The following is a 121858-nucleotide window of genomic DNA, read 5'->3' on the forward strand; positions in this document are numbered from 1 at the left end:
TTCCAACAGTAATTTTGAGACAGATTCTCAAAGGCATGAAAGCCCATTAAGAACGCATCTAATTGATTTTCAGGAAGAGTTGAGGACTTGATCCTGCACTCACTGCAGTCAGCAGTGAAATTTCCATCGATTTAAATACGAACAGGTTCATACCTGCAGAAACTAGCTGCTATTTATGCCTTTCACATTATTCCTTCCATAGCTAGAGAAGTCTTCTCTTTTTTTTTTCCCCACAAATAATCTACACACTTGATGTGAAATGAAAATGCTAAGAACATATATTCATGTCAAAACAAAAAGAGGAAAAAAATACTGATTTTGTACATACACTCAATATAAATTACCTTATATTATAAAAACATAACAAGCCACATTTGCAATAAAAGGTAATGAAAGTTTTAACACTGAAGATGAGTGAACACACTGCAACTACCATCCAGTTTTATGATGCCTCTCTTCACTGAAGTCAGTGGGATTATTTATGAGTAAAACCAAAATGTTGAATACGTAGCTTAGTTTCTAGGTACTTAGAAGTAAATAAGTTTACTCAAACATGTTTGAGTAATTATACATAGAACTATTGCTTTACTGCTGCAGGTGATGAAAATGTTATCAAATATTCAGTTCTATCAAGTACATTATCAATAAATGAAACACTGTGATCTTACTCTGTTTTATTAGTAAAGAAATGCAACTGAATATTTAAATCATTATTATCTAGGGAATAACTGGCTTCTACGAGAACTGTCACACCGATATATGCAAAGATCAAAAAGTGGCAGTAGTGTTAGCATTCCAACTTCATCTAGATGAAACAATAAGATAATTAGGTGTAAAAAATTCACAGTCTTACGTTCAACACAATACAGGATCAATTTCATCTAAAGGCCAGTGGAGCGTACACCGTATCATCTGATCCAAAGTAGTGACCTTCTTGATTCAAATGCAAAATGCCTATTCCTGTTGCAGATGGAATTTACTAGGACAAAACGTTCAATAGAAAGATTACATTTCCAGTGGGGCAGAAAGGTATTTGTCAGTGTCTCATTACAGCTTTGATACAAACATATTGTATTTCAATTAGCTTTGAGATAGAACTGCAATAAACCAGCATCGAGACTACAGACAGATCTTTGTTTCTTATACCGTATGTGAATTTTTGTTCCCTTTGAAATAAGATATTGTAAGATTTCCAAAAGAAAAGAAATAGAAGGAAATAACATTCCTCTCCTTTTAATATCAGAGATATCGCTTAGTGATGTCTGTCTGATAACTTTGCACTAGGAGGCGAGGGTGACATCATTTACATCTTTTCCAGCATAAATGAAAAGTGCTGAATTCCTTGAACCGTAAGTGTCCCATCAGCTCTTCTACCCTCACCGTCCCACCTCCTACTATTAACATACCATATCCACTCTGATGCTTTTGATACTTTCTATGAAAAGTAATTTGCCTTCTCAATGGAAATAAATATGAAATTTGCTTTAGTACATTTCAGGCGTTCAAACAATGGCCCATAGAATTTTCCACCCTATAGAGCTCATCTTTTAGCTTTACAAATTTAGAATTTGCTGTCATTTAAAATGTTTATGTCTAAATATTATTTGATATTTAAGAAAACTAGTATGTTCTTCTGAGTTGATCATAGAACTAGGAGTTGGAAGGGCAATTTTTAACTGTCATTTGAATGTCTGTGACTGATTTTGAGTTAAGTCTTGTAAAACTCTGGATAATATTTGTCACTTACTTTATAACTGTGTCATGAGGATAACTGTCAGTTTACGAAATGTAGCAGGAGGAAAAGCCCAGAAATCATGCAGGTATGATTCAGTTGTTGATTTCTTTGTTAGTAAAGAAGTTATGATCTATGCCATGCAGATACGATTTTCACAACACTCAAAATTATATGTGGTGCCTTCCATTCAAAAAGCTTCCTTTCAAATACCAATACACATAGCTTTAGCTGTAAGAAATACTGTTATTGAAATAAATATTGTTAATTTGACACACTAAGAAATGGAGACTACGAAAATAAAGATATGCCTGTAACCTAGGAACCCATGGCAAAATACCACTTTTCCTTAAAAGAACAAAAAACAAAAAAAAAAGAGTGTTTTTTCTCCTTTCACTTTATCAAGGTGAAAAAGACATGGCTTAAGTTACTTGCCCCCACAATTCCAGAGCAAGGACAAGAGGTGGGAAAATGGTCCCTTTTAAGATAAATTGTTCTATGTACTAGCCACAAGCTTCTTTTTCTCAGAGAAAGAAATTCTACAAAATGTTTGATTTATCAGTAAATATAAAAATTATGAACATAAAATTATAAAATCTAATGGATCTGTATTTTTTACTTAATCTTGAACTCTAAATGGCTGTTGTAATATATCACAAAAGTTGGTCGGTAAGTGCCTGTGGACATATACAATGAATTAAGCAAGCATCTATAATGGATTTTTTCCTCACTCCTGAACTGTAATCACCTTTAGGGTAATGAGAAAGAGAAGATACAATACTTTGTAACTACAGTGAAGTGAAAAATAATTTTCCTGATTAATCGGAGTATTGTTTAAATATCACCTACTACCACTGACTTCAAAAACAGATGTAAGGACATTTTGCTCCTACATACATATCTGCAAATATGTGTTGGAGCTTGCTAGCATTACTAGCATACACTATACTAATAAAAATAATGTTGTTTAATTTAACTTGTCATATGACTATAAAAAATTTGATTTAACAGGCTAGACCCTGCTTTGTATATGAACAAAAACTGCCAAATCATACAAATAGAATTTTTTCAAGAATATCTGAACATACTGTATTTCCTGTAAAATAAATGCAAGTCCTTAGCTATAAACATATATTTAATATTTTATTATAATGACATGAAATTTAAATTTTAGAAAAATATTTTTCTGCAAGTATAATGTAGTGGAATAATTTAATTTTTTCAAATTGTTTATTTTTTGCAGAGAAGCACAGTCTAATTGTAAACTGCTAAAGCTTCATAAGATTCCAGATTGCTGTTTCACAAGAAGGTGTTGCACAAGAAGAATTACATCTGCTGTTTTTTTCCTTCCTGTACTCACAGACATCCATAAAGCCTGCTTTAGCAGAATCAGTGTACTTTAACATACAATAGCTGTCTAATCTCCTGTTAAAAATATCCAAATAGAAGAGATTCCAGCAGCAAATCTAACAAAACAAAACTACAAACTGCTTTCTCTGAGACAAACAAGCTCATATCTTACAAAACTTTTTCTGACAGAAATGATGGATTTGACTCCACAGAAAACTGAATGCTGCAGCCATCAACATCTGTGGTGATGACGCCTATGGCTAAAAGCATTTATTGGATAAAAATTTGCCAGCAGGAGAGCATGCAGTTATACACATACACACCAGCAAAATATACCTTATTTGAAGGAAATTGTATACTTCTCTCAGCCTTTAAAAAACTGAAAGCAGCAGCTGTTTAAATTTCTAACATTATGTAAAGTGTGTGTTTCATTTTTTTGTGGTTCTCTTGAGCCTTAAAATCATGTGTCATGGGACAGATGTACACTTACTTAAGTCGATACAAATTTACACATATATATTCCATTTACAAGCCTTACAGAAGGCCTTCCTCAGTTTTTTCTCTTTTTCTGCCTTAATACAGATGCACTAATGTAATCAAGGGCATTGAATGATGTACCATTCAAACCTAAATAGATGACTTTTGTTCAAAACTTTTTTTTTTAAAAACAAACTACTCACACAGATCAGACTATTTCACGAGAAAACATAATGCAAAACACTTGTCAAACAGGTTGAATAACAGGATAGTAATGTGGTCAGATTTTGTTCAAGCAAAGTAGAAAGATCAAATTTATCCTGATTTTAAAAAAAACGACAAACAGGTTAAGACAATATGTGTTTGTCTAGAAAACCAATCCATAAGTAAAACAAAGGAAATCATGTTTGTTTGGAGTATACAAAATTAAACTAACACTAGTCCTAAGCCAGCAAGTAGATGGGTTTAGCTATCCAAATAATGTTTACTAACATTATAAGTGGTTTGCATTTAAAACTTTATTCTATTATTTTTTTCATAGAAATGCACACAAATTGTGCAGATTCTCAGTGACTGATTTTAACATTTTTGAAATGCAACAAAAATCTGAATCAAATTCAAATACAGTTTAGTGGCAACAGTCTTCATTGACAGTCAACCAGATTTTCAAAATAGAAGTTTTCTTGCATGAAAACTGTTGCAAGATCCATAGGAAATCCCCTTACAAACATTCCAAATGATCTAAGACTTAAAACACCACTGTTAGCATATTACCTCTGTGAACAAGGAGGATGAAGTTCCATCATACCCTGGTAAAAGTTCAGCCAGACAAAGGCTACTTCCAGTTTTGATCAAGTCTCTATAGATTTTTTTGGGATGTGGAACACATCGCTGTTATCTTGTCCCTTCTCACTGCATTTGCTCTACCACTTGTGGTATGTTCCACCAGGGTTACTACAAACCAGATGGCTGCAGTAATTGTTACAGGAGATTTACTATACCATCTCCTTTCTGCTAAGGTGTTTTATAAATAAGGCCTAGGAGCTTGGGTTCTGCTAGTAATAATACATTTCCAACTATCTACTGCCTTGCAACTTAAGTCAAAAGTAAATATGTAAATTAAAAAGTAGGAGATCTTCTGAGGAAATTTTTATATGAAAAAATTGCTGTTTATGTGTTTGCTCTGTAGTCTGAAAAAATACATGGAATCAAACTTTCTCCCAACACTTTAGCAAGTTTCTTATTAAAGACCAAAAAAAGGAACAAACTCTATCTTCATTTACATTGCCATTTGAAGTAAAATGAGTCTGTGGCACCAGTCTTTATTGAATAGAACTGACTGAGGCTGTGAGTCAGTGACTCAACTAATTCTCAAAAGACTGTGAAAACATGAAAAGTTAACTGTTACAGTTAACAGTTACAGAAAAGTAAACATTACTTTATGGTAAGAATAGAAGACTGGAAGCTAGGAAACCTAAATTCTAATCCCTGTGGTCTTGTGACTTAGTCTTTTAAAGTCTTTTATTTAATTGCAAATAATTATGAAGTACTTGATATGAGTAATTATTTAACATTTTTAGAATGAAGGAATTTGATGTCACTGGATGAAAACTGCATTCATGTTTAGTAAAACTTAGTATTTTAGTGTGCCTTTGTTCATATTAATTCTAGTATAAAATATACTTTAACGTTATATAAGATAGCCCTTTTGTTTACATATAGAAAAATAATTGCATTCCTAATGAAAAATTTTTAAAAGCCCCTGAAAAAAGTGAGTACTTCCTCTCTCCTTATTTATCCTAGTATCTTTTTGTCTAATAACGCTAACATAATACATACAAAAGGAACTCTGTCATCATCTTAACAAATACTCAAACATATTCTCCCTTTGATGAACACACAAAACTTCCATATGGGTTAATGGGAGATAGGTGCACAAGCTGAGGGTAGAATATAGCCTGGCATACAACATATCTTAAAATAGTTCCTTCTGGCTGATCTCTTGGCAGTTTTCATACTCTCTTAAAACCATTAGAACGAGCGCAGGTTTTGGTGCGTTATAGGATCCCTTAAGAAGCTCCCATTATCTCCTCTCCTCTTAACCACATAATAGAAAAAAATGAGAGTACCGTATACAGACCACACTGAGGAAGGAGAACTTGCCTTGGAATTTTTCAATTGGTAAACCTATTTTCTGTAATGCTTAGTAGTGAAGCACTCTTAAGTGCTGGACCATTCACTAGTGTATGTATTTTGTGCCAAAGGTTACCAGATTGCAGAAGTGTTCTCATCTCAGAAAGGACCCATCATTCACCATCACCTTATTTTGACACAACAGAAAAAAAATATGTCCATCTAGCAGGAACAGGAAATGAGGGAGAAGGACAGAGAGAAACCTACATTAGCAATGCAGCAAATTTTCTAAGGGAAAAGCACAGACTATTAAACGACATTAGAAAAGTTGTATCTTTATATTATGGGATGAGATCTTCCTGATTTTTTCAATTCCATTAAGTCTGTAAGATGAACTTTCAATTTTCCTGAGATACGAGAAAGAAAGAAAAAGGTAGGCCAGCTGTCTTTTCCCCGTCTCTCGTACTGCTACAGAGGACAGCGTAGCAGTGGCAGTTACTTGAGGAGGGAACTACCTTCTCCAGCACAGTTGCTGGGCTCATGCTCCAGAGCAAATCAATGTTTTCCAGCAGCACAATGAGGTGACAATGCAAAGTGAGGGCCCGCTTGCCTTTGCTGTCTATCCTTCTTCTGATTCAGGATGTTGTTCTCCAAAAGACAAAAGTAGAGGCTCTTCTGACTCAAATGGTATCTTCTTGTGTTTAGTCTGGATTCCTGCCCATCTGCAGCAGAGACCTGATGTATCTTTATCATTCCTTCACGTCTAAAAATAACTTCTCAGTAATACACTAGTTCTGTTTACAAGGGTACACAATCACCATTAAATCTGGTGTTCACATCTTGACCAAGCCGTGTTCATCCTAGATCCAACGCGTAGATTGGGTGCATAAAATCCCTCACCAGCTGCTTTCCCACCTCCTACCTACAGAAAGAGCTGACCACACAGTATAACTTCTCCACATTCTTAGGGACCATTATAAAACTGGGGTTCACTACGCCAAAAGCTACTGTTACCAGGAAGCTGAGGCTAGAAGAAAACACTGACTTGTGAACATCTACAGCTAGTATGCTTTCTCAAACCTGTTCTCCCACCATCCACCTCACAAGCCTTCCAGCTGATGAAAAATGTATCAGATTTAAACCGCTATTACTTGTGAGATCAATGACTGCTAAAAAAATCACAAATGTATTTGTATAGAGTTAGCATTCTGTCAGTGTTTGTGTCACTGCTAAACTGACCCAGATAGCTATAGTTTTCACACAGCTCTATCATTTACAAAGAAAAAGGGGGATGTCAGTGCTGCAAAAATTAGCTATTGTAGTTTCTGTGTTCTAAAATGAAGGACTAATGTAAAAAATAGTAACACGGCCTTCAGGAGATACACATAGGTTCAGGACCAAGCAATACACTCCAGCATAGAAGATCAATTACTGAAAATCAATTGGCTAAATTCATTACAAATGTGAAATATCTGGCTCCTACATCATAATTTTAAATGCAACCTTGAAAATATTGTTGGAAAGCTTCAAGCACAAAATTAATATTTTATGGCCAAACAAGAAGTATATGTAAAATACAAAAATAAACCACACATTCATGTTCTGAGGTGCACACATTATTGTAAGTGATATCAGAAAATTCTGGCAAATAAATTCAAAGTTGACAGCTGTTTGTGGAAGTTCATTACTATCATCTTCATATTTCCATCTCTGAGGAAAAATGCAAACCTTTCTCTTGCACATCATACAATTTTCTTTGACAGTTTCACTTATAGTTTTGCTGAACGGTAACACCCATTCTCTTACAAAATGCATGGGGGTTATTCAGTGATCAGAAGCCATCTAGACAACAGATAGTTTTTCTAATTTTTTTTAAAGGTATAGTATGAACCCTGACTCACATGGAAGACTACAGAGGAGTAAATAATCAACACTGATTCCAGCAGCAACTGAAGATCCGGGAGCTATCCCAGAAAAGTACCAACCAACCTGCTCGGTTTCTGACACGTAACAGGACTGCAGCCAGAGCGAGCTTGACCGCAAACACAGTCTTTTTCCAGTGCTCGTCAGCGGGAGTTCAGAAGATATACTCACCAGCCATAAACATCTGTAGATCCAGTCATTTTAAACAAATTATTCCAATTTGTAATAGCAGAGAATTTAACCCTCTATAGAGCTGATAGTTTTTGCCTCGAAAAAGTTCATTTCATAGAGTGTTGTGAACTCATGCTCCACTTGAACTATATGAGTTGTCCACATTAACTCTGCTTTGGTGAGCAGTGTTTCAGCAGATCAGCAGCCTGAGGAACCATGCACTTCACTGAGACAGCAGTCAGGAGAACTAGCTCAGCAGTTACCAAAAAATAGTATAAAAACTCGGTGCTTCCACAGGATACCAGTGGCAACAGACTCCTTGATTTGGGACGACTGGGGAACAGCAAAGTCACTCCGGGAAGCCCAACCGACGGAGAGCGCCAAGGCTCCCGGCTGGCCTGCTCTCCTCAGGGCCGCCCGCCACCCTGCGCCTGAGGCGACACCGCGAGACACCCGGGCACGCCCAGCGCCCTCGCGCTCCCGCCGCTACCAGCCAACCAAAGCAGACCGCGCATGCGCACTCGGCCAGCCCGCCCGCCCCGTCTCGCGGTGGCGCTCGCTTCCCGGACCCCGCGGCAGCCGGTCGCTGCCGATGTGGTTCTCTCCCCGAAAGACTACAGCTCCCGTCATGCAACGCGCGGCTGCGCACCGTCACGGTGTAGCGCGCTGCGGGCGAGACCCGCCCAGCGGGGCGCGCTGCATGTTGGGCGTCGTTGTTCTCAAAGCCGCTTCGTCGGCGCTCCAGAGGTGGGGTTTGGTGCTAGGCCCGTGGGAGCCTTGTATTCCCGCGTTTTCTCATGCTCGTTCCCCGTGTGAACTCCCTTCAGATCGCTCCCCCTGACGGCGCGATCGAGTGGGGCGTTGGTGTCTCAGCGCTGCACCGCACTGTGCAGGCCTCTGTGTCCTTCCGCGGTTCCTGTAAGTTCCTGCGCATTCCGCAACGCTTTCGGAGCTGGTTTGGTCCTCGGCGCCCGCCGTAAGGTGCTGCCTGTCAGCTGCCGGCGCCTTTGTGGAGCGGCGGAAGCGGAGCGGGGCGCAGCGCGGCGGCCGAGGGGCGGTGGGAGGTCCCGCTGCCAGGTGCGCGGGGGTACGCCAGTGCCGACCCTCCTTGTTTCGGCCTCGCCCTGCTGAGCGAGGGGCGCGGCGGCAGGGTGGGGCTGGGGGGCGGCCCGCAAGAAGGGGAAGGGGGGGGGGGGGTCCGGGGGGTTGGGCAGCGCCGCCTGTCCCTGGGCCTCAGGGTGTGGTAGGGCCCTGTCGGGGCGGGAGCGCGCGGCCGGGCTCTCTCCGCGCGATCCGTGCGGGGTTCGGGTGGGGAGCTTCGTCCTTTGGTGCCTTGTTCGTAGCGCTGTCACCCTGCGGCGGGGCGGGGCGGGCGCGGCTCTCTCCGGGCTGGCCCGGCTCCTGGCTCGGCGGCGGGAAGCGGGGCGGGGGTCCCTGGGGCGGCGGGCAACATGGATTAATACGTACACTGACCCCCCACCACTATTCGTACTACCAAGTATAATGGGGCAGATGCGTGAGGCTTGTATCGTGTTGCATCCTTTTCTGCGCTTAGATGTGCGATGCAAGCACTCGCAGGTATTCTTGATTTTGAATTAGCGAATAGTTGTGTTACGAATGCCTGATCTGGCTTTTCTGTTGTCAAGCTTAGTGTAAAAGCATTTATAGATCCCTCGCCTGTTGTAGAACTGCTTCTGCACTTTTTTTACTGACTTGGATTTGCTTAAAAACAGTAAAACTAAGCTTTTGTTCTCTCAGCGCACTCACACAGTTTTTCATACCTGTGTTCTAAATACTTGCTAAGTTCTGAAGTGGTCTTTTTTCACCTTTTGTTTATTGTTGACCTTCTTGTCCTCATTTGAGTAAGTTATGTAGCAAAACTTTTTGTAAGAATTTTTGTCTTTAAAAGACCCACCAATTTTTTAGAAGTGTACAGAAAGTTTTTTGGGGGAAAAAAAAATAATGCAAGTATTTTACAGGGTTTTTTTACCATCATACTTACTTTGCCTTGCAATTTATAATAATCCTACTAAATATTTTAATAAATCTGTATTTTGAATCCTACAACTAGAAGGACAAAACTAATTAGAATAACTAATAGAAGGACATATAGCTTACATACTGCTAAGTTACAGCATGCCAATATTTAAGCTGTTGAAGTGAAAAGTAAAAGATTGATACTGTGCTGGTACCCTCCTTGCTCTTTTCAGTCTCATAGTTGGCTCTGAGCTGTACAGAATTGTATGGCAAGATTAGATAGCCCCATCTTTGGTTCCTAATGTTTCTTTCAAAGCAGTTCCTTCAAACAGCATCAGAACCACTTTAGGAATGGATGCTGTCACCATGTCGTAGTTCTGTTTGTTTTAAATCAATCCCTTTAGTATTGAGAATGTGTTAAGTGAAAGAAATGTGGAAATAGGAATGTGTTTTTTTAATTATTATTTTAAGACTTCTCACAGTTCTGATCTTAGTAAGCTAGTGTGGTTTCTTTAATCATAGCTTGTTTAAAGGAAAGCTGCTATCTTAAAACAAACAACCCAAACAACAAACCTCAAACAAAAACTCAAACCAAAACCAAACAGTGGTCTGATTTGTGTTGATCAGTTTTTCAGCCATGTCTGACAAAAGTGAACTGAAGGCGGAGTTGGAGCGCAAGAAGCAACGATTAGCTCAAATCAGAGAGGAGAAGAAAAGAAAGGAGGAAGAAAGAAAGAAAAAAGAAGTAAGAAGTAATTTTCTCTTTGAAATTTGACTGTTTGCATGTGTAACTTGCCCAAAATTTAAGGGTAAGTTCACTTAGTCATTTGCTACATGTTGTTCAGGGAGTGTCTATTTAGTGGTCAGTTGCCGATGCAAAGGTAGCACTTTTCTGAGAAGAGCAAACGCCTACTGTTTTCTTCAGAATTATCCATGTGGTAAGTTAGACTTGATTTTTTTTAATTTTTTTTTTTAATCCTACGCTACACTTCAGTTTGGATTTCTAAAACTGCTTGTGTGCATGGGACAGCATTAATGGAATTGCTGTGAAATGTTGCACAAAAGCTCTTCTTAATGAGTTGTGGTGGTGGTGTTTAGAGAACTAATTTCTTAAGTGCAGTTTCGAGGTTGTCCATATGAATTGTCTGACTGTCAGTATTATTACTGTACAAACAATGTGCTGCATTCTTCTGCTCTTTGACTCCTCTTTGGCCTGAATTTTAAAATCAGAGCAGCTCTCAGGATGTATATGTTATTTGTGTATTAGACTTGGTTTATTACTGGATTTCTCTCTGCTAAAGTATTTATTACCCTGTTTCTCCTGAATGCAGATTATACCTCATAAATGAAACTTTTGCTGCAATGTTTTTGTGGTTTGGAGTACTTTTTCAAGACTGTTCTGTGTTTTGGTTATGATCTTGTAGGTGTTCTAGATTGGAATAGGACTGAAGACTGGGCAGCTGCCAGCTGCATGATTCAGCCAAAGAGAGGGAAATATCTCGAATTATGTTCTGATGATCTTGTAACAATGTATTGCCTGTATCTGAGACTCCACATGTGATGCAATACCTTATCAGTTGAGAACTTGCTCTAAAATTGGGGAATTGCTTTTTTTAAAAGGAATTGTGCAGTAGATTAGAAACATAATGTGCAGTCATGATGGAGAAGCAATTAGTCTTTAATCATGGCATAGGGATAGATAGAATAGCTTGGTCTAGATTTTGCTGCTTCTGTTAAAAGACTTGTATTTGTATGATCAATTTAGATTTACAAAAATATTCACTTGCCAAGTGATGGAGTTGCGAACACCTTAGGCTATGAATTAGGTTTCTCTAACTGAATGAACAGTTCAAAGTGTAGAAAGATATGGAGTATTGAGCATCTTTCACAATAGAGCTTTGTTATTTCTAAATTACGGGGATAGAGGTGTAATTTTTGTTCTTTATTTGGCATGAAATCTACCAGATAATAACATGACGTAGAGGACTACTTAAATGCCTTGTAAGCTTGAAGTTAGTGCAAAGTTTTTTAAGACTCTGTATTTTTTGGTGAGATCCAAAAGAAAGCTTTCTCACTAAACAACTTGTTGATGTTTTTGTTTTAAAAAATAGCTTAAAATGCACACATAGACAATCGTCACTTTTACATCTTACACATATTTTTGTAATTGCTACACATTTTAGCATGTGCTCTATCTAGCCAAGTGTCCCGATACTTTCTTGACCAGAGAGATGTCTCTTACTGTCATTCTAACCCTATAGTGTTTTCTTTGATGCAGTTATTGTCCTTTCAAAATCAGAACAATATGACTTTAAAATACTTTTATACGTAGGTACATAATACTTTTTTTTTTTCAGTCTTTGTATTTTACAGTGTTTAGCAGTAGTGTAGAAAAGGTATTCTTGATCTTATGAAGTGTCAGTCACTTTGACAAATGTGAAGACACTTTTTGCATGTTATATATGTCTTTTAAAGCCAGTACCAAAACTACAGAAGTTGGTGATTCCTGTCTGTTGTTTACTTTATCTACGGAAAGGGCCATCAGAATCACTAGAGTCAAATATCTAACCTATATGATGATAGGTTTCTGTAGCATAAAAGAACCTATGAGATCTCAAAGACTAACTGAAGCAGGCTTTAATACCTGTTAAATGCTATAACTTAATTATTGATTTATTTTTAGACTGATCAGAAGAAAGAAGTCCTTCCTGTACAAGAAGAATCTGATCTTGAGAAGAAGAGAAGAGAAGCTGAAGCATTGCTTCAGAGCATGGGGTTGACGCCTGAGTCTCCTGTTGGTAGGGATGTTACTATTAATTTGATAGAAATGTTTTGGGGTTTTATGTTTGGGTTTGGGGGGGGTGGTTTTGGGGTTTTTTGGGGGTTTGGTAGTGGTGGGTTTTTTTGTTAGGATTGTGGTATTTATATAATTAACATGTAAATTCTCTGGCTACTATTTTTTGGGGTATACATGTCTGGTTTTTATACTATTTTGCCCTGCATGAGCTCTGTTAAAAACGTTTGGTGATGTGCTTCAGTACACATTACTAGTACTATTTTGTAAAAGATATCCTTTACGCTTAGTGGATTATTTAGAGTCTTCTAGTTTAAAGATAAAAATACCATGTATTTGTTGGGGTTGTTTTCCTATTTTCCCTGTACATTATTCTTCTGTAATTTTTTTTCCCTTCTCCTTTTCATAATGCCAAATTTTAGTACAGATATTTTTATGCAGAGTTGGTTTGTTTCTTTTCTGCATCTTTTACACCCTAATTTTCTTTATCTCAAATACCTGACTGACTTTGAAGTAATAGCAAGGCTAGGTGTAAAATCTAACTATCAAGGATCATAATTCATACTTGTGGCACTCTTGGATGGATTACCATATTGGTTGTTGGATGGGTTACCATATTGGTTGTTGCTTTTTGCCTTTACATAGCCACATCGCTCTGGAAAATGCAAGTGAAGATGGTGATAACTCCACTTTTTGTCTCTAGCTCTGAAATCTAAGGGATTTAGAACTTATTTTTCGGTTTGGCTTGACGGTGGGGTTCTATTTCAGCTGGGTTTGCAAATAAAAATAATAAGAATTTGTTATGGATATGGTGCAAAACCCAATTATAGCTGCTCCCATTCCAACAGCCACAGCGGTCATTTTTAGTAGTTTGAAGTGTTCTCACAGTTTAGAGACTGCATTTGGGCTCTGTTAACAGTAGCGTACAGCGTTTTAAGTAGTCAGTTCTTGCCTACTAGATATTTTATTTGGCAGACTAATAGTTGAACACTTTATTGTGTGAGGTTTTTCTAAGGCAGTTGGTGAGACTCTTGCAGAAATGCATGTGGTTGTTGTTGGTTTCTTGAATCTGTGAGAGAATCTAATATCCGCAGGATAGTCAGTCCTCAAAGTAAGTCATTGCATAGACATAGAGTAGCTGTTTGTGAAAAGTTCTTTGAGGTGCCGGTTTGTAAGACCAGGGCACCCCTGCGAGTGTGGTGTTTCATTCTATTGAGCATCTACTTAACCACGCCCTTCAACATGCACAGATTCGAAGGGAATTCATTCTGTTCCCTTCAAGATACCCAGATCTGATCTGGATCCTAAATCAAGCTGTAATGTCCTACTCGCTCCCTCGCAGTCGCATGCCTGAGGCACAGGCTCAGTCTGCTGGCTGGATACTGGCAAGGTATGATGGTGCAGTGATGGTATGCCTGAACTGGAGCCAGCTGTGGCACTAACTTGCAGGTGAGCGGCTTGGTGTGCAGACAGCTTGAGTGCAGGTGGATAGCCTGAAATTAGATTACTTCATAGAAAATTGTATTAAAAATTCCAAAGGCAATTGCTGTCCTGCGAACTGCCGGAGAGAGGTAGCTCTCTAATAGGAGAAGGGACCTTAACAATGTAAGTATGCTTTTGATACCTACCATACTCGTTACATAAGAAGCCATAAGTTAGCGAACCAAAATAACTTTCAAAAGGTATTATAGTTTCATCCTCTGTTAGGGTAGGTGGAATTCTACTCGGTCTTTTCGTAAGACTGTTGGTTTTAAAATAGCTTTCACCTCGCTAGTGGGAACACTTCGGTGAAAGCAGCGTGTCCCACGAGAGGGCACTCTAGCATCAAAACTAAGCTGCTGGAGTCCGTTCACCGTGCTTGCTGCTACATACAGCTGGCTGGCTTTTGTAAACGGTAACGAGGTGTTTCTCATGCCACCTCTTCAGTTAAGCAAGGGTGACCTTACAATGTCATTGTTTCTGATAACACACAAAAATAATGTAGGAATATAAAGGTCTATAGGCATTTCTTTGAATATAAATTATTCAGTAGATGGCAATGAAGAGTTGAAGGTGATGTGTATACTCATATGTACACATATACGCCCATATTTATAGAGAGATACATATGAAGTGTAAGTGTGTGTGTGAATTTATTAATTATAGCTCTAGGCCTATATAAAAGTCTCTTCTGTAGGAGGAATGATTTTTTAATAAATTGAAGTATTCACTGTGATTTTGTGAACTTAGGATAGAATTTTTGTCAACCAGAGTCATGTCTCTGCTTTGGGATGGAATGGGAGCTTTCTTCAGGATTCACAATATATTTGTGATTTCAGGAAATTCTCTTGAAATGCTGCAGATCTAAATTCAGAATTCTCCCTTGCCGGACCCCTGACAGTGGATACCAATTTATATATGTAACTTGTGTTCAGTTGGTTAGATGGTCTTAAGGGTTGCTAGGGAGTGAATGTGTTCTATGAATGTTTTACATATTGCTGAAAAATGAAGCATATAAGGACCTTCAACACACACCCTGATTCTTAAGCATAAACCTAAGTTTCATTAAATAATGAGTTTCACGATTTCTGAAAATAAAGGTTGAAAGAAATAACGAAATACTTTTGTGTTTATATCGAATTGCATGATATCACTCACTATTATCTATCCATTCCAAAAAACATGTTGCTTTTTAAATGGTAATTGCAAGCTTCATCTATGTGCTGAAAATGAACGTTTAAATGGCTTTTAAGAAAAAGTTTCAATGTAACAGTACTGGACTGTTCATCAAGTAAAAATAAAGAAAACACGAAAATCCCCCAAAACCCAACACTACAAACTTTGGTGTAATACACAGGATTTATGTTGATTTCATTCAGACTAGAACAAAAATAACAGTATGCTGTATGACAAAGCCAATTTTTTGTTCCGCGCTTCGGTGATTATATATTTTGAAACAAAATTACCAGTTAAATACATTCAATATCTATTTTTTAAGAAAAACCAATGTCAAAGCTATGTTAAACTCTCTCTTCCTTTTATCTTTAAGCAACATGATTTAGTGGAAATTACCCTTTGAAAATTGATGCCATCATTTGTCAGAAGTTCAGTTTAAAAATATATTTTCAATTCATTTTTTCTTAAGTGTCTTTCCCTCCATGTCTTTTTGGATGCTCCAGGTGCATAAATGCCAAACAATTGCATGAAAGTCCAGCATGAGTTGTTAACATTGTCTTTTCCCCTCTCTTTCTACTGTTCATTTTCATCCATGTATTTTTTGTTTGCCATCACTTTTTTTTAATACTTCATGTTAAATTAATTTGAAAACATCCTAAGCTGTGCAACCTCTGCGAGTAGTAACAGCGGATACCTGTCTGTTTCACTATTTAGTCCCTCCTCCTACCTCTCCATCTTCCAAATCTGTGAGTACGCCAAGTGAGGCTGGAAGCCAGGACTCTGGTGATGGCGCTGTTGGATCTAGGTATGTAACTTTCCTTGTCATGTTCCTTTGCTTAATACTTGTATTCTGAACAATTAAGCTTTAGAAGAAATCAAGCTGAATTACTTGATTATAATATAATAAAATGAGGTTACAGTGTTACTGAATCTGTGAACAGTAACTGTTTTACAGAATTACTTTAAAATTTGAAATGTAACTACACGTCGTAATTTGAAATTATCAACATTAATGTGGAATTGTTTAAACTTGCAAGTTTAAAGTAAAATGAGCCTGCATGTCTTGTGGTAATGTTCTTGTAAGCATAAATGTCTCGGGACAATAGAAAACTAGAAAAGTCCAATTTCTGGGTTCTTCCCAGCATTTTCTAAAGGAGGGTGTCTATGGATGATAGGCTATTTCCTTTTTCCCCTCTCTTCTAGCTGGTTGAATAAAAGATACTGTCTATAAACTTTGCCTTGCTTCTGATTTTAATTTTTTTTTTCCTTGCTCAGGACAGTACTTCTCATTATTTCGCTTTGCAGTGACTTGTAACATCATCCCTGTAACACAACTGTACCACTCACAGTCTCTCTCATTTAGTGAAAACATAGCACCATGATGGTACAGCCACAGGCATTTTTCAGTTCCAGTGCTTGCCACATCTGTTTCACCATTTTTTTTGTGCATGACAGTTTGAGAAATGCTCCTCTAAAGATAGTCAGATACGTATTTCTGTTAAACTGGGAATTCAGAGTGGCAATATGTGGGTGATAAGGTGGAAAACACTACCTGCAAAGGATATTTCTACAGTTTCCCATGCACAGTCTGTGAAGAAGAGCAGTATTTGCCTATTAATATTGATAACTTACATCATCTCAGCAAATTAAGTTCATGTATTTAGAATTTACTGAGTATGCGTTGTGGATGAAGTTTCATTAAAGCGCAGTAACTAAAGCAGTTATTTGTTACTTTTGTGCTTATATGAGTAGTTGTTTTGGAGAAAGAGTGAACACTTACACCACTTTGCAACATCGCTTTGAAAGATTGCAGTAGTGTCTTGTATGCATGTGGATTACGTGTGTGTAACTGTATACAGTCTTAATCTGAAAATAGTCAAGATTTTAATGACCTAAACAAAGTTTACAAGGTGCTGATTTCTAAGTAGCAATCATCAAGTTAAAACAGAGAATACATCAGGCAGCAGATATGAACCCAAACTCTTTTTTTTTTTTTAAGCAGTGCCCAGGTGTGATCTTGTGCATAGCTTATTCACTATACAATTGAAGTTCACCTGTCATGTTAATAAAGAGCTAATATAATTGTTCCTTAACTGAGCAACAAGCAAATTTTAAATTAATTCAGTGATTATTGCTTATTAAATTGTCATTTGATATTTAAATTTGCTGTCTAGAAGAAAAAACAAGAATTAGTTGATGAGGACTTTCTAAAACAAAAATTCTTTCCATTCATACATAATTTAAATTCAGTATGGAACAATATGTATAGGCCACATATCGGTCATTGAATGCCGTGTTGCATACTGAATTTATCTCCACCTCATAGGTGTGCAGTGCTCTTTGATTGTGTGTTCCTTGGACATAGTAACATAATGTTATATGCATATATTTTCTTATGAAGCCTTGAGAAAACTCATATCCTAAGCCTCTATAGCTTCATGCATTTGCAAACTTTAAATCTGTCTCTTGACGATTTCCAACAAGACATGGAAGCATTAAAAGACTGTGGTCTTGAAGGTGCAGAGGTATGAATGTGTAGCTAAATTGAAGGCTAGAGTCACTGTTAGAGTCCCCTTGCTTATTCTCTGAGCACTGGATAGCATTCTTCCCCTCCCCCAGCAAACAGATGTCTATATCCTAGTCTGTTAGTACAAGTGTGTACAAGTGTGTACAGCATTCCTAATGTACACGCACACTTGAACCTGAAAGTTAATGGGAAAAACTGGACTGTGTTATATCCCTTAGCGTTATACCTGCCGTGAGATGTGTTAGAAAGCCCAAGTGGTTCCAGTGTGCTTGATAATCTTAAAACAAATCCTTTCATATTAGTGTATTATTTTAGTTCTCATTTTTTTGGTCTGTGGCTATTTGTTCTCTGGTCATGCTGCAACTATACAAAGATGATCTCCATTGTTTAGTCTTTCCTCCTCTATGATGCTGAATCCTGCCAGTAACTTTACTTATTTAGTATTTAGTAGAGCAGTGTTCAGACTGTGTTCCTGCTGTTAATTCAATCTGTCTTGCTTTATTTTCATCAGTAAAGAGTTTTTGTTCCCAGTTTGATACTGTTCTTTCTCTCTTTTCCTCAGTTAAGAGTATAAATTCAAGACTGGAAATTAATACAGTTAGTTTACTTTTAGGTTAGGTGGATGCTTCATAAAACTAGATTAAATGCAGAAAATACTTTTTGAGGTATAGGAAGCGTCAGGAATATGCCTGGGTACAGAGAAGTTTGGGCATATGTGGAAGAATAGGAACTTCTGTTCATTGAACCATGAAGCTTGTAGATAAATTCATTTAACTTAAGGCATAACAAACATCTGGAAAGCAAAAGAAACAGTATTTTACATCATTTTGGTACACGTGTAATAGGTGAATTTTATCTCAGAATATTACCTTTATTTTGAAAGAATATCTCTGAGAAAGATTTAACTGTATAACCTGTACCGCTGGTTGACTTAAACTATTTTGAAAGGCAGACTGTCACTGATACCACCGAAGCAATTGTTGAAAGTTAAAAGAATGCTTTGAAAGCAGGAAAGCAACCTCAGTAAGGACTGGGTCTTAAGCAGGCACAAAAGCCTTTTAAATCCGTAGCCCTTTCCCCAAGATGCTCTCAAGTGGGATTGAAAAAGTTGAGAAAATGTTTGGCAGATATTGTGGTAATGCAGCATTTGGATCTCTAGATAAGTCATCCTTTGCAGAAGCCACATGAAGGTAGGGGTGGGGGTGGTTTGGTTTTGCTTTATTGCCTTTCTTTTGCTTTTTTTTCTTTTTTTAATGCGTGGTTGAACAACATATGAGCAATAACTGTCTTGAAGTCTCAGGCACAAAATTAAACTCCAAGTTTAAATCTATTTGGTCAAGAAAAATAACAGAGACCAAGAGAATAAATATACTCAAAGTAATTAACTTTATGGTAAAATGGTGTGTTTTCTGATGCACAAAAGATATGGGAAGACTCCAGAGGTTTAGGTGTTAAGCTATTGCTGTGGATGCAACAGCAGTTACATAGAATGATTTGCTAAATACGAAAACAGTGGATTTGTATTTCTTAATTAAACTATAATTAATTATTCTTGTAATGCATACTTTCTACAAGAACCAGATAGTGCATGACACACCCATATTTATGAGCTTTTATGGTGTTGCTTCTACATTTTAGAGATCAACTTTACCTTTAGGAATTCTGCACCTGGTTTATAAGAGCACTAGCATGTATGGGATGGAAATGTAAAATTACCTTTGATTGACTTATCACAGTAAAATGTTACATATTTTTAAATTTTTTTATTTGTTATAAAATATGATTTAAAAAAAAATAGCTTCTAAAAACTTCAGAAAAACCATACATGATCATCTGTTAATCTCTCTTATAATCTTGTTTTAAAATTCTGCCTAAGCCTGATAGCAGCCAGGAGACTATATGAAAATCTGTGGAGAAGGGATGAAGGCTAAAAATTGAGAGAGATGGAAAACTTATTTTCCCGTTTGTATTTCTTCTGATACAAAAGTGACTTGAAATGGATCTATTCTGTTCATTATTCCGCATGACTTTGAAATGTGTTATTAATATAAAGCCCACTATTTCTAAGAGATTTAAATACCTTAAGTGGAGTTGGCTCTAAATCAGACGACACTTATAAGCCCAAGGCAGTGCTTAACCCATAATTACTGCAGTGTCACATCTTGGAAACTCTAGCAGGTCTCTATCCCAGTGGAAATGCATTTTTGCCCCTCTACCAAAAGGCTTATGTGTTGACTCATTTCCTTTACCAATATGACAGTTTCCTTCACATATTTACTGCTCTGGGCAAGATTGCATTATGTTAACAAATCTGTCTTCGTATGTCATGAGCAAATCTGAACAGATTTTAAAAGGAATTTGAAGTTTTCAATGGTTCTTGTCAGTATTTAAAATACTTTTATTTGCCTCTCATAAAGGTTGCATTTGTTTGTAGATCTTTAACTTTCAATCTTTGAAATAATTCTTTGCTAATAGCTCTGAATTATGTGTTTGCTCTTTAACTTTTGTATTTACTGCATGTATTATTGCACTGAATGTTTGCTGAATTTCCCTTAACTGATGTTGCATTGCTTTGTTTCTTGTGAACAGTGAAATAACTATAAGCTTACTGTAACTCTAGCATTTCATAGTGTGTATTTGCTTCACTAATCTCTGGCCTTTTTTGCTAATGCTGCATGATTGTTCAACCTGGGGTATCAGGACGCTGCATTGGGATACTGATCCATCAGTTCTTCAGCTCCACTCTGATTCCGATCTGGGGTATTTCATAGATTTCTTATATTCCCTCTTTCATGTACTTACAGATAATAAGTATAAGAGCTTATTTTTTCTTTAAGACTTCAAGTTGTTGTTAAGAGACTGTTCTGTAAAATAACAGAAATTCACTATCCCTAGACTTAGTGAAGTTTGCTTGCAATGGGAAATTTGTATATTATTTAATATACATAAGATGCTTATTTCTAATAACAAAGCTTACTTATTCCTGTTTTTCTTTGAGACTTACTTTGGCAAAATATAAACTATAAAAAGTATTTTCTTTAAAATAAAAGGTGTAGAATAACTCTATTTAAAAACAGTGACTCCTGTTTTTTCTTGTAAAGATGTTTATAAAAGCTGTCGCTCACTATAAGCACGTACTCAAACCCATATCGTGCTATAAGAATTGCCATTCTGCCCACCAAAACCTTTCGAAGGGCGTTACTCTTTTTCTTTCACTTTTATCTTGGGAGAAGGGTGGATAATAAACTAAATTTGATATAAATTGTTGTTGGATCACTGCGGTATTACTACAATACAAACTGAAATTAGCCTTTATAGGAAGTTACAATGACTGAATTAATGTTGTGTGGTTTTGGAAGTACGTTATGCATTGTAGTTTGATACTAGCTGTATCTGCATTTCTAGAATCTTCCATAAGCTGGAATCAGGAAGCTCAGAGGTTTTCAGTATTGTATTCTGGAGTAATGTTTTATGGATAAATCACTTGTCAGTGTGCGAGTTTCAGATTAGACTTGCAGTTCTGCATTCTAAATAGTATCTTAGAGGCAGACGAAAAAGGGCAGCAAAGTTGAAAGGACTAGGAAATGTTTTTTCCTTCAGAGTAAGTAAGCTGTTTTTTAAGCTTTAAAATCCTGGAACCATTGCTGTGCAAACAGAACTCGTGAGCAGATCTGTTCCACTGAAAATAGGGATATGTCACAGATGTAGCGATACCCTAGTCAACCACAAAGAGCAAAACTTTAAAATTATAATTCAGATATTTTTATATATATATGTACATCTTTCTTTTTGTTGCAGATATATAAATAGCTGCTGATTTTAAATAATAATGATAATAAAATATTAGTCATAATCATGTGAATTCCTCAGAATAAAGTTTCCATTGGAATTGACTAAGCAGTGCTGTGACACGATGACTTGGGTATTATTCTAGGCAAAAGGTGAAGTAATTTGTAAAGTTAAATTTTTTTTCTAATTTCTCTATTAATGTTATTTAGACGTGCACCTGTTAAACTTGGAATGGCCAAAATTACACAAGTTGACTTTCCTCCTCGAGAAATTGTTACATATACAAAGGAGACGCAAACACCTGTTATGACTCAGCCAAAGGAAGGTGAATTACTAAGTTATTACTACCGAAGTTATTTTTCTTTTGTGTTATTATAATGATGATGACTGACTGAATTAGAACGAGCACTTGTGATCTTGAAATTTAATAAGGTCAATGAAGGTTGATATGTGACATAATTGATATAAATTCTATTATTAAATTCATCTAGGTCTTGCTTAAGAACGTTATTGTCATTCTGCGTCTTGTTTAACATGACTCTTATTGCTGATACATGGTATTTTCTCACTCCTAGTAAATGTTCAGAGTAGACATCAAGTTGCTTAATTAGCTGACAACTGATAAATAGAAGTGGGATATATCTTGTATTTATGACGTTTAAGAATCTTAAAGGCTGTGTATCCTTACGACAAACAGCAATCGACCCCACACACTTTTTTATACCTGGAGCTTATACACTGAGCTTTAAAAGAAGGAAATAATTTCTTTATTAACATATGCAGTTTCTGTTCTTACCAATTGAACATATGCTTTCCTTCAGTCATGACTTCTTCGCTTTTCAGAAAATGTTTTTCCAAAGAAAACTTAGTTGGCTAACAAATTTGCTTTTCAGTGTTGAAACACTTGAATTTAGCTGCAAATGAAAATACTAATCTTGACCTAGTTTGTATATAGTTCTACAACAAAACCTCTTTGTTTTTTAATGTAACTGACTTTGAGTATGTGTCTTTGGTAGCAATTTTAGGACCTAATTCTACATTCATAATTTTACATTTTCCTGCTCTTTGGTATGTGAACTTTTGGGTGTTTATGCAAGGAGGTAAAAGCACTTTTTAAAACATGAAGAGAATACTCAACTGAAATCTTATGCTGATGTTTCCAGAAACTGTATATTTTATCTGAAATTGTAATACAAGTGATATGGACAGTAAAGTGTAATACAGGTGATACAGAGTTGTTGCTCCAGTCTACATCAATATGCTGCACTTGTCTGGAGTGTGTCTTGAAGTCACTTTGGCAAGTTTAATGCGATGCAAATGACACTGTGAATGAGTTTAACGGGGGGGGGAAGCAGAGAGCAGAGAAAGGAAGTAAATTGCAACAGTACTTTGTGTTGAGAAGTTTCTTCCCTTCTTGTCTCTGGATATCCAGTATAAGGGATCAATGTGTCTTCAGAACACAAACCTGATCTTTCAAACTTCATTATTCAGTGAGTCAGAATAACAGAGGATGTGCTTTTTCTCTGACTGTGTGTGTTTTCCATTTTGCATTTTATCTGTGTCCCTGCACATTTGGGTTTGTCCCGTTTTCATTTCTCCCTTGCCCTTACCTTTTCTCTAATCCCTCAGGTTTTTTTTTTCTTTCACTCTGTCAGGTTCGTGGAATCTGAAGGCTTAGTTCGTAGTTTGTGTGCTTGAAGAGTTTTACTTCTGCAGCCTCCTGTCAGTGGAAATTGCCTGGGATTGTATGATCTCAGTTTCACACGCAGTGGATAGGCTGTAGTTGAGGTTTACTGTAGTGAAGCTGGAAAGATGGGTCATCTGTATTTCTGCATTTACCAGAAATTGCTCTCGACACAGATGCTGTCTCCTGATCCGTTCCACCCTAAAAATAATGCTGTTTTCATGAGGGCCATTGTCATTATTTTATTTATATGTACTTCACAAAAGTCACTTACAGATGGTTTTTCATCATTTCAATGTCGAGGGTCTTTTTAAGGTCTGTCTTAAGACTGCCTAAATACATTCATAATTAAGCTCTACTTTCACAATTTATGATGACATCTGAAATAGGACATAGGCTTAAAAAAAATCGTACTGCCTCAAAAAAAGTCACTAGGTGAGAGATTTTGATTATGGGAATAAAATTTGGAAGTCTTCAAAACAATTGACAAAAGCAATATCCTCCATTTTCAGAGTGCACTTAGATACATTCTATCTCATTGATGCTTATTTCTTCTCACAACCCGAATTGTTGTGTTATTTAGTTTACAGTGTATGCACTAAAATAAATAAATAAAATTAATCTTACAAGGTACACCTGGAAGCTGAACTTGTAACTGAATTCACACATAGAAGTAATCTTCAGTAGCTCACTTGCACAGCAACAAGTTGCGTCTCAGCTAGATTAGATACAGTGTTCGCACTTTCTTATAAAAGGAGTGGACTGGACCTTTCTTAATTATCATATTTTGAGATTTTAAAACACTGTTAGAGCTGTGTGTGTGAATAAAGGAAAATAGAAGCAGTTTTATCAGATATGCTGTGCAGTCATTCCGCAGGTTTAGGTCCACCTGTGCTGTAGGTTGAATTGTGCTAACACACATTGATTGAGGGCGGGGAGGGGGGGGCACCAAAACTACCAAAATGAGGAAAAAAAAAAACAAAAACAAAAACAAAAAAAACCAAAACAACCAACCACCAGTCCTCTTTGTTCCACTTCTGTGTGCCACCATGGTTATGTGGTTATATTGTAAGCTGAGTTGGGCAACATTCAAACTACAACCAATCTGTCTGATGGGACAGATAGGAAGTAGGAGTGAACTAGTTTAAAACAGTTGCTAATTGTCATGGAAATATTTATGGTAACACACAAATTAAGTGAGTTACACAGGGTAGATTTCATGTCCTCAGCTTAAAGTTAGCCTTTAGAGACGCCCATTTTGGATTCAGTGTAACAAACAGTTAAATTTAAGTCATGAATACCTTTCACTTGAGCAGTTCTGGTTTTAAAATGTGAAGGTCACTTACCTCAGAAGTTGATAGAAAAGACTGCATTCAGGTAGTTGAGAAACCCATAAAAGGAAAATTTCATAGTTAGAGAAGGGAGGTAGACTAAGTTTATATGTTCATGCTTCTGTATGGTGCAGACATGTTGCACCATCCTAGACAATATTCAGATATGAAGTAACTCTCACCACTGTCTTGCAGATACAAAGTTTCTTGGCTGCAACTGTTTTGAGCCAGTGGTCGTCTGCATTTGTAACGGAAGAGCGGCCAGTTTGCATGCAGGCCTAGATGCTAGAGCTAGAATGTGACCTCAGTGCTAGTGGCACTATAGCCGCTTTATGATAAGACAAAAGTGTCACTACTGAAAGTAGGACGTTTCCACATTTCTTCATCCCTGCCCCTTTGAAATGTTGTGTCTATAGTAGTAGATAGCCTTGTCTTCCTCTTATACAATGCCCAGCTCTTAATTTTGAAGTGTGACAGCTTCCTTAGGAGATGAAGGCATTTACTACGCTGGCAGTTCCACAACTTCCATTATTTTATTGCAGTACTAATATGATGATTTATTATGACCTCAAAATATTTGAGAAACTGTCTGTCTTACGAAGACTGATTCTTTTTATGATATTGTAAAACAATAAAATTGGGATCTCTCCTAGCAATTGCTTTCACTCTACGATTAGAGATTGAGTCGTCTTTAGAGCGCTCAGTATTTTGCCACAGGAAGTCATTCACTGTATTCTGAACAGTATGGAAGATCAAATTTCCCTATTAATTGAAGTTAATAAACACATTTCACAGTTCTGATAAGAAGATGCCCACATCCAAAGTAGATTTAGAAGGTAAATCTGCGGTGTTTGCTGTATGGGCTTTTTGTATGATGGGTGTAACCCACAGCTGCTCTTTTCTCAAGGTCCTATGCATGCAAGTGACTAAGAATATAGAAGAAGAGAAACACAGTAAGAAATGGTGTCAGGGTGGCAGTCTTGGTGCTCTCAAACTTCTTGCTTTGATGAAAATACTGACATGTGTCTGTCTTCAGTGCTGCTTTTTTTTTTTCCCTCCCTTCTTCACTTTCACTTTTTCTCCAGAACTTTCAATAGCCTTAGTCTTCTAACACTGCTCTTTCTTTAGCAACTGTATTTATTATGTGAAAGAAATGAAGTGAAATCGTGAAATGGTTTGTTGTACTGAGGAATGTAGCAGAGAAAATACCCCTTGTTTTGGTTTGGTTTTTGTTCTCTCAGCATGTCCTGTTCCTGTTTCGGGAGTTTTGTCATTCTGTGATATGGTAATGATGGCCATCTTTTTTGTTTAGGGACCAAATAAGTTTATTTTGGCTCGAGAAGTGTTGTGCCATACTTGGTGCTGTTCTCCCTTACTTTATAACGAGTAACCCCAAGCACCTACATCTCTATGCCATTACTACACTTTAGTAACTTTTGTCACCATCATAATGTGAACATCCTGTGTTTAGGCTGCTCCATTCCCCAGCATCCTTGTTCTGCTATTCCCTTTTCTACTAGCTAAATCCATTTCTCGCTTCCCATGATGCTGTGTATAACACTGCCACCTGCTACCCTCATTTTCCAATTTTGGTGGATGTGTTTTTTAGTTAGTGTGGTCAACTGGTTACTAGGGCTGTTATTTAGCCTCTATTTGGCATGCCTTATCAGGCAGCAGATTTTCAGACCCACTCTCTGAAAATACATTTGAAATTGGTTCCCTTCATACACTCATTTCTTTCTAGCAGGCAGCAGAAGCAGTTTCAGCAACAGAGATGCGATTCAGATGTGAACTCTGGTATATGTCTTAATGTTCTGCAGGCTCCATGTTGGCCACCATGCAGAGTACTGTAATCATCGGTGCTAAATTTTTTTTTTCTTATCTGTACTTCTTGCTACACTGCTCTCTACTATACTGTTTGATCTCTTCCTTTGTGATTTGCTAAGACACTGTTCAAATTCTCATGGGAAGAAATTAGTCACCAGAACACCCAATAAAGATGTGTTCTAAGTCTTTGCAGTAGTTAATCCAAAGAAAGACAGGCATATGGGGGAATGTGATTCTGCTTAGCTGTCCCAGTTAAGGCTTTTCCTGGGCTAATGGGGTACTTGTTGTTTGGCGCTGGTGTGCAATCACAACTAACTGCAGACAGTATTATTGCATTAGCTCCACTGTTTGAGGAATTGTTGATTAGAGTCTCCAAGACACAGAATGAAAATATTAAGCATTTTTGTCCTTTTAATTCTGACTTAAGCAGAGTAAAAACAATTTGGTGTATAGGATTGGCTTCTTGGATGCTGTCAAGTGAACGTAGCATTTTTACATTTTAATATTTTTAAAAGAGATAATGGATCCTCATATATTCATGTATTATCCATACATGCCTCAAATGTACAGTGAAATATAGATGAGAAAACCTGATACGAAGACATTCGGCTTAACAAAAGCCACCCATTTCACAGATGATTTAACTTTGATTAACCTACTCTGCAGCAACAGATAAGACAACTGGAACTTCACTCTCTAGTGTTATTGCTAGGTGCAGCCTAATTTACAGCACTGCTTTGCTTTCTGTCTTGCCAAAATACATCACGATTTTTATGTTAACTCAAAATTCAGTGGTTCATTAAACCTGTTTTTAGCATTCATTGACAAGAAGTTTGCTATTAAAGTAGCTGCTGTTTTTATGCAGTCTTTACTGTTCAGTTTGTAACCTTAGATCCCCTGTTTGCCTGTCAGAAATAACACGGAGTTAATCCCTTAGCATGTTATAATGAATATTCATGAACCTGTTGGTGTGACATAGAGTCCTATTTCCTGTCTTCATGGCCCTATGACTTTTCTAGTCTTAGCAGCCTTTTTTAACTGCAAAATTGTATTTGGTATACTGACAGTGGAGGTGGCACAAAATGCCAGTAGGTACAGTCAACAATGAATAAGGAGGATGAAGTTAGGCAGTGCCTCTAAAGTTTCCAAGTTTATGTAGCTGACTTGAAATAAATGCAGTGCAAGACTGTATCATTCTTGACTTACTAGATGTGGAATCTTTTTCAGAAATACGATGTCCAGTCTTTCAGTGTTTACTGGGTAATATATTATTGTTATGCCAACTCCTTGCAAATATCAGCACCTGGCCTGTTTATTTAATAAAGTCAAGAGACAGGAGAAGTAATTAAAACAGAAATTTCGTATCTCTTCTGTTGTTCAACAGCTTCTTGCTGCCTGTTTTGATTGTAAACTTCTGTGAGAAAGCATCCTAGTTTCGGATAATGAGTTCAAGAACTTGTATATGTGGGGGGGTTTATTTTGTGTTGCTTTTTCTTTTTTCCCCTCCGGATCCCTTAATGAGAAAGTTTGCATATGACTTTTCTTTAGAGAGAAGGTTTTAGATTTATGTAGTTACAGATAAATCACAGCGAGATGACATGTTCAATTTCAAGTCTGATACTTTGAGAATATTAAAATAAGTGCTATATCCTGCATTTAAATGCAGTAATATCAGCTGGCTGTATGTAGTGAAAGTACTATGAAGGAATTTAGATCTCTGTATAATATATGCCATTTATGTTTCAAACGTTAAAAGGCAGGAGCAATCAACTATATGATCTTTTGAATAAAATATGTAGATTAGAAGGTCACTTAGCACTGAGGGGTTGACCATGTGCGTTTGACAAGAATTTGACTCCTGTCACTGAAAATGGTACTTAGAATCAGTGTAGTATGACTAATGGGGGGTTGGGCTGAAATTTCTAATTTGGGACTTTCAAAGCTAGAATAATGTATCCAGGGTGACCCAAAACCAGATTTCTGAATTTGAAGGTGCCGTTTAAATCTGCAAAATTGATTGGCAGGGCGGACGTGAGGGGGGGATTTTTATCCAAGTGGCTGTAATGTGAATATGTGGACCTGTATTTGTTGTTCTCAAAATCATGTGTGCTAACTTGTATTACATTTTTTAATTAATCAGTGTTCACACTGATAGTGATTTGATATTAAGAATTCCATTCTTTAGAATTGCTGCAAGTTATACAGTTTTCAGATTACTAGTCCCCTGTACACGTGAATCCATCTAAAAAGGAGCAATGTCTGTTTCTCTGCGTGATTATTTTCCCAAAAAAAGCTTTCATTTTTTTTAAGTAGCACAAAAGCTGTAATTGGCATGCTTTGTAAGGAAGTGTCAATGTGCAAGAGAGTGGAGATCACTAAGAATTCTTTTACGCGTTCTTTCCCCTTTGCACCACCGCCTCCTCAGCAGGGTCACTGAGATCACTAGCTTTTCTTGAAATGGCCATTTTCACTGGCAGGTGCATTATACCCTGTATTTTCAGATTGTTTTTCCATTCTGAATGTTTGGCAGGTTGATTGCTCTGGCTGCATTGACGGAGAAAGGGCTGACAAATGCGGTTGGGCTGGCTGAAAAGACAGTGATTACTGTTTTCCTTTGTGGCTGATTGAGGCCCTTGAAAGGAAAGATTTTAACCTTCACCATTTGGTTCAAAAGTATGAGCATATATTGAAATCATTCATGCCATTTATCCTAGTTCTGTAAACTTGTCAGAACGTAAAAATCGCTCAATTTCAAGTAATGCAGGATTGGCATACGTCATTATCATTTTGATTAAGTTGGAGTTTGTATTATTGTGTGCATTATACTGTGTCATTTAAAGCTTTCTTTCCTGCAGGTACAGTTATATTTTTATTGCCTATACTATGGAGTTAGAAAGATTTTCAGACCTCTTTAAACCTATCACTATGTGTGTGGTTTGGCAGCTGGTATGGCCTACAAGCTGTATTTTGTTTGCAGGGTAAAGGCTTGTCTGTAGACCTCCTGGAGTGCTGGTAATTGCACAGGCTTGCCATTGGGGAAAGACATGATTGGAAGCAGTCAGGCAGAAAAATGTTGTGCCATCCCATTGCCACCTCATAGCAGAGAGACAATCCTAGCAGTACCATCTGGTTGTTGCTATCTAGTCAGCTGGCCTGGCTGCTGGGACCATGGCTTGGCAGCTGGTTCCCATCCCTTGACCACCCCTTTTTTTTCCTTTTTTTTTGGGGGGGGTGTGTGTGTGTGGATTTTTTTTTTTTTACTTTTTTGTTAGATAACTTTGAACATGGGTCAGGGAGGTGGCTGCAACAAACAAGCTTAGTCCCTGTTGAATACTGTCTCATCACTTGTGATGAGGCGTGCAGCAGACTCCTGCTGCCATTCCCTTATAAACAGATGACATAGCTGTTTAACCAATAAAAATAGTTTTTTCAGAAGCTTATTCTAGAAAGTGGATGAAGAAAAGCCAGGAAATGCGTATTCCACAACACTAAGTAATTTAAAGTTATTTTCTGGTTTACAGTGTTCAAAGAATAAAGCACAGAAATACAGAAAGTGCAGTCAGCCTTGTCAGTATTCCTGAACATTAACATTTTACGTTATTCATTGCAGTTAGAGAAAACACATTTTGCCGTAAAGTTCTCATTGCCAAACATGATACAGATAATGAGACTTGCATTTAGAATGACAGAAAAAATGTAATCTCCCTGCTATTATCTTTAGCAAAATTTGCCTCTCAGAATAGCAACCTGAAAGTTAATGTAAGCCATCTTCATGCCATGTGAAGACCCATTAGACTCTGATGGTTTCAGATCACAAGTAAGCAGCTGCTCTGTAGACTGTTTTAGACGTTTGATTTTTCTTTATTCTGCAGCATTAATGTGTCAATATGTTCCAGAGAAAATGCATCCACCACATGATTTTGTCTGGAATCATAAATGCTTGTAAGAGAGATTTCCACTTTGGATTCTTTACAATTTCTTATGTGTCTTATTTCAGTTTTGTACAACTACATAATTTAGTGCAACTAAAATCCAGGTGTAGATAGTGTTCCAGTGATCTTTTGGTTTGAGATAATGTTATCCTGGGGACTACATTTTACAAATATAACCATTTTAACCTAAATGATAGCATTTTACATCAGCTTATTTGAGATTCATATGGAATGTTACTATTCCTCTTTAAAAAACATTGACAGTCTCACTACCATGTTTCTCCTTAGATGAGGAAGATGAAGATGATGTGGTTGCACCAAAACCATTAGTTGAACCTGAGGAAGAAAAAACATTAAAAAAAGAGGAGGAGGAAGAAGGTACAGTTCACCTCAAGACATTGAGTGTGCTTTAAAGAAAGGCACCAATAAATTTTTAACTTCTTTTCTTTCCGTTAAGTTGAAATGAATTTGATTTGCATTGTAACAATCAGGTAGCAAAATATAAAATGTAAAAATGTATTTAAAATCCGTGGATGTTAGGAAACAAGTTTTCCAACATCATGATAAGTATTCTGTTTTTCTTTCTTGGAAAGAATTGGTGAAAGTATGCAGTTCAGAGAATGTATGTATAATTATTTTCCAGCTGCCCCTCATGAACTTACAGAAGAGGAAAAACAACAACTTTTGCATTCAGAAGAATTTTTAAGTTTCTTTGACCACTCCACAAGGATTGTCGAAAGAGCTCTTTCTGAGCAAATCAACATTTTCTTTGACTACAGTGGAAGAGACTTAGAAGACAAAGAAGGGTAATGTGAATGTTGAATACTTTACTGTGGATGTGCAATATTTGTAATGGAAAAAGTGATCTGAGATTAATATCTGCTAATTCTCTTTATAGAGAAATTCAAGCAGGAGCAAAACTGTCCTTAAATAGGCAGTTTTTTGATGAGCGTTGGTCAAAGCATCGTGTTGTCAGTTGTTTGGACTGGTCATCTCAGGTAAAAAATGGTGCTTACAGTAAGCAGTGATCTTTGTAAATTCTTCTAGTTCTATGTGCTTGACCCTTTTTGTAAGTACAGTTGATACAGGCTGTATTTCTAAATGTGTTCCTTACGTGCTCCATAGTTTGCAAAAAGTAAACAGAGCTGTCAATCTTTTGTGAAAAGTAGCAAAAGGTTTGTATTATGAAGAAAGTCTTTGGCATATTTGTTTCTAGTTTATGGACTACTTTGTAGAGGTAACTGTTAGCTTCACTACAACAAGCTCACTTAAAAGTACTGGGCTTTACATTTGAAAGCAAGTTATGATGAAAGAACAAAACTCTAATGCGTATGTTAAATTTAGCTCATAAAACAGCATTGAAACAATTGCAGTTTTAACTGACAATTTCTCATTTATAGATGTGAGGTGGCTTTTGTTTTTTGGTGGGTTTTTTTAACCCTATTTTGGCGAAAGAAAACAAAGATTCTAGGATTGTCTGGACCATTAGGTAGTCATCTTGCTTACTTGGAGTCTTTTTCACTTATTGTACAGTACCCAGAATTACTCGTAGCCTCTTACAACAACAATGAGGATGCACCTCATGAGCCTGACGGGGTGGCCCTCGTATGGAATATGAAGTACAAGAAAACTACCCCAGAGTATGTCTTTCACTGCCAGGTATGATTCTCTCTCGGGAGGCTAAAGATTTTGTGTTGCTGAACTTGGACGAGTACCTTCCTTATGCTTGTCAAGATAGTGATTTCATTGGGCTGGCATTTACTTTAACCACATGTATTTGCAAACAGATGGTGATAGCTAGAGATTTCAGTTTAGAAACATTATTCTGTTTTGGAATTTCTGACATCATTCAGAATTCAGTCTTGTGTGAGAAGTCATTTTCTTATTTTAATTTATTTAAAGACCAAAAAACCTTCTTGTGTAATGGTTGAACCACAAAGAAGGGTTTGTGTGTAAGGGAACTGAGTGGGGTTGTATACTGCTAGAGCTTAGTTTACTGAATAAAATGAAGATGGCCTGAGGAGATGCAGCAAAGATGAAAACTAGAAACATATGCGTCAAGAAAAAGGCAGATGGAGGTTTTCTGGTAGTTTTCTGAAAGATAAAAACATGCAAATCTCTTCCATTATGCCAAGCCTGGGATAGCCACTTTATTTTTGAAATGCCATAATTCTGAAAAATTACATAGTTGAATCAAAATTTAATCTCCTGTTGTCAGATTACTGTCACAGCCCAAGATTGCAAAAGTAACTTTATTGTATCAAAACAGGCTTGTACATTCTCTAAGAAAATGACCACAGAATGTGTCAAAACATTAAAATCTTGTGCGTTATTGGGCTTTCCCTTACTAACAAACTGTGCTAGGAGGAATACATATGTATCCATACGAAAGAAAAGAGGAGGAAGACTTAATTTTATGAATATAAATTAAAGCTGGAAAACTGTTGGGGGTTCATAAAGGTTTGTGAATCCTTAAGTAATTGGACAGTGAAACAGTGTATCGAATAAATCTGGGCAAAGAACTTACTCCAGTACTTGGTCCCATTTTCTTTAGTTTTAGACATAGCGTCGTTGAATGATTATTTTGTGTGTGAATTGTTGTTTGTGGTGTTTTGTTTGTTTGGTTTTTTTTTCCCGTTCAGTCAGCAGTGATGTCAGCTACATTTGCAAAATTTCATCCCAATCTGGTGGTTGGTGGCACGTATTCAGGCCAAATAGTGCTATGGGATAATCGCAGCAATAAGAGAACCCCAGTGCAGAGAACTCCACTTTCAGCTGCTGCTCACACGGTAGGGGGTGAAATATCTTCAAGGACTGTTCCCTGTTGAGTTGTAGTTAACCTCTAGGAAACTCTGTCCAGTGCACTTGCTTGATAATGCTTCAATGTTTATGTCCATGTTTTGTCAATGCTATCACTGAAGAGCCAAGCAATTCATAAAAATCAGTGTCAGAAAAACAAGTATCAGTTTTAGAGGGGAGTATTCTTTGTACTGTGCTGTGATCAATTTTTTTATGCTTTGTTAAATGGTGAAGATGTATATTTTACAGTATATTAATTATACCAGAATTGGTTGTTACTTGGAAATTCCTTTTTCTGATAGTATTTTATATTTCTTAGCACCCAGTGTACTGTGTAAATGTTGTTGGGACCCAGAATGCTCATAATTTAATTAGTATCTCAACTGATGGGAAAATATGCTCTTGGAGTCTGGACATGCTTTCCCAACCACAGGTAAGATAATTTTGGATATATATAGTATGTATTCCAGACGAATATTTTGTAAAAATTTAATTAATCTAAAAAGCATTAATAAACATTTTCCCAACACACAGAATTATTCTTAAGGTAGCTTGATAAGTATAATAAGTATAAAATATTTCCCCACCTGTGGAATCAAATATTGTCTGTTGATCCTTCTGTATATTTTAGTTGCACTTGTGTTAGTGGTGAACACTATTTTAACAAACAACTTTCTTATTCCTGCCCAATTCGCTACAAGTAAAATGAATTTTAAAAAATAATTTAAAAAAAACCCACAACACAAAAAAAAAAAAAAAAAAAAAAACCCTCCTACTGAGAAATCTAAATTACTTTGTAGTTATTAATATTTCAATTTTTTAAAGTAAGTTGCTGATATTTTCACTACAGGATAGCATGGAGCTGGTTCACAAGCAGTCCAAGGCTGTGGCTGTTACCTGCATGTCCTTCCCTATTGGAGATGTCAACAACTTTGTTGTTGGCAGCGAAGAAGGCTCAGTATACACTGCATGCCGTCATGGCAGGTGAATGCAAACTTTAATTATTCAAAGGAAATAAAAATAGTGAAAGGATGAGTCCCTGCATGCTTTACACTGCTAAGATTATTTATAGTGCATAGGTCTTGAAGGAGTTCAAAATAGCTGTGTATGAATTCCAGTGCACACTTTTTCCCGAGCAAGAGCTTCATTGAAAACAGAGGAAGTTGGAGTATCGAATTGGTACTATGCTGCCTTCAGCGACGAGGAGTTTTTTGTGTTGATGAGGGCAGCGTAGGTCACTGCAGTTTTATTCATTTGAATTGTAGCAGAACATTCTAAACTTCATATTGGTTCTGTAGATAATTGTACAGTAACATCACGCCCAAATCTTAAATTGGCTAGGTTTTCTCCTGCTGTTCAATCTATTTTGAAATTGTCTGACTGTATCTTATCAGTTGCTTTCTTAAATATAATTGAGTGTCCAGGTTTCATCTCAAATACACATCACCCTTGCTGCACAGCTTTTTGGTTCCAAAATACCCCAAATTGTATCACTTTTGTGTAACATCCTTCCCATCTGTTCCCCCTTCTTTTTCATGGCTTCTGATAGGAGGCTATTAGGGATATATTGTTCCTGTTTTATGTCTGAGCCCTGTGTCCGTAAGGTACATGCAACTTCTCTTAAGTCAGTGGGAGTTTCGTGCTCATTCCTGAGGATTGGACTTTGTATGAATGGAAGTTTTAGCTGTTGCTTGGAGAACAGTGTAGTTAAATGTGTGGACTGGTACCTGCTGAATGAGTCTCTTCTCCCTGTGGTATATTTTGGCACTTAAGGTTTGCAGAAAATAGATGTTGAAGTTAAGGTTCATATTCAAGCCTGGTCTTCTGTGATCCTGTTGTGATGAAGCCTTTTGCAGTGGGGTAACATCCATACAAAGCAGCAAAATCCTCTTGTGGCTATATCTAAATTGCATTTCAGTGCTATCTCTGTCTGCAGATGCATGGTTTCCAGATAAATTAACCTTGGTTGTATATTCTAAAACAGCAAAGCTGGAATCAGTGAGATGTTTGAAGGACACCAGGGACCAATCACAGGTATCAACTGCCATGCAGCAGTTGGACCTGTAGACTTCTCACATCTTTTTGTCACCTCTTCTTTTGACTGGACAGTAAAGCTTTGGACAACTAAGGTAACTTAAACGGATAGTTCAGTGGTTTTCTTCTTCGTAGTCCTTGACACAAGGTGGTGCTATAACGTAAGCTACGTAAGAAACTTCAGTAAACCGAAGCAAATTGTGTGAAGCTCACCAGGTCCCTAGCAGCAGTCCTGCAAAGAGGAGACAGCTGATCCACGCATAGTTAACAACACAAAGCTTTGCTTTCAGACTGTGCATCATTTGTATACTTCTGATCCATTCTGTTCATCCTTTTGCCCTTTGTTATCAGTGGCAACTGCAATGTAATCAAATGTAAATCATGTTCTAAAATCAGTTACTTCATATTATGCATAATGCAAATATTTTGCTACAATTTTGTGGAGGGCTAAGGGAGAACACCAAAACTGGTGTCAGTTAAACTCTGTGAGGCTCACAGCTGACATATGTATCATTCCCACTGCCAGAATGACCTCTTTCTCTGCTGCTTTGATGCCCTGAGGAATGCAAAGCAGACGAAGCAGAGTTAGAATCTCTCTGTAATAGTCTGAAGTGCTGTCACTGAATTACCATTGCCTTGATTTACAAGATTCTTAATGTGTTAAATTTACAATCTCTTACAATATTGGCTTGCTACTGGTTGTTGTATAGTAGCAGCCAGCAAGAAGGCTGCATGCCTTGGAAAGCATGCCTTTAATAATAGCTTTTATTAAATTAATCTTTGGCTGCTTTTTGCAGAGGTGTTTTTTAAAGTAAGTCAAAATGTGAATAATTTTTTAGTTATTGCTGATAATGCTATTGAGAAGTTCTGTATTTTGCCTTACCTGTTAGCTTTAAAATTTCAAAGTGCAGAGTTTGGGTATTGCATTGTTATATTTGCATTTTTCAGAATAACAAACCTCTCTACTCCTTTGAAGACAACTCAGATTATGTTTATGATGTGATGTGGTCTCCAACTCACCCTGCCTTGTTTGCCTGTGTGGATGGGATGGGCAGGCTTGACCTGTGGAATCTCAACAATGATACCGAGGTGAGACAGTCAGGTTAACAGTCAAATGTAGCTGGAAAAGTGCTTGTACACTTCCAAAAAAATGTCAAGAGTGTACCACAGCATTTTGATATGTGTTTTCTGTTTTTCTTGAATATTGTAGTTCCAGTAGTTTATGCATAATAGGTATCATTCTTTGATTACGAGGTTGTAACTCAAATGACTCCTCATAGTGAATAACGGTGGTAATTAAATTGTTTTACCTGTAACAAGAGTGCAAAACATCTGTTGGTGTAACACTGATCCATGCTGTGAAAGTGATTATAGACCTCCCCCAGCATGGCCTTGGCAGCCCTATAGCTTAACAGTGTGAACAAACCTGTTACCCACGCACCTCCATTGTTCCTAGCAGTGAAATTGTAATTTGTTTTTAAACTTCCGAGAATTGAATGTTTGGGTTTTCTAGTGAGTTACAGATGTAGTTAAAGTACAAACCTTTTGCGAGACTTAAACTTGTTGGAGATAAGTGAGGGGAAAAACCTGGCAGATATTTGGTACTTAAATTTCCCAGTCCTAAAACTGCTTGCAGAAGAAAGAGCAGATCTGCAGGAGCATATCCCAGCCTATGGCTTCAAATTGGAATTACCCGCTTCTAGCCTTTCGTCAGAATTTGACCTGCTACAGCAGCTGATTTCATCTCTGCCCTCTGTCATAATCTTTCTTGAGATCGCAGGGCTTTTCCTTGCTGGCTGACTGAACGCATGTCTGTGCCTCCTGTCTCACGACAAGAGTGCAGATGTGCTTCCTGATAGACGGTGTTTGTACTTCGGCCAAGGGACGGAAGATGTGTTGTTCTGGTCTTCTCTCTGGTGATAGCTTAAGGCCACTGAGAGTCTTCGAGATTACATACTCTGCCTCAGTTAAAACGTCGGGCACTCCTTTTGGCACAACACTGAGGGATTAGGTGTGTTCCCTAGTCTATATCTTAGGGAATCCTGATGCGTTTTTAGCAGTGTGTTTTAAATGGATACAGGTGCCGACTGCAAGCATTACTGTGGAGGGCAATCCTGCTCTGAACCGTGTGAGATGGACGCACTCCGGGCGAGAGATTGCTGTAGGCGATTCAGAGGGACAAATAGTTATCTATGACGTGGGAGAGGTATGTATACCATGTGTTGTGCAAAGTACGTTACAAAAGACTCAAGTTTCTTTGTCTGTTATTTAGCAACTTGCTTTTAACTTTTTTCCCCTGTCTGTGATTAGAGGAGTAAGCTTTAATTTTTATTTTTACATTAATGTTTCCTTTTTGTGTCCATTGCAGATGTCATAGCACAACTTTTTAGTATACCATCTGGCAGCCAATCAAAAAGTGAAAACATTATTGTAAGGCTGGTGAAACGAAAAAATCAATTGTTTTATTTGTAGAGATTTTATCATCTTTAACTGTGGCACACGTAAATTCTGACCATAGCTTGAGAAGTACCAAACAAAAAATTTTGCAGTGAAGCAGTCTTGACTTTGTTCCTACAAGGGAGCTGTTGCTATTGCAAGTATGTGTACTGCAGTAGTACGTTACTAATTGATTGGGTGAGGATATGGCATTAGTATTCCCCTTTGGAGGCAGTCTCTCAGATGAAGACATACCATGCAAGCCTGTAATAGTATCATTAGATACTTAAATACAGGACTCTCAAATTCTGCTTCTTTTATTAGTTAGAGCTTATGATGTTCAGACTATTTTAAAGAAGTTACACTAAATAAAGGTAAGTTTTTCTATCTGAACCTCTTCTGAACATTACTTAAGCACTCTGCTATTCACAATGAGCTTGGGTTTTATTTATCAGTAGGTTGAAATAACATTCTCTTTGTCCACAGCAAATTGCCGTTCCTCGCAGTGATGAGTGGACTCGATTTGGTCGAACACTGGCAGAAATAAATGCTAACAGAGCTGACGCAGAGGAGGAAGCTGCAACCCGCATACCAGCATAGATCTTCAAAAACAGGCCGCAGTGGTAGACTTGCGGATGATGCAAATCTTAAAAGTATAAGCATGTATCTGTTCAAATAATAGCTTAAGGGAGGAGTATATGGATTGAACTATGGACTTTGAAAATGTACTAAGATCACTGAAATCAGATCTTGCATTGTCAATTTTTATATATAAATTACAAGCACATTCTTGGATTTGTGTAACTTTTAATACAGTTAACTTTGACTTTGCAAGGGACTTCTTTTGCTGAAACACTAACCTGGTGTAAATTAGCTGTTGGGCTTCTGAAATTTCCACTTTGTAACAGTCTATCTATTTCTGAAAAGTAAAAGTTCTGTTTCTAAACTAAACTTTCTATATCACACAGACTAACCTTCATTAGTAGTAAATCTCTGAAGCATTCTTTAATTTGAACTATTCAAATTACCCATGGATATGCATGCATATGTTCCAAGTAAGTTTCATTGTTTACATATAGATAAGCCTCAGACTCTGGTAGCGGGTAATGTATGTGAATAAAAGTTTGTGGTTACAAACTTATTTGATAATTGGACCCGAATTAATGAAATTCATATTTAATACCAAGTCCTTTTGTCTGAATTGGTGCATTAAAAAGTGAGACCGATTCATAAATAAATATTACATGAGCACTTGCCAGCTGCTCTGACCCCTAATCTGTGTCCCTTCAGTAGTTTGAGTGTAGAAAGTTCCTGGGAGCTGCTGCTTTCGTTTGCCTCCACACGTCACAGAGCTGTTTTCTGCCCCCAACCTCCACTTCCTACCATGGCAATCAGCCAAAAGGAAAAAGGCTACTGTTGTCAAATTTGTCTTTTCCAGAGGATAAGGAACTCGATTTTGACAGTTTCTATAGCATGATGATTTGCATTCTGTTAACTACAGACTTGCTACTAATTTTCCATATAAGTTGAAGAAATATGTTTGCATTGCTTTTTAACATTTTTATTGAAACAAAACCTCTCAATGGCTTGAAACAGAATGGTGGGAATTTCTGTTAAAGGTTAGATTTTTTTGAGTACATTTTTCTTAGGACACTATAAGCTTTCCCATCAAGACTGGGTTTCAGTTTGGGGGCGGGGGGATAGTTCTGGGTTTGGTGGTGGATTTTGTTTTTTTTTTTGGTTTTTTTTGGGGTTTTTTTTAGTAAATATTGTGACTTGTCTGAACTAGGCACTTAAACCAGTAATGATCTTCAGCTTAGGACTCTAGGTATGTTTCTGGTATTCTTAGTCTGCTACAAGTTTGTCATTTTACCAGAAGAGCTGGTTTATATGCTTAGAAGTAGGAAATTGGTTTATATTCCTGCTCAATCAGCATTCTGTCCAGAAGTATTCTTACTGTTCCTTCGTTGTTTGTATTTTAAGTGCAGCGTTTTTTCTATTTCTCCTTGTCTTGGTTCTGTTACAAGCAGCTCATAGAGACAGAGGCAGCAGTAACAGCAGTTCTGTCTTCAGGAGGGTGTCTTTTTCAACATGTTTGAAAATGAAATCTATTTAGGCTTGCGTTGGTGTTGGCTTGTCAGAAGTCCCCCCCTCTTTTTGATGCCAAGTCGTGCTGTTCAGTTTGACATTCGCCTCGTATGTGTGCTTCAGCCTTACAACAGCGGTTACCTGTTCAGTTGAGAAACGTGAGCTATATAAAGAACAGGCACATCATGCAATGATTTTTATCCTTTAGGCGCAAGAATTCTTAGCGAGCAGAATGTTCTGTTGTCTTGCTGGGTTTTGGGCGTTTTGGTTTGTGGGTTTTTTTTCCTACTGAGATTGTTACTTCTCATGTAAAATTGCATTTCCTTCAGACTTGTATCTTCAGAAATCCAGTAGATAAGGCTTTCTCTCAGTGGATTGTGGCATAAGCATACAGGTCATATGGCATTAGTTTTACATAATTTCAGCCTTTTAATAACTTTCAACAAAACTATTCTGTATACGTTCCTGCCTGTAAAGTCTCCTAAGGCCTTGATCAAGTCAGTCAACAAGCTGTGACCAAGATTAAGTGCCAGGGGGTACCTACCATTTTTATATCTATTTAGAAAAGCACGGAACAACATACATCAAAGTGGGGGAGAGTTCCTGGGAAGCCTGTCTCTAGAAAACTGCATGGAACAGGTAATTCTTTAAACAGGAAAAAAAAATAGAGAGAGGAAGCCTTCTATGAGGTTGTGTATATGCATGGTGCAGAACAGTGACCAAACTCCCAAGTTCTACGTATTGTAACCTCCAGCACACTACATATTATTCAGCACCAAAAGATTTTGCATCTTGCTTAGAGGCTGGAACGGAAGAGGGGTTTGTCTGTGTGCGTAGCGTTCAGTTTTTAAGAAGCCATTTCTTCATAAGCTGACTAAAACCCTTCATACTGGCATGTTGTCACCTGAGCAAGAAAATAACAGAGCCCCGCATAAGTTTATACCGCTGGGCTACCCTGTACCCCAGGATGTTTAACCCTGAAGGAAACATGAAAGACTGAAAATTGGAGGTGTACAAGGCTGGAAACCCACCCATCTCTTCTCTGGCTGTATGGGTAGCATAACTACTATTCCTCTAAGACTGCAGAAATTTAGACTCCTCTATTTGCTCTGACATTTTTCAATTTAAAAATTACACCAGATAGACTTTTGGCAGACATTAAAACAGAAATAGTTCAAGATTTCTTGCTTTCTCCTCTCCTTTTACTTAGCATTCCACTCAACTGGAATTTATTCTCAGTCTAAAAAATCGGTTTTGCACATAAAAAGAATATAAGAGTAAGTTTTGGGGTTTTGTGCCCTAGAATAACCTAATCTTTCAATGGTAAAACAATCTAGAAATAAAGAGAATGCCTGCCATTTTTGTTACAAAAAGTTTTCTACTCTGGAGAAAAAAAAACCCACAAAAACATTCTGAGTAATAAATCCTGTAAAAATTCTTGAGTCTGCTAGTAACTGGCAAATATCTCATTCTGTTTTAAATATGCTACCATAGAGGTAAGATCTATTACACAGGTAGTACTACCCTGTATTTGGAGGGAATTCCTTGTAGTGCTGCAAAATAAAGTACTGCATGTGCTCATCTAGTTACTGTGTTCTCTTACACTTCGCAGCCAGGGTAGCGTTGCTGTAAGGAGCAGTGAAGTGCCTTCCTTCAGAGGCTGTGGGCTGTACCCTACCCTCATTAAACGGGTGCAGCAAAACTTTGACTCTTAATCTGTGATCCGTAATCGGGGGGGGGGGGGGGAACAATTACACTGGACAACTTTTCCATAAACACAAAGAAGTGAATTGATTGAAGTGTTTTTAAATACTTTATTGTCACATGATTGTTAACAAAGTGCTCTCAAAACATTCTGTACATTTCAAACTATTTTGAAGGGCAGTACCCATTATACAAATGTCTGTCTATGGATGCCGTGATGTCTCTGTACAGAGATGTACAATATGTACAGTAACATTAATGCAAGCTGCGCAAGGCAAAGGCTAGGCTACGGCGTCAGGCCGCTGCTTAAAACAAGGCATAGAGCCACAGCTTCAGTCAGTTCCTTTTGTGCAAATAAAGAAATAAGTGCAGGTATATATTAATATTAGAAAAGAGTAATTAGATTTGCAAGCTTAGTTCAGCTAGAACAACAAAATACAGTACTACTCTTGTGAACTCTTTCCACTGCATCGCTTTGTTTGGCTGAAACATCTTTTTGGGCTTCAGCTGCTGCTTTTTGGTTGAGCTGAGGCAATGCCAGATGCTTGAAACTTTGGAAGATATAAACCAAATTTATTTTCTATACCAGCAAACGTAGCAGTAGCAAGTCTGTATCCACCTATGTGCTCAGGGTTAGCAGGAGGAAGGTCTGAAATCCGAGTTTTTGGAGTAGGTTCTGATCCAGAAGGTTTCCTGTTTGAAGAAAGAAAAAGAAGAAAAGCCTTTCCTCTATTTAAAGTGTTTCCTTAAGCCCGAATAACTTCACAAAACCTCGACTAAATACTTCAGGCTTTTGTCTTCCAGTGACACGAGGGACATGGACAAAGTATTTTGCTACAACAGAAATACAAATTTTATGTCACGTGTTAGAAGACATAGGAAATGGCTCTTTATCTCCTCATCTGTTCAGAAGCAGCACACAAGTTTCTCTCTGTTATGGAAGGATGGGGGCATTTTTTTGCATACTGTACTTTTAAGTACAGGTGCTCAAAGTCACAACATTTAAGTAGTCCTATGCATGAAAAAAGTAAGGTTTTTTTGTGCAAGCAAAAAAGCAAATATTTGACTTACAGGCCTCCAAAATCGACGTAAAACCACCTCTGCAGAAGTTCGTAAGTGACCAAAGTAACACCAAACTGGGGCGAAGATCTGAACACGCGAGCTGTTAAATATTACAAATCAGAGTGTCAGACAAAGAAAAGAGCTTCTCAGGAGAGCAGCTGAGCATTTTTAACAAAATGCTGCATTTTTCAGAATCGGACCTTGGAAATACTGCTCCAGTTTGAGTCCTTAACAAAGCAAGTGCTAACGCGCAGAGCTGGCGTCAGCCTTAATATTCAGAACGCGTTTCTCACCTCCAGCTCCCTTCCAGAAAGCCGACGGGCCTTCTTCCCTTAGGATCTTTCCGAAGCAGTCAATAACGCCGCTGTATGTTGTCTGACCGGCGCGAGCTGCCACTTGCAGTCTTGTCTTGATGACATCAGCAGGGGTTACCAAAGAAGCAGCAGGCACACCTTTTAGAAGAAAACCACATTTAATTTGCGCAAAGAACCTTGTAAAAGATGAAACACTTCTAACTGAAAATCACAACTTCAAACTTTAATATTAGACATTATTAAAAATGCAAGGTTTTACACTTGATGCTAATGTAAACTGTTGTGCTTGGTATAATCCTTCTGAGTTTCTTCTAAATGTAAAGGCTACAACTGACAGTAAAGAAAATAATACTAAACTACCAACAGCGATTCTCTCAACATCTTCTAGTGGTCTGTCATTAACAGTAGTTTCAAATAGATAAATGAGGCGTTTTTAAATTCACGCATATGCTGTATATGTACTAAGAGAGATCATGACAAAAATTAGTTGTGCAACCTTACTGTATTTGCTAATACTCTACAACATATTTTGCAAGTTACACAGATGATTGATTTGGGAGCTTGAATCCTACACATCCATTTGTTAAAGGTGTTAATCAGAAAACTACTTAAAACACTGATTGTACAGAAATATGTCTGTGTTTGGCCTCTTCTGTAGGAGAACAGATGCTGCTTAATTCAACAGGCAAGCCATAAAAAGACTGAGGACAATGAAGGTGTTTTACAACCAATGGCATCGTATTAGCCAACAGTGATGGAAGAACAAATCTCCACTTCCGAGGCACCACTCTCAGCTTTCTAGTCAAAGGAAAGGAGAAAGTTTTCAGGAGTGTACTCCACAGTATATAACTGTGTTGTCTGAGATATTTCTGAACACTTCTGTAAAAATTTCAGTCTCTTAAAAGAGGAACCATCTTCTGACCTAGAATTTTGAAATTGATTTGGACTTCTGTTTAATTTCTGTTATTGGTTAAAACTGAATTAAAAGTTTAACAAGGAACTGATTTGCACAGGTAATCATAAACTCTCAGAAGTGTTGCTGGTCAGTTCAGGAGATTTTAAAGGAAAACAGAAGCAACATAGTGAAGCCTACAAGCATACGCTAACAGCAACCTTATGCAGATCTTCCTTTACAAGCAGGTATGTTCAGACTGTGTTCTTCCCTGCTGCATGTGCGTAACACAAATAGATCGAGCGATTGGGAATTTGAAATTTGCAATTTGGAAAGGCAGATTCCTGTACGCTATAAAACTAGGTCTACAAGATGTGCACACATTTTTAATGGGGTTCATGAGTGACCCAGAAACACTAATCAAACAAGCAAAGAGAAGCTGTGAAGTCTTCAATCTAAAACCAGTGAGTCTCTATAAGAGATACAAGTTAAATAATACTATTCATATGTGCTTCTGTAAGTACAGAGAGCTAAATAATAATTCTCCATTTCTGGCAGCTCTATTTTACTTGGGAAAAAGCAGGGCTACAAATCTGTTACTGGTTTCCTAGCTGGCCTCTCCCTCTCCTCCGGCAGGAGGAATGCACAAACTGGCAAAGAGCAGGTGCAGCCACGCTCTGTACCGAGTCCAACATGGGAAACTGCTCTTTACTCGCAGACAGCTTGTCATTGATGTATATACAGTGATTCCTTATGGCTGTAACGAGTAACAGAGGGTCTGTTCAGCCCAGTGGTGTTTCTGAACTGCACAGATTCCAACACGCTGCCGTTCACAACTGAGAGGCTGCAGATACCTGGTTTTCATCCGAGCGATCGAATCCTCAGCAGTGCAGAATCTGGCCATCTGTATCCACATTTTTAAATATCCACCACTACAGTTCCCATATCTAGTATTTTTATACCACTTGTCATTTAGTAAAAACAACTTTTTATCACAGCTGCCAATTCTCTTCATACTAAACATTTTTGAGAACCTAAAATATTGTAAATTTCAGAGTATGATACTGTGACTTCAGCTTCTTTAGAAACTAATGCCCTATTTTTAGCAAGTACATTTAAACTAAGTTTCTTCGCAGTTATTCAGGAATCCAAACCTAGATAAGTCATTTTCTTCTTAGCTCTTATGATATCTCATTTTATGTTCATCAAAGATTCAAATTAGCCTTCAACTCTGAGAGCACAGTAACAAGTAAAACCCCATTGAGACAGACAGATCAAATTTGACTACAAGTTGCTGAGCTGCATTAAGCTGTTTATCCACATTATGCAAATGTAATTAGCTCTCATCAAAATTACATCACCTCCCACTAAGGATAACAGTGATCAAATTTAGCTTAAATCAGATACAATGGTACAGTACCCTTCCTTTATATGGGGCTACAGAATGGATATTAAATATTACTAAAAGAAAAAAAATTTCTTCTGGAAAAAATTCTGCAAAAATACCTGCAATGGCTCCAGCTGCAAGGAGATTAAGCCCTCCCACATGGCCATTTTCATCAGCAAGCATCAGTTTACTATGAGCATAAACAGGAAAGTAGATTGCAGAAAAGGGAATGTCTCTGAGGAAACACGCTTTGGCACCCTGTCACACAGAAAACAGACATAAGACAAATAAGTTTTGTAAATAAGGTTAAAATTGATATGCAGCAAGTACCAACTCTTTTGATCTACCAGGTAAATAACACAGAAAATAAAATGTCTCAGGAAACAGAAGATGTAGAGTTGAACTTGAGAAAAGAATAAAGCACATCTGAAGTTAGTTTCCAGAATGAGGAAGACTCAAGGTTCATGTCCAATGTCGGTAAGCAATACGCAACATCAGTCCTGACAGCAGTACCCAGGATAAATACCTTTTACATAGGATGTGTCCAAATGCGATGAAGGAAGTGCCAGAGGTCTGTCCTTACGTCTCGCTGACAACAACCCACAACCACGGAAGCAGCAAGACAAGTCCTTGCGTGCCGTTATTTCCACCCAACACAAAAGCATTACTAAAATATCAGTGACTACTGTAAGACCTCACAGTGATCTCCACTGATCGGCCGCTGGTTGGCGGAAGCAGCTGCATAGGAAGGCTTGCAAAAAGAGGGGAACCGTCGCAAAATGGGAGCCTCTTCGTCAAGGGAAGATACAGGGAGGCAAAACTAGCGGCCAGTGGTAACGCAGCAAGGAGTAGCTCCTGGCCACAACCCGGCATTAAACGGCTCCTTAACAGAACTCTGCATGCTGTAAAAACCGTGGAATACTCGGAATTAAACATATCTAATATTCTTCTTTTAGTAACTTCAGTCATCGGTCTGTTACCAACTAAAATAACTCCTCCTGTACAAAGCTCAAATACGCACTTACATGTCCAGAAATCTCACTTGCGTGCCCTGAAAGCACACCCGTTACAAAAGGACCACTCCCGGCCTCGACACCCCGCCGCTACGCTCCCCAGCCAGCACGCGGCGGACCCACCGGAGGCGTCACCCAGCAGTCACAGTAACTGACGGCACACGCCGCAAACCCTACGCGGCTTAGGCAAAAGGCCTGACAAAGAGAAACTCGGCCCTCCAATGATTTTCATGCAGGTATTTTATGCTCTAGAATGAGTTCTTACAGCTGTTCGCAACTGAGAACGCAATTCTAAAGAACAGCAGAACTGTCACTAAGCTCAGCTACTTCATTACTGCAAACAGAAATGGTAATTTTGTCCCGCATACCAAAACACCCAGGATCTTTAGGAAATGTAATGGTCACGAATCTGATCCACCAAATTCAAAAGCTTCAGCTCCAAAAGTAAATTTGCTCATTTTTGTAGTATTATTGCAGGTCCATGGAAAAATCACGTAAAACAATGTTTTGTAAGTGCACAGCTAATATAACTGCTGAATTTGCGTATTACCCCTTGCACTGGCAGAAGATCCAGGAAGAAATACTCTTCCTTGTTTAAGAAAACTAATAGCTTCTGCTCCATTACATCTGATCTGTAATGATGGCAGTAAGTGTACCTGCAGGGAAGGAATCTGTTGACTGGCATTCTGCTGAAGTATGGTACGGTACGGGCTTTTTTAAAGTGGAATTTGTTATTGACAAATCCCACCACTTAACTTCTTAAAAATCTGAATCCTACTAAATTCCACTACTGTTTCACTGTCGTCAAATTATTAAGACAAAGAGAATATCCCGCTGCAAAGATAACGACAGAGATAACAGAGATTCAAAATAAACGTAACAAAAACACACAGGGAAAGCTAAAGAAACTTTTCACAGAACCCCACCAAATGAAATGATCAGTGCCAGAAGCCAGCAGGTCTGCAATGCAGGGCTCCCTGTAGCTTGGCATAAAAGCCCACAGGATAGATTGGGGGAGTATTTTTTTGTATCCCACTGCCATTAATATAGAAGTAGGTTTTCTTCAGTTTTCCACTGTGGGGCTGCCCTGCAGGAAGAGATTGGTTTTAAATTCAAAAGGTTTCTTTGTTTCTAACAGGTTTTGTTTCAACAATGTAAAAGTTTAGCATAAAACGATGAAGCCATTCAAAGTAGAAATACTTACCTTATAAAGACCAAGAAGACCTAAATCTTTCATAACAGAGAGGGCACTGACTCTGGGTCCTGTGGTAATTTCTCCTGCTACCTGCAACCGAATCTTTACAATCTCCAGCGGATTAGTGAAGATGACCTGGGAAGCTCCTGCCTGCAAACCCAAAGCACAAGAAAGTAAATGGCGTTACCAGAGCACGCGGGGACAGGCTGACTTCTGCAAGATGCTGAGCGCCTTCGCTTCTCACTGCACCGGCTGACATTCTCATGTAAAAATATATGAGCGATATTTAATAAAGCATCTGTCTGGAAGTTAAAAGTCCCGAATCAGAAATCATGGATTTGTACATAATAAATTTTTATATTTGTATGTTTGTAGGCCACAGAGGTGGATTAATTCGGTTTGTCTCTGCTCTTCTCCTTGACATCACTTTCTAGAAGCTGTGGCTGTGTTTAAAAGTCTATCAGATATTACATGTAATACTAAACTAAAATAATCATTAGACTTGTGCTACTAGAGCATCAAACACATATAAAGACGACCTTATATTTATTCAATAATAATCCATCACCAATGTGTAGACACATTATTTGCATTCAGTGGAGATGCTGTTTAAAAGGTAAATTTGCATTTAATGGTGCAATTTTAAATTATTAGAAAAGGTGTTTGGAGTTTTGTTTAGCAGCCTTTAATTGTCCTGAGAGGAAACAAAATATAAAATTTAAATAGGAAGAGTAACATTTCACATGTTACTAGGGATTCCTATCTTTCTCCAAGCTGAGCACAACAGATTGAATATGCAGGGAACACTCTGTTAGTAGTGCTGCAGGACTATCTCGCACATCCCCTTGCAGAGCTGCTTCAGATTCTGCACTTTAACCAACGACTTTCAAAGAACTGTGTTTCAGATCTGAGAGAGATTCAGTCTGACAATTCCGTTGCAGAAGCACGCAAACCTATTTAAAAATGACATGTTTAGATTTCTCCCTGGTTTGCTGTAGGTACTACCATTCACTGCTGAAGAAGTGTGTGGTTCATCACGAAACAGCTAAACTTTACTAAGCTTTCTTCTTCCCCTCTTCCTAAGCCACTTTTTTTCATTTAAACATTAAATCACTCCCTTAACATTTATGGCGTATTATGACTTGAATAGAGCCAACTTTCAAAAGCATTTCTCCAACAATCTAAAAGCTCCTCTTAATCCTAATCTATTCCTCCAACCCATCAAATCTTAGGTAAAGGAAAAAGATGCAGAACGTCTGCAATTAAAAGTTGTTTTCCACATCTAAATTGCCCACGAAATAAACTCTTTTTGTGACGCTGGGGGTGTGTGTGTGTGAAGGAAAATCAATAGTCTGCCACAGCACCTCCCGGACAGCACTGCGTGGCGTTCAGAACTAATGAACGCCAATTCTTTCTGCCTATAGCACAATCTTCCTCTCTCCAGCAGCAGGCAGAATAAACTTGAGATTAGCCCTGAAGCATGTTTTAGAAGTTAGTAACTTGAATTATTCTAGACTTGGGACAAAAGATCACTGCAAACCTCAACAGCTCTTACTGAGAGTGACCAAGCACTGGGGTATTACCTACGGGATGGGGGGCATGAAGAATCAAAACCTCTGCTGACCAAGCACCCAGCACTTCACTGAACCTTTACTGAGCACACTGCCATCCTCTTCTTGCAAGCCCCGTTTATTACTTCACTCAATATTGACATTTAAATCCATCATTGCTATGGCTTTACTAAAGCACCTTGAACCAAACAGCCCCTGGTTTTGATTAATTGTCTCCACTGTAGTAGTTACTGTCTTTAACACTTTCCACTCAAACGACCAGTCCAGGTCATTAATCTTTGGTTTATTTCCTCACTTCTTCACCCCTCTGAAAGAAAATCAAAGCCTACATTTTTGCGGACATTCAGTGCAACCATTGGGAAGCTCACCGGCACTCCCAGACCAGCCAAACTGATCCCACCTTCTGTTCCTTGGAATTAAAGCATCGCATTTCCTCAGTTACCCAACACCACTCGTGTCCAAAGCTATTCTTCAGACTCTCTGTACTTCTCATCTCACCCTTTCCTTCCCAGTTCATACACACCTACGCCTGCAAGATGCGACGGCTGTCCTGCCAAGCACAGTTCCAATCTAAATAAAACCTGTAAAATTCTCATCTGGCACATTCGGTTAAACCATAACCGTGTTTTTTTTTCATACCGCATTAAACAGAAAACCAATTTCAAATGTTTATCATTTCCCTACATCATTTTTAAAAATAATTTTGGTAGATAAAACATTAAGCAGAATGCTCTTACTACATAATACAATGCACCACACAAAAAATTCAAATAACTTTAAATTTAGACACTAAGCTAGAAATTCACTCCTTCCAATTACCTGCTACCTGCCTATTAAATATGGACTCTTTGTTTACATATACAGATGAAATTCCATTTTTTATTTTTAATGTTATAAATTAGCACATCCTGCAGAGCAGCCAAAATAACTCTTCCTATTTGCCTAACACCCACCACAGAAACACAAATAGGCCAATTCGTAAACATTACTATTTTCTACCCTGAATTCAATCTTCCTGCAATTAAGATTCTCCTCTCCGAGGTGCACAACTGCCTACCTTCCTGTTAAAATCAGCAATAACCCTCTTCTCACACAGAAATAGAAAGAGAAGACTCTAAACGCAACACATTGTAATAATATAGTAGTAATACAAGTTAGATATACAATGGTATGAATTGTATATTGTTAATACAGAATTATAAATTATTACAATATTAATACTAAAATACCACTTGATGATCAGGTTATCGAGCAAAATAAAATACAAGGAAAACCCTAACACATGGCTATATTATCAGTAGAAAACCATTTGAAAAGCTCTTTAATTACATTGACACTTTGAACATTGAGTATCCAGAGTGTCGGCACACTTCTCAATAAGCAGCTTTCTCAAAGCTGTAGCTGTCAAGAGACCCAGTTAAACACTCCCGATTAGCAACATATACTTCTGCCCAAGTCTTGACTTTTCATACTGTTACACTTGGAGCTCGGCAAACTTTTCTGCACAGCAGTGATTCAGTTCCCATGAAGAGGAGCACGGAATTCCCGGGAGCTGCATGAATGTGTCAGGTCCTTAGACACACCCCAAGTACGGACAAGGCAAGCGCTGATTTTAATACAGAACATGTAATACAAGAAGACTCACTTTTTCATTGGTATTTTTCAAAAAGGAATGTGAGGGTTGGTGTTTGTTTGTTTGTTTGTTTGTTTTGAAGGAAATGATTGCCTATCTATCTGAGGAGGACGGTGTGAGGCGGCGAAGAGGGCTGCCCGGGGCGCAGAGGAAGAGCACTCCTCAGGAGAGGGTGCAGAGGAGAACGGCACAGAGGAGCTCACAATAAAAATGAACCAGCAGCGCGCAGGGCTGCAATACAAATCTCCATGCTTCTGTGCAAGTCACTGGCAATCATCGTCACTCTTTTTCAAAATACCTTACTTCAGCTGTCAGCTATGTACGTTAAATACACGTGCGCATGTATATACACACAGAGGTATATATTGCAGTCCGTGAATTTCTTCTGGAGAAGGTGCACTAAATCTAGATTGTCCCCCCCTAAAAACCTCCCTTCACATATAAATTACAACAGACACTTTAAAAAAGGTTGACAAATTTGTTTCTGAATGGAGGTTATTCATACACATCAAAAATACCAGTAATAAAAGCTTCTACTTAACCTTAATGTCATGTAAAATAACTCTACAAGGAGCAAATAAAGGAACTAAATCTGACAGCAAAGGTTATGAGAGAAAAGATGTAGTTTGAGATCCCACAGCAAACGCCCCGTGACATGCCTAAGGCTGAAGGAAATACACAAATGACCCTGCAACATGAGACCTCTTGCCCTTTCCAGTTCCACCCGAGAGGCATATGCTGCCAAGGGGGAGAGGCCTAGTTCAAGCCCTTCCTTCCTTCCTTTCTGAAACCGCCACATCCTGGACCTCAACTATGTCCCATACAAGGGCCAAAATAAGATGTTGCTTAAAACAGTCCAGCTTAACAACATCAAAAGAACTCGCACTTCTTTCTCAAGGCAAAGCTGGCATTGTTCATGCACCGACAGCAAGCTTACTGTCTCCTTTACTAAATAATAAATTTCTCCCTAACTTTAAATGTCCACAATGCAGACAGGACAAAGCAGTAAAGTTTAATTCCGCTTCTAACTTCATCTGTTTAAAGTAAATTAAAAGAAGTAGAGTATCTTCAAGATTTTGAAGCAAAAGTACTGACAGCTATAATGCTGTATTTTTGTGTTTGTTAAAAAAAAGCAGTAAAATTTTAAATTATTTTTTTAAAATATTTGACGCATTCCTATTTGCCTGACAAGCCTATATACATGTCTGTGTGTATGTATGTAGAAATGTATAAATATACATGAAAAATATTTTCACAAATACATCAAAGCATCTAGACTAAATGTTACATTTAATGTTTAAATATATAGAAGTTTTTTGATCAGTGGTAAATTTGGACTTCTATGTGTATGTATGTGCAAACACACCCCCCCCCAGTCATCGACAGACGCACTGCCTACACCTCCAAGAAGGGTTCCTAGACCCTTTCTGTCTGGCACCCCACATCGTCTTCCTCCCTGCAGCACAAATCGGAAAAGCCTTTCAGATGAAACAGGACTCATCCATTCAAACTGCTAAGCACCACGCACGCTGCAGGGATGGGAAGAATCCATTTCTTCCTGTGTAACTCCCAGGAATTGCAGCTCAAAATCACGGCATCTTTGTCTACCGTAACAGTACTTACGAGTCACTTACGTAGCGTTAGATGTCTGCAACACGGCTCCCCAAGGGAGGACGAACAGTCGCCCTACAGCACCTCGCCCTTCACCGTGTCCTCGCACGCCCCATGCGTGTAAGTTCCTTTGAGCAGCACTGTCCACAGCAGGCACGCGCTCTTTGCCTCCCCAGCTGCTGTCGGGATGCAGGCGAGCATCATCGAAGCCTCACTCAGCCCCCCCCAACTCAAAGCTAACGGTGGCTGAAAACTCCGAAGGCAGGAACGCAGGCTAATCACGGAATTACAATGAAATGTAATTCAATTAATTACAGGAACAGTAGGGAAAGAAATTGTTTTCTCTGAACACGTGTAAGTGTGGCAGTGCTGTTGATGATGAACACACCAGCACGCTCTCGGGAAGGCAGGAAGACGGGAGATCGGTTTCATCCCTCGGGGACTGGAGCCCGTTCGTTGACAGGTACGACCTGACCGCTGTGACTGAGCCGCCCCGCGTAGCTGTTCCGCAGATTTCAAACACGGCTACAGCTTGGGAGCAGCTGGGCAGAGCAGACCCTCCGCTTGCCCGTGACATTTAGGCTGCCCAGCGGCTAGCAGGCAGGTGGCAAGGAGCACCGGGCAGGGGCTGCCTGCGGGAGGTCCCTGCCCTGCAGCGAGGAAGGAAAGGCAGCAGACAGGCAGCTGCCCATACAGACAGGCCACCGCGCGGGCAGACATCTTTGTTCACGGCTACGGGAATGAAGACATTTCCTCTTGCTGGGAACAGGAGTCTATTCCACAACCTTGAAGGAGCTGAGAATCACTAGAGCCCGAGAAGTAAGATTCTGCCCACAGAGATCGATTCTCTCAGCGTGACCACTTCTGGAGGAGGCACACGTCTGTGGGCAGCCCCTTTGCTGGACGACACAGCACTTCTTGCAGGCACACTCCTGCGCAGGTTCTCCTGAATCACTACTGTCTGAACACCAAAGGTCTCACCTGTCCTCATGTCTGGGTCTCAGAAGACTGTAACACCATACACAGGCGTCGACATGGCCCTGCCATTCAGAGAGGACAATTTGCTAAGTTTGCTGGAGCCTTTCCCAAGCTGCCTCCACTTCCTCACGTGAATTTTTTTTGTTCCTGGTTGAGGACTGTGGCATGCACCAAGTGCTTTTATACGGCTCGCAAGAGGGTGGGCCTTCAAAGGCCAGGAAGGCCTCTACGGGAAATGCTATGAAACAGCTGAAAATATGACTTGCTCGTCTTGCTCATCCACTACAACTTCCACACCAGAAATGATGAAAAAGTGCATTATTTGTGTTAATCAGAAGCAGGTTCAACACTGAACATAGGCACGTGATGGTCAGAGATAGTAATAAGTACATCTCTGAGAACAACATACAGGCATAATGCTGTTTATTCCGATGTTATGACAAGGTGAAAAGCATGATTTTAATTTAGCCTGTATTTATAGTGTACTATTAGCAAAATATTTAGGTGTCGAACAATAAAGAAAAGCGACCAAAAAAAATTACTCAAGTCCAGATACTGAAAATAATTTTGGCATATATAAAACCCAAACAGTCCCATAGTAACCCATCATTTCATACTAACAGAGAGAGAAGGAACAGAAAAAGCAAGAACGAAGAAGACAGGTAGCATCACAGAAAGTCTTGGCATAGCCCTGCACATGGAAATGGGCTAAGTTTACTTGTGGCACTGCCTCAAATGTAACTGTTGGTTATGTCTCATAATATTTTGTGGAAAAACAGCATACAATAAACACCAGAAGTGTGAAGATCAACACTATTTCCAAGTCAACACAGAAAAGAGCTGTCACAATGAGGATGAAAAGGACTGAGGATGAGAAAGACTAACATACCAACTTCCTACTGTTTTAGTCAACTGATACTTTTAATCTTTTAGAATAAACTTCCTAGGCTTGCTAATAATGATTTTGGTATTTGGGAAGAAGTGAAATTTCCAAGACGGAACTAAGTAGCAGTACAGACAGAAAAGTCATCAACTGGTAAAAATATCAGATGATCCAGAGGAGGCGACAAAGGAATTAACGTCCCTGAGGTTGCTAAACTGTGGCCAACTCCTCTCTTACAAAGGCTAACTTTGCTTAAAATTCTCCCAGATTGAGTGAGATTAGTCTTGAAAAAGGAGATGAGAAGATCAGCTAAGACAGTCAGCTAGAAGAAAGGGTTTGTGTTTGGACAGATTATAAATCTGTTCAGCTTCATAGAAATATCCACTTTTCTGACAGCTTACCTGAAACTCAGATTTCTCCCCATTTTTTGCATGTTCACTACAGTAAGATAATAAAGTTATTTTGAAAAGAAGTACCTACCAGGAAGTGGAAAAGCCTGTAATGTACATTGAAATTAACATTATACATTTCAGTACAAAAGAATGTAAAATAATAACTGATTAGCAGATGTTTGATTTTAATTATGAATTTAACCACAACACAGAGAAAAACACTAATGAATTATATTCACTTTTGTTATAAATGACCTGTATGCACTTTCTATGTTATTGAGCTTTCCAGAAGAAAGGTTAGTCTTTTGCTAGCTATATATCACAGCTGCTTTCTCACATTTCTCAGAAAATAAACTTTGTACCCTGACAGGTGAAGACTCAAGCATGTACCAGGCTGCCAAATTCAATCAGGCAGAACTATAAGCAGCCTCCCTTCAGGGCTGCTTCTTTGAATTAAAAGTTTGCAGAGGTCAACAACCTTTCTGCCCCAGGTTTTGTTGTAAGCTGAGGAGGTTTTATACCAGCCTGTCAGCCTACTCAACTGGAAGTTATTAGTGTTCTCTGCTACAAAGGAAAACTAACTCAAGCCTTAAACATTTTATAGGGTTAACAACTGTTGGGGAATCCCACAAAAGAAATTAGCCAATGTGCAAAACTGAAAAAAATCTATCGTCAATATCAACTCAAACCACTTACAGATTGCTACGAGATCCACTGAATTACAGCTCTCAGTCTCAGCAAAAACACTGTTTGTTTTTGAACTATATTTAGACGATGGATGTAGCTAGCGTCTGGAGCAATGTAACTACATTTTATACAAAGTCATGTAGACAAAAAATTCACTCATACCTGTTATCTAAGATAGGAAAGATTGTTCAGTTTTTTCACAATTTCACTAACAGAAAAATTTCACATATAGCAAGCTGAAGAGTCTATTTCTTTTCCTTCTTAAAATCTTCATCAAGAAATAGATTTTTTTAAACCGTTCTAGCTACCACCACCACAGAAAACTCAAACATGATCTCTGTAAGCCATTCTCAAGGACAACCTGTATCTTTCCAAGCTAACCATGAACGCCCACCCAAGCAAAAGTGTGAAACAGGAGAAAAGGCACCCTCTCTTTGGCCTTCTGTGAATAAAACCACTGCTGAAACTGAAAGTTAGAAACTGGGCCAAAAGAAGTTATTCAGGCACGTAATTCCAAGGGAACTCAACTCAGAAGTATGCAAAGCTTTCCAAACAGAAAAAGTACTTTTTTTCGTTCTTGTTACTGGGAGAAAAAAGAACAGTTCTATTCAGATCAACAAAGCACACCCATTAACTGTCATTCCAACTATACTGCAAGTGACTGAGAATCAATTTTTCCTAGGAATCCAGGACGGATACTTACACAGCCTCCAGCGAGGACCTCTGCGGGGAGTGGAATGGAACCATCTTTCTTAGTAAATTTGTCTCTGACAAAGTCATTAACCTAATAAAGAAACAATACATTACACACAATTTTAAGATGTTTTTCCTCCTTATTAACATACATCAAGTACCTCTGTAACCATATATACTTGAGTGCTTGTAAGTGGTCATTTTTCACACATTTTAGGAAATAAATCCTGTGTATGTTAACAAACAAAAGGATGCCAGAAAAAAAATAACGATACGTACAGTTAGCTTAATAGCCTTTTCTGGAGCAACACCTATCAGCTGTGGTAACAAGCCTATAGAAACAAAGACATCATAAGGCAACATTATCTTCCTAATACAGAAACAAGTATTTTATAAGAGCTCTATAGAAATGCCTTTCTGCACATGAGATGTCGCTTGAGGTGGACGGCATTTATGCATGTGATGCTGCTACAGCACTGCCTGTTCATACCAATACAGTTTAATATTAAGATTTCTGTTGAAAATGGTAATGAAAGGGGTGACCAGATTTGCCTCCCACAACCAAGTCAAGCTTGATGCTGTTGCTGTACAGAAGGGAAAAAGGGGTAAAGACTGAACATACCGCTTGGATATGCCTACTACGTAAGAGTTTGTTTGACTTTTTTAGCCCCTTAATATCATTTTCCCATAAAGCTTGCAATTACTTTTGAAAAATTATCAACTCACTTCTACTTGACTCACTAACCTGAGTTTTCTGAAGGCTGCAGTGGAATAAGGATATAAAGGATTTTCTCTTGTTCAGTCCAAGACAGTAGCATGAAGTCCTTTAAACCCTATTACTATTAAGCATTTTTTATCTCACCAAGAGGAAGCATTAGTTGACAGAAACTGATTTTGAAAAGCCTCTTGCTCCTGGAAAATAGCTACTATCAAAATGAACTGCCATTTAACAAGAACACACACACTTTTCTAGGAACTAATAGGTTTAAGAAAAAAATCAGTAGATGGCAGTCTTAACTTCCCAACATACAAGATTATAACAGTATCTGTTATTTTAAAATCCATTTTCTCCACAGTCGTTCTGGCATATGTATAGACTATGAAACTTAAAAGGCTTATTTTTATTAGAACTGTTGATTTCCTAATGTAATTCCATGGGTAGGGAATATCAGTTTGCTAACTGTTCGCCAGTTAACTAACAAAAAAATCCCATGCTAACTATATAAAATATCAGATAACAGCAACAAAATTGTATCAATGCAGTTCTCCACAATCTGTCAAGTGAAAAGAGTAACAGCTAAAAATTCACTAAAAATGTCCAAAAAGTACTCAGCCTGCAGAATTTTTCTACTACGTCCTTAAAAGGAAGCTCAGAGCAAACACACCTAAACAGAAATTGCAGCAGTTAATATATGCAGCGTAGTGTTTTCTTGCAATGTAGTACTTTCTGTGCAATTTACAGACTGAGGAAAGGTAGTTATTAAATACAAAGAAAGGTTGACAATAACAAAAAGAAGTGCTGCCCTCGCAGCCTGAATCTCTGATCTACTATGAAAAGAAACTCCAGCTCTGCGGCGCCTACAGTTTAAAAACCCCAAACTACCAGACAAAACACCACAAGACAACCCCCCTACTCCCTTTCACGCAGCTGAACTCGTTGGGCACACACATTCGCTGTGCCAGAGGACCAGGCACCCTCCATGGTCTTGTGAAGGCCCTTAGAAGATACTTCATTAGTTCTCAAGTCAGATGCCAGGATTCAAAAGTGTCACAATTTTCTTGACCAAAATTTATAAGTTCTCATTTAAAAATATGAACTTTCCAGGATGCGTTCAGATCTATTTTTTAAACCATAGTAAATGACTACTTTGTACCGTTCTGTTACAATTAGGGCAATTCACCTCAGGAACAGAAGAACCCACAATCAACTCCATGAATGTTTCTGCTGTTTAGTTTAATAGACTCCTACAGACCACCTAATTCTGTGAGTCCAAGACCTCAGTAACATGCTGACCATTAACATTTTCAGAACAACTACATGAACTTCTTAGGCTAAACAATCTTAAAGACAATTATTAAGCAGACTATTAAAAAGTTTACCAAACTGACACTCTTTCAAACAAGCACATTTTTCTCACATGTAAAGCATTGCTTTTAACTCATCAACGGAGTCACCCTTGATTTCAAAGTGTTTGAGAAAGATTAGAACAAAAATAAAAATAACAAATGATCAGTTCTAGAAGCTGCTGTGCAAAACCATGGTGGGGGGGGGGGAGAGACAGAAAACCGTACTGTAGAACAGCACTGGAGAAACAGTCTCATAAATGTATGAATATTTGCTTTTGTGAAAGATTTAGCAACAAAAAAGGAAAATAATTTACCAGTGAGACAGTTTATGGAGATTACAGGTATTTCATTAGTATCTTCACTGACCTATTCCTCCCTCTACTCACTTGCATAGCAAAATCTTGCAAGACTACAAGAAACACTTTAGCCAGAATCCACAGACTTTCACATGCAAAAACTTCTCAGAAAATGTCCTTAAAGGACACTGCCCAGTGTCTTCACTGCCAGAACACACTGCAAAGCAGGAACAAAGGCTGTGGCCATCACGGGAGTGAGTCACTTGGCTCCAACTAAAAAAAAAAAATGTGTGCCACAATAAATACCTTACTGATCCTTACAAAAATTGTGCACTTCATTAAGTTATGTGAAATGTCAATTAAAAGCAGAGAATTCAACTAAATATCCATTTCGGAGGACTGGCTAGCATCTACCCTCTATGTAAGTCACCTTACTGTTGTGTTAAAAACCCTTTCAGAATTTTCTCCAAAACTAAAACAAGGTATGAGATAGCTTTCAGTCTAATAAAATTGATTAAAAAATTGTCTTGAATTCTTAATCTATATTTTAGATGAGTTTTTTTTCTTTTTTTTAAACTACAACTTATGTGAGTTTCACTGTTGATATTTTAAAGTATGAAGCGATGTAATAAAACAGCAGGATACAATCTCTTGTTCACAGGATAAAATCATAAAACAAGTCCCACTACCTGCAAAAGTATACGGCATAAGATCTGGCATCCAGTTTAACAGATACATTTCAAAATTACTGTGTTCATCTTTTAACAAAAAAATATTTGCAGTAAAACCAATCCTTATTTCTCAGATGCTAATCTGCCCCTGAGGTTTGCCCCCAGCCAAAAGTTACAATCCTCAGTTTGTGAGATAATAATCATGTCCACAACATGCACATCCCAGAAATTAGGACTTCAAACAACCTAAGCAGCAAGGAGAAATCAGTAACAACAAAAAAATGCCCAGTTTTTCCCAGCAATTGTTTATGATGAACAGTGCTCAAGGGAAGGTAAACACTAAGCTCTACGAAACACAAGCAAAATTGTACATGATACCAAGTTTCCTGGTTTTCCCATAAGAAACCAGCTGTTGAGGTATTAAAAAAAAAAAAAGGGCAGAAAATCCCCAACTTGATATTGACATATATTTTTTTTTATTGACTTACCTCTGTAAAGACCAAAAAATCCTTCAAAACGCAAAACCTTTTTAAAGCAGTCAAAGCTGCTTTTATACATCAACTCTCCTACGACTGAGCCAGAGGAGCGCTGATTCTGCATACGAGTTTTCACCAGGTCTATGGGATATACCGCAGTGGCACCAACAGCTGTAAGAAAGCATCTGAAGTATTATTTCTGCAACTGCATTGTTGGCATAGCATAATTATGATGATGATTTTCTACAACATTTATTTAGACACAAAGAGTATATAAGCTGGTAAGATCTCCGATACATTGGAAGTAAGAAAGGACAATACTGGAAGTCTAGAAAAAAGCCTCAGGGAGAACAGATTACACTATTACATAAAACAAGGTGTGTGGAACAAAGAAAACTAACCTGCATTACCAGTAAGGAAATTCATTACTGGTGTAGAGTTTCAGAGGACTGTGGAGGGACACCAGAACAGAAGCAATAAGGGAAGAAAGGGAATGGCACAACCAAAAATGTTTCCACCCACCCTCCCATGCTTCAGGTGTGCAACCAAGAAACGGATCTTAGATGAGACCAAGTAGTCTGGCAAGAGAGTGTTAAACTAACCCAAACTTACAAACAGAAACCAGAAATATTACTCACCTCCAGCAATTGAGCCCAAAGTGAACCTGTAAGCTGACTCGGCTACCTGGAGCCAGATAGGCCTGCCTAGCTCTCCAAAAGATTGCTGTGTGAGGGGGGAGAAAAAAAAAAGCCTGAAAATCTGCATGGGAAAACATGTCTGTGAATTGGCTTTTATAACATTATAGAAAGAATCTGATTAAAAATGGTAACTTTATGTTAAGGAGGAAAAAATAAAGAAATTACTGTATAATTTACATTATGCCTAATGAATGAAGCACATTTTTCAAACACCTTGTTTTTGAAAATATTCTTCCTTACATATTCCTGGTATAACTGAAACCATTATGGTCAAGAAAAAGTAGACAGAAACTCAAATCAACTTTGCTACTTTCCATTCTGTTGCCTTTGAATTTGTAAGGCATGGAACCTCTTTCTGGCTCAAATAAAATTCAGTATCTGAAAAGGAATTCAGTATCTCACAGACAGTATCTATCAGCATGGGATATATGTTAAGATTACATATACATTAATACATAGCATAAACATGACATTTCATGTCTTCAAAACAAGCAAAAAAGTCAATTATTCCCCAAAGTATTCTCCACAAGACTTTTTCAGGCAGTTGGTAATTTACAGCTACAATGATGACCTCACTCCCTTCAATCACATACACTACTATAAGTGTGTTAGTGCTCTACATAAATACAAGTCTGCACAGAAATATTTGCAGACACTCATAATCATATTATTATATTAGATTAGAAACAAGGTAACTGACAAACAAGATGTTAAGTGTTCACAAAATTGCACTATAAAGTATGCAAGATGGGCCAAGTTTTCTTCCAAACATAAACAAAGGGATTAGAGAAGAATTTATATTATGCAGTATAACTTGTCTGGGTTATGTAAGTGGCCAAGACATTAACTTTTAAATTCCATATTAAAGCACATACTAAAGTCCATCTCCCAAACACAAACCTTTTTTCTTAAAAGCACCCTGCATTGCTAGCAGATGTGCTCCTGACAGCACAGCTGGAACATATACAGACCTCAGACTGCTACAGGAGGCTTCACTCTGACACACATTATGAATTCTCCAGGAAGATTATCACATGCACATTTCACAGGTAACTCACCAAGGCTACTTAACAAAGTTACGTTCAGCTTATTGAAGCTCTGAAAAGTGGAGTACCCACAGAAAGACAGCATGTACCTCAGTGTAAACTACTCTGCTTGGACTGGTATGACATGGGATGGGCAAAAACCTGCCTTTATTGTATAATGTTACACTGTACGTACACAATGTAGGACAAAAGCCTATGAGATTAAGACAGGATCATTACCTGTAAAAAAACATTAATTGTATTTTATACAGTTTTTCCACAGAGGAAAAAGATACAGCTACCACCACTTCCTTCCACAAGACATATCCCTCCCCCAACAACACAGCTCAACAGAGAAGAACAGAGAAATTCTAAGTAGCACCAAAATTATAAACTGCACATGTGGACCAGCATAAAAAAAGCTTATATCAAGTGTATTGCCTTTACAAGCAAATGCAAGCAATAAATCTGAAGAAGGTCCTTGCTATTCTCAAAACACTAAATTTTCCTATCTAAAAAAAAATCACAATAAAACCAAAATAACCACAAAAACAAATTCTAAATTACAGAGATATGTCTTTTGATTCATGTAGATAAAAGACAGGTGCAATAAGAATACCCAAAAGGCTTAGAAGCAGGACTGGTTCTTCATTCTGCAAGAAGTTTCTCCTAGTTTAGCACACCTGCTTCCTTTTAGCTGTTTTAAGGTTATCCTTTTTCTTCTAAGATCTACACAGTTTTCATCAAAATCCAATCACTACATCCAGACATTAATTAATCTTAACGAATATGTCACTGGATGTTAAAAATCAAATTCCTTCTGAAGGAAATGTCACTTTTACATTATTAAATAAGTGTTCACAAAGTTTGCAGTTTACTTGTGTGTTCAGATGGATATGTAAATGAATGTAATTAATGCTATAGCTTTCAAATCATGAATATTTATAAACAGAAAATTACTGTAGCTGTCATCCTGCCATAGGATATTCAGCTGCTAGGCTTTAAGAAAATCTTACACAATGAAAAAATTGACAATGAAGTAAACATGGTTGAAAGCAGGCTAATTTCCATTTCCACCAAATCCACATAGAGTGACTTTATGTAAAAATTTAGATTTTCCTCTAAAAAGGAATTTTTAAATGACATAAAAGTGATTACAGACTTGTTTTCATTTTCCAGGGACAGCTGGACCTCACTGGGATGATATTCTCTCTTCCATGAAGGGATATCTTTCATTTTGTCAATACAGTTAAATAAGGTAATATAAGGTTCACTTACCATAAGGTCTAGTAAAAGACTGTCCTTATAAAGCAAAGAAAATGAAATTACTTTGCCTTCTGCTGTCCTTTCTTAACACAGAATGTAGAACAGGATGAAAATATAATGTATTACTCCAAGAGTGTGGAAGAAGTATATTCTGTTCTAGTGATAAGTGAAACTTTTATCAGTAAGCTCATTTTATAACAGTGCCAAGCTACAAAAGTAATTCTGAAGAGTAAAATAAAACAAGTTAGTATTTTGTCTGCTCAGAAGGGTGAGTGCCACAAAGGCACTGATTAAAACCAAAGCTGGCAGTTAGGAATGTCATCACAAAACTTCATCAAAGATATTTCTCATTAGTCTGGATAAACGTTTATACACATTTCTGCGACAATCCATTCCATCATTATTGTCAGCAGGAACACATAGGAAGACTGTTACCACTAAGTAGGTTTAGGACACTTATTTCGTTGGCTCGGATACGTCTAATTGCCTAAAGACAACAGAGCAGTAACACTAAGAACAGACCAGACACTGCGTTTCAGACCAATTTGTTTGAAAGAGAACTGAACAATCAAATCTACCTGTAATAACAGTAACCAAAATACACTCAAAGTCCCACATATGGAAGACTTGCTAAATTCCATACAGGACAATTCTTCAACTATAGCAGTTGAACTAAATCAAGATTATCCTGTCACAGATACATATCCTAGGTTTTGTAGTGGATGCAACTGCTTAAAGGAACCTCTTTGCAATATGCACGAAAAGTGAGCTGAGAAATACAAGGCTTTACAAACACAAGCTTTCACTTTCAGGCAGAATCCTGGGACCCTTCCTCCACTGGCAAACACAGGACATTCAGGTGGCGAGCGGGTGATTTTATCAGTGCACAGCCGCTTTAGCTCAGACCACCCTGCAGCAGCACTGTCTGTCACTGGCATCACCAGGGTAGAGAATCTGAATTTCACTTGATGGGAGACAGTAAAGTAGCTTGGAATGGCTGACCAAGGCATCGCCGTCAGCTGCACATCCTCCTGCCCCACAGCCCAGGTGGCTGAGCTACTTGGGAATCAGTTGCTGAATCACTGCAATTCAGGAGCAGCATTTTAAGGCAACTCATCACCAGCAACAGATTGCCAGAAATGCTGAGCTGCAAGACGTGTCCCTCCAGCAGCTGATTCCTAAGAAGCTCAGCTGTCTGCGTACCCAGCAAGGTGTGGGCAGCTGTGAGCAAAACCCAGCCTGAGCCTGGCTGTGCCCACCTGGGAGTCAGAGCCTTCAGATGTCTTGACAGGCACCCCATAAACTCTTAATACAGGCTGCAGGAGAGAGAACTGGAGTTGTTTAGACATTGTAAGCAAATGGGAACCTTCAGGGTAAAAAATTCTGTTTATCTACTGAGTACACAAAGATGTATTTAGTCATCACTATGGGATATGCTCATATAAGATCTTAATAGATATCCGACTTCCCTTTGTGTATTACAGAGAGAAAGGGGATGTGGAGACATCCTTGGAGCAAAATGCACTGGTTCAGATGAACACTATTGTATTTTCTTGTAAAGCTTAAACGAGAACGTACAGCTGTGTGGAACTGAAATTTCTCACAATGTTCTAACAGTAAAAATAAAGAAAAGATTGTGTATCAGACACTTTTAAGATCAGATTGTATTTTTTTTGTTTTGCATAATAAACACCAGTGTGCAATCGGCCTATGTATTTTATGATTATGCAATCATGTAATTCACCACATATGTACGTCTCCCTTTCTGAATCTGCTGTGTAACCATTTCAAGGATTTTCTTGACTGCATTATTATCTTTACATTATCAACAGTTGAGTTAATTCCCCCTGAATTACTCTCGTGAGAGCAGTCACCTACAAAATGCTCCAGAAAAAGGATTTCCCTAGAATATATCTGGAATGGAATGGAATGGAATAGAATATTTCCATTAGCAGCACAGCAGATGTCCCTTTATGTTGCAAGCTTCAATATCGGCAATACTTCAGATGCAACCTTAGATGAAAGGTAAGATAAAACTTAATTCACAACTTAACTAGTATTAGACAGCTCTGCTTGCAAAAGAAAACCTCTCAGATTACATGTTGAACAAAAAATCCAGTGAAAATAAGCCCTCAAAATTTAGATTTATTTTTAACATAAACTTGAAAGCTATTCCCTTGAAGGTGATCAGTATGGCACCCAGTGACTGTGGTGAAAAGTCTAAACATAAGCTAAACACCTGCATAATGTTTGGTCCTAAATCTTCAGTTCCCACAGTTGTAAAAAGAGCCATCGAAGTAAGAAACAATTTATGCTGAAAATCCTACTGCTGTACTACACACATGTAAGTTTAATAAGGAAACTATGATAATAGCAAAACTAGCAAATATGAATGCAAAGGTCTAGTGAAACAGACGATCAATATTCTACTCCGATATTTTTCATCTTCTAATTCTACCCTTTTAATCAGTTCCAATAAATCTGTATTCCCCTTTTACTGTCTAGGTCACATAGCCAACAAGTACAGTAAAATTCAATGATCATTTCAGATAAATGGCTAAGTCAATCATTTAATTAAATTTCTCAAAAAAAGAACACATTTACAAGCCTTCAATTTAATACTCATATTTTTTACTATCCAAAAATAATCTTCTAATTACAGCATTAGATTACTTAGTGAAGTGAAAGGCCTTTTCAGGTGGGAACAAACATATTCACAGTAAGGAATCCAAGTATTTATACATACTCATATCTAAACAGGCCATCCTTCAATATGACATCTAATATTTTGTTTAGACATATACTCAACAGTCTGCCCCATTTCTATCCTTACAGCAACACACACAGCACGTTTCACTTGTTAGGAATCTGTTTAAAGTGTATTATTCTTATTTTTCATATGCAATTACATATAAACATTCACTTCAACAATTTTATTCTTCTTCTCCCTACCTGCCTCTGGAGTTCTGCCAAGTTGTAAGGTAATGCACCTTCAGCCAGCGGTGCTATTCTCTCAATATCTGCCAAAGTTAAGCGCCTTTACACAAGGCAGAGAAAAGTAAATTAGTTAGATAAAACATCAAAGATAATCAATACAGTATTCCTGGCCACACCTCACAGAATACATCCTAAGTTTAAAAAAAAACCACCTGTCATATTTGAGTGCACATCTAAGAAGTCTGCGACACTGCAATAAAGAATGCTTGGAGTTAGAAGGGCATTCTCGTACCTCGCAAGTGGAGATAAGCAGAGCTGGGATTATTCAGAAGCAAGTTCTTGATTACTAGCAATAAGGGATAGAATACACAAATGAAACTATTTCTAGGTATTCCTACCTAAGATTTCACATGTGTTGAAGACCCATGAAAAACATCATCAATACTTAAAGTTAATAGTATCAGTGTATTGTAGCCTTTTGGGACTCCTGTAATGTATTTTGCTATTTTATATGTATACCCATAATATGACAATGAATAACTGTGCTTAATTGCACACAATTCACTTACAAAACCCACGCATACACCAAAGTCAGTTTACATTGAATAAATTACTGTATCGAAATACAATGGAACACACAACTTGTTAAAATTAAGATGAAAATTAGTAGTTTTCACACAGGAAACAGCAAAATAATTATTTTTAAATGATTAAAATATTATGTTACCCAGTAACACTGTATAAATCTGCAAGCTGGTACAAAATATCTATTTCCAGTGGTGTAACTTGTCCAAATCGGATTGCAGAGTGGGTAAATTCCTCTGGATTTAAAAGGGAAATAGAAATAAAGCAATCGTGTTATTTGTCAAATTTCCTCTTTAAACGCTCACAAATCACTTCAATATCATAAAAATGAAATCTATAACCAAGAAGCAAAATCCATAATGCAAAGGGAAAAGATATCTTTAGGAGAACATCTATCTTGAAACAGGCCTTTTCAACAGAGAGCAAGTCTGACTCCGCAACTCTGATTTACGGTAAGAATTCATCAAAGTCAACAAAAATCCTCATATTAGCAAGCTTAACAAAACCACATGCACAATTTGTGATTCTTGTGTCTGAAGTTCTGCAAAACAGAACTGAACAGAACAATGGTCCATTATTCACAGCTTTAAGGACAACGGACTCCTCTTGCCATCACGTCCGCATTTCTTTCTCTGCTAGCTCGTGAGTGACCCCAGGCTTAGGTACTCGTCTAGCCAAATTACATGACATGTTCACGACATAATTGGCAAACCACAATAAACAAGGCTGAGCAGTGAAAACACAGTAGCTTTTTGTCACAACACAAATCCAAGCAAGACATATTTATGCATCTGCACCAAAAAAAATTGCTAGACAATTTGTTAGCACAATCTGGAGGACAAGGACAGGCACTTTATGCTCTCCTTAAGGGACAAAGATATGCAGAATATATGAACATAAGCCGAACAAAGAAGAAGAAGAAAGGAACTTGGCATGCTTTTTACCACACATAGGCGTGGCTGGTCCCATCCATATAGGTAATAAAATCGGTGATAAAATCTGTCACAAAATGACTACAAAAGCAATCCACTCATGCCTGCAGCAAGGCTGAAATACGGCAACCTTTCATATGCATAGTGATTAGCTACATCCTAACAGACATAGACTATATATAAAACCACTCAGGCAAGTAAGCATAAGAAGTTATAAATTATTACCATTTTTCTAAAAAATATTTAATCACAGATAAAGTAAGTAGAGCTAAAACAAGACAGAGATTTACTGATGATGGATTTTCAAACTTAACCCGCTCTATCACATTCCCTAGGAACTTTCTATCTCTAAGCAACCATGCATCCCTTTCAAGGAGTGGTAAAATCCTCAATAATATACTGACTTGGAGTTACCCATTCAAAGCAGTAAGGCCAACACGGCTCCTGCCAGAACCTCGACTCTTCTCCTTAATGTGCTAGCTGAAAATGATTACTAACTTGTGAGAATGAAAATCACCCTTTCAACACTTTCACAGTTGCCCTAATCTCGCATACTGTTGCAGCTTCTGACTTGCCTTAACCCATATGCAACAGCAGATTACAAACTAGACAGAACTAAAAAAATTTATAAAATGTAAGAAATATACTTTACCTTTTGTGACTTCAACATCTTTTCTTGTACCTGCTATGTTACTGTATATCTTCCTAACAAGATCCATGTTATTCAAAAGGGCATTAAATGCATTGAAATAGGAGAAGCTGACCTGATGTGAAACAGTTCCACCAGCCACCTTTAAAAATTAAATGAATGCAGTTAAGTGCCTTAAGACCTTTTACAACATCTTATTACAAGTTACAAAAACATCCACTTGCGCAAACAAGGAGAGAATTAAAGATATCTTTCTATTCTTGTAATTTTAAGATATTTTTAATAGAAACATGAGGGGAGAATTATTAGACAGCATACTATATTTTTGTAAAAACTGAACATTAGGAAACAATCAGGAAATAATCATGTAAGTAGATTATTATTCAATTTATCTGATACACATACTGAATGTGTCACTGAGTATTTTTCTAATACTCTCCATTTCTAGTACAGAAATGCATGTAAATGCTACATCAGATAAAGACACTGACTTCTTGCATCACATAGAGCAGCGAACATTTATTTCGAAGTCTCAAGTTAGAAGATACTATAAATTTTACAGAAGACAGGATGCCTTCTTAGTTAGACAAGGCAAGATTTATAGGTAAAATAGTAAGATAAAAGTTATTACTTTTATTTTATATAACTTTCATTCTTATATAGTTTTATAATACTATACACTTTAAGTTTATAACTTTTATGTCATTACTTTACCTACTGATCTTGCCAGACTATCACAGCTGTAACCATTCTGCCTCTAGAATCTACATACTGCTTTGCCAAATTCTGATCTGTAAAAGAAAAGAACGTAAGAGTATATAAAAGGACAAAACTGTAACTAGGCTCCACCTTTTCAGATCTGTCATATATTAAAATATAAAAATTAGATGCTTTTATCCTAAGTGAATGTTCTTTCTGTGCCAAGTGCAGTTTGCTCTGCTTTAGTGGAAAGTACAGTAGACTCGCTCAAAACTGTTCCCAGCAGTACTTTAAGCATGCAAACTGGACTGCCAAACTTCTCCACTACTGCAGCCAAGCAGCACTGCCGTGTTTCACCCTGCCCACTTTGTTATGAAGGTGATAATCTCTAGCACCAAGGCAGTGATAAACAGGTAGGAGAAGACAAAGTGACAGAGAAGCAGTAACATCTTAAAACATTACAGCTATTAAATGCTGAACTCAAGGCACTTTTCTCTACACTTACTGAAACTAAATTTTCTTCCACAAATGGAGTTAGCATATGTGAGCGAAGGGTAACCATGATGTCACTGAAGTCCAGCCCAGTTATCATACCACTTTTATTTTTGTCCTTCAGTGCAAAGGCTTGTCTTGCGTGTTCTGACTGCAGCTCCTAAAACAAAGATTCAGAAATAGCAGATTAGAAGCAAATTCTGTAACTCACTGTTCACAAAACTTTCACTAATTTCGTATTCTGACAGCATGCCTCAATATACTTGTGTGTGTAGACCATAGCACAACTGCAGTTTAAACTTAAAGGCCAGCTCAGCTAAAACAGGAAGTCTGCGTACTGATTCTATCCACAGATTCATTCCTCTGTCAAAGAAAAGCCTCAATTCAACTGTAAGGAAATACACACTTTCACTAAATTATTTGAGAAATAAACTTCACATACCCATGTCCTGTCTGCTATCTAACCCTTTATTAAATACTTCACTGCTAGAGAAACTTCTGGTACTGATCTTAAAGACTCAAAGTGAGCTGATCTCTTACACATCGAAGATGAAATACAGCTGGGCTATTATAAACTAAGTCATTGAAAAGTACTTGAAAATAAACAGGAGGACAGTGAAAATTGTATAATATAGATTGCCCCCAACAGCTACCTCCCATAATGTCAGAAATGGTCACTCATTTCAGGCAATTTAAAACTCCTATACAATCCATAAAAACCTTCATATAAAACACACTGCAGTAACCTAACCTCAAGATAATAATGATGGTTGTAAATTCTATGTCCAGAAAAAGTTGTTTCCTTCTATTCAAGCAAACAATAAAGCATATTCAGCTGTCATTCAGACCTCTAGAAGCAGCTAAAATAATAACCACGTTCTGACAGACAATAAGAAAAGGGCAAACAATCTAGCTTGTATCACCTTTACAGTAATTTCTCAAGTCTTATAACCTCAAGATCAAGGTTTTCTAGACCACGGTGCAACAAGCCTGCTCTGATCCAAGTCCCAAACCCCACAAGATGCTGTTAGACCAAATAACAAAAACAGCCTGATGTAAAAGGAGGGAAAGCAATATCCAACTTGTGTACATATTGAAATTACTGCAGTCCATACTACTGTTCACTACTGAGGGTTTTTATTATATGATGACAGTACGAGGTTACTGTATCTTACATGACGGTATCTTGGAACAATAAAAATAAAAATTAAACGGGTATTTCTTACTTTGCTCTGGGTTCCCAACATAAAGTTTCTTCTCACTAGCAACCTATTCTTTTTTCTGCACTAGTGTCCCAAATTCAGCCTGGGATCACTTAAAATTTGCAGTATCAAACGCAGGACAGAGTTTATTCCTTGAAAGTAACATCAAGTTATACTGCAGCCTCAAAAGACTGTGCCAAACACCAGGATCTCAATCTACATTATAGACTTCAAGTCCTATCTAGTTAGACGTGTTTTTCTAGAATGTGCTCTAGATCTGTATTTATCCTGGACAGTAATCGCAGATCATATCAAAGCACATCTATCACTCCATACTTTTCAGACAGTATGTCCAAAACTATTTTTGTACTAAAGGCCAGCTCTGGATGTGCATAATCTATTTTTCTTCAGGTCAGCTAGACAGAAAACTGTAAGTAATATCATGAGGCGATCACTACCTGTTGATTTATGGAATTCAGCGCAATCACCTACAATTTCACAAACTCCTTTCTCATTAATTATAATGTACATTTCTCCTACTTTCCTCTTCCTCCATCCTTTATAACTGATGTCTTCCTTTACTTTCTTTCCGTGTAATATTCAATTCATAATAGGTTTTTAACTTTTTGGCTTGGCAAAGTCCAGTTCTAGGAGTGAGATCCTTTAACGCCTGATCCCTAGAGGGTGCTTCAGCAACATCTCAGGAAGGCAGATTTGCCTCCTGCAAAGCTGGCTGCATTTAAGACCAAACTCTCAATATATGTGCAATAGCAGGCATGCCAGTGAGATGTAAAAAAGGGTAAGTATTAGGATAACATTTATAAAACAAAACAAAAAAAAGTTAAAGAAGCTAAAACCTTTATATGGGAGGTTATATGGCTAATAATAACTGGATGTATTGAGGATATTGAGGATGCAATCTTTCTTTGGCAGAGGTTAGTTTTGCTATCAAATTCCTGTAACAGAAATAGCGGACCCCCAGTCCAGTCTAACAACAATCAGTAAAATAGTTAATTTCATAAACAGTATATTTAGTCCCATTCTCTTAAAGGACGGTATTCAAGTTAAAGCATGAGTACACACTGCTTACAGAACTGGTATGGAGAAATAACAGTTCATCATAACTGTTCAGGATTAGTATCAGACAATGATTATCACTACCAGAATAAGCTCAGAATTTGTAATGGTATTAGTGTATTATTAGAGGTGAAAATGAATTTCAGTTCTGCTTTGGATGGAAGAGGGTTAATAACTGACCTGAAGAAACTGAGTGAACTCTGAATAGTTAAGATGCTTCTTCCTGTTATGTCCAAAATGCAGTCGAATGAACTCACAGTCCCAGTTGAAGGGGATTTGAAGATGAATAATAGTTTGTTCAAATATTTCTTTGACATTTGCTTGAGAGAGGGAAAAACAACAAGTGAGCTTTGGGGCACAGTAAATCTACAAACATTTCAGGAAGGATACAAGCAAATGATGTTTTAAGCAGCTGTTTAAGCAGTGGTTTAGTTTGTTAAGAGTGATTGCTAACCAAACCTTTACAGACCTGTATAAGGACACATTTGCAACACAACATGATACTTTTTGTATTACTGCATAAAACCTTGGAGTGAGTGTTTTATTTAGTTTTAATTAAGAAGCAATTTCCCTCATACATGACAAATAAGAACTATTTTGCATTCTGATATAAAAATCAATAGTGGGTCTCAGTCTCTGCTAGGAGTCAAATTAAGCCCTTTATCAAGAGCACGAATACCTGAATTACAATCTCACACAATATTTGTCATACTAAGTATGGTTTGATTGAAACTTGATTATTACAATCACACTGTCTGAATATGTCTATTGAAGATAGGTATAAGAAATGCCATCTAAAACATATCATTAACTCAGCAGAAAGCACCTTATTAAAAGCTTTTGATAAGGCCTTAGCACAAAAATCAAATCCCATAAAACATAATTGGTAGTCTCAGTTATTAAAATGTTTTAAGATACGTGAAGATAGAGATGTCCTCTTTTAAATGAAGAAAAAGAAATGTCATTTCAGAATATGGAATTCTCTGTATGTATACTCTACAACTGAAATCTCAATGCCAAATGTATTATCTGAATTCAGTCAAAAACCTCATCTGAAAAAAAAGCATGCCTTATTCATATACAGCATTGCCATGCTGCAAAACAAGCCTGCTTTTTTTGTGCAGATTATCTAACCACATAAACAGTGTAACTTGACATCTATCCATACCACATGAACACTTTTCAAAATCTACCTCAAATTATCTGAATTGATTTGTTCTTATCAACTAACCCAGAACTTCCTAACAACCAAAATGAAATGTGGCACATAGCTTAAATTTATAACAAAGTACAAAATATTTCAACTGAAAATAGATCTCTTATTTCATATGGTTAAACAGCTCTGCTAACAGACGAAATGCAATGAGAACGACTTTAGTATCATTTGATAACTCCACCAAGAGCTATTTACTTGGAATAAATGTGTTGCTTTCTCTCGGCTAAAGGACTACTTGATTCACTCATCCTTTCAATTCTATAGCCATTCTACTAGTTCTAGATCAAATCTAGGCAACTTATTGTATGGTTTTATCTTTTCAGTGAGGAAGGGAAGGGGAATGTCCAGAACGAATCTGTCTCAGAACGGTGACATACAAAGTAGGACCCCTTGGCTAGATTCAGTTGTTCTGAGATCACATATTCAAAGGCAGATTATAGCTAGTAAGTGATTTAACTGTAATTTAGCCCTTACTTACAGGTTGAACACAGACTATAGCCAAAAACCTGCAATTTAAACTGCAGTTGCCACTGCAAGGTATGCTAAAGGAGTTGCTCAGGTAAACAAGAAACTTAAAAAACTACCCTGAGTACTTGTAACTGTCCACTCTTCTCGATTCACCGGTATCAATATGCAAGGTGAGGGTTAAGCAAATGAGAGATAAAGCACCCAACACATAGCGCTAAACTATTTTATTTTGCCATATTTCAATTGAAAGTTTTGTCTGTAGTAGATTTATTCATCATTGCTAGAGATCCAGGAAACAGGAGAGGTAAATATAAATTCCTCACCTACCACCGATTCACTGCAGCTTCTGACCAACCTAGTGTCTTCATGCACCACAAACACAAACAGATCAGCGCAGCTCTCAGTGCAGCTCACTACTGAGCTGGGAACTGGGAACGGAACCGAAGTCAGGCCTGCGTAATCACATCTATTGCCTCGGCTACTAATGTACAAACAGGGTGCCAACTAGTGACTACTGACACATCTGTCAAACTGAATTCTAATATACACTGAGTTCTCCTAATGAAAACTTAGGAAAGAAGATGCTGAAGCAGCCAGAAAATTTAAATTGTATTTCAACTGTTTCCAATGATTACTTCTTTTAACCTTAGAGAAAGGTTCAAAAAAAGGCTCACCTTTTTCATATAAGAAATTATTCATATATGCTCATGTAAACAAATCTTCCAATTATTTTTAATGAAACTTAAACTCCTAGCCTTTTCATAACTCTCATTCAAGCATTTAATTGTATGCTACCTAAACTACCAAGAATTGGTTTCCTATGCTATCGATTCTTCCTTCTTAAAAACATTTACAACTAGTCGTTAACACATCACAAGTCAAGATTCTTCAGCACATAATACTGGTAAATGAATTAATAAATTTATATTCAGTAGTTGAGTGTATTGGTACTTGAAGAAACCCAGTAGTGGCTAACTAGCTTTAAAAAATGATCTCCAGATTAGCCTGCTGCTTCTCTGAAAACTGAGGTGCCTTACCCATTTTTCTTCCCCAGGCAATCACTCACAATCAGTAATGTATACTACATGTATTACAGTCGTCTGCATTTAAGAATATGCTGTCATACCTAAGGCTTAATTAATTCCATGTTGGCTTTGTTTTGAAACATTTGGGGTACAGGAGCAAAACCGTGTACCTGTTGTGAGTAACTGACACAGTTAAAGCCACTGAAACTCTAAATACAATTTTCCAAAGACATTTGGGATTCTCAAATGTCTCTAGATAAGCACTAAAATTTACTACTTCCACCCAAGCAGTGATGCTTTCTTCACAATATATCAAGAATACTTTTTTAATGCAATTTTGTTGGCTATTCTCTTATATTAAAGGAAATAACCATCACCACAACTAACAACTCGTGTGATGAGGAGCAGCAAACGGACAATCACATTTCGGAAATTATACATAATGTGATCATCACCTACATTTTCACCACTTTGAATTACGAACACCTACACTTTCACCACTTTGAATTACGATCAAATAATTTATTTTTTTCACAGCAGAAGCAAAGCACTGACAACACAGAAAACAGGTAACATTAAAGTACAGATGCTGGGGTTTTTTGCCCCCTTTTTTTTTTTATCTCCCTCTGTCAAAACCCAGTAATGCTTCTAAATTAAGATAAACTACATGTACTTCAAATTTCCAACAGAGCTATTCTGCAGGGGGCAAACAGCAAATTATTTTTCAACCCTTTCATTTTAGTATGACATTTTATAGAATGCATTCATTGTCCCTGCCAATACGTGTTGCTCATTTACTAATGTCTTCTCCTACTCTTTGCTCACCTTTCTGCAGTGGAATTCTTTCCTACTGAGCTGATAACTTTCTTTCCAGGCTTATAGCAATGCATTTTCTTCTCAGATAGGCATACAAGTCAGTATCCTGATGACATACTCAACTTACCATCAGCCCCAGGAACAATAAACCTACTACTCTAGTGCACTAGTACATTACCTCTAAGGCAACACACATTCTCTCAAGATTGCTTCAGAATTTCCCCACCCAATCATTTTAAAAAAATTATAGATGCCTGGAGCAGCCATCTGCAGGCAGCATATACATGACTGGCTCAACCTCCATCAAACACCATTACTTATCGGGCTCAGAAAAATGATACAAGAAAAGCAAAGTTTTGAGGCAATACTGAATGTCATAGGAGGAAGAATAACTTATAAACATTATGACGCCTTTTTGATGGACAATGGCAGGGATGAGCTTAGTAACCCAAGTAAGCCTTGAGGTAGTACCTATTACTTATTTTGACTTATCAGTTGCCCAAGAAGCAGAGTGGAAACCTCGCACAACTCCAGTGCCATCAACCTGTTAACAAAGTTTGCCATTTCTTCTCACCAGTGGTGGAACAACAAACATGCTTGTTAGAGACACAAAAATGTAAATGTGATAGCTTTAAGTACCAGCGTAAGTATGCTAAAGGTTTGTTGTCTAATAGGTTGAGGTTTTTTTTTACATCTGTCTACTCAGTCACCTACAGTCCCACTTGTACATATTTCAGCCTTAATGTACATAATGCATTTTAATATATTTGATGTTGCTATTTTTCACTATTTCTGCTAACAGCAAATTTTACGTATTTTCACTTTCAAGCATAAAATTCAAAATCATAGTTAAAGGCAAAAAGACTTTTTCTGTAGCACCTGGTGCAACAGCAGTCTATTAAGAGTGATCCAAATGTAAATAATACAATAATTACTTTGATGTGAGAGCAAAATTAAAAGTGGCAGGAAAAGCGAGAAAGCTAAAGTAGAAATAATTACATTGCATTTCTATTCTTATTTTTAAAGAATTAGTGATTTAAGATTAGTGACAGCTGTAACAACAAATTGTCAATATATATAATTTTAATGTGGTGTTCTCCTTTCCTGTTACCTCTCGCTGAACTATGGTTTTGAACTTAATACTATATTATTACTATAAAAAATAAGGAGGGACTCCCATCCTGCACAGCTCACAAGTGATTAAAACTATGGTTTAATCCTGAAAGAATCGTACAACAGGAAAAAAACCAAAAAACCCAGAAAAACATGAGGACAAAAGTAAGTCATAACATACAGTGATGTTTCCTACATTATCTGCATGTGTTAAGCCAAAGACATCGTGAAAACAGGCAACTAATGTATGGCTACCGGAAGCCAAGAAAAACAGCAGTTCTAGTTTACCGCACACATGATAAAAACATGGTGTTTTTCTTATAACCTCAGATCTGTAGCCGTATGAGATTTTTTTCTGTTTACATTTTAAAAGGTTTCCAGCCTTTATGGTTGAAAACAGTATTTTATAAAGCAGAATTCTTAAGATTAAATCCAAATCCTAGCACTTTCAATCCAATTGCTCTGTTGGAAATGGTGGAGGAATGAGTACCAGGAGTGATCTGTGTTTCCTAAAAAATAATACTCAAAAGCAAAGAACTATAACGACATAAATTCAACTCCTTTCTCTTCTTCACACTCACCTTCTTCCAGTGTTCTCAAACTCTATGTCCTCATTAAGGGAAATCTGAACATTCTCTCCTATATTAAAATTTGTTTAAGAAAATAGATGGACAAGATCTCTGTATCACTGTATACCCAACTTCTGAAGCTATTACGTTGTTTATTATTTCAGTTCACCGATAGCATGGTAATTTTCACATAGTTGCGTTGCTTACTCCCCCCACTGCCTTTAAAGAAGAAGCCATTATACTCTGCAAAATATTTTTAATATTTTTTGCTGCAGGATGTTTTTTAAAGCCTTATGTTCAGTTCCATAAATTTTTCCAATTATCTCCTAAATAATGTAAAAAATTCTGAAGAATCACGAAAATGGAGGCAGTAAAATCGCTGCAAAATCTCATTACTTTAGCTCTATCTTTCTATCCATACCAGTATGGGTATTTAACTAAAAAAAGTTTCTCTGAAATTCTCCAGTTTATCAGAGAATGGCTTTCTTTGTGGTAACTCTACAAGGAAGAACAGCTGGAAAAAGCCTTGAAATTGTACATTCCAATTAGAAGTGTTACAGTCCAGATCACTGTACGGTTTGCCAAATGGATAAATTACAAAGAATCCTTTTACTTCCAGCTAGACAACTTATTTTGGAGAGAAGTTTCAGAAGTAGTCACAGACTTCACCTTTTAACCACAGTAAGGATTATCTGCTTCAACATCGAAGCAAACCAAACAGCTCGAGCAGATTTAATGTTCAGGTTTGCTTTAACCTGAATTCAGGTCACAAGAGCTGCACAAAATAGCAACAAAAAAGAAGCTTTCTTAGTATATAGCTCTAATTTTATGGAGTGTTTTTAAATATTTCACTCCTGTTAAGTAGCTTAGTCAGTTACATCCCGTGATCAAAAAAGCAAAGTGGTTGTCAGTCTTCTCTGGCCAGAGACAGAACCCCTTAGATCTAATTAGATCTAAGTTATCTACCACATTAGATAATAAGAAAGACAATGCATGAAAAATAAATCACTTTATCAGCTTTAGCTGTTACTTTTTAAATACCTTATGGTTAAAGCTATATTGTAAGGGCTCATCAGCAACACATTTCCTATAAAATATTCACCTGGGAACCATTTATGAAGACGTACAAGCATTGGATCAGGAAAGCAAATGCTTTTTTTCTATTTCTCCATAATTAAAAAGTCATTTAAACTACACTGTCAGTTGTATCAATGGGTATCAATGCGTTATTAAAATAGTCATTTTATTGCTTTTTATTCACGAAGCTGACAGCAAGTCCAGTGCAGCTGAAACATGTAAAAAGCACTGAGCATGCTGTATGGTTTGCTCATACAAAGCAGGTCCAATTCCATGTTCTTGCAATGGACCTACTGTAGAAATACTGCAGCATACTATATGCACATTTATGGCAGTCATTCATATGGCATTTCTGGATGTCCAAAACTCCTGGAAAAATGTCCCAAAGCAGTAAGAAAGTAGATGACACTGAAGTGACAGAAGGCTTTGTGTTTCAACAACCCCAATTAACATGTGATATTGCACAAAGACAAAACCAAAGGCATTGATTAGCACAGCATAGCCAACACGTATTTCTCCCAAATAGTTTCTAAAGAATCATAAACTCTTTGTCCTCTTCCATTTCTCAATTCACGAGGCAGAGGTTCTTCTGTAATACAATTTAATTAATAGTTTCCTCATTGGAGAGTTGGAAGCTAAACTTTCTAAGAGACCAGTGGCAGATTAAAGCTAAAGAGGACTGCAAGCAGGTGAAGTGCTCAAGTGGTTCGAGTCCATGGCACTAAATAAATCCTAAATAGGAGAGGTGAACCCAACTGGAGCAACTTGCTTTCAGATACAGAGCCAGCTCTAAAAATCAACAAGTACACTTAACTTTCTCCAGATAACTGAAAATTTAAGTAGATCAGGGTATCTTTTGAAAATGCCATACAGTCACACCCAAATGACTTTGAGACATTATCTCACATGCAGCAAAGCCAGTGTTGGGTTCAAGTTACTGGCCTACCAGACCCAAGTTGATCGTGTGTTCCACTCTCCAGCACCTCCACCCCTTGTCCCAGATGCACAGTGCAGAAAAACCTCAGTAAATCCATGTCACTTCTAGCAAGACTTACTGGCTTGAATTAGCTTTGGAATCAATGCAATCACATCCACACAGCGTTGCATCCAAGCTAGAAAATCTTGACTAATGTTTGCTCCCATGACCAACATGGTTTATCTGCAGACTGGATACATTACACACTCATAAAAGAGCACTGACTTGTCTGATAGCATTTCTCACACGATTGGCTAAACTTACTCCTTTTCAGTATATTACTAATAATTTATTACAACTTTCCACTTTTAAGACCTGATTTCATATATTCTCCTGGTTTTGTATGAAACTAAACTCTGTGGCTTGCTGTTCATGTGGTGTGAAAATGAAAGAGTGCAAAACTCATTTATCAAACAGTCTCTGCAGGCCACAAGACCGACTTGGAAATTGACTGCAGTTACCAAATTCTGAACCTGTCATGTATCATCATTCACATTTTTCCTACACGCATTGATTTGTATGATATGCCTATGAAGTAAAAATAACTAGCCCATGTTACAAACGACACAGCAAAAAAAGGCAAAAAAAGCAGCAGTAAATGTGGGAACTGCAGCACACAAATATGTACCACTGACATATCACAACATACCGTTAACTATAGTAATAATCACAATATAACTAATTTTGTAAAAACAAGAAACAAATCATAAATTTTAAATTCCCTGAAGAGTTTCCTATTCAAGATTTATCAGCCTTATAAAAAAAAAATTCAGCAAGAAAGATACAGAAAAAATCATGCCATTTTCTGTTTTACAGCTTGTCTTGTTTTGTTTGTATTGTTCTTTTAGCCTTTGATATAATGATGTGCTCATAAAAATAACAATCCTCGGTCTGATTGAGGAATCTGTATACAATCTGAAATTACTTTCTGTTCATTTACGGAACCAGCTATTTCAGGTGTGTTCGTGAGAGCTACAAAGTGCATATTACCATTTTGTGACATTATTAAATATACCATCATTAACTTGGTCACACTGATTGTAGTAGTTTGCCTACTTCCTAATGACTGCATTTACTGACTTCACCTTTACTTAAGTTCTAAAAGATTTTCTTTTCAAGATGTTGTGTATCCAAATTGCTTAGTATTTGACCCTTCAGTTAACAGTGTAATATAACAGACATGGCAAGTCAAGCAGTTTGTTTCCACAAAAAGACCCTTGCATTTTTTTTCCAACACATAAGAATGAAATAGTACAAAAATCAAGTGGTTACAAACCCAAACATAGTTTGTATTTGCTTTATTGAGAGCTTTATTCTTTTGGATAGAAATAACATTTAATTCTCTTTCCATTTCATTAAAATTCTTAGCATTTATTTATCTAATTTTCATAAACACACACAGAGCTTTAAAAAGAAAACCTAGTCCTTGAACTGCAATGTCAATAGCAGTTATTTAGCAACATCATAAAGCAGTATAGTTAGCCTAAAGGATTTTGTCCAATTACTAATTTATGTGATTAGGAAAAAAAAAAGGTAACAAAACTTGAAGGCCATATTTTCTTCCTATTTTTTCAAATATATGATCTAGTTCGAAGTTACACTCGTAACATCAGATTTGCTCCTCAAGAAAAGGAACACTTAACTAGGAATTTAGACCTCCTTCATTTCTATATTGAAAGATATTTTAAAAATCCCTCATTATTTAAGAAGTTCAAAGTCCATGACACAGAATTTTAATTAGAATGACACTGAACAAAACAGCATTGTACTAACTACTTCAGGAACATGAAAACTCTTGATTCAAGAAGAGAGAGAAAAATATACTTTGTTTCTATATATTTCTTAAGCTTCTATCTCTTGAAAGAAATAAATGTTTTACTCATGCATCCTGTTAGGAAATCAGTACAGTACTGCACAATATGCATTTCTCTACACCAATGGTGATGAACCATTATTACGATTTATACTATCATAATCACTTTCTTAAACTGTTTTTCTTTAGATATTCTTACCAAATGTTACTTCTCCATTGCCACTCTTGTCAAACAACTGAAAAGCAACAATGAATATTGCATCTGGAGTACACAAAACAGATTCAAATGCCAAAAATTCTTGATAGGAAATCAACCTACAAAGGAAAAAACAGAAGTTGTAAAGATTTCAAAAAATTATTCACAATAGCAATGATATTTTGTTTGATGCTCTAGAAAACTGTATGATCCAACCATTAAAATAAAATTCTAACATAAAAAAGTTACGACTCTACACTAGAAACTGAAAAATTATTTGTTACATTGAAATAGTTACTTAACCTTTATGCAACTCAGTCTCTTCCTCTATAAACGGACTGAATTCTTCATATCTATCAATAACAAAATATAATCAATTCTCAGTGGATACCTACAATTTATTAACTGGTAATTATAAATGTAAGCAGACAGCACTTAAAAATTAAGACATAAAACACCCACAGAAATTCTACCACCCTGAAATTTACAGGGCTGTCATTATATTACTAATTTATATATATATTTCTACTAAGAAAAGATACTTTAATGCAAGTATAGGAATATACTATACAATATATGTATTTTTTTTAAACAACATGTAACATTCATAGAAAACAAACAGGTACAGAAAAAGTTATACTTTACAATGTATATAGAAAAAATATTACACTTCAAACATAACATGAATGGCAAAGTCATGTACATGAGGACAAGAAAGAAAGAAATAAACTGTAAGAATATTTGGACATAAGGACAGCTAGACATGACCAAGGCAGGGAAGGATTTGAGTGAAACAGCAGATCACAAGAGTCGGACCTGTGTATGCAAGACAGTCACCATATAGAAAAACGCAACTGAGGATGCATTAGGAAAGCTGTCTGTATGTGAGATAGGGAAGCAGCGGTATCCCCAGAAGGGGTTCCCAGCACATCTCTGGAACGCTGCAGAGAAATCCAAGTCCTTGTGTTCAACACATATAAATTCAGACTTGAATGTATGCACAGATAACTTCTTAGGATAATCATAAAAAACTTTTCTTGAGGAACTCAGCTTATTCTGACTAACAGTAAAAACATTTAGAAGGGATCCTAATACTGTATGTAACAACAGCTGCAGAAAGTTAAGCCCTAAGCCAGGAGAAGGTAAAGGATAATGTTGGCACAACAGCAAAAGCACATATCCGTAAAGATATTTAGAGCGGACATGTACTACGGCCTTTCCAGAATACTGCAAGCAAAAGCCTTAGGTTTCAACAGCAAACTCAGTTTATTAAAATCACTTCGTGTTTTCATCCTTGTAAACATCACTTGATGACTTGGGATATTCCATCCAGTTACAAGTTCCTGAGCTCAGTTTATAGAAATAAATGATGAGATATCTATTTTAGCATCAAATAAATTCTCAATGGGAATAAGACTTTTAATTACATTTTTTAATTTAAAAAATTACTATGTTTTAACAGCATCTGCTGAAACAGAATATCACTGTAGATGGTACATTTTCCTAGGAAATGTACATAATTGATCTGAATTTAGTACTCTTCATAGGAGATCATTAGGTCATAGTGATTACTTCACACATGTACGGCTTACTGCTGAAGAGCCAAGTGCAAATTCTGTTCATTACAGGAAAAAAAAAATCAAGCCACACTATTCATTAGTTTATCTAGTCCTTCTCTGTCAAAGTACACATAAAGCAGAACTGAGATACTTTAAACAACATTACATATATTCACATTGTTGCATATAGGTATTATACACAAAATACAGGAAAAAATGTAGTGATTTTGAAAGTAATTAAGACACGGCAAATATAGAATTATAGCATTAATTTGTCGCACTTTAGCCACAAAAATCAGAGATGTGAGAATGGTTCTTCAGATGCAGTCAATTCCATCCAAAGGACGATCTTGATAAATAGGGGTTTAGTATCAGAGAAACATAATAACCTTTAAAATAATTATAAATACTATCATTTCAAAATATACCTCACATACAAGCTTAAGAAACCTGACATAAAAATGAATTCCTAACCAGGAAGCTTTACAACTGACAGAATCGAGTGACGATCTCTGTAGAATGCATTCGTAGAGGCCTGAACCTGAAAGAAGCTGTCTTCAGAGGTCTCACTTTAACAGTGCCTACAGCAAAAGGAGACAGACACGTTCAATTTCCTTCCCATATATTCAATTCGCAATGCCTAAGAGCAGTGATATCCCCTGTGATCCTCCATTACCCATTAGGGTGGAGATAACAGGAGCTGGATTAAACAGAATGATGGAGCTTCGCGCCCAGTCGCTGCTGAAGCATCACTCAGAGGACCTGCTGCATTACAGAGTCCGTAACAACACCAAATCACTCACCTTCCATTTTATCTGTAACATTTTAAAAAATTTCCTTTCCTCTTATTTCCTCGTACTGTTACTCTTCAAATTGGGCAGACAAAGCAAGACATGTGTTTACAAATATTCTCTGTCTTTCCTTTTTGCCCACTACAACTCTTTGCTCTTTTTTCCCACACAACATAGCTTTCAGGCATTATGTATAGCTCTGTTGACTCTCCATTATGTGAAACATCAACTCGTTCTTCGGGTCTTAGCTTAAGAAGAACACATCTCCGGATATTAAGAATGATATGCTGATAAGCAGAGTAGCCAGAAATAAGCAATTAAAATGAAGCATTTTGAATGACTACAGTGAAATTTTGAAGGTTTGAAAGGAGAAAAACATCATCCATTTTAAAACTGCAACACCCACTAATGTTAATTGACTTATGTAATTAGGAACCTGGTTTTAGCAGACATATGTAAGTACATTATTCAGAGAGGCTATGTATCCTAATTTCAAAAATAGTGCCTGCAGTCTGATGACATAGGAATGCTTACCTACAGCATCAGTAAAATCCCGTTGTACTGAACAGATAGCAGACAAGGCAGTTCGGGCCAAGTTCTAATCTAGACCTCATCACATTAATTTCTCAGAACACGCATTTGTAACAATGAGGAAGAAACACTTTGAAAGTGAAGAGTCATCAGTTTTAAGGACTACCTAACAGAGTTCCACTGAAACACAACAGCCTTGTACTGCAGTAATAGGAGCAGGCAATAATACTCTGGAACAGTTAAGTAAGAATCAAGTTACCATCAGGAAAAAGTAAAGATACATTCTTTTAAACATATGTCTACAGACAGCCAGCTCCAAAATGCGCTTTTTTCCTAAAGTGCCAAACTTAAAACTAAATTAAATAAAAAATTATTAACAAAGAAATGTTACCAAAAACACATTGTGTATTTATTTGAAGGGCAAGCAGGGCTAAGAGAATATGATAGCAGATACAGGAATGAAATTTCGTAACAGAACCCAAAGCTTCTCAAGGACTTACTGTGTGCCTTTGGACTGTCATTTCATTTACAAATGTCTGTTTGGAATAGGACTACTAATACTTCCTTGGACTTCATAAAGTAACTTTAAGTCCTTGGAAAGAAGTAATGTATTCCAGAATTCAGTTGAAGATTACAATAATTATTCATGCTACAGACTAAACTCTCCGTGCAGATGATATAGTTATTAGACCCTGTATTTTTATGTGTTACAGCTCACTACAAAAGGAAGAATGTGAATGCAGAAATAAATAATCCAATAATGATTATGGGGGTATAACAAATTCTTCACATGAAATACAGATTAGAGACAAATATAGATTAAAACACTTAGGAAAATGAGTTTCAGACAAGTATCAACAGGTATTCAGACATAAAAACATTTTGTATTGCAGACCATATGGAAATAATTCCCATTTCCACTGCTCCCATACAGAAGTAGACAAAGCACACTTACCCATATTTGATTACCTCACTTCAAACATTACCCAGATTAAAAAATACAGCAAAACAAAAACCCCTTATATTCATGGAGAAAGGGAAAAAAAAGTGATGCCTGAATGTAAAGTTCTGTTGTACCAATAAAACAAATTATTGATTTCTTAATGTAAGAAAGATCCTTTTACAGAACATTTACTGAAGAAACACACACTGTAAAAGATAACTTGACAGCTTTCAGAGAAAGAAGACACTCCACATGTTAGTTTACCAGTCACCAATTAGACTATTATTTCAACAGATACATATAAAATAGCATTTTTAATCCATAACAATGCAACAAACTGCAGCCATGTATTGCAAACAGAGACAGGTTATTTGGATTTATCAAATGTATGTATATATCAAATGATTTATCAAAATGCCGCAGCTTCATAAAATAAAAAAAAATCATGTAACATTACATCAAACAGGAGATCCTACATTTGTTTAGTGTAAAATGTACAAAGCATATACAATTTTATTTGTAAAGCACAGATATTGTGCAAGCTGCTCAGGATACTATGCAAACTAATAAAATATTCTAAAGCAGAACACAGGAAAATAAAAACTTTTAAGTGATGTCACAGGTCAGATTTAGACTCACAAATCCAAGGAAGTCAAGGGGCTTTCAAATTTAAAATATGTTACATCTATATATCTACAAATGTATTGTATGCTATTCTAATAGCAACTTTCTCTTTTCTCTCCAAAATACTCATGCCCTCCTGCATTCTTGACCTCTTCTCTGAACCATCTTAACCTTTTCACTTTAACAATGTCCACATCTCCTACTACAATCCAGGCCAATGCTAGAAGCCTACATAAAGCAAGAGAAAAGGCTCATTTGAAGAAGAGTGGGTTAGAGGGTACTACCTCAGTGGAGTGGACATTTTGTAAACTAGTTTCAGAGAACTGTCCGAAAGCAAGTAAAGTCATCTGTAAACAGAGCTGGAACAGCTTTATGTGGTGTGACTTCACCTTGATTAGGCAAACACCTTCTTCCTTCATAGAGTCATTAGTGTCTCTTTTTCCTAACAGCTCACACTTTAAAAAACTCCTCAGCGGTTTGATTTGAATTGCACACTACAGAAATTAGAAAGCTTTTCCATATATCCATGTTTAATTACAGATCCTAAAGACTCTACATGATATCTAATCATGGATGTGAGTATACGGAAAAAAACTTTTCCAAGGCAATCACACTACATTAAACTTCTTTTCAGTTCAACTTCCTCTGTGTTTGTAATAATTGTAAAAACTCCATTAAAACAAATCTTAATTTAAAAAATGCATTGAACTTTTCACTGTTTAATGCTGGGTTTTCTCCCAATTTCCACCAATTTATAGTCTATCGTATTTGAGAAAAACATCTCATCTAAATAAGATTGAAGTGTAATAAAATCAATATTGTATTTTAGAAGATGGAATTACTAAACTCATTCACTCACGCATTTACCAGTGCATTACAAGCTTCTAACAGAAAGCAAAATTCTCACCCATCCTTTGTTTGATCTGCCACTCCAGCCAACAGCTGCACTGTTTTAGGATTGTAACGCGGATCTGTATGAAGTCCTAGGTATTTTTGCACAAAATCTTCTGGGGTCATGTAATGTTCACCATCTTTCTCGACACTGGCATACTAGAGTGAAAATGAAAAACAAAACCACACAAACAAAAATGAAAGCATTTAGATGCTAATTACCAGTGTTACCAAGCTAGTATCTCTACTGAATATTACTTAAAATGGTGCACAACTATCTGCACAAAACTGCCCTGAAACTAAAGAGCTTGATTAAACTAATAGTGTTATTATACTAGTTGTGTACCACAAGAATCCCATTACCCCCATAGATGTGTTCACATAACGACCAATATCTTCTAATAAAAACACAATTACGTATTTTCAGAAACTGTCAGATAATTGCAGAAATTTATAAAAATTACAGCCATGCCGTAGCTTTCCATTTGCAACTACACTGTGAAAACACAGTGCATGAATTTTCTTACAATTTCCAGTCGAAGATATTGTCTGAATAATTGTTCCTGATCATTCTTATAGTTAGCTTGGAAAATATGTATTATTTCTTTACTCTTTTTGTGTGAGATTAACTTTTCAGATTAATTTTTATCCTGATACTAATGGTTCTGGCATTTTTCATTTATGTAAACATTGACACACAGACAAAAAGTATTTGGGTCAATTGAAATGTTTTACTTTGATAACGCTTTATAATGTTTATTAACAATAAATTTGTCAAATAGAAATCACAGGCAAATGTTAGAATTATATAATTTAAATATTAATAAAACTGACTAAAAATAAAATAACCAAGTACCTTCTTATTACTTGTTGTACAAGACAACTGCCACATGCTTGTATCAGTATTCTTACTGATTACTTTTCTGTTTAAATCATTAATCACTGACTCTTCTCTATAGGTCAACTTTTAATTAAAAGTGAACTTCTTAAGATAAAGTAAATTCCACACCCTCAGCTGTCCAGTTACACTGGATAATACCAATCTTGAACTAAGAACATGAGGAGGCAGGAGTAGAAAGCATCACAAGCGATGAACAGAAGGGAAACCTGCTATGGAAGTTCATACCCCTCAGATCTTGTTTCAAGACAGCAGTATAGTTGCACAAAAAATTTCTTGTAGCTCTTTATGATATCACAGTAATCTTAGCAACAAAACATAAATTATCAGATTGCAAAGTTAAAACTATGGTTGCATCCTGGAACACAGGAAAGTAGCTCTTTCTAGTTCCCTAGAACTACTGTGACCCGATCCAGTTTGATGACCAAGTTTGTTTCTCAGCAATTTTACTCACAAAACCTGTAAGCAAGCTTGTTTAATGGTTTAAAATCCACCTCTTCTGTGCACTCTCTACTGTGCAGTCTACTAGTACACACAATGATTTAGAAGCAGACCTTCAAATATATATGTAGAACTGTGTTTGTTCTGAGAAAGTGAAGTTATAAAACTACACAGCTGTTTAATTAGAATTTTGATTTGCAGTAAAAGTAGTGATTTTTAATTCATTTGTAAAAATGTAATTCGCCTTTCTAGGTTCTAGTCATTAAAAGATGACTACATAAGCATTCTCTGCAGAAAAAGAAATGGCAATGCCCCCCAAGACCTATAGTGCAACATCTATGCTAGTGAATTCAAAATTCAATTACTGACCTTACCTGTAATTTGTAACTTTTCCACTATATACTGCAGTATCTTGAGTCAGTTAGTACAACTTTATGTGGAAGAGCAGCAAAATGGGCCCTTACTCTGCCAGGGACTCACAGGAATTAGATTATTAACAATAAGACCTACACACAATACCTGCTAAGGTGTAACACTCCATTACAATAAAGGGGATCATTCCTGTGTCTCATGCTTGTTTCAGCTGTATGCAACTCAATCAGTTCAGCCAGGACAGTACTGCAGCATAACGGAGCCTGCATCAGCATCAACGTCTGCTTAAGCATCTCCCGTACCTCTTCCAGCCCCTCGCATCACCTCATCACCTCTCCCTCTTCCACCCTATAGCTATGATGACAGCTGTTTGCGAGACTGCACTGTAAACCAGATTACTGAACTAATCCAGAATTCAAACAGATGATTTCCACAAAAATAGGAACACAAAGCAGTGGACAGGAATCCTTTAATTCAGCACGGCTAATGACATGACAATATAATGAAACTGTGGCTTCACTGAATAAACTCAGAAAGGTTCTCAGCCGTATACACAAGTGACTAAAAAATACATTACAAAGCACAATTCTGCTGCAAGACATGCAATCCAAAGAAAGTTTTATGTGTGAAGGACCACCAAACATGCAGAGTATTGAGTGCATATCGAAGACAGTCAAAATCTAAACATCATCTTTTCTTCTTCAGTCACCAATTTATCTGAGTTTCTTACAGACAGTGAATTGTTTCACAATAAAAACTGTGTAGGGAAAGTTTTGTTAAAAATTTTTGAGACAAAAATAATTAACTGACAGATACATTTTGCTCCACATGAGAAGGTCACGGTATTTTGAAAGAGTTTGGCAGTGAGCCAATACATTAAGGCCTGACAAAGTAGCTAGGCTATTCCCTTTTGGCATGTATTTACATTTGTCCTCAAGTTACCTCCTCACCACACAACTTCAGTCAAGAATCTTTAGCACAAAATAGACAATTGTAAATTATATCTTAATTTGCATAAAAAACATAACACATCAGTTAAATCTGTATCTTCCTCAGTCTTGAATTGTATTACTTTATAACACAAAATTCTTACTACACATTTACAGACTGTCTCAGGTAAGCACTTGATGAATTTGCATGAGACATTTTTTTAAACATCACCAGACAGCATGAACACACAAAACCCCTACTCTATTTGTACAATGTAGTGCTAGGTATCGCCACACTTTCAGAAACAATGCTTTCTTTGAAGAATTGGTTAGTTTTCAATTTAAAGGGGGTTTCTATTCCTATTATTTAATCTGGGCAGAGAAGCAGCAAGCTCCAAAACAAAAGTGACCTATGGGAACTCTTAACTTTTTTTTTTTTAATTAAGCTAAGCTATGGGCAAGAGATTCAGGACATTTTTAAGCGCGGGGAGGTGGGGGGTGGGGTGGAAGGAGTTTCCTGTATTAAAATTGGAAATTTGTTTTTGTTTCTTTCTTCACTTTGCTGGAACCAGTTCCACTTGCATTCAGCAGGCAGGGAATAATTCAATGACATTCCCTGAGGGCTGACTGTGTCTTGCGTAAGAAAAAATAATGACGTCTCACTAAGAAATTTGGTAACTGTTGTTCTACGTAACTCTTTTATCCTTCAGTGAATTTCTATTTTGTTCTTTCTGGCTGTTACTGAACTCAGTGGTCAGCAGACACCTGAAAGGTAACTTACTTCATGGTGTACAAATATGAAATTTCAATACCTGTATTTCATAGTTGCAGGATTACATAGAAATAATGGCACATCTTTTTAATACAAATCTAACTTACGATTTTTAACAGTTTAAAATAATAAACAGAAAAATACAGCAAGCTTCAGAAATTCTAAGAGAAAGGTATGTATCAAGCATCCATTAAGGCACAACTTAAACTGGATAGACAGAGGACATGTATCACATTAGAGGATACACACGAACAGAAGGAAATTTAAGTATGCCCTCTATGAATAAGGTGGATGACGAACAGGCCTAGAGTTCATCTTCCCATGCGCCTATTTCCAAGTGAAGCCAAATTTAGGAAGGAATGCACGCCCTTTAGCTGAAGATCACAGAACCAGCCAGCACCCTCTGCAAAGAGCCCAACATAACTGACTCCTGATGCGTGCAACACGAGTAGTATTCCATAACAAGGCTCTTCACAATTTAGTCTTGGAAAGAGTGGGTTCTCTTTTGGTTTTTTTAAAGCTGGCAACTAAGTTTGCTTGCTATCTATCAAACGAAAAACACAATTTCAAACTCAATTATAATAAAATACAATACAGAAGAAATATAAACTCTCTACGCCAGAGGTGTCTGTGTTGTCTTTTTTTTACTTCAAATCTCAGATACTCAAGAGGAGACAGGAGAGCTTTTGTATTTTTCATTCCTCAGAACACAAAACAATTCACAGCTTAATTTGCATGTTTCTTTGAAGATGACAAGATAGACATGAAGACCCAAAAGCTGTTTTAAAACCAGCAGACTGCTTTTTAGGTCAATAAAATATGTATTGTCAGAGAGACAATTTCAAGATCCGCTTGTACAATGTTCTTCCTCTTCACCTTTCCCTGTAGGACCAAAATCAAAGACTTCAAACAGTTTACTTATTTCCCGAAGAAAGCACTTCTACTGACTGGAAGACAAGAATCGTAAAACGTCCACATTTCCAACGTGAAAGCAGAGAATCTTGACATCACATTTCACTTTTTTGCAATCAAACATGCAAAAGTATCTTGCAAAAAGTTGGAAGAGAGCTGTGTGATGTTCTAGAGCCACATATTTCTGTACTCTATTAATATATATTTAAAAAAAAAAAATTTCATGTGGCTTATTTTATTAACATGCTCTACTGTATTCCTTACCTACATAGCTAAATGTCAACAATAAATGAACCTGTGATGTAAGATTTTTTTATGAGAAACTTAAGTGCTGGACTTTCACAGTTTGATTCCAACATGCTAAGTTTTAGCACTCCAGCATTGTTACGAGTGTAACCCAGCATGCAAAAGCAAAAATCTGCCAAAATTATGGTTGGACTAAAACTTCTCTCTTTCCGGCAAAAAGGTCTCTCCATCTTCTTATCACGTGTGGAAACTGTCAGATAATACGGTAGGACCAAAAGATACATGTGAAAGATGAAATAATAGACCATATTATTTACAGTATTAGCTCACATACCTAATTTTATATTCTTTACTTTTTTTTAACAAAGTTCTTGAATATACTGTGTAATACTCAAAGGGAAAAGAAAAAAAGGCGTTTTAGTGATTTTGGAAATATCAGCAGCCCAACTATGGACCTAAAACACAGCTGTTCTTAATCCACCTGCCTCATTCAAACCTTATCAAAATTTAAGGATTGACTGGATTTTCCTTTCAGATTGTGCTTCACTGTAACTAAGGCAAGTGGAGAAAGCTTCATGCTGTTATTTATATATGTTAATTCTAAGGCCTTGCAAGGGATAATGTTATGAAATACATCAATCTTAGGAAACCAGTTTTAAGTTCTAAGAATTGCCAGTCATCCATCCATTTGTAAGAGGAACACCTATGAACTCCAAGGATGAAACATACAGCCATGGAAGAAGAATTTTTGAGAAACTTGCAAAAGCGTATTTTAAAAATAACGGTACTTAGTTATGGCGGTAACTATCTGCTTTATAGGAAATCATAAAATACCTCTGAAAAGCATTTAAGATTATCATTTGGAAACGGTTAACCACGACTTGTGTCAGGAGCAGTTTCTCCTCGACGCCTGAAGGCCCTTTCCACAGGCTGTGCCTGCAAAGTGAACTCTCACGCGTCCCACCAGCACGACACGCGTGTGACGCTGTGGCACACTGCTGAGAGGGCAGAAGACAAACGCGTGTCAATCAGACAACACTAGACAGATCATTTTACCTGCAAAAAAATATTTCGCAGTTCAGCGGGATCCGCTCTTTTGGTTGACTGCACCTGCGAAAACAGGCAAGTTAACGCATCGCCAGCCGGGCGACCGCCAGAGCGCAGACAAAACCCGCCGTGCGCACGAGAAGGGCCGCGGTGCCGGGCCCCTGGCCCGCCCGGCGGGGCGAACCCCAACCGCCAGCCCTCGGGGCAGGCTGGGGGGCTCCGCGACAGCTGTCAGGCTCCGGGCCGCCGGGAAGCGCGGCGGCTCCCCGGCCCTCCACCGCCCGCCGGGCCCGGCCGCTACCGCCCGCGCCCGCCGTGTAACGGCCCGCCGCCCCGCAGCCTCCCCTCAGGAGGCGGAGGCAGGGCAGGCTGCGCTGCCCCTTCCCCGGCACCGCCCCGCCACCACCGCCCTCGCCGGCGGCCTTCCCCGGCGCCCCGCGGAGCTCCCGCCGCAGCGGCTGCCCCCTCCCGCCGCCCGCCTGCCCCCCGGCCGCCCCGCGCGGGCAGGCAGGGGGTCCGCCCGCCTCCCCCCCGCGACAAGCGACGGAGGGGGAGAGTCACCTTGACCGCCATGCTGCTCCCGGCGAGAAGGAGGAGGAGCCGCCCGCCACTGCCCACCCGCCGCGCCGCCGCACCAGCCGCCGCCTCGGCGCAGCGCTGTGGCAACCAGCGCCCTGTCCTGCCCCGCCCTGCCCCGCCCGGCGCGGCCCGCGCCGCTCCGCGCTGCTGTCAGCGGCCGCCGCGGGGCTCCGAGACGAGGGGAGCGCAGCCCGCCGGCACCAGCCGCGGTTACCGGCGGCAGCGCGGCCCGGAGCGCCGTGGCTGCCGACAGACCCTGGTAGCGCTCGAGCAGCGGGTCACGCCGAGGTGCTTCACGCCTCGGAACGCAAGGCCATGGCCCCACGAAAGGAGCAGTTCAGGCCTTGTCTGGACGTTTCAGTCACAGTGAGCGCTCATGAAGCCTGGCTGAAGCAGTAACGCGTGGTTTGTCTTGCCGCGCTGCTTCAGGGGCCAGACGAGATCTCGCTGCGTGCCCCTGGAAAGCAGAGCCAGGGCGGCTCCCGTCACACCTCGGATAACGCGGCAAGGCGTAGAGCAGTCGGGAGTTTATAGCGGTAGTTACGAAACAAGGAGTCACCTCCGCGAGTTTGAAACAAACGCTTTTCTCTAGAAAGCGGAACTTTTTTTGGCTGCGGGTCAATAAAAACATCCTGCAGGTAATGCAGAGTTCACACGCTGCGCGCGCGCTGCCGTGCCAGCTGACAGCAGAAATGGTTTTGCTGGAAACCAGCGTTTTTCACAAGCATTCGGCGGCTGAACTGGCCGGGCTGTGCAGCTGGTGCACGCGCCCGTCGCGGGGTGAACTGGGCGGCAGACCCTCGGGAGACCCTCAGAGCAGGCAGCAGGAGTCTCCGCGGCCCTTCCAGCAGCAGCTGCAGCGAGCGGCCCTGCGTGCCGCGTGCTTTTCCACTGCTGCTGAAGCTCCGTCTTTCTCCTCGGTTGAAGCGTAACAGTGGTGCTGCGCCATGAGGTCTGCACGCGGAGGACTGCTGGCAGGAACCGCGGCTCTGCGCCCCCTCCGCCGCGGGAAGGGAAGATGGCGGGGTTTAGGCCCCTTGGCGAAGGGCTGACCTTCGATTTAGCCCACGGGTTAGGGCCGGGTTACACCGCCCAGCTCCGAAGCGCGCAGCTGCCCGAAGGGAAGGCACTCCGACACCCGAAATGGCAGCGACGGCGGGGGACCCGCCACCCCTGCCCGGCCCCCGCCCGCCGCGCCGACCCGACCCGAGCAGCGGGGGCGGGTACGAGGCCGCGGCGGGGAGCGCACTGCGCATGTGCGCCGGGCAAGCCGAGTCAGCCCAGGCTCCGGGCGGTGGCTCCCTGGGGGCGGGGCTATGCAAACAAGCATTCGCGCGGATGTGCTTCTTAAAGGCTCCCGCCGCGCCGGCGCGGCGCTCGGGGCGGTGCCGGGCATGCGCGCGGGCTGCGCGTCGCGCAGAGCGCAGCTATTGGCTCTCCGCCGCGTTTAGGCGGACGGAAGCGGAAGTATGTGTGCGCGCGCGCTAATTTCCGGTGAGCGGGTGCGCGGGTTGATTCGTTCTGCCCGGCTGACTCGGCCGCCGCCGCTCGGAAATGGCGGGTGAGTCCCCGGCCCGGCCCGGCCCGGCCCGGCCCGGCCTGGCCTGGTCTGCCCTGCCCTGCCCCGCGCCGCCCGGGGCAGGGTCCGGCCTGCCGCCCCGGCCGCGGAGGGGGCGGGGGGGGGGGCGCTGCCGGCGCCTCTGCGCGAGGGGTAGTGGGGCCCCGGGGGCGGCCGGTCGGCGCCGTTCGTGGCGGGTGGGGCCCCGGTGCCGCCCGCGGGTGGGAGCGCAGTGGCCGGTACGTGGGGCGAGGGAGCGGGGCGTGGGTCGGCGGTGCCGGTGAGGGCTGGCCGCGGCCAGCTGTCGCTGCGGGCCCGGTGCTGCCGGGCGGGTGTCCCCGGGCGCACGGTCCCCGCGCTTAGCGGCGGACGGGCGGAGTGTGCCTCCATGCCCGCGGACGAGTCGAAAACGCGAACTTGTTTGTGCTTAAGGTTTACTACGTGTAGTTGGAGGAAGAGCTTTCTGATGAGACTTCTGGAATGGGGGGGGGCGGGCTGGAGTTGTGAAGCGCTTGAAAAATACCGTGATAAGCGACACGGGTGTTCTGGGATGGATTATGCTTTGAAAAACAGACTAGATCCGATTTGTGTGTTACTGCTTTGCACATCCGCTCGGGAAGAGGTGGTGATGGTGTAATTGCTGGTGGTATGCATGCCGCTGTAGTTCGTGAACACCTGTTTCTGAAAATGACTTAATGCAAACACTTGAAATGCCCTGAAACATGTTACTTAACAGGTTCTTCAAAAGAAACGTGTTAGACTGCGTTCTTGATTTATAATTACAGCTTTCAAATATGTTTTATTGGTAATAACTTATAACATGTAAATGTTTTTATTGTAATGCTCTTCATTCTCAGAAACTAGAGAGAGATACTTGTGGTCTGTCTTCTAGTTCAGAAAAGTGAGAGAAATCTCTATATTTTTTTTATGCATTGTAGCGTATTGTACCTTTATTCAATATTTTTAGTGGTTTGTTGCATGTGTTTTCTGATTTTGAGAACCCTTTTCTAAATATGTTCTTTGTATAATTGTGACACATAAATTGTACTCAACTCTTAAAAAAAACCCGACTTTTTTTTCAGGACTTAGTGCTATGGAGAAGAAGCTGGCTGAATACAAGTGTAACACAAATGAAGCAATTCAGCTGAAACTAGGTAATGTCACTCTTTAAATATTTCGTATTTGATACTGGAATATTTTTAGTACTTTCTTAAACTTCCTTATAGTTAAATTCATGCAGGTTTTAATATGTACTTACTGATGTAAATATACAAAGGCAAGAACAGGAATATGTGTCTAGTTTTTGCTGAGATTACTACAATTAAAGCACAGCTATAGAAATTCAGTCCCGTCTCTGCATAATAGTGTCAATAGCAATTTAGTAGCATGTTACCAGAGTGCATTGGAATGGCATCTTATCTTATTTTTTTTAAGTATTCTAGTTCCCTGTTTCTTCTCTAATCCTTATGCTGTGATGCAGGCCTAAGTATGAGTCGTCTTCATGGAGACCCTAACAACAGAACTCATTTCTTTAGGGTTACAAATATCTAATTGCATATTTTTAAACATCTTTCCCTTTATTCTTTCTTTGAAGGAAAAAAAAAATAAAAGCAAGAACGAAGACTGAAAACTGTTGCTGGGTTGGGTTTTTTGCTGCCCTTCTCCACCCACATCTGGATTACACATGACACTTTTAATGAGAATTGTTTAAAATTTGAATAGAAGAAAAGTCACTCTTTCGAGAGCTATTTATTGCTCTCTGTAGCTAATTTGCTTGTTTAGGCACCCAGAATACAGATGGAATTACTGAACTCTTGGTGGGCTTGCTTATATCTCAAATTTACATGCAACAGTAAAAACTTGAAGAATAAGGCACACCTATCTAATTTTTAATCTTTACAGCTCTTTAGCGATTTGTTCCCTTGATTAGTACAAATATATTAGTTTATTAAGAAAATAAAAGTAATGAACCTGTTAAGCACTTTTCAGAACTACTACTAGCAGTCTGTTCTGTGTAGTTTAATACACAATCACCTTTGGCTTGTGAGCCAAATTGTCATTGTAGCCAAAATGCTGAAGTCTTTAAGCCACTGTAATTGTGAAGTATTTCTCTTCCTCTTAAACATTATTTTAAATAATGGTTTTGTGACTGAATCTAATGTTTTATTTTTCTCTTCCACCTTTCTAAAACCAAAGGAAAGAATGAGAGATAATGATATCTGAGTGAATTTTGTGTAACAATCTGAGGAGCTACTGTATTGGATGTCAGGGAGACTGCTAGAGGGTTTTTAATTAAGGCACTCGTTGCCCATCTTGGCTAGTATTTTTAGCCTCCTTTTTTTCTTTCAGAGTGTAGGTGTTCCACATACAAAGTACATTAAGAGAAAAGATGAGAAGCTGCAAAGTGGAACCATTAAAAAAAACACACGTATTTCCCATGTGCATATAGAAGCAGTCATGCACTGTGCTCTGCAGGGTCCTAATTTCTTCCATGGTGACAATTCAGAATCACTCTTTGTTTTTTGTTTTGTTTCTTTTTTTGTTGGTTGTGTTTTTTTAACATTACTACTTTGCCTCAAACCAGTTGCTCTTTGAATTAAACCTGAGAGGACAAGAGCAACCATTCTCTTGCTTTTGAGAAGGCCAAACTTTTATCTTGTCACTGGAACACTCCTCATTTTCATTTTTCTCTTCGAGTAATTAATTTCTAATATTATCAGAAAACCTTTTTTTTTCTTCATCTCTGCTTTACTGGAGTAAAGCTGCAATGAAGCTGTAGGTCAATATTCAACATGCTTTAAAAAAAAGCTTTAATAGCAGTATTAACTCCTACAACATCGAATGCTAATGCAATATTAACTCATTCAGCATTAAAAATTTGTAACGCTTGTCTTGAGCTACCTGTGCCTCGTTAATGTGGCTGAACTATCACTTTAATGCCAAAGTTAGAGTTATATCCCTTCCAATTTTAAGTAATTTTTTAAACTGCAAATGCACAGAGGGATGTTTGGGAGTGAAGTATCTCAGTCTTCTAAAATTTTTCCTAGGAAATCCTACTTTAATCTCTTAATTTCATCCACTAATCATAAATCTTATGTTTTATGATGGAAGAACTCCTGTCACAATTACTGTGGAGCAACTGCTGTAACTGCATAAGCATGAATAAAATGCTTGTTCGGTAAGTCACTGAGTTTGAGTAGATGCCATTATAGAAAATACTTTTACGTTACCAGAAAAGACCCTGTTTAATACTAAGGTTTGAGGAAAAGTAAAGAGTCAGGGGAAAAAAAATCATGAATTGTTTTGGTAACATCGGTACAAGTAGCAGTATAGTATTGGTGCAGCTGTTTTGTGTGTATCCACGCTGATTCTCCAAAACATTGACATGAACATAAATGCACATAAACATTTCTTTCCATTCATCGCTCCATGAAAACTCCCTACAGTGAAGTGTTCGCACCTGCATGTAGGAGAAAAATGGCAGAATGAGAAGGCAACATGGACTACGTGTTCGCTCTGGCTTACTGTGGGAGTATCTCACTAGGCAGTGTCCTCAATGTTCAAGATTAATTTAAAGGCAGTAACGTTCAGGAGATTATATATGAAATATATAGATGTATACATCTATGTAAATTTCTCAGTTTTATTCTGCTTAATGATTTGATCTCCTCAAATCAAATAACATGCACCTAAATTGCACAATATGTCTTTATTTCATTTGTATGCCAGCCTAACATAGATAGGTTCATAACTGAAGTTGTCTGACTCTGTAGTGGAAGAATGCGTGAACATCTGGCATGGCATTTATGAATAAACAAACTGAAGCTGATGACTTGGTCATACTCTTTTTTTTTTCTTTCCCTTCTCAGTTCGCTTTCCTGAGGATTTAGAGGATGACAACACAACGTTTAATCCGGAGTATAGCCATCAAGTGTTTGGAGATGAGTAAGTTCAAGTATCCAGAGTCAAATTAATAGATTCGGAAGGGGAAAGTTGTTTCCAAATTCTTAGAAAACGAGAAATCCTGCTATACCCAGCTGTTATAAATGACACAGCAATACTTCAGTTTTATGACTGTATAGTGACACAGTGGCCTTGGTGCCTAGCTCCTAGAGTTTGAGGCTGTAGTCATTTTCTATGCTGTTTTTTAGGTAGATTAGCAGAGAATGAAATACCTGCTTTTTGCTGTCTGAATTACTTCTTTGAGGGGGTATTGTGTTCATGGCTTTTTTCAGATACTAAGAAAGAATTATCAATTCTTGCTAGTAACTTTCATAGTAATGTGTACCAAAAAAACCCAGTAACTAGTAACCATATATCAATTTATTTTTTACTACTATATGGGATTTTTAGTGAATAAAGCATAGAAATCAAGTGTCTCTTAAACTCACATTGCTGGCTGTTCTGGATCATTGAATGTTAACTGTGTTGAATTCAGGGGTTTATTTTCTCTAATACATATGGTATGCTTCTAGCCAGTTAGACGTACAGGAGATACAGCAACTATACAAAAGTATTGTTTCGGGGGTTGTTTGGGGTTTTTTTTTTGTTTTTTGCACGTATGCTGACTTTCATTAATATTGTGGGAAGTTATCCACTGTGTCCCTGTTGCTGAAGTGTCATTTAGTATTTTCAGTAGAATGATATTCAACAATCTGGCTGTAGGTTCTTTTTAAAAAAAAAAAAAAAAAAAAAACAAAACACAAAACAAACACTAAGAAAAATCCACATGGATGTGTCTGTGGACTTCATGAAGTAGTTAAATTTCTTAGTTTCCAGTTCCTTTAAAAAGCGTTCTAAGTACTTACTTCGAGTAGGATGAACTACGTATCTTAATTATAATAAAATTAAACTATTACACGTATACTGCAGCTGTCATTGACAATAACTGTACTTCTAGTAATGGGAGATCTCTCCAATCTGTCAGTATAACTAACAAGCAAATTCATGTTCCAGCACTTACACTTCAGATTTGAAATTATAAATGTGCTACCGTAAAAGAAAAATCTCAGTAAAAAAATTTAACTATGCATTAAAATGACAAAAAAGGAATCTGTTTAGTTGTGAACATTACCATTTTCTACTATTCGGCGTTTTGCCTGAAAAGAAATTCTCTGGGTTTCCCTGCAGTATAGTGTTCATGTTCAGGTGAGTCGTATTTTCAAAGTAAAAAAGACTTTTGTATTCCATACCCTTTTTTTGCATTTACTTGGTTCTAGTTAGATTGGATAAGTATGTAGAAACTGTCCACTAAAACCACACTGCCATGACTGGTTATCTATCTGTTTTATACAGTAAAAATCACAGTAGTGTATTCCAAAATATTATACTACACTGAAAAGTAATTTTAATAAATGTTATTGATCAATTAATATAAATAAATGTTAATGAGTTTGAGAAACATAAATGCAGTGTTAGCTATTTCAGGTATTCTTTCTTGAGCTGTCACAGTAAGTGCACAGACACTGCATTACTGAGTTCAGGAACATGTTCTATTCCTCCACTAGAGGAGCAAAATAACTAGTAGAGATAGTGTGAGGTGTTATCTCTGTCTAGCGCATATCCATTTTGATTCCATTTTCCTTTTAGGAAGCTTACTGTACCTCACTGGGAAAGGTGATGTGAACTTCAAAGCTTATTAAATTAGAGCTTTGTGATGCGAATGTTTTGCTGTGAAACTTGCATGGAGTTCCTGATTACTCTTTTCTCCTTCCTCAGTGAAGTTGCCTTTGGCTACAAGGGACTGAAGATACTCTTGTACTATATCGCTGGTAACCTCTCAACGCTCTTCCGCATCGAATATACATCTAAAGTTAATGAAAAGTTTGACTGTGTGGAGGTAAAGACAGAACCAGACCTGCACTTAAAATATTAACAAGGTTTAGTTGAGATATGGACAAGAATTCTAGGTTTAGTAGTTGCCCACTCAAACATGATTTACATTGAAAGCAAACAAAGCTTCCTTTGTTGCTAAGCTGAAAAAAGCTTTGAAATTCATCTGTCCGTTTCCCCCTTGTTCCTCCTTTGACTGTGGTACCATCAAAATTGTGTCAAGCAGGTACAGTTGAATATGAGGTGCTAATACCAAGACCAGTTCCACAGAAAGCCCCAAGGACTTAGCAAGTCTGTATTTCCATGTTAACTGTCTTCAGAAGGAGGACTAGCATTGGTGGGTTTTATATTGAAGTGAAGTCAGTAAGAAGGAAGAGGAGGTTTCTGTAAGCCGTTGATGAGGTAGGATACTTGGTTGTCTCTTCAAATGGCAAATTTGGAGGAGAAGTAAGACAAACAAGGTTAGAAACTTTTGGTTGGGTATCATGTGTGCTTTGCATCTTACTTAAAGGAATATAATAGTACAGTTACCTGCAGGAATTTTTGTTTGGTCTCGGGTTTGGGGGTTTTTTTTGTATTTTTCTCTTTTTGCCTATAGGTGTTCCAAGCTTATAAAACAGTTGTAGAAAAGCTTTTTTTAAAATTCTTCTGCCTATATGGTCTCAGAATATTTTTGAGATAATCCCACAAAAGCTGAGTTAGTCAGTCTTTTAGCCAACTGAAAAAAGATACATGGAACCAGGAATAAAATATCTTCTTAACAGTGTTTTAAACTGTTAAATCCTTGTATAAGTACCTGTACAGATATTTAGAAATACTCAGTTTTTCAGAGTGGTCTCTGCTGTGTTAAGAAAACTTAATATCATCCAAGTTTTACTTAAACTCAGTTCTTTCTTCTTTATTTTGCCAAAAGAGCTAATGATACGGTTATTGATGAATCTTCATAATACTCTGTAGCGTGAAATGGCTAGAAGTTTGCACTGACTTCAAATTACTCTGCCCGAGAAAAGCTTTTTTTAAAAAAAGTAAACATATTTATGACTTTAAGCTGTATATTAAGTTCCTAATCTCAAACTCATTGAAGTTTATTTAAACATATTTTTAAGGAAAGGCCTGTTCTAAATGAAAAAAATACTGGAATGAGTTTGTTAAATTAATTTTAAAGATTTGCCCTTCCTTGTTCTGAAGTTGTATTAGAATATACTTAGTTCAGCAGGCTAAGTGCCTGGACATGTCTGAAATATTTTTGAGGCTAGGGCAACATATCTTAGGAGTGAAAGGTCATGTTCCTCTATCTTCAGAAGGTTTTTTAGAAATAAGGACAAAAGGAAAGCCTGATGGCAAAGTGGCAATTGTATTAAAATCAAACAGTCCAACCTTTCACCAATATAACTTCCAAAATCATGTCACAACAGAAATCCACGCAGTAGCACCTTTTTACTCACAGTCTGTATTTTCTGTACAAATAACAAAGCCACTACTTCTATGGCACTACAAGCAAGGTAAAGAAAGTCTGTCTTGCCCTGGGCACACTTTGCACTTTTGATCGCTCAGAAACCTTGATTCTTTCAAGCCCTGTTTCCTCTACGGAATTATTCCTCCAATTTCCTGAGGGTTTCAGATGGGGACAAAAAAGAGGATGTTTTTGAGCGAGGCTTCTGTGTACTCTCCAGAGTATTTACAAGCTTTGACTGAATCAGAAGAATGTGATAGCTTACCCTGTGCTTCCCTTGGTATTGTTAACCCTGTGTGCATCCAAATTGGCTGCTCAGAAGGCTGTGTCTAAACCTTAGTTGGAAAAAAAGATAGAGCAGTCATCAATGTTGTTCTGCATTTGAATATGCTCCACCTTAAGATATGAATGTGTTTGCAAGAGATTAAAGCATAAGCTGTCATTTCAGCAGGGTGTTAATTTAAATGCATATTAACATCTACTTTTCGAAGTTAGCTGTTTAGTTACTGATCTCAGCTCCTTCAGGGTAATCATACTAAGTTGAGGACTATCTGCCATACGTGACAGGTAATCTTTGAACTGTGACTGGACAGTGTTTAGGAAGGGACAGCAGTTTCTGCCTTTAACATAACTGTTTACAAGTGAACAGTTAGTTTTCATGCTCTGCACATTACTCACAGCTTAGGGTTTTGTATCCAAATACCTACACAAGCTCATTCAGCAGCAGGTGGTTTTATTCTGTGATATTAAGTTTGGTTCTGTTATTGCTAAAGCAGCTGCTACAGTTTCTGCTAGGGACTGACAGAAATATTCCTCCCAATACCACTTTCTTTTTTCTCCAAGATCTCCTCAAAGATGAGGAAAAAGATGAGATCCTGAAATGTCAAGAGTCAGTCATATTAAGATGCATAAATATCATCTCTCCCAAAAGATGGATCTAAACCATGTTAGTGGGGAAGGTTCAGCAAAGTTCTGTTTTGAATAGAAGCTGGCACTTCATTTAGTGAAAACGGACAGAATCTATCCCTTGGATGGAGTTAATTCTTTCAAATATCTAAAGAGAGGCTGCTTTCTTCTAGTGTAAATATCACTAGCATTGATCTCCAAGTTGCTTGCTGCTTTGAGATTTGCAGCTGTTCAAGTATCCTCCTTTTCATCTGGATTTTTACGATGGGGTGGGGGAAAGTATTTCACTAACCTCTGAAACAGTCTTTACTATAAATGTATTTATCTTGGTTTGCAGCTGGTCTAATGCGTTTGCTTTATACAAAGGTTAATGAAAAAGTGTAACTTCAAAATTGGGCATCCTTTTTTTAAGTAATACTACTGATCATTCCATTGCTCCCCACTAAAATTAATACATATAATTGTTAGAGAAATTCAGCTTTCAAATATTTTTTTATAATTAGTTTAAATGAAGCCACTTCTAAACAGCATCTACGTGGTATAGAAGTGTCATAACTCCCTGTTAGTACAAGAGTAATCTCTGTATTAAAAATATCCAGAGTGAAATGCTATGTACAGAGACACTGCCCACTTCAGTAACCCTACTACAAATGAAGTTTAGTTACAAGCCTGTACTGAATTCTTCATCGTCACCTCACATGATTCTGATTATGAAGGTAACAGATTACAAGCAGTAATATTCCATGAACCATAAGCTCAGCAGCTCTTGGCTGGCTTCATTCGGGTCGTTAAATGTTGCATTGTAAGTGGATTTGCCTATGTTTAACACTGCTGCTGTAGTCAGCTGGCTTGTTTTTCTGAACTTATGCATCATCGTGTGCATCCATGCCGATTGGTAAGATACGAGTGCCTTGCTCTGATAAATGTGGACCTCTCACCCAGATCAGAGAAATACACAAGGGGAAGGCAGTAAACAAATTTTGGTAACTCCATGGATTATGAGCACTTCAGAGAGAAGTGTTTGGAAAGTGCCTACTATGTAATGGGTGTTTCCGTTAACAAGGACAGGTATTAATGAAACAAATTATTTTGTATGGTGTTGATATTTCAAGATTCTAGTATTCCAGGAGTTACTAACTGAAAATTGGGTCACTTAAACTTACACCACCACCAGACTGAGGACTCTGGGATTTTCTCTGTAGGCAAGGGAGATCTTGTTAACCCTAAAAGTAACTGAAGAATGTGGTTTCTTTTCTTAAATTATGTCAGGCCCCGTTTCAAGGGGAGAGAACTTCTAGGAGGCAGTAGGTAAAAATGTTGTAGTCATATAGAACTAAGAAGGATTATCTACTGCTTTATCTGCTAAGTCTCTGTTCTCATGATGCTCCTAATGCTATTTTATGGAAAACCAAGATTTTTCTGTGGTGGCAGCCAGCAATGGATGAGTTATTTCAGCAGGTGAAAGTTTGTCTTCCTTCTTATCGCTAATGAAGAAACTTACAAATGTGAAGGGAGCAAAATTACTTAAACATTATTTATATGATACTTCATACTGTATGTTCACCCTTTCTAGATATCTTCCACAGTCTGAGATACTGAACTGGTGCTTAGAAGTCTTGTTTTTATTCTAGATTACTTTTATATGCCTTTTTCAGATATATAAAATGAACATCACTACAGATTCTTAGTTTTGGTTTCCTACAGCTTTGTCAGCAGTGCAGACTTCAGATCTGTGTAAACAATGCACTTGCACAGTTTAAAAAAAAAGACATTTCTAATAAGTGTTCCATACAAACACTTTTTCTTTATGTAATTCACTGATTCTGAAAAAATGGCTGATTTTGTGTAATGCAGTTAAATCAGTAAGTGTGAAGAAAATATCTTTAATATTGCTTTAAGAAGAATAGCAAAGGTTGCAATAGATGAATCTCCGTTGTTTTGAGAATGAAATGGATTTAAAGATTGTATGCATTTTGACTGGGTTCTTACACCAAGTATTGTAGAGCTGTATTTTAACTGCTTAATAGCTCTCTCTACAGATATAAATATAAATGTTGGTAGTACCAAACCATTAAGAATAAAACTTGTTTGTGCTGAACTACATCCATCTTTCTCTACACTGAAAATATAACTGAATGATAAAGTGCTATTCATTTGCAGGTGCATTGCTTCTACTTAAGGGACTATGGTTGAAAGGACAGGAATTAGTAGCATGTTGTATTAGCCTTTTGTAGTGTATTTTGTTCTAAGCATCTTAATTTCCCTGTTTTGAATGCTAAGTAGCAAGGGTCTTGGTTTTGAACTAATACCCATCATGCATGTAAACGGTGTGAAAGAGCTGCTTAGTAAGTTAACACAAAGTGTTCTTGTGTCAGTCCTTGTGGAAATAGATACAATACAAACATTACAGCTGAACTCACGGCAAACTCCATTAAGTAAAAACCTGGATTCATTGTCCAGAGGAAAGTTTGAATTGAATGTAAGCTCATTTTGTTGAATGTAATGTCAGGCTTTTAGGGGTTGTATTGAGGAGTAGGGTTTTGTTAAGTTGAGACCAATTCATTAAGTTTTATTGCCTGGTGAGAAGCAGTAATACGTTATTGTGAAACTTCATCAAATATTCATGGTTAAAAAGAAGTAGTAAATGTATTCAATCAAGTGGTCTTTTGGGGGTCTGAAAAGGATTATGAAGTCTGCTCAGCTGATAGTCTCTAACGTGCATTTTGGTTATCTGAAAAGAGTAATTTTAATCTCTGAATTTAATTTTGGTGTCAGAATATTTGTTCTTCACCAGTATGTTAGACTACAGATCAGATTTGCTGACAGCATTGTTAAATTATATTTTTATTGTTTTATGTCAAACTTTGTTTTCAAAATGTTCTTTGATTTCAGTGCAGGATGTTGTAATCTGAGTTTGTAACGTGTTTTGCAGCTGATCCTGTAGGCAGGCATTTCAAGCAGGGAGACTTAAGAATGTAAGAGTGTGCTAGCTGTCACTTCCCTGTTTGGGAGCTACTGTTTTGGGGCTTTGTGCCTTTGTCTCCACTTAGTTCTGCACCACCTCTTGTAAGCTGCTTGTTTGGGAACTTGAGTTCTGCAAGGCTGTGTAGCATGGAAGTCTCGGAAAATTGTTGGCTGGAAAGTCTTAGCTTCTGAATATGCTGCACTTTCAGAACAGCTATCAACATTCTTGAGTTTTACTTGGGCTAATGTAACAATCTCTAAACATAAAAATGTTCATGAACTTACGTTGTAACTACAAGCTTTTTGATGCTTGCAGTGGCTGGATTGTGACCTTTCTGGATTTTGTCAGTGCAGGACCTTTACTTGCTGGAAGGTCACTACTGAACAACAGGAATGCTTGCTTTTTCTTTTTCTTACTCTTTTCTTTTTTTAAATTACTGTTAGGCCATGGCACCTCTTTTATATTAATTTCTTATAGCACAATAATGACATTAATGCTGTCTGTTTTGAATCTACCACTGATCCTGCCCCCTTTTATAATCTCCAGGCTGATGATGTTGAAAGTAAAATCAGAGAAATCGTTCCTCCTGGTTTTTGCACAAACACAGATGACTTTGTCTCTCTGATGGAGAAGGAGGTCAACTTCAAGCCCTTTGGAATGCTGCTACACACATACTCTGTCCATAATGAGGAAGCTGGTGAAGATATAACATACCAGATATACAAGGTATGAATAATAAGTGAAACTTTGGTTTCTAAGCAACCAAATTAAAGTTTATTTTGGAGTGATGTGCCTTCAGTGATGTTTCAACTATAGTATATAAAGACTATAATTTTACCAGTTTATTAATAATTATAAACATGCTTTTTTGTATTGGGTAATTTCATTAGGTTTTGCATAATTTTTTCCTCTTACATCTGTGATAGGTTTCACCTGACTTCTGCTGGCTTTTTCCCTAGGCTGACATGACATGTCCAGGCTTTCGAGAATATCATGAAAGGCTTCAGACGTTCTTGATGTGGTTTATTGAAACTGCTAGCTTTATTGATGTAGATGATGAAAGATGGAACTACTTTCTAGTGTAAGTACAGTTCTAAAGCAATAGTGGACCTTATTACCTCCACAAAGCCTGCATTTTAATTGTGGCTGGCCAATTATTGGAGCAGTATAATGATATTTTTCCCAGGAAAGAAAAACCATTGTTTATGAGGCTTGAGTTTTCCTCCATTATGCTTTGCGAAACCTTGAGAATAGAGCTGAATTAAATGCTGTTGTCCGTTAGAGCCCTGAATGTAGGCTTAAACAGTAAAACGAGCTTTGCCTGTGTTTTCTTTTACTTGCCACCTATTCATCTTTATAATAGGCAAGTGCACTGAAGTGCCGTAAAGAGGCCTGATTTATCCAAGTTGCTGCACACCAATTAAGTGAATTGTACATTCAGAACATAGCAGGTGTACCCATTGGGCCCTCACAGAGTAGCTTGCTGACACTGAAAATTCAGTTGGAGAATGGAAAAGAAAATGGACACTGCATGGGAGCGCGACTGTAATTGACCTGCTTGGCTTTCTGTTTTATCTGCAGATTTGAGAAGTATAATAAGGATGGAGCTACGCTCTTTGCGACCGTAGGCTACATGACAGTCTATAATTACTATGTGTACCCAGACAAAACCCGGCCACGTGTAAGGTAATTGGCGGCGTAACTCGTGCCTTGCCTTTTATTTCAGAAGAGGGAACTGCTGAAGTTCCCAATACTTGTTTATAATGGTGTTGATTTGTTTAAAAAAATCCCCATTATTAGCAGGCTATGCACTGATTTATTTCATTGTTGCCTTCTTGAATCGGAGGGAACCTCAAACAAGTTTTGAATATTTACCAATTTTAAGACTCCGTTAAAAATTATATTTCAACATGAAGATTGCTACATGTACTTTAATCTAAAATGAAATACCATTTTGTTGTTAAGCCTTTACACTATAATGTTTGCAAATGCATGCATTTGAACTGAAAATACATTCCTTTGTCTGTAGCCAGATGCTGATCTTGCCACCCTTCCAAGGAGAAGGCCACGGTGCTCAGCTGCTTGAAACAATTCATAGATACTATATGTCTTCTCCTACAGTACTTGATATAACAGGTTTGTTTAAAATTTTTAGCTTGGTTCACATCTTTAATAAGGAGCTTGTAGCATTCACAGGTTATTAGCCTGCAAACTAACTTCCATGTTCATCTGTCAGAATTAAATGGCCTTTTGAAGATTTAGCTTCAGCTCAGGATTAATAGTACCCTGGTTTACAGAAGAACTGTATATAATGTAGCTCCTTAAATCCTTTACTTAGAGAACAGCACACCAGGAAAATTCAGTCTTTAGCATGAACGGATTACCAGCTAATTAGCCATTTGATTGTGAGATACACAGCTGAGTTTGCCAAGAGATCAAGCTTTGTCAAATTCCTTGTTCAACTTACTCCTATTAGCCAAAACTCAAAAGTGGGGACGGGGGGAGAAAACTAAAATAGCATATTAATTTAGTGTGCAAGCCAAAATCTTACAGACAGTAAAAATCTTTAGAGTATTTGTGCCCTGGGAGCATGTATTGCTGACTGAAGACACCCATGATATTAGAGTTGTGTGCACAAATACCTGAAAATAAAAAATTGAGGAAGTGGCAGAGGGGAAGAAGAGTGTATGTGCATTAAAAATATAACAAAAAATGGCTACAAACACGACACCTGTTCTGTGGTTTCAACTCCAATGTAGGAAGAAACACAGTTCAAACACATGACTTGGTCATTCAGTTCTAGGTGCTGTCTCAGACCTCATCTTAGAAATAACCCCCTCATTCCAACTAAAATACAATAGAATGCTTGCTTTTACAATGCATTGCTGCAGGATAATCCTAACATAAAGTAATCCACCTAATCCACCTCACTTTCAATTCTGTTTGTAGGAACCTAAGGAAGTAAAACTTCATTTATGCAACAGAAATCATGTGCATCATGCATTTACTTTTCACTTTTTCTTTTTAATAGTACAAAGCTTTACGTAGCTTTCATAGCTGAGGATAAACAAGGTCATTTTCTTTGTGTAGTTCGTAAGTGGGAACAAAGTTGCTTATGGGACCGTGTTGATGTTTACCACAGCTGGTTCTCAACTTTGTTTTTTCTAAAGCAACAATTTTGATAGTTGTGCAGCCGTTTTGAGCAAAGTGGGAGTAACTTGAAATTGTGAGCAGCTCTTCCTTAGGTCCTTCCAGCCTTTTCATTTTGGATAAGCTTGTCCTGCGGGTCCTCGTACCTTCCCCTATCTTCCTTGCTAACAAAGAGCTAACTCGTGGTCAATACATGGCTACTTTAGTTGTATAGAGTAGCATAGCTTTGCCAGTCTTTTTCAACATAATTAGTTTGTCTTCTAGTAGTGCTACCACTCTGTCAAATATAGAATAGAGGGAATGCACAAGAAAAAGGGTTTATAAATAGAATCATTTCTTTTCCAAAGGAGCTACATTGGATTGAACATGTATATTGTCAGTCTCTTAGAAATGCATATATAATACTGTACAGTACTGCATATGCAAAATATCGGAAGTTTTTCTTTCTGCAATCTCTTTAATGTCTACTGTCAAACATCTAAAACTTTGATAGCAGTACTTATGATTAAGCACAGCTGTTTATATATTGATGAATACTGTATCTGCTTTTGTCTTCCACATTTCTTTGTAATTACATACCAGAGATGATACAAATAATGCTGATATTAACTATGTGGGTTTTTATTTTTTCTAGCTGAAGATCCATCTGAAAACTATGTGAAGCTAAGAGACTTTGTTCTTGTAAAGCTCTGTCAAGATCTGCTATGCTTTTCTTCAGGAAAGTTAATGCAAGGTTTCAGTCAAGAAATGGTGATGGAAGCTCAACAAAAACTGAAAATAAATAAGGTATTAAATGAGAACAGTTGTAGTTGGACATATTCTTATCAAACTAGCAGAGCAAGAATTTAAACAGAGGTGGAGACTTGGAATTTACACTCTGGCTTATTTCAGCAGATTTCTAGGATGTATCTGAAAGGGAGATGCCTAGCTCATGGTTTTAGATAAATGCTTTTTTTACCTACTAGTTCTGTTGACATAATAGAATTTGACATGGTTTCCATTTCTTTCAAGTATATTTGTACAAATACCAAGTGTTGTTCTGGGAATGCAGAACACTAAAGTAGCAAACAGCTGCTACTAAGGCAGCTCTAAACACTTGTGAGAACTAAACAATTAAATTTGCTGGTAATATCAGTGAATGATTAAACTCATCAGTGAGTATGGTAGTGAAAAGGCAGAGTTGTGTAATTAGATATATTTGAAAGTGGTTTAATGAAAACTTTGAGGCTTGAGGGATGATGGAAGTGAAGCCATATTCAAATGTGTTCATGAAAATGGTATAGCTTGTCTCAGGAGACTACATACGCAGCCTTCTATGTCTGGTATCTTAAACTTGAAAGGATAAGTAAGTTGGTTTGTTTTGGTTTTTTAATGATATCTGAATATGTGTTAGTGTAGGAGACAAACCATTTTATTTTTGTTCTGTTGCTCAGCAAAAGAATACCTGACCTTAAATTCTATTTTCATACACATGCAACGTTAATAGTAATATAGTAGCAACATGATTTTTTTTTTCTTCCCAGATGTGATACTAGCTGATCCTGGTTCCAAAAGCACTTCAGTGTTTCCATTTACCAATTCTTTCATTTTCTTCCCTAGTAGACAAAAAACTTTAAATATTGTTGTTTCGTTCTCTTATTTAGAACTTCCAGTGGGCCTTGTGAAGGACAGTAGGTATATGGAGATTATTTACAAAGTAGATACTGTTTAGTAAAACATTGCTTAATGTCACTCTAGTTCCAATCCTTCTGTATTTTTGGACTCTGGCTTCTGGACTTTCTGCTGCTCATTTACAATAGATCCTTGAAGTGCCTTTACAGCTGATGCAACACTTTGAGATATCAGACACTGGCTGCATGGCAGAAAATGGTTTTGAAGGAAAAACAAGAATATTTATTCATTTAACCCACTAAACAGAAGGATAGGATTGACAAACTTTGTCCATGTCTCTGTCTGCTGATAAGCTGAGGAACTGCTCTTAATAATTTAGTATTTCTCCACTTTGAGTTCTATTGGGTGACATCTGTTCAGACATGTCTTTTGTTCTTCTTTCTGTTCATTAGCAACACACAAGACGAGTTTATGAAATTCTCCGATTGCGTGCAACAGATATGGGGGATGCAGAACAGTCCAGAAGCTATCGGTTGGATGTTAAAAGAAGACTGATTGGCCCCTATAAGGTGTATATGACTTAAGTATAATTTAATACTTATTTCAAGGCTAATTATACTTGATTTTGCTTTCATTTCCATAAATGTAGTTGATGGCAATTATGTTGCCAATCAACTACTATTAGTTATGCAGTGTTCAACTGACACACATACAGATGCAGAGAACATTCATGCATCGCAGTGCTGAAGATCCTGTGTTTGGCTCCTGACTGTTTCCTGCCCAATTCCGGCAGGAAGTTACTGCTAAGCTCATGTTAACTAGCTACAAGTGGCACTATGCCCAGGTAGGCTTAAGGGGAACAAAATGTAAATTTCTTGAAAAGGTTAAAAATATCTCAGACAAGCCAAAAATTTGAAGAGGTAAATGCTGTAATAAGTCTACACTGCAGAGTAGGTATAGTCTAGATTCTTGTTCTACTTGTTAGCTAGGTCTTTACAAAACAGCTTGCTAGAAGTAATCTAGCCATGTCAACACAGAACTCCATGCAGATGGAATATAAAATAATTTCAGCAGTAAAGTTTTTAAGCAAGCACTAAACTTCGTACAAAGTAATTTTCTTAGTTCTTAAGTATACTTCTCAGGTCTTCAGTATAGTTGGTCCGTGATTCATAAACTGACCTTCTGAAGTACAGATAAAAAAAAAAAAATCCTAGTTGCTAATGGCATCAGTCTTTCTATTAAGAGTCAAAAGACCACAAATAAATCTAGATTTATTGCTATAACTAGCATGTTAGCTGCTCTCTTCAATTAAGTACTTGCTAAGCAAACCAAAACCCTGTTGGAAAAGTTTTTCACAAAGTACGAGAACCACCTTGGTTAGCTTGCAAGCCTTCCTTAAACAGCACTTACCCTGTTATACCAAAAATAGCAAAACTTTGATGTACTCATGTTGGACTTCCAGGGGCTATTAGCAGAAATGAGAACCCAGCACTGTATTAAATACTTGCCTGATCTGGAGATAATACCATGTCATGCTGAGTCGCAGGCCCTTAAGCAAAACACTTTCTGTTCTCTTTCATGGGTGTCTTGTCTCATTTGCTAAATTTCGCTCGATGTCCACTACAAATAAGGCCGTGGCTTTTCAGCTAACAGGACTGTTACGTGGTTTCGATTCATTCACTCAGCACTGAAGTCCTATGGGGGAAATCCAAAATTCCGTAAGGAGCTTCAATTCTAGTGCTTCTAGCAATTGTTTCCACTTCAGTTTTTGCATGCAGTAAATGCATTAATAATGAATGGATTTTGTATTGCTAGATATGCAATATTGCTACTTCAGAATATTGCATTTTTAATTTTTCAGTTATTTCAATGAGGATTCAAAAGAATTCTTAAAGCAGCCAATACTCTTTCCTTAAGTTTCATGTTCTGAAATGCAGCCATCTTGTTTGTGGTAGTTCTACCTAGGGAACAGCTTACTCATGCGCTTGTTTTAAACAATGTTTCCAATAGATTTTAGTCATGGTGCTGTTTCCAGAAAATTTTCAGAACTTCAATTAAGCTAACTTTTAATATATGTGATAATTGGGGGGAGGGGGGGGCAAATTGTAATAAAGATTCAGCAATATTACTGCATACTCTAATGCTGCTATCATTCTTTTTATATAAAGCACTTGATAGCTTCATTTGAACAGTGCTCTGTAGATGTAGAATATTTCTAAATTGCCACTACCTTAATTTAGTAAAAATGGTATTGCATCTTACAGCTATTTCCTGGCTAACAGTATAAAAAATAAAACTGTATGCAGAAACCCCAGATGAAAAAAATACTATAATACATCTGTTCCCCTTGAAGACATCACTTTAGCAAGTAGACCTTTGCTGAAAATGCTGAGATTTTTATGTATATGGCACCACTAGATTGGAGCGACTGATACAGCCAATGGTGTTACTCTCTGTATAAGTACTGCTGATAGAGGAAAAAAAAGATCTTAGTGAACAGGGCATCACCCTAAGGTAGTTCAGAGGGTGAGCAGCTTGTGAAATTTCAGTTTCACTGTGGCTTCTTCATTTCTGAAGACCTCTGCTTTTTATGCTTATTAGTGGGCTGTGCTGCTAGACACATCTCCTTGATCATGTTGGGTTTTCTTCATGTAATGCTTTTTAGACGTAAACACCACTGCTGTGCTGCTTTTATTAATCGGAATACTTTGTTTGGCTTTTGTACTTGACCAGAATATACTTTTCTGCCCAGCCCAATAACTTGGTCCCAAAGAATCCTCTTGAAACTGCCCAGGTAAAATGTCACTGCAGGTTTCAGAATCTTGTGTACCTGGGTATGCTGGTAGCATATTTGGAGGGAAATGGATATTGAAACAACTGGTTATCTGAAACATGCAGAGGGAGTTTGCTTGTTATCTGGAATCTAGAACTTAGAGATAACCTAAAGCTACAGTATCAGACGTAATGGGCATTAAAAGCTGACATCTCTTTTTCAGAGCTAATATTTACAATCTTAACAGAAATTCCTGTTAATCAAGCAGACTTTGAACTAATTCTAGAATAGGGAGGTTTTAGTTTTTCTACTGACAGAAGCTTGCTCAGAAGATACTCATCTCCATTTTCATTTGGGCAACTCATCAAATTTTGAGTATCCTCCTCATTTTTACTAGATACAGCTAACAGGAACCTAAAATTTGAACAGCCATGCTGCTTTTGACATCCTTTCTACAAGGAAGTTTATTGATTATTGCCCAGAAGTGTGCATGGAGGCCTCATCAGGACTCCGATACAGAACCTCTTTTTCCGAATTGACTTTTGCTTATCTATAGGGTCTGCAGGAGATTATCAAAGCTTCTCTGATCTTACTCATTTACATTTACTGTCGTCTCCACTCACTTCTCCTGATCCTCAGCATCAGTCATAGAAAGAAAACAGTTTCCTTTGTGAGAAGTGTAAAATTGAACAGAGTACAGAAGGGTTTTGATTTGAGACTGATGGTAGAAGTAGAATTGTTTGAGGAAATTTTGTTGTTCTAACAAACTCTGTGGTTCTGTAGGCATTGAAAAGATTTATTGATAAGATGGCAGGCATACAGAATGCATATATTTCTCTTGTTTAATGAAGTGCTGAATTACATTCTGCTTTTACAAAGTGAGGGAAGACTGAAGAATGGAAAGTAACTAAGGAACTGAGCAGTTCAGAAATAGATACCAGCTGTATAAAAATATAGCTGGGGAAAGGAAAAACACCTTAAAATGCTTTTGTATTTAAGAAACAAATAAAAACGTCACATGTGTGATGCAGCAAGGGGAGCTCCTTATCTTATACAAATGTGTTTATGCTTATAAATAATCTTACTGCATTTCAATGCTGTTACTGCTAATCCCTGGTAACTTTTGAATAATATGTAACAATTCATGAAATGTTTTCTGTGTACAGGAGGCTTAATTTTTGATATTAAGTTATGGGGGAAAATTAGCTGACTGAACAGCCACATAATGGGACACCAGTGTGATTTAATGTCAACATAGAACTAAATTTCCTGGTCGATTTTTCTGCAGTCAATTTTTTCATGCCACACATCTTCAGTAGTAGAAGTACCATTAGACCTAATCTGTTTGGTTAAGGAAAAACTTTGAAACGGTTTTTCATTTCACTGGTTCATTGGTAATACAGAAACTATGGGGTTTTAACAGAAAAGGTGTCCTCGTCAAACACTGTTACTGTTTTTCTTAGGATTAGGGACTTCTTAAAGAACTAGAAACTGAAATTGAGTAAATTTAATGAAATACCATATTCTTGATGGTTACTGGTTGTGTTCAAACTACTGTTTGTTTGCTTAGAAAAAGCAGAGAGAACTTGCCAAGATGAGAAGGTGTCTAAGACCAGAGGAGCTGACGAATCAGTTGAACCAAATAGACCTAAATATGCAACATGAACAGTTAGAAGAGAGCTTCCAACAACTTGTTTCAGATTACCGAAGAGTCCTAGAACGACTTGCACAAGCATGAGGATCCTGCCTGTACAGGAAACTTGCAAACTTCTATACAGTGTTGTAAAGCACATCCTTAATTGCCACTTAACTGCAAAAAAAAAAAAAAACCCTCATGTGACGTTTTAATCACATTAAAGGTGACTTGTGTTTCTGTGCATTTTGAATATTTTCTATTTTTGTTGTAGATTTTTAAATGTTGTACTTCAGGTTTGGGGGCACTTATTGCTGAAATAAACAATGTAGATTCTCACATACAGTATCACTTCAAGTGTATGAATTTTCTTTCACCCTTCTCTTTTGCTTCAACACTTGATACATATCTGAATAGCAGGTTAACACATAAATCTAAGCAATATAAACATTGCATTTCAAGTTTCTCCTAACTTGATCCTCCTCACGCTGTTCTACCTGGACCTCTTGTACTGTGTAGGGCCTGCGCACTCTTTGGTTCAGTGTCATGCGAGCAGGTTGCAGGGCTGGTTCTGTGGCCTGGCTGGCATGCTTCCTGAATACAGGCTCTTTACCCTTTCTTAAAAGTGGATCCTGCTCCCATAAGCTGTCAGACCCATTTTACTTAAGCTTCTAAAGGGCTTGAACATATTCTTTTTCAAACCCTGAAGTCTGCAGGTTCACGATGTCAGGAAAATACCTCGCAGTTGAGGAAACAGCCAAGAGACTGTAAGGACTCTAAAAGCACTTCTGCTTTAGCTAGTGTAAGAAACATACAAATCTGAAGGAAATGAGTCCCTTGATACAGCTCCTTGACTCTCTTCTGCTGTTACTTCTCAGACTTGAGGTTAGTTCTTAAATACCCTGTCTCTCCATCAAAGGAATAAATGATGATATCTTTTCTTGTAGTTCAAACTTTAGAACTGTTGTCTTGGCCTGTAATCAAGAGGACTTAATCTGAATAAGGATCATTCAAAATTATTAACCAGGTTTCATGGTCTTAATGGGATTCTGGTCCAGTTTTAAAAACTGGAGTTTGTAGATTGACAGTTCTCTACTGCCATCTGATATGAGGCAAAGAAAGTGTAATGTCTTCCAAATGTTTAAAATGTCTTGTCTTTTTTTTTTTTTTTGCATTTTTCATTAAATTCTTTTTAGAAATTTTAATTATTCTGGCTAGGAAATCTTGTCTGTATGATATGTCATTCATCTACTGTAGTATCCAAATCTGTTACTCATTCATAACAACCTCAAGAAGACCTCTCCTTTTTGTAGTAGTAAGCCTGAAGGTAAGTTGTGGGATTTGGAGGACTGGGTGGGGTTTTTTTGTTTGGTTGGTTTTGATTTCTTATTGAACATGTTCAGGTGTTGGTGATAAGCCAGAGAAGGGAAAGCTGAACTGAAGAGCTGTGCTTTAATTTGGTGTCTGTATAGAGATCCAGGACACTTTTTGTGCTTCTGGGAAAGTCTACGCTAACACTGCCTGAGCTTTTGCATTAATAAGGCTGAAGCCACTGACAAAGAAGGTTAAGGCTTTTAAGAAACTGCAGGACTAGTAAGAAAAAACACTGCCTGATGGGCTGTTTGCTTGCTTAGAGAGGTTGAACGTTGTTTCCTTCTGAAGTTACTTTTCTTGGGGCAGGGGGGAGCATAAAAATGCAGAAGTCGGGCACACCTGTTGCTTTCATCCTTCTAGTACCTGATGTGGGAAGAGAAAGGAGGTTTGTCTGCTGTTCTCTTCAGGTTGTATGGGTGTCCTAGAAGGACTGAGAAATGTTGTGAAATGTAGGCTTGGTGCTAGAGGTTGTGAAGGTTGCCATATTCGACTGATGCTGCAGGTTGGATATGAAAGAACTACTGAGCCGAAAGGACAAACTCACTTTCCTTAGACAAATACTGAAACTTCTCTCACACAGGTATTAAGGCTGATCAATCTTTTCATAATCTATCAGAATATTTTTTTCCTTTTTATGCTGGCACTGTTGAAAGAGGTGAGCTAGTGCCTCCAGTTCCCTTAGCGGTGAAGGTGCAGTCAGTCTTAGGCTGAGCATGGTTTCTTGTTCCAGTATGGGCTTGGGAACATTCTGAGCAGTTGAAGTGCGCCTGTGGACTGCAAAACTTAGGACCTGGTTTACAGGAACTATCTTGTTGCTAGTTTTTGGCACCAGAGATAGGAATAAGCAGCTGCTTGGCGATCGAGAAACTTTGAATCCTGCCATCCTGTAGCAAATTACAGCTTGTAGGGCACTGCTGCCAGGAGAGACCATGTGAGACCATGTGAGTACTCCCTAACCCATGATAGTTAAGCCAATTATCTGAAACAACCTTCATCCACAAATTAAACTAGCCCTGCTGACTTTGCCTGAAGTGGTCTAAGAAGTGTCCGGACTGTCCCTTTGCAAAGAGAAACAGGCAATAACCTCTTCTGTAACGGCCAGAGAACAGTGATATTCTACAGACACTGCTGTGTGGGGAGCATCTGCGTTTACTTCAGTAGGCTTTGGGGGCGAGTCTGTTCCAACTAACATTTTGGACACTAGGCATTAATGGTGAAGTTGAGTAAACACTGAGGTTTCAGTGGATGCTACTAGTCAAACTCCTAGCTTTCTGACTTGCCAGTCCAGCTATTTTCTTCCATGATTTTCAACAGGATAACAAGTTTCACCTACAGGTGAGCTGCAGGATTCTTGTCTCTGAAGTACATGCAGCAGCAACTCCAGCTGTTCATTGAGTCATTTCTGAAATAAGAAAGTTTAACATTGTTTATAAAAGTTTAATAAGTTCTGTGTAACTCGTGTTTATATTCCTACATTAATGTAATTAAGAACGGTGACCTCCTACTATATTTAAACAAATGCTTATCAGTGTATTACAGAAAATAGCATAGCTATTACTAGTCTTGTCTGACTTCTGCATGCTGAGAGAGGACCTGTGAACTAATAACGGCTGTCTACACAGAATTGCAATTAGATACTGGGGGGGGTCCTCTCATTTTGTGCATTTGTGAGCTGACGAATGCTGAGGCTTAGTAGCAACTTTTCATCTCTAGATGTTAGCAGTGTAGGAATTGGATAGCTGAAGCTGCCTGCTGTTAGAGCCCTCTCCTATTCTGGGCACAGTCTTGGATAAAAATTATTTTTGTTCACACACATAATCTGTTATCCTAGGTTTCTTATCTTAAGCTGCTATTGTTCTTCTTTTGAGTTATTCAATGCTAACAGGAACTTAGAGCAAACACTAATAATAGGCTTACATGATTTAATTTTTTTTTCTGCATTTTGATTAAATCCGGATTCTTCAGTCACTTCACTCAAACATCAGGTGAAACTTTGCACAACATACAGTACTTAAGAGTTCTCTGCATTTGAATATTCTTTTCCGAATGTACATAAGATCTATAAATATAAAGTTTTTCATTGTAGATGCTGCTGATTTGCCCTTCCATCGCTTACAAATACTATCACAGTAACAGAGAATCTACTTCAAGAAAATTCAGTGCAGTATCTAAAATGGTGAATTTAGTTCAACTGGTGGAGGCAAATTTTCTTTCCATGCAAAGCTATTGTCAATGGTGCTAATCCAAGATTTTGTCCTAAGAGGTAAATCAAGCTCTGAAAAATGTTTATGTTTAGAAACCTGGGTCAAACTTCCCTTTCATGTATTTTGAAATGCAAAAGTTACCTACTGCAGATACTAGGAAACAACTTCTAGCTCAGCAACTAACAACCTGAAGAAATACAACAGAATACCTATAGTTTCAGAACTGAGAAAGCAAGCTACCTGAAGCAGCGGGATTTGATGGACACTTTAACTGCTGTAGTAAGGGGAGTAAAGGTCTATGTAGCTGCAGCAGCGTCTTGGGCAGTAAATGTCCGTGCCTCCTATGAACAAATGCACAAAGCTGCGATGTGGCAGTTTAGGCAATTCAAGACTGACCTATTGTCTCTCTGCAATGTCAGCAGGAGGGTAAGCAGCCCATAATGTCTATACGAAGGATTTACGTCTGCTTATATAGATAATTTTTTCAATTCTTTTTTGTCTCTCACTGAGACTTTGTTGCTCTTTATGCCTTTCCTTTATCATACTGTAGGACTGTCAGACACTAGAAAGCTTGAAAATCTTATGTTGCATATTTTGCCATTTTACCTTTTCTCCTAGTGTCAGTTCTGACCTGATCTCATCAGTATCAATCTGTTAGAGCTAGAAATACTTGTTACATTTGTAAGACTATCGCCTAAAAGCTTGGAATCTCAGCTTTCAAATTGAAAAATATTCTTCTCTAATGCTCCTGCTTTATAAAATGTTACTTGCTAGGATAATTTGGACTTGAAGTTGACAAAAATACAGCATGGTAAAATATTAAAATCTGTATCTCATAAGCAAGTATCTGTTGCAGGTATTTCCATTTTCTCAAAAAAAAAATAAAAATCAAAGTGATGGGGAACATTGTTTCCCCATGCCATCAGTATTTCCAGCCATTTTACACTGCTAGCTGTTTCTCCAATGACCAGAGAGATTTCAATTGAACCCCAAGTTCAATCTATTAAAGTGTTTCATTTACAACAGGCTATTAACCACACCGGTGGCAGTATTTGGAATTGTGAGGCTAAAATTTTAGTGCAGCCAGTAAAAATGGAAGGCGATTACACAAAGCGAGACAAATAGATGCAAGCTCTGCTCAGGCAGGGCATGCTATCTGCCATCATACTGACTTATCACTGTGGAGGGAAAATTGTAGGAATGGGCTTGCCTCCCTATCACTCAAATCTTTTTTACAATGTAAAAAGAAAAATAATGCAAATACTAGTTTCTGCTCAAAACTATTCATTCAAATATGTGCTTACCAGGTTCTTTGTTCCCTAGGCTAAAGCCTTCGGTAACAGGCATTGCAAGAAACAAGACTACAGACTCTGTATCTGAGCTTCCTTTCAGACCTGTAACGGTACAAGCCAGTGTAAAAAGGATCAGTAATCTAATGGTTTCCTGACTTCCATGTTCAAAATAGTTTTAGTTCTCCAGACCAGAGATGCAAAGAGAAAAGGTGGAAAAAAATGTCCTCCTCCTGCTCTTCAAAGCTCATTTAAGATATAAGGCTCCTGCCTGGATTGAAGGAATCTCAGGTAATGACATGATGAAGACAAAGCCTTGGGAAGAGCTTTTCAGAATTCCCTTTTTTCCACTGCAAAAAATCCATATAGCAGGAGCAGAACTGTGCGCTGTTTTATTTCCAGAGAGTAGCACTAGCTTCTTTCTTTAGTAAATAAAGAACATACAATGCTGTAAACATTCCTCGTATAGGAGGTATGTTCTCCATTTAGGGTTGTTGCACAGTTCGAGCAGAATGTAAAGGAAATCTAGATCAATGGGAAGAGCTTGACATCCCCTTTTTTGTTTCTAAATGGTACAGCAATAACAGAGGTGTTCTGTGTTCAATAGCTGCTATTTTTATCTGCTCCTCTTTCTTCCAGTCAAGCCTTCCTCAGAGCTGGATGGGGTGTTTGTGTTTTTAATACTTTCATATTTTCATGGAAAAGATAAAATCTTTGCCTAGAATCAATTTAATACAACAGAGACCGTGAATGTGTCATTTTGCTTTCCCTAGAGCTGTGATGTAACAGTTTGGCATAGCTTTGTCTGATTATATATGTTTTGTATCACTGATATAGGAGGGGTTTTGGTTTTTTGCAAGTTCAGGACTCCCAGGTTTCTCACCATGGATCAGATGAACACCAGTGCTGAAAAAAGGACACCTGTTTGTGTTTAGAGCAGGACCCAAACACCACCAGCCTCAGCAGCAAAAACTGCTGTGGAACTAAATCATCTCTTCAGACAATCTTAGACAAGAAAGTCTAACTCCAGAAGTATCCAGCTGCTATACTAAACTAGAAGCATATTTCTATATTGCTGTATATAAGATTTTATGTGTATGTAAGGCATAACTCTGTTGTTTGATAGACTGTTACAGACTGCTTTCAAACTTGCACTGAAAAGCCTACCTTTATGTCTTTCTTTGCCCATCTTCTGCTTATTTTTATATTGGCCTGCCCAGCCCTGGGAGGTAATAAAGTTGAGATCCTACATTTAGAACATGCTGACTCCCACAGCACAGAGCCAGTCTAAGTGAGATAGGATGTGAAAGACTCTCCTTGAAGAATGTAACGCACAGATGTGTTTGAAAGACCCTGGGCTGAAAAGTGACTTCTCCAAAGCTGCCTCTCACCTTGAAGCTCAGGACAGCTCGAGACATCACAGTCTTAAACATTTCAGAGGATTTGCCACATGCAAACAAAAGACAATGATATACATGAGGGGAAAGTGATGTATTTTCTTTTGCTGACAGAACTTGAACAGGACAGAGTGTGATTTTTCAGGTTTGCTGCGTTAGGACATGGTGTGTCTCTCCTTTTCCATGATATTCATCCCCATTTTATTGGTATAAAGCTCCTAACAAACCTGTATCTGTTATTTATATTTCTTAGTAAAAGGAGAAAACCTGCATCTAAGCATAAATTACTGAATAATGATTGTTGTTAGGCTTAAGATTCATCCAGAGACAGCAAAAATTACACAGTTGTTCTCTTGGAATGTAATTGATTGCAATTCCATTGATCCCCTCTTGGTTTCTGATATGCAAAAGGAATTGGTCCAGTCTAACCGCTAGCACATACCTATGAGCATTTGTGAAATAACCTGACACTTAAGGACAAGGTAATTACAAAGGTGGTTGCAACATAACTAGTATTGTCTCCAGCTCCTGCATTCTGCTATGCCATCAACCAGTTTTCAGTATGGAATTTTGGTCTCATGGATGCAGACAAAAGCCAAATGTTCACTTTGTTTTCTCTAACAGCAGCCTCTCATTCCACTGAGTGGGCAATACCTACTGGCTCACACAAGGAAGGTGAGATGAGGCGGCTGCGGTTTGTTTCTCTCCTTTAGTGACAGCCCAGGAGAAGGCAGTGAATTGCTCATCGTACGTGGCTACTTTCATGTGAAGTGTGCTGTCTCTCTGGGCACACACAAGCACACCTACCCCAGCATACACGGAGCCGCTTACGCCAAGCAGCAATAACGTGCAGTTGCTTTACACAGTGTGCTGTTGTCCTAGAGCCAGGGGTTGGGCATTGGCGTTCCCAAAGCCTTGCCAAGACAGAAAATAAGACAAAATGACGCCTGATGAGATTCAAACTCCTGACCAGCCATACTGTGTTGCAGAATTAGGAACGAGGTGAAGACACACGCATTCTTGCCCTGCAGATGAAATGTGTGCGTACCTCTCACAGCGGGTAATGGTGCTCACGGGGCGTCACTGGGCAGCTTCGCCATGCTATTTCTTCATTTATTTCTAGCTCTGTTTTTCTTCTATTAAAATCCTGTCATTCTCCCCTCACTGAATAACGGTGATGAGACATGTCAGTTGGCACAGAAAGTGGCCACAAGGAGTGGATTGGTTTACTTTCAGGAGGCAGGGCAAGGCATTGGGCTGATCTTTGAGCTGCTGCGTGGTCTGGATACAAGCTATACCACAGGCTGCCCACCGCGCTGTGGCAGCCGGTGAAGTGACGTGCTTTCGCTAGCGATGTCTGCGTAGGACTGCCGAGAGCATCACAGCACGCTGCTTTGACCAGAGAACACTTGGAATTTGCTCCTTAAAGGCAGAAATACTTGCAGTCTAACTTTTAAGATCCCATCTGCCTTGGGCTTCTAGTCTATTCATGTTAACTAAATTATAAAATTTGTACGTGTGAAGTTAAAAACTACTAACGGCTGTACCAGAGGATAAATAAATCTGGAGATAAACAGTCAGCCTCAGTTCTCATTCGAGAATTTCCTTACTGATCCCACACGTTGCCAGTCTGTGCGTACAGGTGCTTGTAGGCAAGGATACACGGCTCCTTACATGTGGACGAGGATGTAAGAAAGGATACTTGTGTTACTCCTACATTTTGGTTTCTTCCCTCTACTCTCACAACTACGACCCTAACGCAGTCTATTCATTCTTTCATTTGGCGATTTGATCGCTTTACGCTGAGTATTTGCCTGCCAGCTGTTGGCTTTATGTCCTGTAACGGTGTTTCTCACACTCTGACTAGCCCTAAGAACAGAATTTCAAAACAACTGCAATATGTGTTTAAAAAAATAGTTCATACAGGATAGCCAAGTGAAGGCAAGGAAAGAAAATGGTGGGAAACAAAAATGATACATGGACATTAGAGGTTTAGCTTGATTTTTATTTGACTGCAGACAAAACCTACCACACCATGTAAGATGGTGGTATTTCTTTAAAGTGACACCTGTACCACGAAAAGGTTGGCAAGATGCTGCTCTGCTGACAAGTTTGCTCTTTTAGATCTTTTCCAAATGCATGAAGCTTGGCTGTGCAGGTGAA

The 121858-nt window shown here is 38.0% G+C and overlaps 3 protein-coding genes across 10 annotated transcripts; 2 read left to right on the forward strand and 1 right to left on the reverse strand.

The window, feature by feature from the left end:
* Positions 1-8486: 8486 nt before the first annotated feature.
* On the forward strand, positions 8487-38712 carry DYNC1I2 (dynein cytoplasmic 1 intermediate chain 2). Of its 7 annotated transcripts, none has more exons than XM_075429812.1 (17): positions 8487-8704; positions 10391-10508; positions 12447-12561; positions 15873-16017; positions 20440-20499; positions 21738-21853; positions 30591-30680; positions 30946-31108; positions 31201-31300; positions 31836-31961; positions 32945-33091; positions 33421-33534; positions 33952-34085; positions 35086-35230; positions 36084-36224; positions 37216-37341; positions 38058-38712. In XM_075429812.1, the coding sequence occupies exons 2-17, from the start codon at positions 10401-10403 to the stop codon at positions 38169-38171; spliced, it is 1944 nt and encodes a 647-aa protein (XP_075285927.1). In that variant the 5' UTR covers positions 8487-8704; positions 10391-10400; the 3' UTR covers positions 38172-38712. The 7 variants fall into 7 exon arrangements, with proteins under 7 accessions (XP_075285927.1, XP_075285926.1, XP_075285929.1 ...); XM_075429811.1 differs by lacking the exon at positions 8487-8704 and adding an exon at positions 8759-8863; XM_075429814.1 differs by lacking the exon at positions 8487-8704 and adding an exon at positions 8759-8863 and having other exon boundaries at positions 15927-16017.
* Positions 38713-41453: 2741 nt separating this feature from the next.
* SLC25A12 (solute carrier family 25 member 12) lies at positions 41454-91635 on the reverse strand. The gene is given in 19 exon segments (XM_075429607.1): positions 41454-41890; positions 41892-42056; positions 42435-42525; positions 42719-42877; positions 45138-45276; positions 47236-47376; positions 55685-55765; positions 55954-56006; positions 59197-59355; positions 59823-59907; positions 65126-65210; positions 65838-65931; positions 67280-67418; positions 68481-68627; positions 70927-71066; positions 80019-80134; positions 85371-85513; positions 90981-91034; positions 91533-91635. Coding segments are annotated over 19 exon segments (2112 nt in total). The 5' UTR covers positions 91545-91635; the 3' UTR covers positions 41454-41781.
* A 1366-nt stretch (positions 91636-93001) lies between these two features.
* Positions 93002-113770, forward strand: HAT1 (histone acetyltransferase 1). Of its 2 annotated transcripts, none has more exons than XM_075430644.1 (11): positions 93002-93111; positions 94191-94262; positions 96978-97053; positions 98827-98947; positions 104811-104990; positions 105224-105345; positions 105846-105950; positions 106294-106400; positions 108049-108200; positions 109478-109594; positions 113369-113770. In XM_075430644.1, exons 1-11 carry the CDS (start codon positions 93105-93107, stop codon positions 113534-113536), a joined length of 1227 nt encoding a protein of 408 aa, XP_075286759.1. In that variant the 5' UTR covers positions 93002-93104; the 3' UTR covers positions 113537-113770. The 2 variants fall into 2 exon arrangements, with proteins under 2 accessions (XP_075286759.1, XP_075286760.1); XM_075430645.1 differs by lacking the exon at positions 93002-93111 and adding an exon at positions 93266-93347.
* The last annotated feature ends 8088 nt before the right edge of the window (positions 113771-121858 follow it).

This window comes from Opisthocomus hoazin, chromosome 9 (genome assembly GCF_030867145.1).
Source record: "Opisthocomus hoazin isolate bOpiHoa1 chromosome 9, bOpiHoa1.hap1, whole genome shotgun sequence".
Taxonomy (NCBI): Eukaryota; Metazoa; Chordata; class Aves; order Opisthocomiformes; family Opisthocomidae; genus Opisthocomus; species Opisthocomus hoazin.

What these genes read in the sequence shown, in the direction of transcription:
- DYNC1I2 (XM_075429812.1), top strand. Translation starts at nt 10,401, where the DNA reads ATGTCTGACAAAAGTGAACTGAAGGCGGAGTTGGAGCGCAAGAAGCAA. An exon ending in TATGACTCAGCCAAAGGAAG is followed by an intron (nt 21,854 to 30,590) that starts GTGAATTACTAA and finishes GTTTCTCCTTAG; the next exon opens with ATGAGGAAGATGAAGATGAT. An exon ending in ATCTCAACAATGATACCGAG is followed by an intron (nt 36,225 to 37,215) that starts GTGAGACAGTCA and finishes AAATGGATACAG; the next exon opens with GTGCCGACTGCAAGCATTAC.
- HAT1 (XM_075430644.1), top strand. An exon ending in AGCAATTCAGCTGAAACTAG is followed by an intron (nt 94,263 to 96,977) that starts GTAATGTCACTC and finishes TTCCCTTCTCAG; the next exon opens with TTCGCTTTCCTGAGGATTTA. An exon ending in AGATGGAACTACTTTCTAGT is followed by an intron (nt 105,346 to 105,845) that starts GTAAGTACAGTT and finishes TTTTATCTGCAG; the next exon opens with ATTTGAGAAGTATAATAAGG.